At 42.0% G+C, this 128473-nt stretch overlaps 3 protein-coding genes across 6 annotated transcripts; all 3 read right to left on the bottom strand.

The window, feature by feature from the left end:
• Positions 1-12251: 12251 nt before the first annotated feature.
• On the bottom strand, positions 12252-24630 carry LOC114026109 (myogenesis-regulating glycosidase-like). Of its 2 annotated transcripts, none has more exons than XM_027839738.1 (2): positions 24607-24630; positions 12252-17573 (listed from the first exon to the last, which is right to left on the bottom strand). In XM_027839738.1, exon 2 carries the CDS (start codon positions 17492-17494, stop codon positions 15350-15352), a length of 2145 nt encoding a protein of 714 aa, XP_027695539.1. In that variant the 5' UTR covers positions 17495-17573; positions 24607-24630; the 3' UTR covers positions 12252-15349. The 2 variants fall into 2 exon arrangements, with proteins under 2 accessions (XP_027695539.1, XP_027695538.1); XM_027839737.1 differs by lacking the exon at positions 24607-24630 and adding an exon at positions 24160-24370.
• Positions 24631-28009: 3379 nt separating this feature from the next.
• LOC114026088 (spermatid-specific manchette-related protein 1-like) lies at positions 28010-79974 on the bottom strand. 2 transcript variants are annotated; one of them, XM_027839711.1, is made up of 8 exons: positions 79825-79959; positions 35471-35618; positions 35425-35427; positions 33355-33467; positions 31294-31369; positions 30616-30820; positions 28630-28719; positions 28010-28115 (listed from the first exon to the last, which is right to left on the bottom strand). In XM_027839711.1, the coding sequence occupies exons 1-8, from the start codon at positions 79957-79959 to the stop codon at positions 28010-28012; spliced, it is 876 nt and encodes a 291-aa protein (XP_027695512.1). The 2 variants fall into 2 exon arrangements, with proteins under 2 accessions (XP_027695512.1, XP_027695513.1); XM_027839712.1 differs by lacking the exon at positions 35425-35427 and having other exon boundaries at positions 79825-79974.
• A 1391-nt stretch (positions 79975-81365) lies between these two features.
• LOC114026077 (protein FAM219A-like) lies at positions 81366-108001 on the bottom strand. 2 transcript variants are annotated; one of them, XM_027839697.1, is made up of 6 exons: positions 107819-108001; positions 99292-99391; positions 90824-90926; positions 90270-90350; positions 85764-85818; positions 81366-85240 (listed from the first exon to the last, which is right to left on the bottom strand). In XM_027839697.1, exons 2-6 carry the CDS (start codon positions 99326-99328, stop codon positions 85082-85084), a joined length of 435 nt encoding a protein of 144 aa, XP_027695498.1. In that variant the 5' UTR covers positions 99329-99391; positions 107819-108001; the 3' UTR covers positions 81366-85081. The 2 variants fall into 2 exon arrangements, with proteins under 2 accessions (XP_027695498.1, XP_027695500.1); XM_027839699.1 differs by having other exon boundaries at positions 81366-85237.
• Between the last annotated feature and the right edge of the window lie 20472 nt (positions 108002-128473).

The raw sequence follows: 128473 nt of genomic DNA, 5'->3' as shown, positions 1-128473 counted from the left end.
TAAGGAAGATGTGAGTTCAAATTTGATCTCAGACTTTACTAGCTATGTTATCCTGGGCAAGTCACTTAATCCTTATATGTCTCAGTTCCTCATCTGTAAGATGATGACAGACTGGAAAAGGAAATGGCAAACTACTCCAGTATCTTTGCCAAGAAAACCCCAGGAGCAAAAGTTCATGGGGTCACATAGAGTTGGATATGACTGAACAACAACAACAAATCTTAGCCTGAGAACGCTTTGCCCAGATTTTGTTAGCTATGATTTTCGTTAGTGGCTATGATTAAAGAGCTGCCTGCCTGACTTCATCAGGGAGGGGTGCTAGCCACCATACCCTAGAAGACTGAAGATAAGATGGCTTAGATGGTCCTAAAGAAATAAGCCCAGAAAATAGTGACAGGAAGGAGAGCTCAACAGACCAGCAGAGCAAAAGGACCACCAGAGACTACACAGAACCAGTAGAGACCATGAAAACCCAGGACAAGCAGAGCAATAGATGGGAAGCAGGATACTATGGAACCATTACTGAGACCATTGTAATCCAGTGGAATACACAAGGGAGAGTGCCAGGCAAGTCTTCTATTGCAAATTTAGTAAGTGTGCAATATCATTGTGAACTAAATGTGTCTTTTGACTGACCAGAGAAAAATAAACACATTGGTGGGTGTATAAGTTTGACCCATAGAGTACCTTTAATCTAGGGTTTTTATTTGGGTGTGGGTCACATATTAGAGAAGTGTGCTCCAGTTACAAAATAATATGAGGAAATTGGCCAAAGAGGTTGGAATTTAAACCTAGGTGACTGCAAATCTAGCTTTCTTTCTGTTGCACCTCACTCTTGAATCAAGGCCACATAATAGTTATTCCATCTCCTTACTTGGACATCACTCCAGGCTTCATTCATTCTCCCTATGCATTCATATTCATCATTCTTTGCAGAGCAATAATCTTCCATCAAACTTGTTTAATCATAGGGCATCTATGTTGTTCTTTTTTGTTTTTACACATAACGTTGTTATGACTATTTTTGCACATGTGATATAATGATATTATTGTCATTAGCATCCTTGAAAATATAAGCCCAATAATGGAATCTCTCAGTCAAACGGCATGAACATATTGGTATTTTTTTTGTTTCATAATTCCAAATTGTCTTCAAGAAAAGTCCCTCCAATTCATAGTTCCATCAGCTGCAAATTAGTATCCTTATCTTCCTGAGAGAAGGCCATAGCCACTTCAACAGCATATTTTTCTAGTTTTCTCACCTTTGCTAATATTATGGTTGTGAGATATGACTCCTCAGAGTTGTTTTAATTTGCATTTCCCTGTTTATTAGTGATGGTGACTAGTTTTTTAGCTGGTTGTTGAAAGTTTGTATTTTTTTTTAGAAAATTACTCATATCTTTTACCATGTAGATATTGAAGGAATGGTTCTAAGTCTTATGGATAAGTGTCAATTTTGTATAGATTTGTGATGTCAGACTTTATCAGAGATGTTTAATGCAAAATTTTTTTCTGAATCCATGTATTTTCTTCTAATGCTTACTGTACTGATTCTATTAGTGCAGAAGCTTTGTAACTTTATGTAAGTGAAATTCTTTATTTTGTCTTTTAAATCTCTATGCCATACTTGGTTATTAATCCCTTTCCTATCTACAGTTGTGAAAGATAGGACTTTCTATCCTTTTCTAATTGTTTGTGTGGTAAAACTTTTCAATATTTTGATTGTGTATTCATTGGGAATTTATTGCATTGTCTGGTCTAAGATCATTGGCTGTCAAGCTGCTTTATAATTTTCCAAGCAGTTCATATTGAATAAATAGTCCCTGTCCTAGTAGTTTGTATTCTTACAATTATAAAATACTAGATTAGTGTATGTAGCTGCTTTAATCACAGATATTTCACTGATCAACTTTTCCATTTTGTAACATAATTTGGGGGCGGCTAGGTGGCGCAGTGGATAGAGCACCGACCCTAGATTCAGGAGGCCCTGAGTTCAAAGGTTCAAATCCGGCCAGACACATAATACTTACTAGCTGTGTGACCCTGGGCAAGTCACTTAACCCCATTGCCTAGCCCCGCCCCCCAAAATATATATATATATACATATATATATACATACATATATAAAATTTGGTATCTGATAATGCCAAATTTATTTCATTCCTAATTTTTTAAAACATTTCTCTTGTTATTCTTGACCCTTTATTCCTCTGTATCAATTTTCTTATTATTTTGCCAAATTCCATAAAATATTCCCTTGGTAATTTGATTGACATTGCACTAAATCTGGAGATTAATTGGGGCCATTTCATCACTGCTACTGTACAGCCTATGACTACATAAATATTGAATATTCCTCCATTTATTTAGGTTTTCCTTTACTTCTGTGAAGACTTTAAAGTTTCATTTTTATATTAGTAGGCTATCTTAACTCTCAGCCACTTAAGTGTTTTATTATTTTAAATAGAATTTCTCCTTGTTTTTTGTTGTTGTTGTTGTTGTTGGCAAAACAGAATTGCTCTGTATTTTTGCAGATTTATTTTGTATCTTTTACTTTATTGAAGATTCTGTGTCGGGCTTTTTGTTGATTCTTGTTATCAAAGACCTCCAGGACCGGCAAGACTGCGTAGTTAGCCTGGGACAAGCTGTCGCTGCCCACCGCTTCCCCAGTTGCAAGGCAGTCGAGAGCTGGAATAACAGCATACACCTCTTTTAGAGATGCAGGCTACAGCTCTTTTAGAATGAAGGAAGAAATTCCTTTATTCAATTCTCAGGAGAATCAGGTGCACTCCCCCCAAGACGGAAGCACACTGAGCACAGAAGCAAGAGCGAGCTTTATACTATTAGTCTGGTCCTCCCTCCAAGACTCGGATTGGTCTGAGTTACCATCAAAAGTTTCACAATTGGTTAGGTCCCCAATTCCATATTCTAATTAGAGAAACCACAATCCGGGTTACAATCGATGGAAATACAATTCTGATTCTTCAGTTAATATGCATGAGGTTCACTGAGCCTGAGTAGTAGCAGATTCTTGAACCCAGACACCAGCTTGGGCTGGTTCGGGCCTTGGGCTGCAAATACAGAAACCCTGCTATGAAGGTAACTTAGCTTAACTGTCTCAAGGAATGTCACTGCCCCCCCCCCCCCAACTGCATTCTGTTTGGTACGTTGTGTAGAAACAGTTAGCCATTCAGCACCTTTCCTGTTTTTGTTTTTGCAACCTATGTGGGAACCTAATAATTCAGCATTTCTCACAATTCTCTAGGTTTTTTTTTAAAAAAGTAATTCCTAATCTGCCAGTAGAGCTAATTTTGCCTGTTTTATTTTGTTTTGTTTTTTGCCTATGCTTATCTCCCTTAATTTCTTTTTCTTTTCATCCCGGTAGGTAGCACTATATATTATAAGGATCATATTGGAAATACTTCCAGTATTTTTCCACTGCAAATATTCCACCAATAAGGAGAGTCTTACGCAAAATACACTTTGAACCATGGGTTATAAAAGAAAATAAGATAAGTCTGGCGTGCCATATCAACTATTTGTGATCACTACTTCCTCTTCTGATTGTTTATTAACCATCTTTTCAACAAGACATTCTAGAATTCACCAGGATTTGGAATCAAGATCACTGGCCTATAGTTTGCAGATTCTATTCTAGTCCCTTTTTGGGGGGGGGGGGGATCAGAACCTTTGCAATCATTCTCCATGATCTTTCAGATACCACCAACAGTGTCTCAGCAATCCCACCCACAAGTTCTTTCAGAATCTGAGAAGGTGGTTCATCTCGGCTGAGTGACTAAAACTCAACAAAGGCATCACAGTGCTCTCTTACTATCTCCTTTTTGTTGGGTAGTCATTTTTTCTTGACTTTTCTCATCCAAAAGCTGTTGGCCTTGATAGAGGAACCAGAAACAAAATAAGAATTGAGCAATTATGCCCTAATATTGTCCGGTCTACCTAAAATTGTAGTCCTATCCCTTCTTTGATACTCTGCTTTCCCCCAATGTAGTTAAAAATCCAAACACATCCTTAGTTGTTCCTTAGCACTCCAGACACTGTTCTTATGAGACCATGCAATGCTTTTATCTTCAACTTGTTACTCTTGCTTCCATTTCCCATTCATATCTTAAAAAAAAAAAAAATCTAGGTTGGCTGCTATCTGTGTATCCACACTGGTCTCTTCAAACACTTCTTGTTCGTCTTCATCATCAGTATTATTTTTTTACTTTGCTTACTGAATTTGAATGTGAAAGGCCCTTTTCATCTTTGTTTTTCTTAGGAGCAATGATGAAAAGGACATGATCACAATCATGTAAATGAAAAGAACATTAAAAAGGAAGCTCAGCTCTCAGTAATTATAATGACCAGTCAATCCTGTTCCCAGAGAACAAATAAAACATACCTCCTTTCTTTTGGCAAAGAATCAGGGAACCCATAAGAGCAGAGTTAGCATACTCTCAAATGTAGTTATCTATTCCGTTGTTTTTGCTTAACTGTCTTCCTTTGTTAACTGTTTCCTTTGTTTGAAAGGAGACTGTACTTTAGAGTAGAAGGCAGAACAGTGTTTATATATGCACTTTATATCTAGAGTTTGGTAGAGTGATTCACAATTTTTGGAATTGTTTAATGTAGCATAGGGATTATTTGCTACATTATGTGGTATGAAAACAACAGGCATCAATAAAACTTTTAAAAATTATTTATTTATTTTCCCTTTTCAACATTCATTTCCATAAGATTTTGAGCTTTAAATTTTCTCCCCCTCTGTCCTCTCCCCCTTCCCCAAGACGGCGTACAATCTGACATAGGCTCTACTTGTACTTTCATATTAACTGTATTTTCACATTAGTTATGATGTAAAGAAGAATTAGAACTAATGGGAGGAACCACAAGGGAGAAGAAAGAAAACAAAACAACAAAAGAAAAGGAGAGCAAATAGTATACTTTAATCTAAACTTTTTTTCTTTTAAAGCTAGTGAGTTATTTTGAGAGTGCAAGCTGGCTTTCTTTTCAGTTTATATCAGTTTGTGCAGGCATCTGGCAGTTTCTTTCATTTATAATTGTACTGTATGATTTGCCCTGGTGTTCCTTGATATATGAATTGCTTACTCTGGGTTGCATTCAAGATAATTTCTTTGATACTGAAACTAGAACTTGGAGACTGAGTTTCTCAGTAGGCTAAAATTGGGGCTCCTTTCTAACAGTGTCATGTGAATTCTATTTATCTGGATTTTGCCTTCTATTTCCAGTACTTCTTGGCAATTTTGTAGTATGATTTTCTGAAATATGCTATATGTTTCATCACGGAATATTGTTTCATCATGTTACTGGGTGGGAGGTCAAAAATTCTGATTTGTTTCATTGAGTTTTGGTCATTTGTTTTGGTTTTAGATAACTTGTGTTTTTCCAGTTTTGTTTTTAACTTTGCTCTAATGTTAGTTGTTCTATTTCTGCATGTTGGGATTCTGTTTGTCATTCTCTTTTTTTTGAATGATGCTGATTTATTATGATTTTTTCTACCCTATGCTCCAAATTGTCAACTTCCCTGTCCTTTCAAATTCTCCTTTAATAACTCAAGTATTTCTCATGTCAACCTCAAAGAGTTTGTCCTATGAAAGAGACAAACAAAATTAGGTTGTGTCCATGTTTTTAATTTCTTTCAAGCTGGCAATATGTATGCATTGCATGGGAGTTATAGTCTAGAACTGGCTCGATTTGGGGGTTGGAGGTACAGAGTTATATGTCCTTCGAAGAGTAGGTGTTACAAAGGGGTACCAATCAACTCTGATTGGTCAAGACACTGGGAGGTGGGCTATGGTAAAATGGGGGTCTTGGGGCATGTGACTTAGGTCACTTAATTTTGGTTAAAGAGACATCAATTTCCATATCACCTGTTTTGACAATAGGGAGGAATCAACATTTTTCCAGACCTGTCTGGACAACACAATGAGCAGGAATAGACCCATTTAGATTACATCTTAAGTTCCTTCTGGAGAAGAAACTGAATTTTGGAAGAAAGGGGAATAGGGGAAGCTCTGGGTCTCCAAGATAATGATTACTAAGAAAAATCATTTTTCATGCTCCTTAGAATTTACTCTAGTTATTTTATTAAGCATCTAAATTGCTCTGGTGGGTTATTCCATTCTCAATTCTCAATATTATTATTTCAGTATTATTCTTTTCTTCTAGAAATTTCTCCTTTTTTGTTTACTAAGAATTTTCTCTATATAATACTATAGTCATGCCTTGTATTTTAAACACTGTCACTTTCCAATAAACTTCAATGGAACCTTCCCTTGGCCAAATAGCCAAAATAAACCATCACAGCAACCATATCTGACAGCATAGGCAACGTTCCATGCCTGCAGTTTACAACCTCTTTCTGAAGAGGAGATAGTTCAGCATTAGTCCTCTGCAACCAATATTGGTCATTGCATTTAATCCAAATTCGGATATTTCTTTTCTTCCTTCTTCTTTTTTTTTTTTTTTTGGTAAGGCAATTGGGGTTAAATGACTTGCCCATTGTCACCCAGCTAATAAATGTCACATGTCTGAGGCTGAATTTGAACTCAGGTCCTCCTGACTCCAGGGCTGGTGCTCTATCTACTACATTACCTAACTGCCCCCAGATATTTCTTAATGTTTTTACTTATATTACTGTGGGTCATGTATATTGGTTTTGCCTTCTTTGCTTTCTTAATTCATATGAATCTTCCCAAGTTCCTCTGAATTCTTCCTTTGAATTATTTTAGCACAATAACATTCCATTCCATCCCATAATTCAACTGTTCCCCAAATTATGGACACCTGATTTATTTTCAGGTTTTTTTCCTACCACAAGAAATGATGCTATGAATATTTTGGTATATATGGGCCCTTTCTGTCTTTAAACCTCCTTGAGGTATGTGCCTATGAGTAATGTTGTTAGGTCAAAGGGTTTTAAAAGTTTAGTTATTTTTCTTAGTAATTCCAAATCATTTTCCAGATTGGTTAGACCAAATTCACAGCTCTGTCAATACTGTATTGGTTTCCCAGGCTTCTTTATAGCCTTTGCAATTTTATGAGTGTGAAATGAAACCTCAAAATGGTTTTTAATTTGTATTTCTTTTAATGTTATTGATTTGGAGGATTTGGTTTGGTAGGGTTGTACATAGTTTGAATGTCTTATTTTGAAAATTGCTTATATTCTTTAGCCATTCTTACTGAGGAATGACTCTTAGCTTTACATATTTTCAACAATTCCCTATATATCTTGAATATCCAATCAGGAATGTTTGATCCAGGGACTTCCTTTCCCCATTTGACAGCTTTTCTCATTCTGCCTACATTGATTGTTTGCCTCTTTTCTAATTGAATGTAAATGAAATCATCTATTTATGTGTGAGATCTCCCTGTTCTTCATTTAGTTGCTAATTTTTCTCTTGGTCATATTGGTGAAAGAGGCTTTCTTCACTTCTCTGATTTTTTTCTTTATAATGTCACCTTTTACATTGGGACTATGTATCCTTTGGGGGCCTTTTGGGTATATAGTGCAAATGCTGGTTTAAACCTGTTTTCTGCAAAGCTGCTTTCTAATTTTCCTAGCAGTCCTTTTCAAATATGGAGTGCTTCCCCTGGTTGTTTTTTTGTCCTTGGTTTGTTGAATTCTTGTGTTAATTTGTTCCTAGGTCTTGTTTATTCTGTTCAAGTCCTCCTTTACTTTGACCCTGTGGTATTTGTTCTTGGTATTAGGTCATCTTTTTTGGCTTATGCATTTCTTCAGTCTCTTTGCTAGTTTTTCCACAAGCTCTTCTTTGTGAGGATTCCTCCTCCCTGCCCCCCACCCCATTTTTGTTGATTTTTAGATATTAAGTACGCTCACTTCTTGCTGTTTTGAGGTATTATAGAGGAGCTGGGCCTAGGCAAGACTATTAATTCACTTTTCTAGTTTTACTTTATGGCTCCGCACCCTCCTCAGGTCATATCTTCATTGTTTCTAGTGAATAAAATGCCCATTGCTGCCTCCTTTGTTCATGCCCTCCCCGTCCTTGCCTCTGTTGGGTCAAATCTCATCTCCTGCATGAAATCTTCCCTGGCCACCCTGCCTCACACCTATCCCCGTGCCTCCAACCCCCTCTAAAATCCTACAAAACATTGTTCCTTTCATCTAACAATAATTATTTATTGTTGTTGTTCAGTTGTGTCTGACTCTTCATGACCCCATGGACCCACTGTTCATAGGTTCTCTTGGCAAAGATACTGGAGTAATTTACCATTTCCATCTCCTGGTTTTATTTTTTTTTTAATGCAGGCAGAAGTTAAGTGACTTGCCCAGGGTCACATAGCTTTAGTAAGTGAGGTCAGATTTAAATGCTCCATCTTATACACTGCCTTAAATCAAATTATCCTTTCTTGTATATTATCATAGGTCAGCTAGGTGGCACAGTGGATAGAGTGCTGGGCCTGGAGTCAAGAAGATTCATCTTCATGAGTTCAAATCCAGCCTCAGACACTTACTAGCTGTGTGACCCGAGCAAGTCACTTAACCCCATTTGCCTCAGTTTCTTCATCCGCAAAATGGACTTGAAAAGGAAATGGCAAACAACTCCAGTATTTTTGCCAAGAAAACCCCAGAAGGGGTCATCAAGAGTCAGACATATTGATGTCTCAAATACTAATACTAAAAAGTTAGGTTTCCACAGGATGTTGTAGTTTCAAGGTGATTAAGATAGCAAGCACCATTGACCAAATCAGCTTTTAGAAGGAGAAGCTGGCTAATTGCAGAGTTTCTGTTAAAGGGGGCTTAGGCTGAAACTGGCTCAAACTGGTCGGGTTCAAGGGACGGTCACTGGCTTTTTGCTAGTACACAGGCTTAATAAGCCTCATAAATATTATCTTCTCCGTCCAGGGGGGAGCAATAACACAATTTTAGGCACAAAATGTATGTTAAGGGGTGGGGATCACATGTATGTAAAATATATGAACAGGGTGTATAAGGAAGATTGTAACCCAGAAGGATTAGGACCAATCTTGATCCAGAAGGGAGGAGGTAGGCAATTACTAACTATAAAGCCTGCTCTCACTTCTGTATCTGGACTCTTCTCTCATCAAAGGGAACGTCCGTGCACGTAATTAAACGATTCTTCTTTCACTCTAGATAATAGTTTCGTTATTGGCCGGGAACTAAGCCTTCTTACTTTGTGGGGAGGGGGCTTGGTGAGCCTACTTATAACAGACATGACTGAAAAATGACTGGACAACCACATGTTGTCATAACTCCCCAAGACTGCCAATCTCTTGAATTCCTAGATGATAGGGACTATGTCTCATCTGTGTTTCTCTGTCCCTCAGTAGGCATTCATCATGCCTGTTGATCAACTGCTCAGTCAAACTGAATTGAGTAACGGTACTGTGCACCTAAAATCTAACCAATTTTACCATTCCAAGAGCTCCACACATTAGGTCATTTCTGTGCTGGGAGAGAGGAAGTATGAGACAGAAAGATCTGAAAGGGTAATTTATTTCAAACCCAAGCTACAACATAGCCCGTGAATCCCTTCCCTCCCTGTCCCCACTAACCTCCCCACCCCCAATCACAGACCCAATCAGACCCCTTCCTAACGGAAAATTCTTTTTCCTTCAGGGCCTGTGGTTAGCAGAGGGGAGCACCATGGAGAGGTTGTGCTTATTCCAAAGATGCAGGGGGTACACAACTACACGAAGAGACATTTACACATACACACACACACACACACAAATATGTAGCCATACAGACATACATAGAGATATGAAAACATATTCTTAGTCACACACACACACACACACACACACACACACACCCCCATACAGAAGTATGCAGCCATACAGAAACACATACAGATATAAAAACACATTCTCAGTTACACACACATGTGCACGCACACACACACACACACACTTTTAGAATACACACACACAGAGATATGTAGCCATACACACATACAGATATAAAAACACATTCTCAGTCACACACAAACACTTTTAGGATACACATACATACACAGAATTATGTAGCCATATATACATATGGATATGAAAACATATTCTCAGTCACAATACGTAGAGTTATGAAAACACATTCTCAGTCACATACAGAGAAATACGTAGCCATACAGACATATATATATAGATAACAAAAACATATTCTCAGTCACACACACACACACACACACACACACACACAGAACTATGCAGCCATACAGACACACATACAGATATAAAAACACATTCTCAGTCACACACACACAGAAATATGTAGCCATAAACACATAGAGATGAAAACATATTCTCAGTCACACACAGAAATATGTAGCCATACATACATACAGATATGAAAACATATTCTCAGTCACACACAGATGTAGCCATAAAGACATACATAGAGATGAAAACACATTCTCAGTCACACACACACACACACACACATACAAATATGTAGCCATATAGATATGAAAACATTCTCAGTCACACACACATAGAGCCATACATACCTTATATAGACATACAGAGATATGTAGCCACATACACACATATGTAGCCACACAGCCATAGACACACGCAGATGTGAAGATACTGTGAAACTGAAAACTTTTTACAACCAGGTCCCTTCCTACCTTTCCAGTCTTTTTACACTTTACATCCCTCTAAATACTCTATGATCCAGTCACATTGGGCTGTTCCTTGCTTATGACAAGTTATCTTTTCTGTGTTTTTTCACTGACTTGTTTCCCATACCTGGAATGCTCTTCTTTCTCAATTCTACCTTGTTTCCTTGGATTTCTTGAATTCTCAGCTTAGGCAGTGGTAGCACAGTGAATAGAGTGCTGGGCTTGGAATCAGGAAGACCTGAGTTCGAAGGTGGCCTCAGACATTTCTAACTATGTGACCTGGGGCAAGTCACTTAACCTCAGTTTCCTCAACTGTAAAATGAAGATAATAACAGCAACTACCCTGCAGAGCTATTGTGAGGATATTTGTAAATGGGATAATATTTGTAAAACATTTAGCACAATGCCTGACACATAGTAGACGCTTATTACCTTTCCTCAAATCCCACTTTTTTTGGGGCAGCATTTCCTGGTCCCACCAACTGCTAATGCCTCGTCTTCTGAGATTGCCTTCTATCTAGTCTGTATATAGCTTACATTTACATAATTATTTTCATGTTGTCTCTTATTAGAATACGAGCTTCTTACTGATTCAAAGTTATAAAAACAAGAGCCATTCTCCAATAGATAAGTCGTCAATGGATATGACAGGCATTCAAAGGAATAATAACTTATATAGTGCCTATTATGTCAGGCACTGTGCTAAGTGTTTTAAAAATATTACTTATTTTATGTAAGCTATCAATACCCATATGAAAAAATGCTCCAAATAACTGAGAATTAGAGAAATGAAAATTAAAGCAACTCTCCAGCTCCACTTCACACCCACTGGATTGACAAGGATGACAAAAGGAGAAAATAATAAATGTTGGAAGAGCTGCAGGGAAACAGGGACACTAATGTGTTATAAATAGAGCTATAAATTGGTCCAGCCATCCTGGAAAGCAATTTGGAACGATGCTCAAAGAATCATTAATTTCTGTAAACCCTTTGACCCAGTTATACCACTATTAGGCATATACCACAAAGAGACCATCCCCCAAATAAAAGAAGAAAGGGGTCATGTACAAAAACATCTACAGCAGCTCTTTCCATTGAAGCAAAAAACAAAGCCCTGGAAACTAAGGAGGTACCTGCCTATGGGGGAATGTGTAAACAAATTATGTCATATGAACAATGGGATATTATTGTGCCATAAGAAATGAATAACTGTCCAGTTTCAAAGAAAATTGTGAAGACCTGTGTGAGCAGATGCAGAATGCAATGAGCAGAACTAGGGCAGTAATTTATAAAATAACACTGAGAAAAAGAACTCTGAAAGACTTTAGAACTGGTAGATGCAATAACAATCCATGATTATGGAGGATCAAAAGCTGAAGCATGCATGCTACCTACGTCTTGGCAGAGGTGATGGACTCAAGATGCAGAATGAGATGCATATCTTTGGACATAGTCAATGAAAAATTTTGCTTTGCTTAACTATACATATTTGTCATAAAGTATTTTTTTCTTTTTTTTTGTCACTGAGGATTGGGGGAAGTAGAAGAGAGAGAAAATAAATTCTTGTTAAATGAAAAAAATAAAATTAATAATAATAAAAAAAGAATGTGAACTCCTTAAAGGGACTCTTTTTTCCTTTCTTTTGCATCCTTAGTGTTTAGCCTGGTACATAGTAAAGGTTTAATAAATGCTTGTTGAGTGGCTGATGCAGCAGCCACTCATGGACACATACATACATGCATTGCCATACACGTGCACAGATACGAAGCTATGCATACATACACACTGGCCAAAGAGAAAGACATTCAAACACACACACACACACACACACACACACACACACACAGATCATATACACAAAGAGATCTAGCTACAGGAAAATATTACTATAGACAAAGATACTTGGCCACATGGTGACACGAAGCTACCCAGCCAGATTGTCACACACATACGTACATGGCCAGAGAGTCACAGCCCCATAGATACTCAACTATACACACACACACTCAGAGAGATTCTTTCACACATGCATATACATCCAATCACAGAAATCCATTCACAGACACCCACTTACACTGCCATGGACATTCCCACCCCTCCACACAAGTAACTGGACACCTCCCTCACACACACATACTCACATGCAAGCAAATATCCAGTCACATACATATTCACATACAGATATCCCGCCAAAAAAACCCAACCCTTTCACACATATAGTTTCATACATGCAGATGCATAGTCTACCCCAGGCATCAATATAACACACACATTTAGCCCCTACCCCAGACATTTATCCTTGTGCATAGACATACAGCCACATATAGTCACAACAGAGCCATTCACACACGTACCCAGTCACAAAGAGATAATCACTACACAGAACTAGCCAGTCAAATATATATACCTGGCCATGGAATAAAAGAGATACTCATGGACAATTACAAAAAGAGACAGCCACACACAGATACCTAGCCCCATAGACATTGATATCCATAGCCACACAGAGAAAGAGACAGGTATTGACGCATACGCAGAGATTTACAGTCACATGTATACACACACAGTCACTTACATACACACAGGGTGATTCTCACATTAAGGCATCCCTGACCCATCTGTGTGTCTGACTAGGGCAGTGCTGAACAGATAGGCCTTGGGGGGGTCAGTGCAGCATTAGGACATGTGATCCACTCTGTCCCCTCTCTTTGAGGTGTAGTATGGGTAAAGACCATAGCCTGGGAACAAGACCCTCCATGATTTCCAGCCCAGTTAGTATGTCCCAATGAGACCCGTCTGGCCCCAAGGGTTCCTGATAGTCTATGTCTAAATTGATAGTCTAAATTGGGGTCAGGAAAGGGGAAGAAAAGAAGGACTAAGGCCAGGGCTGGGCAGACTACCCTCTGGGAGCTTAATTATTCCCCTGCTCTCAAAGAGAAGGGATCTCAATCTATCTTTTCAGGCAAGAGAACCCAGGAGCCTGTTTCAGAGTTTCAGAGATTTCCCATCCAGGCTCAATTCTCAGGGGGGCATCAGTGGGAATCATGATCAAGCCTAGGGGCCAGCTGTGATGGACAAGGAGTTCAAGGTCATGGTTATGAGAGTGAAGTTGAGCCTAAAACATGGGTAGCCCCATGTCCTTTCTTATGGAGGGTAGTCTAAAGGAGAGGCTGGGACCACAAAAGCCATATCCCGTTGGGAGTCAGAAATAGGGTTTTGTTCCCTACCCTAACTTCAGTCTTCTGACCCTACCTGCTACCCTTCCTCTACTTTCCCAAATATTTTTTATTCTCTCAAATTAGATGACCACTAAGTTTTGTTCCAGTTTTAAGATTTATGGTAGTTTGGACTTGTATCAAAAGGAGGAAGAGATGAGAAATACTGCCAGAATTAGAAGTGGTAAAATGTGGTGGTAGCTGGAATTAGTTAACGGAAAAGGGGGCAGGACAGGTCACCTTGTAGACCCATAGCTCAGTTCTACTTCCCCACTTAAGTTTGTTCTGAGAAGGAAACTCCCAGATGAAAAACAGGGAAGTGGAGGCTAAGTAGAAAGTGGGGAGGGGTAGGAGACATCCCACTTTCAATCCAGGCAGATCTCATCTTTGTGCTTTTAATGACCAACCATGTGCAAAGAGGAGCTAAGTCAGGGGGTGAGGAGGGGATGACCTTTGGCCCCTTCAAGCTCCTGCCATCCTAGCTTTGACTTGGGGCTACAAGCCTGTGTGGCTCACGAGCAACAGCAACATTAAGCGATCCAATAGAAAAAGGGGAAAATGGGGAGATGGAGGGAGAGGAGTATGAGAATGGGCCGAAAGAGAGGCTGAAACCACCACAAAACCCATCTCCCCTTGGGGGCTAGAAATAGGGTTTTACTCCCTACCTTAACTTCAGTCTTCTCACTTTAGCTTCTCCCCCTCCAATACATTCCTAAATTTTTTTTTTAATTTCTCAAACTAGATGACCACGAAGTTTCCTTCTAGTTCTAATAGTCTATGGTAGTTTGTGAGTTTATTCTTGCCTCTCTACCCAAGACTACAAGTCCCAGAATGCAATGGGAGATAGATTCTTAGGAGATGGGGAGCGTATGCATATGGGGAGCAGAGCCTTAGCATGCGCTATGAGAATGCTGACTATAACTGTGGAGGGAGGTTCATAGGATTTTCTCTTGGTTGGGGGAGGCTGGAGGATAGGACTAGGGCTGACCTTCCCCTTCCCTTGGCCCTACCAGTCTCAGAGGAACAAGGACAAATGTGTATGCTAAAAGCTTTCAGACCAGCCTTATACAAGGGGATCCAGCAATACCCAAAAAGACTGGAGTTAGGGAGTTGTCGAGGAGAAACTGGTGATGGATGAGAACCAAGGACCCTAATCCAGAGTCTCTTAGGGAGGGAAGATATGGAGATGAAGCTATGGCAGCTGGATAGATGGGGAAAATTAATGACTCTAAGGGAGGTGTGATGGGGGAAGAAGGAAGTGAGTCCAGAGGCAGAATTAAGGTCTTGATGAGGGGAAGGGTTGGAATCCTGATCTCCAGATCAGCATTATGGTCTAGACTTGAGGATGGAGTAAGGAACGGTCTTTGGAGAGGGTGGTGGGGAGAAACGTCGGGTGTTAGAGCCATGATGTCCCCAGGAAGGGCCCTAGAAGAAGCTAGGGTAAGGAGAAGGGGAGTGAGGTTCTGAGGTCAGGATCTCTGAGCATTGAGGTTTCTAGAATAAGCAGGGTTAGGACACCCAGGTAAAATAGGCCACTTCATCCAGATCCACAGGGTAGTCAGTGAGTAGAATGGGCGCCTTGACAAAGAGCTCCCCCTTATAGCTGCGCCACTTTCCTGCGGGCAGGTACACGTCGCGCTCCTGCTTCCCTGGTTCCAGTACAGGTGCTACAAGCAGAGTGTCGCCAATAAGGAACTGAGAGTCCACTCGATGAGCCGCTTCATCCCCAGGTGCAATCCACCAGAGAGGCCGAACTATGGGATCGCCTGTGTCGGTGACCTCTCCAGCCAGCTCCAGGAGCAGTGGGGCCACCAGCTCCGCCCTCAGGGCTGCAAATTTACGGGCTATCTCCACCACCTCCTGGTCGTAAAGCCACGGTGGGATAGAGAACTGCATGGCTGGCATAAAGGCCGCCACCTCCAGCCAGCGCACATAGAGCTCACGCTCCGGGATTCCGGTATTCCCACCCCCCTCGCCAGCTGTATGCCCGGGCACGGCATTGCCGCCTATCAGGTCAGGGAGGATAAAGGGGTAACCCAGCATACTGATGGTCAGCACCGCTGGGATCAATGAACGCAGACCCAGCTCGTGGCCCCACACTGAGTCGCGGTCAATAAGGCGGAAGAAACAAGAGATGTTCTGTGACTGGTAGCCCACGCGCACTTCGGCCAGTGAGAAGAAAGGCAGCGCCATCTCTGTGTACCGCCGGCTCCAGAGGTTGGGGTCTGCCAGTGGGCGGAATGTGCTGAAGTCCCGGGGCAGATAGCTCACTTCCCCAGCATCGAACTTGAAGGAGGAGATCGAGTACTGGGTGCGAAGTCTCCGCAGATGACCTTGGAACCATTCCCGGGCGGCTGGGTTGGTGAAATCCAGGACAGCACCAATACCATTCCACCAGCGCACTAGGGCTGGCAGCCGGCCTGTGGGCTCCCGGACGAAAAGGCCCCGCTCCACGCCTTCGCCAAAGCTAGATGAGTTATAGTTGACAAAGGGATGTACCCACAGGGTGACCCGCAGACCAGCCTCCTGCAGCTTCCTGAACATCTCTGTGGCATTGGGGAACTTGGTTTCATCAAAGGTGAAGTCCCCATATGCAGGCATGTACATGTCATCAATTTCCAAGTAGCTACAATTGAAGCGGTACTTGCGGATCTTCTCAGCAAAGCGCAGCACCTTATCCTGGTCCACTGCTCTCCCATAGAGGGCCCAGGTTGACCAGATTGGGTCACGAAAGGCTTCTCGGGCTGGCACCTTAGACGGTTTATTGAAGTAACGCCGCACCATGTACTTATGGATCGATGTCACGTCAGAACCCACACAAACACGGTAACTGAGCTCAGGCAGGGGCTCACGGCCCACAGGTGGCTTGTAGGATGTGTCATGATAGCGGGCCTGTAACAGGAGAGAACGTCCTGTGGCATTCCAACCCAGGTGGAAGGGCACTGAGTCATTGACCTTTATGGCAACCGCTTTGGAGGACAGCCAGTATCGCTCAAGAATGCCACCAAAGGCGGCCCGAGATGAGTACACATCACTGGTGACAAAGGGCTGGGGTGCCTGGAGGCCAGCCAGTTGGATGGGCCAGTGCTGGGTCCGCATCTCAGCACCACCATACCAGTGCACATCACCCAGAAACATGGTGTGCTCCACAGAAGGGGTTGGAGCCAACTCCTCCCAGCGCACACGGTAGCACATGACGGTGTCCTTGGGCCGGACAGTCTGGATGAAGAAATTGAGGGGGCCTCCTGTGGAGCGAGAACAACTCAAGATGTCCCCCTCTCGTGCACAGGACTCCAGGTCCAAGGCTCCGGAGCTGAAGGCCAGACGGAAGACTTGCTCTCCCTGCTGGTTTCGAATGGAGAAGCCACCTGTCCGGAGTTCCAATAACTCAGCCCCAAGGCGTTCTGCCTTACGGAGAGATGTGCTGTAATAGCACCAAGCAACCACAGCCGCTAAGACCAGTAGGAGTCCCAGCAGTACAGATCCCAGCATGGGTTTTAGCTCTTTAGACGGCTTGGTCTTGGTTGGGGAAAAGTTTTCGGGGAGGAAGGTATACATGGTTGTGGCAGCTCTGGCAGCAGCCTGAGAGTCCTGCTCAGCTCTCCTCCCTCTTCGATGGTAGGGCTGCCTCCCTTTCTGGGGATCTTGGGTCATAACCCCTCAAGCTGGGTGTGGAAGGGGAAGGGTATTACGTTTCCCATAACCAGATCCATTTAGCCTGAAAAACCAGTGTCTGAAAAAGGGGGAAAAGAGACAGTGTTTAATTCTTTATGCTGCTTCTAAATTCCTGTGATCCTTTCCTTCACCCCCCTCCCCATATGTTCCTGTCCTTGCCCTCCAAAAACATATATTTGACAGCATAATTTCCATGGAGCAGACATCAAGAAGATTTTTTTTTTACAATATAGAGACATGAATAAACCATTTCCAATACTACAAAAATGAGGATAATAATAACTTACATTTATACTAGTGCTTTAAGAGTATTAGAATGTAAGCTCCTTGAGGACAGGGACTGTCCTGCTTTGTATCCCTAGTGCTTAAAAGCTAGCAAATGCTTAATGAAAGCTCTTCCATTACATCATAAAGAGGATTCCTCACAACCACCTCATGAGACATATATCTCAAAATCAGAATCATAACTATCAATTCTGGTGCATGGCAAGCAAGGAGACAAATTTCATTGCAGACAGGAGAGTGATATATCAAGGTCCTTGTGTCCTTAGGACACAAAATCACATAGAGGGAAAGACCTCAGGTCACTGCTGGGGAGGCTGCTACCAGGGGAAGTAGCAGGGTGGGCCAGAGAGGCAGTCACCTGGGTTGTGAAACCATCTGGTAGTTTTCTATTTTTAACTAAAGATTCTGCAAACTAGATGTGCAGTTCAGTTTTCCTTACCTGCTGAAGGAGTACAAGCACTGTCAATGCCTTCTAAATTACAATGCCCTAGGGAAAAGCTCTGGTTGCTCTATTCCATACTCCATGGATCTGTAATTTTGTTGACCTGTGTTCTCTATCTATCTTCCCAAAGTCTCTCCCATCTTTCCCCTCACCCCCATTCTGACAGCTACCACCACAATTCAGGCATTTTTGCTTTTTGCCTGGATGATACAACAGCCTCCTAACTATTCTCCAACCTCTTATCTTGTCTCCTTCTAATCCATTCCAAATATGGTGGACAAATTGACTTTCTTAATGCACAGCCTTGACCTTTGCTCAAGCTCTCCAATAAGTGACCACAAGTGATCCAGCGACCACAAGATAAAGTCCCATCTCCTCAACCTGGTATTCAGAGTGGTCCCAAACCTAACAATCACATCTGCCAGCCTCATTTCTCAGCATTTCCTTTATATGAACTATCTATTGGTCTTCTTTTTCCCCACTTGAACATGTCACAATAGTTTCCTGAAATGTTCACCTTGTTCTCTCTGCTTGTTCAAACCCTAACCTTTCTAAAGAACCATAGCCTTCCCTATTCCAGCCCATAGCAACCTACCTCTTCCTTCTGACTTTGTATCATTTACTTGGCACTTATCACACCCTACCACCTTGCATTGTTTGGTAGCCTTTTACCCCTGAGTCTTATTTTCCCAAATAGATTATAAACACCTTAATCAATTGTTCATCCTTCTCTGTAGTCCCCCACAGGGCCTAGCATATAACAGGTTCTCCGTAAATGTATATTTATGGTTGGGCTGGAGAAGAAGTAAGTGCTTTGGCTTGAGAAAGGTACTCTAATGCCATGGTGAGAGGGGGGAATGAAGGGGGATATATTGTGAAAGGTAGGCATATAGAAAAAGATACCAATTTCTTTAAAAAGAAAGCTATGAGATAATTTCTTTTTCCTCCTTGAGGGCAGAACCTCAGTGGATCTTTCTCAGACCAGCCTCCATCCCAGATATGGCCATACCAGGTGTCTCCCTTTCCCCATCTCCATTCCAAACTGAGACCTAGGAAAGACCTTAGCTTAAAAAGTCCTCGATCTCCCACTGCATTTGGGGCCATCTCCAGTTGTCTAGACCTACGTCTTGCTACTGGATTCCGATGACTCAGGAGGAGAAAGAGTAAGACTGATGACTTTGCACAGCTCGGCCTCACTTAAACCCAATTCACTTGCAGGTCAAGACATCACCTTCCTTTTGTCATTGGTCCTCTTTGAGAAAAAAGGACAAATAACAACAAACACCCCCATTTCAACTAAGTTTTTCTTTAAAAGTTAATTTGAAGGAACATCTTATGCCATTTGTCCAGGGATGAAAAAATGGCTAGTTATGGCCATGGTAATTTACAAACCTTAAATTGCTGTATAAATTCATCATCATCATCATCATCATCATCATCATCATCATCAAGACTGTCCTCTCCCTTGCCTCTGCCTATCCCATCCCCCACACTGAGACTCAGACATAGAACCAGACACAAAATCACAGAATTATGGTGAAGGATGGTGAAAGGAACTTTGACACAGCCAGCCACAGTCACAAGCAAGAATACACAGAGAGAGCCACAGACAAACATTAAGTTGCCCTGGGTCTGTCTCTAATTCTCCATTACCAAACTTCTAATCAGAGGCAGAGAGTGGAGCTGAGGTAGAGAGGAAGGAGATAAGACATCATGCTATATTTACTCTTTCTATCCCCAGGAAAAACAAATCTGGAAGGCGGTGCCACTTACAAAACAGTACTTTGAACTCAACCATCTAAGTTTTTGCCTCCATTGCTTCCAGCTCAGGGCAAAGGGGATGAAAGGGAGACCCAAGGTAAATTGGCTTACCTAAAGGTTGTAAATTCCTTGACTCTGAAACTTTACTGTGGTGAGAGGTAGGGTTTGAACTCATATCCTTCCCACCCACTCCTTCACATTTTGACTCTATTATTCCAGGCCTAAGTCTTATCTTTTAGTTCAAGTAGGTAAAGAATGACTTCCTGTCCTTCTGGTCATCTTGTTTTGGTATGATCTGAGGTAAGATAGGTATCTGTGTGCAGATCTCCTCAGATCTCAGGCTCCTGGGCATTCCTCCCCATGAAAATCTCCTTCCATTCAATTGTGTGTGTGTGTGTGTGTGTGTGTGTGTGCGCGCGCATGCGTGTGCCCGTTTTGTAGGGGCAGGGTGTACAATTTAAAAAGTTAAAAAGTTATCTTTCCTTTGCCAATAATGAGACTTAGCAGGATAATCCAAACCCTGATGAGAGAACCAGAAATCTTTGACTTGATAATTTTTGAGGCCTCCTGTAGCATCTGTAATCTAGCCCACAGCACTCTATGACCCCTTCTGCTGGACTATAGTTCAAAGGCCCATCCTCACTTAACACACTTTCCAAGCCACCAGCAGAATCCTGGTCACCCTTCCCAGCTTTCCACTCCTCCCATTTTGTGCGTATGCACAATACCGAGCATATTGTGAGAGGAGAAAAGAAGTAAACAGTAGAGAGGAAACATCTCTATTCCCAGGGAGATTCTGAGCCACAGGTTCTGAAACTTTTTGGTCTCAGGACCAATTTACACTCTTAATGATTATTGATGATTCCCTTCCCCCCAAAAAAGAGCTTCTGTTTATGTGAGTTATATTTATTGATATCTTCTGTGATTTATATTTATTGATATTTAACATATTAGAAGTCAAAACATCTTGGTATTATTATGAAAATAGTATCGATGTCACAGCCCCGCAGGGGTCCCTGGCCCATATTTTAATAACTGATGTTTGGAGCTGACAGGGGACACCTCCAACCCACACTGATTTTTCCCTTCTCTAACTTCCTCCAGCACTTATAGATAGTCTTAGCCATGAACTTCCCTAGAATCAGAGAATCTCCAGAGTTAGGAGGGACTTTAAAAGTGAGCTGGTCCTCTTCTGACTCATTTGCAAAGGTGAGGGGCCCAAAGGGGTACTAAATTGCATATAATATGAAATTTTTTATTAACTGATTTTACTGATTTTTTTCCTTCACTTAAAAATATTCCTTGTTATAAGGGATGGATCTCTGAGGTGAGGAGACATACAATGGGGAAATCTAGGTGATATGATAAACAAACGATACAGATAGAAATTTACTTTTTAAAAAGTCATCTAGTCCAACTCTTACTTGAACAGGACTCCCTCAAAATCTCTCTGACGGGAGTTATCAAGCTTCCAGTTGAAACCCTCCTTTCGTGGGAAAATCCCTCTTTTTTCTTTTTTTCTTTTTTTTAAAGGAAGACAAGTATTTTTAAAATTCAGACCAGTTGATGTCCAAAGCAGGAGAACACGTAGTTTATTCTCAGTTCTATTTCCCTCCACTCCTATCCCCAGAATGGAAATGTAAATGCCTTTGGAAAGGTAATATTGGAACTTGGAAAATATCATAGAGGAATCTATCAAAATAATTATCAGCACCAGACTCCTTTTTCCAATTCAATATGAACTCACTATGTCCAAAGCATATCATTCTGTTTTGGGGTAGCTCTAATTATTAGGAAGTTTTTCCTTATGTTGAACAAAAGTCAGTCTTCCTCACTTTGACCACATCTTTGTTATGGCTTGTTTCTTCAGCTAGATTGAGCTCCCCAAGGGGGAACTGTCTTCTCTGTTTCACTCATATATAGACCAACATGGAGGTCAGTTGCATTGCAGGCACTCAGTAGATTTGAATGAATGGGAGCCTCCTTATGTCCCAGAGGGCAAAACCAGGGCGAGTGGATGGAAATTACAGGGAGGTAATTTCTGCCCATTACAGTGAAAAAACTCACAATTAAAGCTGTCCCAAAACAGCCTGGACAGTGTAAGTTAAGTAGGGAGCTCCCCATCAATAACCTCTTTTTTTTTTTTCTTGGTGAGGCAATTGGGATAAAGTGACTTGCCCAGAGTCACATAGCTAGTAAATGTTTTGTGTCTGAGGCCAGACTTGAACTCAGGTCCTCCTGACTTCAGAGTCAGTGCTCTATCCACTGTGCCATCTAGCTGCCCTTCTCCCCATCAATATACGTGTTCAAGTTGCATTGCATGTAGACCTAGATAGGTCTTCTAAGTTTCCTTCTTACTCTGAGATTCTGTGATGGAGAAGATAAGGCCCATACCCTAGGGAAGAGGAAGACAGGAAAAAGGCTCATTAATGAATGAGCACACAAATACTGACATGGACAGATACTTTATGGTGTTTACAAGTGAGAAGTATATTTATTGGCATAGAGAGATGCCATTGGAGTTTCCTATGTAGGTGGATGGAAAAACTATTTAGAACAGTGGTATTCAAGCAGCTGCCAGTCTGGGCAGCTGCTGGAAAGGAGTGGCTTAAAATCCAACTTGGACCTACACTAGGGGAGGGTGATTTCTGGAGGGGTCTGGCAGCTGTTCTGCTTAGGGGGAAGTCTTTCTGTGGTTACTGATAACCCCTTGGCAGATTCACCAGAACACCACCCTGTAATCAGCATGGTTTCCCCTGCTGTCTGGCTGGGGGATACTCATTTATCCTGGGAAGGGATGTTAGGTCTGCCACGCATTTGTCCTGATCCTCCTCTCTATTCAGCCACTTATAAGTCTGAGGGGAAGTGCCAAACTCCCTCCCACAAGCCTTAGTGTCTTGCCCTTGTGGTTCCGGGGGTTTGTCTCTCCCCCGCCCTTTCCTACCCTTTTCTATTTACCAGAGTCCCACTCAAAAGCAACTTGATCGCCAGCCCAGACCTCAATTTTGCCGTTCAGGATAGTGCCAAATGCAGCTTGGATCGGATGGCAGAGAACAACTGGCCTGGACCCAGGATCCCAGCCCCCACCTCTTGAGCTCCTCTTTGCCCCCCTTCCTAAACCCACAAGGGCCTTTCCACTGTGACTCCTCACCCAAATTCTCAGTTTACCCAGCCCCTAGTAGTGCTTTATCAACCTCACTCCCTGGTCTCTGGGGTGTAGTTTTATTCACCCAAACAGCAGGTCCATTTCCCAGAGGGGAGCCCAGAGAAGACATGCAGCTCGCTAGTCAGACTGGAAGCCATAGCCTGAGTTGGGAGTAGACTTGGAGCTTAAACGAACTGCAGAAATCATCTGGTCCAGCCTTCTACTTTTATGTGTATGGAAACTAAGGTCTTTCTTATGGTCACCCAGCTGGTAAGCGGCAAAGCTGGGACCAAACCAAGATCCCCTGACAGCCCAGCGTTTTTTTCCATTACACAGGTGTCCCATTTCTCTGCCTGGGGCTCCTCCCCCTCTTCCCAACGCAAGAGCAAAGGAACAGATTGGGCTTCCCAGAGGTTCTAGGTTCAACTCTTTCACTCAGCGTTTCAAAACCTGTGATTGATTGAGAGGAAGCTTGGCTGAAGGGCTTCTTTATCCACCCCCAAACCCAGCCTGCAGCCAAGCCCGTCTGACTCACCCCAAAAGGGCTGCAGGGGCACCAGGAGGCACTATTCCTCGCTTTTCCGAAGTCTCCAACACCCTCGCCTCCGGGACCCACCTACCCGAATCTGGGAGGAGGTGTCTTTCTCACAGAATTCTTTAGACTAGGTTCATCCCCTCAGTCAGATTTAGCTAGAGCGCAGGGGCTGGGCTCTGGAGATAGGGATGGGGTGGGGTTTAGGGTTAAAGTCTGAAGCAACAGGCTAGGTTACGGCTCAACTCCGAGGCCCTAGCGGGATCCTTCCCCTCCATAGCCGTGTCCCACCCCTCGAACCCGTCCCAGCGCAACTCTCTAGTCTCCCACTCTTCTTCCCTCCTCAGTAGCGCCCCCAACCCGACTACAGACAGCAGTCCCTCCCAACCGCTGCTCTCCCTTCCCCAAAAGCTGGCCCCAGACCCCAGCGCCCCCCTACATATACCCCAGTCCCAGTCCCGGGAAGAGGGAGCACTTACGACTCAAGCTACGTGCCCCCAGACGGCGGCTGTCGGACCCCGGCCAAGGGAGTGCGGGGGCGAGTAAAGCTTGCTCCCAGGCGGCTCTGGCCGCTGTCAGCGCGTCCGCTCGGAGCTTGTTTACGGCGCCTCTGCAGTCCACAGTCAACCTTTTGGGCACACCGAGGGTCCCAGGGAGTCCTTCAGCCCCGCGGAACGCGCGCCAGGGGGGAACCCCTGCCCAGACCCACTGGCGAGACCCGCCCTCATCCTGCTCCTCCCCCAGTCCCCAGCCCCGGAGCTCCGCCCCATCCCGCCCCGGGGAAGCCCATAGTCCCTATGCCAGCTCCGTTGGTCCGTCCCCGGGGGAATCGCGTATTCCCAGGGAGTTCCGACGTCCCACCTTGGCAGCACTCCTCCCCTTCTCTGGAGAGCCCCCAACCCCGAAAATCCCACCCCTTCTCATACTCCCAGTTCCTTCCCTTCTCCGGAGGCCTCACCACCCCGAGAATCCCGCCTCTTCTTAAATCCAAACTCCGCCCCTTCTCCAGCCTTCTCCCTTTCTGAACTCCGCCCTTTCTGGGCCCCTAACCCTGGAGTATTCCTCTGTTTCTCACCTCTTACACCCCAACGCGGATCTTCCCTCCCTTCTCTCCCCAACAAATCTCTGCAGCACTCGAAACTAACTGCCCCTTCCCCGGACCTGCTTTTCACCCCATTCAGGGTAGTGCTGCTGTTTGTTGGGAGGGAGAACGCTTTTGGGAAGGGATAGCCCACCTTCTCCCCTTCCCTTCTCTCCCCTTACTGGAAAATGTAATTTTAGAGCTCGAGTTTTAACCTTTTGTGTCCTGGACCCCGATGGCAGTCTGGTTCTCAATAAACACCCCCTCCTCTATATAATGGTTTTAAATGCATAAAATTCATAGGATTACAAAGGAAACCAATTATAGTGAAATTTATATATAGTGTCAAAATACATGTTTTTTGTTTTTTTTTTTGAAACAGGTTCATGACACCAGGTCAAGAACCTTTATTTTTGAGACTCAATCCTTGGAGGCTCAGGGTGAGTGAGGTGGATGAAGCCAGTGGTTTTGGTTGCAGGGATTTGGTGAGAAAACTTTGGAGAGAGTGGGGAGTGGTGGATGGGGTTAGGGGACAGGTAACTTTCTGCTCTCCTGCCTCCCACCTAATTGGTACAACACCTAGCTTTCTGCTGCTAGGGGCACCAGTTAAGAATGTCTAGGTATGGGAGCAGAATGACTGCCCCCCCCCCCAGGTTGATCAATCAACTTGCTGAATTGACAAAACTGAATCAAGCCCTTCTTCTTCTTTTAAAGGCAATCGGGGTTAAGTGACTTGCCCAGGGTCACATAGCTAATAAGTGTCAAGGTACTCTTGACTCCAAGGCCAGAGCTCTATCCACTTGGCCACCTAGCTGCCCCACAAAGGAGAAGGATTGGTTTCCACTCCAATTTTTCAGTGGCAGGTAGTTTTTTTTTTTTTCGAGTCCTTCTTAAAGACCCTTTCCACAGAAAGATAGATGGAGTCCTTCCTTTTTTTCACATTCGGCCCTAGAACTTGTTCCTCTATTTTCTAAATACTCTAAGGTAGTGTATGTGTCTTCCTAATCTCAAAGAAGGTTTGAAGACCTGGGGCCCAGTTCTAGCTCCACAACTAATTGATTGTGATCTTGTCTACCAAAAGGGCCTGGACCAGAGGATCATTTGACTCCTTTATAACCCTGACTTTCTGTGGTGCTATGTTTAGAATCTCCTTCTCCAACCTATGACCAACCTAGTCCCCCCCCTTCCCTTCCACCAACCTCAGGATTATTTATAGCATTGCTTGTGTTCTGGCTGGGAGACCATGTGAGTCATTGTCTATTTTAAGAAGAGATAGTATGAGCTGGGATAGATAGGAGTGTCCCCCAGCCATTCCTTCCCTACTCTCCTCTTCCCCGGGGGGCTCTGAACACTGGAGTTGGAGTAGGGCAGGACATCAAAATAAGGCAGTATAATTTGTTCATGTCTTTTTGTTATTCAGTTGTGTCCAACTCTTCATGACCTCATTTGGGATTTTCTTGGCAAAGATTCCTTCTCCAGCTCATTTTACAGATGAGGACACTGAGGCAAACAGGGTTAAGTAACTTGTCCAGGGTCACACAGCTAGTAAGTGGCTGAAGCCTGATTTGAACTCAGGTCATCCTGACTCCAGCCTGGTGCTCTATCCACTGTACAACCTAGCTACCCATGTCTTTAAGAGAGGGACAAAAACAGATACAGAATAGATAGGATAGATAGTTTCCGCCCTCCCCCCCTTCCTACCAAATGTCACAACTTTCTTAAAACCTTCCTTTGGGGGAAAGATAAATACCTTTTAATAGGAGACTAGACTACAGAATCTGCATTAAGGGAAGAGTTCTGGTCCATAGTCCCTATTTTGAACTCTTCCTCTGTTGCTTTACTTCATAGATCCTTGGGGAGCCAGGAGCATCTTTGAGTTTAATGAGATGGGGCACCAGGGATGCTGGACTGTGGGCATGGTAGGGCTGGCGAGTATTGGATTGAGAGGATGCTGGGCCAGGGGTGGGGCCTTTGGAAGGAGACTAGGAAGAAATATGATGAGAGACACACATTTGGGAAGACAAAACCCGGATCAGGGGAAGTCAAGCCTTGAGGTAAGAGGAGGAAAGGGTCATATCTGTGTGGAACAGGCATGTAATGGAAAACATGCTATAATGGAAAGGGCATTAGATTTGAAATCAGAGAACCTGGGATTTGAATTCTGCCTCATACACTGACGATCTGTGGAACCTTTGGGCAACTCACTTCACTCCTTGGGGCATAGCTTTCTCAAGTGTAAAACAAGGGTGTCAGACTAGATAACCTCTAGTCTCTTCCTATGATCCCATAGTTTTCTCAAGTGTAAAATAAGGTTGTTAGACTAAATAATCTCTAAAGTCTCTATGATTCCATGGTGCTTTGCTCATAGTAAGCTTTCAGATATTTGTTGACAGGTGGATTAAAAACCAACCCCTGGAAAGTTGGGGAGTTCAATGTCTGGTCAGGGACCTCAGCCTCCACAGTGCAGGGTCCAAAGCCTGCTTCTTACTTCTCCCACAGGTTCTATCTCAGGAGGAGTCTAGGGTTTTGGACCATTGCATGATCCTCCTGGTCGGAGGGGATGGAGAGAGAAGGGTGAATTCCTTGCGTTGGACAGTTATAGGAAGAGAAATTTGTATGGAAAGGCTAGGGTATAAGAAGGTATAAGACGGCTTTGGAAGATAGCAGCCAAGAAGCAAAAATCTTATCAGTCTCCAAAGACCAGATGGGGGAAAGGCAAGGACTATTCACTCATTTATGTCTTTGTATCTCCAGGACCTAGCATAGTTCTTGGTGCACTCTTGTTGTTCAGTCATGCTCAGCTGAGGCAAGGATGAGGAACTGAGGCTAATAAAGGATTAAATGACTTGCCCGGGGTCACACAGCTAGGAAGTGTCTGAGGTCCCATTTGAACTCAGATCTTCCTGAACACCAGGCTCTGTGCTCTATCTACTGTACCACCCAGATGCCCAGTAGGTGCTTACTAAATACTTTTGCTCAGTTGAATTGGACTGGGGCACACAGTTGAGATGAGTCAGCCAGCATTAGCTGCTTTCTACCCTTCTCTGGCCCCATTTTGGGGGACTGACAGAGCCCCTTCCCAAGTATCTATTGGGATGTGACTTGAGTCTCTGGGGGTGGGAGGGGTAATGCAGGATCTAGGGGAGGGAGGCGTCTAAGGGGCTACAAGGAAGAGACAGATCTCTGCAGGTGGGGTGGAACTTGGTTTACTGAGCCACCCCACCCTCAGCCCTGACCACGGCTCGGCTCTACCAGCAGTGGTAGACAGGGTAGGTCTCCGACACAAACTCAGGGTGGATGATGTAGTTATTTCTCTGGGGTCCTCCGATCAACTTGAAGTGACTGGTGTCCCACCTGCAGACGTGAGAGAAGATTGGAATAGGCCATCCCATCCAAAGAGATGATCTGAGTCTCACACAACTGGCCTCTAGAACCCCCTTAACCCTGGGTTCATATTTATGGTAGGAAGGGCCTGGGCCTCCAGGTTCCATTCAATGGTTTAGCCTGCCCTGTATTCCATTCTGAAACCCAGATGTTGGGAGGGAGGGACACAAAACACACAGTGAGAAGGGGAGGTGGGAGTTCCCGATTTCAGCCCACATCCTCAGCTTCTACACCCAATACCCCCAGCCCTAATAATGATCCAGCTTCTGAAGTCCTAAGGCTGTGTCCTCAGGATCCCATTCCCCTGGAAGCTTGGCTCAAAGACTAGGCCCCATGACCCGCACTTATTAAGACAATGGTGTCCCGTTCCCAGGGCTAGACATAAAATGTTCCCAACCAAAAAAAGGACAGAACTAAGGGAGATACAGCCAAAATGAGGAAGGGGAGGGAAGGCCCACCCAGCAAAGGAGTCAGGCACACTTACTTAAGGTTTGTATAGTGATACGGTGATGGAGGGAGGGAGGGTGAAACAACACAGTTCATTCCTGGCCTGTGGTTGTAAGGGGGGGCACTCCTGTAAGGAAAGAAAAAGGAAAAGAGATTTAAGATTAGGCAGTTGGAGTACCATTCTCCAGTTTCCTCTCCCTTCAAACTCAGGTCTGTGCAAACCAAAGTTAGTAAGTTCTTGATACCTGTTGCTTTCTGTGCCCCTCTGTCCATCCAGATCCTACCTGTTCTTTGATGCCCAGCTCAAGGTCCACCTCGTTGAGGAAACCTCCCCTGACTGTACCAGTCCACACTGTTCTCTCCCTCCTCTGAACATCTAGGACATTTATCTTCTGTACCTGTCCTCTGGACACTTATTACAAATTACCTTATATCATTCTGCATCCCAGGCTTGTCTCCCTGACCAGACATTGAACTCCCCAAAGACAAAGGCTGTGTCTTTTCCTTTGTCTTCCCTATAGCACAGGTCTAGACACCCAGGGGGCACCAGAAATGAAAACAATGTGGATCGAATGCCCCAGTGGTTTCTGTGCAATGTTCTCCATCCTGGGTCCTGTGTTTTTATACTGTAGGGAAACCAGATTTCTCTGGGCTCTTGGAATGAACTTAGAGGTTCTAAAGAATCTTGTGGGATCATGAAATGGAGATCTGAAAAGACCTTTAGAAATGATTTAGTATAAATTCCTTATTTGACAAGTGAGAAAACAGAGACTCAGAGAGTAGAAACCCACCTGAAGTTATACAGCTAAGTTAGTGACCTAGCTATGAGGCTGCCCTTTTGGTGGGAACACTTTCCACTGTGGTCCCTGGGGGTGTGTCAGTATTTCAGCCCCTTTGGATGCTTCTTTGTGGCTGAAGGTGTCCTATGGGTGGCAACCTTGTGTCTCATAATTAAGCAGTTCTTAAGTCTTCCAAAGTGCTATCCACCATCAATATTTTGTTTAGTGGTCAGAAGACCTGGGCTAGATCTTATTGATGCTGTGTGAATTTGGCCAGATTACTTCCTCTCTCTGAATCTGTTTATTTGTAAAATTGTAATAGTGATTCTTGCTCTGACTATTTTCCAGGATTATGGTGAGGATTAAAGGAGAGAAGATCTATGGCAGTGCTTTGTAAACTATAAAGTAAAACATAGATGTAATGAATTATGATCCTCATTGTTTCTCCCTCATACCCCTGCCTAGAGGCTGGGAGAGTTGTAGCTGTCTTTTCCATTTCAGGAACTTTCATAAAGGATCATAGGATTTAGATTGGAAGGACACTTAGAAATCAAATAATCCTGCTGCCTCATTTTACACATGAGGTCAGAGAAATTAGGTGACTTTCCCCAATATCATTCAGCTAATGAGGAGCAGAGCTGGGACTGATACCATCCCATGTTCTTTCCAATACACATTGCTTCCAGTGGTCACACAGCGAATCAGTGGCAGAAGTGGGGCTAGAACCCAGGTCCAAGCTCTCCGGAGTTCTCCAGTTCCCCAAGATCCCCACCCCAGGAGGGGCCTTTCATTAAGGGCTAAGGATTCAATTTACTGCAGGGCCCCTCCAGGCCCAGGCATGTCTATTTGTCAAAGTGGAGGGAAGACTGCTAGGGAGAGAGGAAGCTAACCAGTCTGGAAGCTCTTTATAGCCATATCCTCTCCTTCCAGTGTCTTTGAGAGGGGAATTGAGATTCCCTGGGACTGGATTGGGAAGGCAAAGTTGGGTCTCCCAGAGCAAACAGAAGTAAGTCTGGGCTAACCATAAAGAGAGGAGGGGCAGAGGGTTGGGAGTGTTGGAAGGCCCCTGGGGCCATCTTGTCTGCTCTTCTGCCTCCATGCAAAACCCTCTCATCCACCCCTCTTAGTTCCGTGTAATGCCAAATTTGTTCACCACCCTCCAAATTTTCTTCCACGTGAGGCCACCCTGAATTTCCTCTACAGTGATAATCACTGCAGGGTAGAGCCAGACGATCCCTTCGAACCTTACAGTAGGTTGGGTCAGATGGCGCTCGTTGCTGGGCGCCCCTGTGGCATAGTAGTCCATGCCTCGAAGGCAGTAATGTCGGCCTGTGCAGGGGCTGTCATATCCCTGGAATGGCAAACGGCCAGGTACAGTGTACCTTGGCTGGATGGATGGCAGCTGGTTCCTGGACAGTGAGTTCAGCATGTTGACCACCACCTCTCGCTCTGCCAGGGCACAGAGAGCCACATGCAAGAGAGAAATAGAAAAGAGATGAGAGACACAAAGAAGTAGAAGAGAGAGCAAAGACACAGAGAGATGGAAGGAAAGACCAGAGACACAGAAGAGACAGATTACAGAGAGAGCCAGAGAGAATACAGACACAGAAAGAGATGGACAGAAAGAGACAGAATCATGGAGATGTGGAGAGAGATTAATGGAGAGCAAGACACAGAGAGAGAGAGACCATAGAGGCCTAGAGATATGGGCAGGGACAGAAAGGAAAAAGGAGAGAGGCACAGCTTTAAGAGACATGAACAGAAAGATAAATACAGGCAAAAAAAACCCCCAACAATAGAGTTATAGCAACAGGCAGGTAGACAAACAGAGGAGAAGAAGTAGGGAGTTACATAACCTCTTCATGCCCCCAGAACTTCCCTAACCCATCCATGCCTTTAGACCCATATTCATGGCCAATTACCATAGTTATTGAAGCGGTCGGGTTTAGGGGGATAGTCCAAGGGCATTCCCCGAATCACTGTTTCCATTCCAGCTTCCTAAGGGAAAGAAGAGCTACCTCAAACTCCACAGGGAAAAAATTCAAAGGCCAGGACTCAATGTGGTTCCTACTTCCTTCTTCCTATAGCCTCAGCAGTCCCTCTGACCATTCTGCCCCTCCCCCAGCTTCCAATCTTTTCTAGGGCCCCTCACTTTACTCTCTCTGTGTGTTCAGAGTTAGTTTCCTAGCAACATCTCCCATCCTCTCTCCCCGTATCTCTTTCCCTCCTCACCTTTCTCCATTCATTCTCTTTGTCCCTTCTATCCTAGGGTAACTATATCCTGGCCCATTTCCTGCCCTAACTCCTCTGGACTGTGTCTGTCTGAGATGAGTCCTTCATTATAATAAGCCTGAGGGTGGGATATACTTCCACCCCCCAACCCCTACCCCCCTGCCCTTTCCCTTTAGAATTTCCCTGAGAACAGAGTTGGTTTTTTCTGTCAGATTTCATCACCTTTATCATTCTCAGTGAGGGGTGGACACTTTGGAATATGGATCCATATTTCATTTTCTCTGATGTTAGGTTTTGACAGGCTCCAGGAGCAAAACCCATCTCTCTCTTTCACTTTTGAGAATGATCTCACCTGGCTGTCACTGGCCCCAACCCTTCCTCTCATCACTGCCCTTGACATCACAGCAGGCCATTGCCTATCCTGCTTGCATCACAGAGGGCACAGGGAGGGAGGGGCCTCTGGGTTTCAGGATGGAGGGAAAGGCTAAGGTCCCCAGGAAGTAGGCAGGGGACTGCCTCCAGGTACCATACTCTTTCCCTATCCAGATTAACTCTCAACATTCCCATCCCCAAATTAGATCACTCAGGAAAGAGCATTAAAGCTGCATGAGGTGCTTTTCAGAGTTGGGTAGACTGCTTAGGGTGACTGCTATGCACCCTTCCTTCTCTTGAATGTCCATGCCATCCATATCCCCTCTACGTGATCTGACACTAGAACCCAGGTGTCCTGCAATCAGTTATTAGTTGCCTACTATATGACAGGCACTATGGTGTGGACACAACAACAGTTTCTGTCCTCAAAAGGCTTACCATCTATCCAGAAAAAACATGTACACATTCTTGAGCTCAGCAACTACTAACTTTTAACCCAACCACTTAGCAACAATCCCCACTGGGCAGTCTTTTCCTCTCTATTTTCTCTACCCTGATCCTGCCATCTGAACATCCACTTCTGTGAAGAGGAAACAAGTGTTTGTTAACCCTTGGTTGACCAGTCTACCACCCAGCCTTGCCCACTAACTCCCCATGCCAGTCAAGTGCCAGGTTAAATATCACCTCTTCCTATAGCCCTACATCCCCATCCTCTTGGTAATCTCTTTCCCCCTCTGAAATTCAAATGCCCTTGATATTTGTATCTTCTCATTTAGCACTGAAAACATGTCTGTATTATTAACTTTGAAAAGTGTGTGTTTTTTTTTAAATCTTTTCCAATTAGACTATAAACTCTTTGAGGGCAGCAACTGTATCTTATCCACTTGTGTATCTCCCATAGCACCCATGGGGCACATTGACTTGCACAGAGGAGATGCTCAGGCAATGCACTGACATGCATCCACAGATGCATTGACAATAGACGGCAATGGTGTTAGTACTAGGATTCTATGATTTGTATTTTTTAAAAGTTGGAGAGGGGGCAACATGCAACCTGAAGAAATAAAAAGCTGTTGGGGCAGCTAGGTGGTGCAGTGCATAGAGCACCGGCCCTGAAGTCAGGAGGACCTGAGTTCAAATCCGGCCTCAGACCAAACACTTGACACTTAACTAGCTGTGTGACCCTGGGCAAGTCACTTAACCCCAATTGCCTTAAAAAAAAAAAGCTGTAACGGTGATGTTTTAGGCATCATGGATGCCAGGGTGGAAGGTAGAGACCTGAGTGAGAGAGGGAAGGGAAACATTACCTGTACAAACCCTCTAACCCGCCCTCTTCCCGCCCCCATACTTGCCCGTGCTGTGCCAGTTGAAGGGGATACCTTTGGCAGTCTTGGGAGGTAGGTAGTATATTTGTTCCAACCCGCGCTGTGGTATGGTCCTGTCCTCCACGTTGCATACCTGTCTCCACTAATAAAGGTTGGGTTGTATCTCTCTTGTTAGGCCGTGACGAGTAGGGGTAAGGAGAAATAGAAAGCTTGTCATTCCCCCCTGCCCCACCACTAGTCAGGGCTCCAGCCTCAAGAATAGGCCTCCCTTCTGGGTCCTCTCCTGGTTGGGAGTCAATCATAAATAACCACACCCTCTCAGGCCAGGTGTCCTAATGGAATAGTGACTCCATCCAGGGGTGAGGAGGGATCACGACGAGATTTGATTCCAGGGGTGTCACAGGGCTTGAGAGAGACACAGAGTTTAGCTGTGTTCAGCTCAGAAGACATATTTTCTTCAGGGGCCTTGGGACCTGGGAATACTCTATCCAGTCCGAAGGCCAAGCCTGTTCCTGCTTCCTCCTCTCCCCAACTCCCACAGGTGGTTAGATTCTCTGTCTAGACTCCATTCATTTTACTTCCTGCCCCCCCCAAGATAACACTATTTTTCAAGTTCCCCAAGCTCAAAAAAATCTCAGAATCATTTTTGGGTCTTCTACTTTGTGCTATAAACCCTTTCATCCCATCCTATCCCATCCCATCTCCCATCCCCCATATATCCCATATCCCCATCCCACCTTGCAGTCACTGAGTCCTATGAATTCTTCCTTTAAAACGTCTCTGGAATCCATTCTTTAATTTTCTTTTCCATTCTTTCTGAGATTGTTGCGAGAGCCTCCTAATGGATTTCCCTGCATCATATTTCCCCTCTCTTCTCCCCCCACCCTTTCCTGGCCATCTTACATAGAGCTACCAAAGTAATCTTCTAAAAGCACTTCACTCTGATTACTCCACTGCCTGGCTAAAATGACTTCCTATTGTACATAGGATAGATTAAAACTCTTCATTCTGAAATTGAGGGGCCCTTACAAATATGACCCTCACTTTATCAGGGGTGAATATGAGAGCCATAACAAGGGAAGAGGAGTTAACAGGACTTGGAAACTGTTTGGATGTGGGGAAGGGGAGCTGGTGATAAGGGAGGGAAAAGAGTTGGGGACCCAAATGAATGAGCAAATTCTGTCATCCTTAAAACAAGGAAGCCAGAAGGGGAAAAGATGGTGGGTTGTTTTAGGTACATTGAACTAGGAGACCATCTAGTGATGTCCATCTAGTCATTTAAAATGTGGGTTTGACATTTAGGTGAAATCAGGGCTGGAGATACACATTCAAGAGTCATCCATATAGATTCTGATAATCGAAGTCAAGACAGTATATGTATAAACCAAGGTAGGGGATTATAGAGGAAAAGCAATAGACAAATGAAGACAAAGTCTTAAGACGTGACTATATTAATAAAGTAAGTAGAAAAATAAGATGAGGGTGGTGGAGAGAAGCCAGGAAAGGAGACTGAGGAGCAGTGGTTATATGGGTAGGATGAGAATCAGAAGAATTCAGGATCACAGAAGCCAAGGGAGGAATGTTTCAAGAATGAAGGGGTGTTTAATAGCATCAGACAACACAGAAAAGTCAAGGAAGATGGAATAAAGGCCTTTGAATTTGATGATTAGATAATTATTAATGTGACCAAAGACCCCCTTGGTGGCCCACAATTTTTTTCTCCTCCAATCTTTCTTGACCTAGTCAAACCCTACTCAATAATCAAAGTTCTAGCATAAATCTTTCATGAAGTCTTTCCTGTGGCCCATCAATGATCTCCCTCTCATCTGAAAACTGATATACTCAGTCTTTAATCACACCCTGTTCTGTTTTGTCTTTTGTTTCCTGTGTGTATCTTGTCTCCCCCATCAGACTGTGAGCTCCCTGAAGTTAAGGGCCTTGTTTTTAACTCTGTCTTTCCTGCTCGGTATAGTTCTGGTTAGCACTGGGCACACAGGGTAGGGAGGGTTATGGATGTAAGGCAGAGAGATATACTTAATAAACAAATGCTTCTCTGGTAGGGAGAGGTTGTCATGGGACAAGAGTCAGGGGATCCCTTCACCTAAAGTCAAGTTTCTTCTCAACCAGCTAGGGTACGTAGTTTAGAGGCCCGGTCAAGGGTCAGAGGTACCTTCAGCTTCAGAAATCCAATACTTCTGGGGCAAATAGGGGTTTCCAGGTATAGAACCCTTGTAGCTATACTCCTCTATAGCACGCTTCACCATTTTCTCCAAAGATTGCCGATCAACATGGTTCTCCAGCATGGGTCTTTTGAGGCCCTGGACATTGTTTACAGGAGAGAGAAGAAGGAATAAAAATAAATGGGTGAATAAGGGGTTTTGTACCCAAAGACAGAGGCTGTCTGGCCCATAAGGGGGTGCAGGAAAGTCAATTCCCAGGCCCTATGGTCACACAACAGTTTTGGCCCAAAGTCCACAGTGTAACACTTTGATCTCAACTCTCTCCCCTTACTGTTTTCTCCTGCCCCAGCTGTCTGTTCCCCTAGAATTCCCTTCCTAACTTTGCACTACCTTCCAGTCTACTCTCTGAAGTATCTTTTCTGCCAATATCTGCACACATTGCTCCTCCCAGTACCCCAACTCCTAACTTCTGGCAATGTTTTCTTATAGTACCCCCAAACCTCTCCCCTTCTCCTCAATGTTCTCTCCCCAAGTCCACCCTCCTAAAGCATTAGGAGTAGTCAACATATTGGATGTCAAAATTAGGAGTGCTAAACATCCCAACACACTAGAATGGTTAATTAGAACTAAGAATGTGAAATTTAATAAAGATATACACCAAGTCCTATATATGGATTCAAAAGCTCAGCTGCACAAATATAGGATGGGGCAGGCCTAGTTTAAGATAAAGAATTCATGTGGAAAAAAACCAAAACACCAGAGGGATTTAATGAATTGTTGCATCTGAATCAGCAGTGTGACATGACATAAATAGAAGTCTAGTGCCAGGAATGAGAAAGATAATAGTCCGGCACTGCCCTGCTCTGCCCCAGTTCAGACCATATCTGGAGTACTGTATTTAGGAGCAGCTAGGTGGCACAGTGGATAGAGCACTGGGCCTGGAGTCAGGAAAACCTGAGTTCAAATCCAGCCTCAGACACTTAGTAGCTGTGTGACCCTGGGCAAGTCACTTAACCCTGTTTGGCTCAGTTTCCTCATCTATAAAATGAACTGGAGAAGGGAATGGCAAACCATTCCAGTATCTTTGCCAAGAAAACCCCAAAAGGGGTCACAACTGAACAAAACAACAAGAGTGAGCTAAGGATCAAATGAGATAATGTAGGTGCAACACTCCTGTGACTGGGAGACCTGCTTGCTTTCTTCAGCTGGGGAAACTACATTACCCATAAGGCTTTGTGATCAGAGTCCTTGAGTTTCTCAAAAAGAGTATTAAGCTTGAAGTGAACAAGGAAGAAGCAGTTGGGACAGAATCAGAGTGATGATATCAAGCCAGGTGTAACTGGATCTGGTACCTAGCCCTGTGGATTCTCTGTGTGGCTGATGCCTCCCCTATCCCTGAACCAGTGTGAGGTGGGAGCTTTGAAAGGAGAACTTGAACTGGGCTTCTCGCCTGTTTTTAAAAAATATGAATATTAATTTCTTGCAAAAAATTTGAGCAGGTACTACATCTCACTCCTATTTCTTTGTGGTTATCAAGTGAGGAGAAACTGCTGGATGCTGCCAGGTTGAGGAGGGGCAGTAGGCTCTATCTCCCACCTGGTCCCCATGTGTCCCCAAACACATGGCACCTCTGTTTCTTTTGTGAGTATTATTTTATTATCTTAGGTGAATAAGTATCCTGAGATGGGACTATCCAGGTGATCAGTGAGATGAGGCAGTCTGTGAGAGCCATCAAATCTGAATCTCAGAGCTGGTATTCGTAGCAGCTGAGTTCTATGAGAAAATAGCACAGTCACTAGAGCAGAGTGAGAAATCATTTCCTTGAATCTTTTATATGCACCTTCAGTTCCATCTCAGTTTTTGCTAAGTCATAAACTATTTTAGCTCCTCAGCCAACCAGAAAACTTTTCATCAATAATAATAGCTAGTATTTATATAGTGTTTTAAGGTTTGCAGAGCTCTTCACAAATATTACCTCATTTTATCCTTATGACAACCCTGGGAGTTAAGTGCTATTGTTATCCCCTTTTACAGATGAGAAAGCTGAGGCAGAGGGTAAATGAGTTGCTCAGGGTCACACAACTAGTACGCTGCGTGAGGCAGCTTTTGCATTCAGCCTTCCTGACTCCAGCTCTAGCATTCCAACCACTGGACCAGCTAGCTATCTCATCATATCCCCATACTAGCCTCTTAGTCATTCATGGTTAGAAAATAGTTTCTTAAAGTTCTTGTGTTCAACTGAAACCAGGCAGAGAATATTGTGCATGCTTCTCTATCACTAACCAGAAAGAGTGTATCTGCTTACGCTCTAAGGACTAGTCCCTCATTGGGTCTCTCTCTCTCTTTTTTTTTTTTTTTTTTGGTGTGGCAATTGGGGTTAAGTGACTTGCCCAGAGTCACACAGCTAGTAAGTGTTATATGTCTGAGGCCGGATTTGAACTCAGGTCCTCCTGACTCCAGGGCCAGTGCTCTATCCACTGCACCACCTAGCTACCCCAGGGCCTCTTCTTCTAACCAAGCCAATTCAACAGTATACAAATAAAGTGACATTATGTACAAAAGATCTTTGACTGATAGCACAAAACGGAAGGATCATAGAACTTGAGCTGGAGGGTACCTTTGAGGACATTCAGTCAAATCCCATTATTTTACTGATGAGGCACAGAGGAGTTATGGTTCATCCAAGTAGTAAGTGTCAGAGCTGGGATTTGAACTCAGGTCCTGAGCTCCCAAATTCAGCATTCTTTCCATTGAACATTGGAAGGCAGAGCCAGTCATAGCCTGATTGAATAATCTACCTATCAAAGCTTTAGACAAAGGAGAAAGAATCTGGGATACTACTAATGAAAGGTTAAACCAAAAAGTCATAGAAGCTGCCATATAGCCTGAAAGAAACCCTGCTAATCAAGCTAATATCCACAAACAAAGAAGGAAGAATGACCTATGGAAGATATGAGGAAACCACTGAGGAGTAGTCATCAGCAAGCAATTCAATACCAACAGAGAAAGGTACCCTAACCATGGGAAAGGTTGTCAGTGGAGCAATATAGTCAAAGGGGACCCACTACAAAAAATTCTAGTTATTTCCGGTTAATTCTAGCTATTTGGAAGGTCAGGTAGGATATCCACTTAGCTAGAGAGGAAAGCTCTGAACCTTGAGCAGAACACGAATTAGGATGCAGGAACAGCAACATTCTAATTCAGAGAAATGTAAGTAGTTATTAGGGAGCTTCAAGTGACCCGCCTTTGCTATTATGTGAATAGCACTCCCTATGGAATGCCCCCAACTTGTATACTAAAGGGTTGGGTCCCCAAAGGGGTGGCTGCTACCTTGGGTTCTAAAGGGTAACCCTGTGAATCTGCATTCCTAACACTATGGTTCATGAGCCATGTGTGTGCTTTCCATTAACAGACAGCCAATAAACACAATTAGCTCTTATAAATAGATTATATTGTTAAAACAATGGCTACAAAACACCATTGAACTCTGACTAGGGACATCATAGCTTGCCAGAGTTCTGAGTCTAGACATATAGAGTGGAAGCCAGCAACCAGGAGAGTTGGGTCAGGACCAAACAAAGCCTCACCTCCTTGTCACGAGTGTGGGAAGGGTGGAGCCTGGCCCTGGCACCAAATTGAAAGTCAAGGACTGAGGCTAGAGATAGGAGTGAACAAAATAAGACACCAAATACTATGAAAAAATACAGTGGGTCTAGGAAAACCTAAAAGAGAAGACTAATACACAGCAAATATAAGCACAGCCTCAGAGAACAAAATGGCTTGGCTACAACGACTATAAGAGTATCTGGAAGAAATGAAGCTAGTTATAATAAATGAAAAGAAAGCTGGGGTAAAGGAGTTTTGGTTTTTTTTTTAACTTTTTTTGTGTCATGGACTCTGACATTCTGATGAAACTTATGAATCTCTCAGACTAATGTTTTAAAATGCACAAAATAAAAGACACAGGATTAAGATAACCAATTGTATTGAAATATAGTTGTCAAAATATATTTTATTTTAGTGAGGCAATCAGGGTTAAGTGACTTGCCCAGGGTCAAACAGCTAGTATCATGTGTCTGAGAATTCAGGTCCTTCTGACTCCAGGGCCAGTGCTCTATCCACTGCACCACCTAGCTACACCCAAAATAGATTAAAAAAAAAAAAAGTGACAGACTGAAGATCATGAGTATACAAAAGAAAAAATATATGCTATAAAAGAAAAAAATTGGAAGAAAACTTATTAGTTTAGATGTAACCAAAGCAATCCTTAGAGGGAAAATTTATACAGCTCAACAATTTCATCAACAAAAATTAGAAAAATAGAATCTGAATTGAGTATTGCAACTAAAAAAACAAGGACACTAACAAATCAAAAAACCTGTAAAAATAAATACCAAAGTAGAAATTCTGAAAATCAAAGAAAAGATTAACAAAATTGAAAGAAAATTGGATTGATAGATAAAACTAGGAGCTATTAAAAACAAACTGATGAAATAGGTAAGTAGCTAGTTTGATTTTTCAAAAGATAGAGGAAAAACAAATGATCAGTGTCAAAAAAGAAAAAGGAAAATTCACAATTGAAGATAAAATTAAGAAAACTATCTAAAATTATTTTGCCCAAGTATATGCCAACAAAACTGATTACTAAGATGAAGAAATAAATGAATATTTACAAAAATATAAAATATTCACATTAGGAAAATAAAAAATAGAGAATTTAAGTAGTCTAATTTTAGAAAAATAATTGAACAAGTTACAAATGAGTTCCCACAGGGTGGAAAATCCAGGGCTAGATGAATTTACAAGTAAATTGTATCAAATATTCAAAGAACAATTAATTCAAATATTACATAAACTGTTTGCAAAAATAGGAAAGGAAGGTATCCTTCTTCAAACTCCTTCCATGTCACAAATATGGTCTTGATTCCTAAATCAGAGAGAGATGGCACAGAAAAAAGACATCTACAGACCAATATTTCTAATGAGTATTAATGTAAAAATAATAAATAAGATATTGTCAAATAATCTTCAAAAACATATTTAAGAGAGCATATCCTATGACCAGCTTTTTTGTGTTTATGCCAGAAATATACAAGGTTGGTTCAATATAGGGCAAAATGTAGATATAATAGACCAATTAATAACAAAAATAATAATCACATGATTATATCAATAGATGCTGAAAATTTTTTTTGACAAAATTTAATACCTGTTTTTGTTTTAAAAAACATGAAAATCATAGGAATAAACAGACATGTCCATAATATATTACAGGGTGCCTAGGTGACTGGCACAGTGGATAAAGTACTGGGCTTGGAGTCAGGAAGACTCATCTTCCAGAGTTCAAATCTGGCCTCAGATATTTACAAGCTGTGTGACCCTGGGCAAATCACTTACCCCTGTTTGCCTCAGTTTCCTCATCTGTAAAAATGAGCTGGAAAAGGAAATGGCAAACCACTCAAGTATCTTTGCTAAGAAAACCACAAAAGGGGTCATGAAGAGTTGGACATGACTGAAAAATGACTGGAAAACAACAACAAAATCCATCTGAAACCAAGAGTGAAGAATATAATTATTGGAGAACTATATTGGAATATCAAGAGTAAAGATGTCTATAATTAGCACCATTACTTGTACAGTGCTAGAAATGCTAGCTGTAGCAATAAGATGAAAATGGAATTGAGTGAATAAGTATAGGTAAAGAAGAAACAAATCTCTCTCTTTTTTTTGTTGCAGATGATATGATGGTTAGAGATGATTCAGAAAACCCTAAAATTAAAAACTTAAGCAAAGTTGCAGGATACAAAATAAGTTTCCATCAATCACCACCATTTCTGTATATTATTACTAAAATGCAACAGGAAGAGATAGAAGGAGAAATTCCATTCAAAATAAAGAACATATAAGACATTTCAAAACACCAACCGGTATTATATGAATATAACTACAGAACATTTCCAGGAATAAAGACAGACCTAAATCACTAGAGAAATATTAAACACTCATGGGTAGCCTGAGCTAATATAATAAGAATGACAATAATAAGAATTATCTAAATTAATTTCTTATTCAAGGACAAACCAAACTATCAAAGGATTATTTTCTGAAGCTAGGAGGAAAAATTAAACTCATCTGGAGGAACTGAAGTTCAAGACTATTAAGGGGAAATGATGAAAAAAAAAGTGGAAAGGAAGGGGCCCTGGAAATACCAGATCTTAAACTATACTTTAAAGCAGTAATTGTCAAAATGATTTAGTATTGGTTGAAAACAATAGAAAAGTCAATTGGTGGAACAGATTAGATCTACAAAATACAGAATCAAATTACTGTACTAGCGTAATGTTTGATAAACCCAAAGCCCCCAACTACTGGAGTAAAGACTATTGCACAAAAGCTGCTGAGAAAATGGAAAGCATCATCTCACTCTGTATTTAAAGATAAACTCCAAATGGATACAAGACTTTGATATAAAAGGTCATATCACGTATAAATGAGAGGAACAAGAAAAGAAGGCAAACCTTTTGCAACAACGAATAGAGGAAGAGTTCATGACCATTTAAAACAAGAGATAGGGAGGATTGCAGAGGATAAAATGGACAATTTTGATTACATAAAAATTAAACATTTTTGCACAGCCAAACCCAGTGCAGCTAAAATTAGAAGGGAAACAATTAACCTGGAAAAAAAACTTTGCAGCAAGTTGCTCTGATAAATGTCTCATATCCAAGATATCCAAAATTTTAAGACCAAGAGTATAAGAACAGGAGCCATTTCTTAATAGGGAAATGGCCAAAGACATGAAAAGGCAGTTCTTAGAGCAAGAATTAGAAGTTATCCACAGCCATATGAAAAAATGCTCCATATTACCATTAGAGAAATATAAATTAAAATAACTCTAAAGTTCCACCTGACACCCATAGGATGGGAAAAGTTGACAAAAAGAAAAATGACAATTGTTCGAGGGGATGTGGGAGAACAGGCACATGGATGTATTCTTTGTGGAGCTGTGAATTGATTCAGCCATTATGGAAATCAGTTTGGAATGATACCTTCAAAGTCACTAAACTATGATCTAGTGATACCAATGTTAGGTCTATAGGCCTTGAAGAAACTAAAGAAAGAGTGAAAGATCCTATAGGTACAAAAATATTTGTAGCAACTGTTTTTAATCATAGCAAAGAACAAGAAACCAAAGGGGTACCCATTAATTGAGGAATGGCTGAAAAAATTTAGGTATATAAATGAATGAATAAAACATTTATTAAGCATGCATTTAGAGTTAACTCATAGGGCATTATGCAGGAGTGACAATGGAGACCAAAGAATGCATGCTAGACAATGGATTGAAAATTATAATTATCCATTTTTTTTATAAGAAAGATCTGAAATTTATGGCCCAATAGTCCATGCAGGAGTTGGGACTCATTGGCCTGAGGCAGAACTACCTGTATTTGGATTATGAAATAGTATATTTGGAGTTTCCCAGGAAAGACATGGATTTCATGAGAAAGTAGAAAACAAAATACTAGAATATTTATACCTAACCAATATTTCTGGGGTTTTAGCATGGATTTAAACCAGTTCACCATGTTACAGTGGCAAATATGCTGGATTTTGACTCAAAGGAGCTGGGCTCAAATCCTAGATCTGCCACTTACTACCACCTTTATGACCTTGGACAGGCTATTCCACTGTTCTGAACACCTGTTTCCTCATCTGTAAAATGAAGAGATTGAACAGTATAGCATGGGCATAGCCTGTGGGTATGATGTTCAATGTGGCATCCTTTCTCTCTCTCTCTGAATTGGTTCATTCACTTCAAATTGCCTGCACAATGAAAAGTCTGGATTCCCTTCCCCCTTAGTAGGGAGATTAGCTACAGCCATGACCCCTATTCACCACTATAGCATCTGAGCCCCCATTGATGTGATTCCCATTTGTGCAAAATTAGTCACCATGACACCATTTACTCAAACATAAAACATTTACTTAATGATAAGGCAAAAGCAGGAGCAATCATAACACTTAATAGAAAGCAAAAGCAGAAATAATTATGGATTTATTCAATAGAAGATAAAAACAGGAATAATCAAAACATTATCATCCACCCCTAAAATTGTCACACTTTCCCACCAATGTACACCATGTTTTGGGGAGAGAATGGACACACACTTATAGGAAACTAGCAGGGGGACACATAATATAGAAATCCATGTGTCCAGAGCAACACACAACTCTGGATTACAGGTCTTGAAGTCCTTGGTCCCATCAGGAACAATCTGTAACCACACAAAGCTGCTTCTCTGCTAGTTGCATCTCTTCTAGTCTTTGACATACCCCTGCTGGGCAAAGCCCATCCTCTTCTATGGAGGAAGCTTTTTTAGTTCACAGCACCCTGTTAAGGTGTATTACACTATTATAATGGCAAGTATTACACTATTATAATGGCAAGCAGCTGCCTTAAGCTAGAGAACTGCCAAGCTCCTCAGATCTGCAAATGGCAGATTAGCTCCAATTCTCTTCTCACAGCAAAGCACAGCTTATAGCAAGACAGATATGAAAGCTGTCTTTCTCCCTCTTTTTCCCCCCTCTGAAAGCAGAGAGGTATCCCTGAAAGGTTGCCTCTCAGCCTGTAGATAACATGAGAGAAAAATAAACCTCAATAGTTCTTCACACAGTACCAGAATTCTGTTGTCTTCCAATAAGCATCCAGTAGCTGTTCCAGCCTTTCTCCAGCCAATCAGCTAAGCAATGCCTCTCATCAAGCAATCAGCAAGTTCCCAGAAAAGCTAAAGAGTCAGCTGTCTCTGCTCGAAGCCTTTTGTCTTTTGTCTCCACTTGCTTGTGTCTCTCTTCCTAAGCTACTTTCCTGCTACTTCTGTCCATCTCTTCCTGTAGCTGCTCACTTCTCAACAGCTACTAATACCTCAAAGCAGAGCCTCTTGCCTTTAGTGATTCTTCTTTACCTTATAAAGTAAAACTCAAGGAGTCTATCTTTCTACAAGGTATAAACAACAGTTCTTATGTAATTTCCCCATAGTCCCCAAATAGCTATTTGATTAATAATTTTGTCAGTTAGAAGCTTTCCCTGACCTAAAGCCTAAATTTGCCTATTTGTGAAGACAATTTCTTGAATCCAATTATAAGATCTTATGTATCCCTATTAAATTTCATTTTATTCATCTTTAAGTTCTTTACTGTCAAGATCCTTTCATATCTTGACTCTGACATCTAGTGTGTTAGTTATCCCTCCCAGTTTTACATCGTCTGCAAATTTGAAAAGCGTGCTATTTAAGCTTGCTGTTTAGTTTTAATAAATTGTTTTTACCTCTTTTTTTTTAACTTTTTGTTAGAAAGGAACTTTGAACTTTTTGTTTTTGTAGATGGGAGGGATATATTTGGAAATGAGAATGATGTAACGACAAAATATATAATAAAAATTTAACAGTAGAGGGTCAAGCATAAATAGATGGAACACTGTCCATCTCTCTTTCTTTCTAGGTGGACATGGAAGCATTAAGGACCAGTGCTTGCATCCCTCCATTTAACATGTTCCAAAATTAACCTAAGTGTACTCACTGCCTAGACCACCCTTCCCATACACCTCTGCATCTTTTCTACAGAAGAAGAACATGAGATACTTTATCAAACACTTTGCTACAGTCTAAGTATACTGTATCCACAGCATTCCCCTATATAAGGTGTTGTGCTTTATGAGCAAAGCAGAATTTCGGTAGCTTGAAAGAAATGTGAGATGTACAAATTTAGAGACGTCTCCACTCCATATGCTCATATAGCCTATTTATGCCTGATCTTTGGTAGAGCTTTCTGAGCTCATATTGGTCTGATCAGTGACAGTCAGATACATTATACCTTGACTCTGATATAGCGATGTCATTTTGGTCCTCTTCAAGTATAAAGGACAACAACCAACCGACCAATATTCTGGTTAAGTATCATGATCAAGGGGGCAGCTAGGTGGTGCAGTGGATAGAGCTCCAGCCTTGGAGTCAGGAGGACCTGAGATCAGATCTGGCCCCAGATACTTGACACTGTGTGACCCTGGGCAAGTCACTTAACCCCAATTGCCTCAGGGGAAAAAAAAAAGTATGATAAAAAAATTAAGGTCAATCTAACATGATCTAGTTTTCTTCCTTTTTAATTTTTAATGACTTTTGTTTTTATATCATCTTCATTTGCAAATATATAATTTCTTCTTTCCCCAATGTAAATTCTTGTAACAAAATAGGAGAAAAGAACAATTCAACAAAATTAACCCACACATCAACTGAGTCTGACAGCATATGCAATTTCTCATGCCCATAGTCCTTCTACTTCTGAATAAAAAAGGAGGTGGTGCACTTTGTCATCTCTTTTTCAGAGACAAGCTTGGTCATTATACTCATACAGAATTCAGTTTCAGAGTCAGGTTTTTTTTTTCTATTTCATTTAGATATTTGTAGATAGCTAGGTGGTACAGTGGATAGAGCACTGTGCCTAGAGTCAGGATACTTGAGTTCAAATTTGTCCTCAGATACTTACTAGCTATGTGACCTTGGGCATATCACTTAACCTTATTTGCCCTGGTCTCCTCATCTGTAAAATAAACTAGAGAAGGAAATGACAAACCACTCCTGTATCTTTGCCAAGAAAACCCCAAATTAGGGTCACAAAGAGTCAGACATGACTGAAATGACTGAACAACAACAATAACAACAAAGGTCATTGTGCATTTTTTTGGTTCTGCTGATTTCATTCTGCATCAGTTTATATAAATCATATCATGATCTTCTAAATTCTTCATATTCATTATTTCTCATGATGCAGTAACATTCTATTACACTAATGTACTATAATTTGTTTAGCTATTCTACAACCAGTGGGCATCTACTAGGGAACTCTCCTTCTGTATTGACCTCTTTCAGGTATAAGCCTAACAGTAGGATCTCTAAATCAAAGGGTATGGACATTTTAGCCACTTTTTAAAGACATACAAAGACTTCCGCTTCTGGGAACTAAGATGGCGGAGTAAGAGGTGAGTCATTCCTATTCTCCCTTATTAACCCCTGAAAGCCCAGAAAATATCACCCCAGGAAAAACCCGGGAACAGCTGAACCAGAAGAAAGATGGGGTGCAGCAGTCCAGTAGCCCAGGTAATTTGAGGGATTAACGGGAAAGGCCCCTCTTACCCTGGGGGAAGGGGAGCAGTACAGAATGGGAGGCGTCCCAGCAAGCTAGCAGAAAGCCCCACCTCAGCATACCAGGAGATCCTAAAGCCCAGGTGGTGGAGCAGGGAAACACCAACACCTGGACCCCCAAGCGCCTCACTGAGGGCAGGGGAACCAGTGGAAACCAGCTTGGAAAACCACCAGGTGCCTGGGCATTCTACAGCAACCGGCTCTCCCAGTGCCTCAGCAAAACTAAGAGAAGCAGCACTCCAAGGGGCCCCAGGCAGATAAAAACCCCACAACATCCATCTGAAAGGAGCTGAAGAAAGTGAAAGGAAGGAAAGGCCCAGGTGAGCAGGAAATCTCCAGGAGCTACACTATCCAATCCTACCCCTAGAGTTCCAGTGTTGCTGATTCCAGTCCAACACCAGGTAAGCTGCCAGAACCCTACAGCCTACAACTGCCAACATTGGAGGCCCCAGCATACAAAGCCAGTGACCAGGCCCTAGGCTCCCAACACAAGACGCTTGGGTCAGTGCCCTCTACTCCCCAGCAGGAGAGCCCAATCTCTTTAAAGGCCAGGAAATAAGCAAACACCATGAGCAAAAAGAAACTTACCATAGATTCTTATTATGGGGTGAGTGAAGATCAAGGCAGAAATTCTGAAGAGGACAACATTGTCAACAAATCCACATCTGGAACCTCAAAAAAGACTATGAACTGGTCTGAAGCCCAAAAAGTCTTCTTAGAAGAGCTCAAGAAGGATTTTAAAAGTCAAATAAGAGAGGTAGAAGAAAAAATGGGAAAAGAAATGAGAGGTATGCAAGAGAGAGTCAATAGTTTGGAAAAGGAAGGACAAAAATTAACTGTAGAAAACAAGTCCTTAAAAAATACAATTGGCCAATTGGAGGAAAAGTACACTGAAGAAAACAAGTCCCTAAAAAATACAATTGGCCAAATGGGCAAGGAGGTAAAAAATCTAACAGAAGAAAACAATTTGTTAAAAATTAGAATTGGGCAAATGGAAGCTAATGACTCTATGAGAGAGCAAAAATCAATCAAACAAAAACAAAAGAATGAAAAAATAGATGAAAATGTAAAATACCTTATTGGTAAAAACAACTGACCTGGAAAATTGATCCAGGAGAGACAATTTAAAAATTATTGGCCTACCTGAAAATCATGATACAAAAAAGAGCCTGAACAGTATCTTTCAGGAAATCATAATGGAAAACTGCCCTGAGGTCCTAGAACCAGAGGGTAAAATAGCCATAGAAAGAATCCACCAATCACCCCCTGAGAGAGATCCCAAATTAAAAACATCAAGGAATATAGTAGCCAAATTCAAAATTACCAGGTCAAAGAGCAAGCAGCCAGAAAGAAACAATTTAAATACCATGGAACCACAGTCAGGATTACACAGGACCTTGCAGCTTCTACATTAAAAGATTATAGGGTATGGAATATGATATTCCATAAGGCAAAGGAGCTTGGATTACAATCAAGGATCAACTACCCAGTGAAAATAAGCATAATCTTTCAGGGGAGGAGATGGATATTCAATGAAATAGGGGACTTCCAAACCTTCCTGATAAAAAGACCAGAGTTCAGTAGAAAATTTGATCTTCAAATACAAGACTCAAGAAAGACATAAAAGGGTAAACGGGACAGAAAGAAACAACATGTAATTAATAAGGGCAAACTGTTTGTGTTGCTACAAGGGAAGATGACAGTTGTAACTCTAGAAAATTGTATTGTTATTACACCATGTTAAAGGGGTATACATAAAGGGGGTGGGTATAAATTGACTTTGATGCAATGATGAAAAAAATCTGATCAAGTGGGTTAAATGGATCCAAGTAAGTGGATTAATCTGATCTAACTAAGAAAATGTACTGAGAGAAAAGGAAAGGAGGAGGCAGACAAAGGTAAATTACATCACAGGAAAAGGCACAAAAACCTATTCCAGCAGAGGGAAAGAAGGGAGGGAGATGAGCATTGTTTGAACCTTACTGTCATCAGATTTGGCTCAAGAAGGGAATAACAATCAGTTAGGTATAGAAATCTAACATGCCCTATAGGCAGTACTGAGGGAAAAGGGGAAAGAAAAGGGAGGGGGAATAGAAGGGAGGGAAGAAGCAGTAAGGGTAAAGGGGAAGAAAAGGGAGAGAGCTAATAGAAGGGAGGTAGGACTGAGGGAGGTGGTGACCAAAAGCAAAGCATTAGTGAGGAGAGAAAAGGAGAAAGGAGGAAGAAAAGCATAAACAGGGAGGGAAAAGGATGGAGAGAAAGACACAGATAGTAATCATAACTGTGAATGTGATATATGAATGTAATGGAATACTATTGTGCTGTAAGAAATGATGAACAGGCAGACTTCAGAAAAACCTGAAAAGACTTGTATGGTTTGATGCTGAGTGAAGTGAGCAGAACCAGGAGAACATTGTACACAGTAACAGCAACATTGTGCAATGACTAATATTGATAGACTTAACCCTTCTCAGCAATACAAGGATCTAAGACATCTCCAAAAGCCTCATGATGGAAAATGCTATCCACATCCAAAGAAAGAACTATGGAGTTTGAATGCAGATCAAAGCATACTATTTGCTATTTTTTTTTCTTGTTGTGTTTTGTTTCCTCTTTCTGGTGGGTCCTCCTATTAGTTCTAATTCTTACTTACAATATCACTAATGTGAAAATGTTTAATAGGAATATATATGTATAGCCTATATCAGATTGTGTGTCGTCTTGGGGAGGGAGGCAGGAAGGGAGGGGGAGAAAAATTTAAAACTCAAAAGCTTATGGAATTGATTGTTGATAAATCAAAATAAAAAAAAATATTTAGAATAAAAAAAAGACATACATAGTTCAAAATTCCTTTCCAGGTGATTGAACTGATTTATAGCTCTGCTAACAAGTGTTTTAGTGCTCCTGTCTTTCCACAGTCCCTCCAACATTAATTATTGCTATTTTTGGTCTTCTTTGCCAATTTGTTGGATTTGAGATAAAACTTCAGGGTTGTTTTGATTTATGTTTCTCTTATTAATTATTATTTTTCTTATTACTAGTAATTTGGAGCAATCTTTCACATGGTGGTTAATAATTTGCAATTCTTTTGAGAACTATTTGTTCATATCATTTGACCAACTATTTAAAAACTATTTTATTTTCCCCAGTTACATGTAAAGACAATTTTTAACATTCATTTAAAAAAATCTTAGTTCCAAATTTTCTCTCTCCCTCTCTCACCTCTCTCTTCATCTCCTCTTAAGATGGCAAACAATTTGATATGGTTGACCACCTATTTGTTTATTTATAGTTTTCAACATTGATTTTTATAAGCTTCTGAGTTCTAAATTTTTCCCTTCCTCCCTTCCCCTCTCCCCAAGATGGCATGCAATCTGATATAGGCTATACATGTACTATCATATTAAACATATTTCCACATTAGTCATGTTGTGAAAAAAGAATCAGAACAAAAGGGAAAAACCATGAGAAAGAAAAAAAAAGACAAAATAGTATGCTTTGATCTGCATTCAGACTCCATAGTTCTTTCTCTGGATGTGGTTACCATTTCTATCATAAATCTCTTGGAATTGCTTTATTTATTTATTTATTTATTCACCTATGTATTTATTTATTTATTTTTCAGGCAGTTGGGGTTAAGTGACTTGTCCAGGGTCACACAGTTAGTAAGAGTCACGTGTTTGGTCTGAGGCAGGATTTGAACTCAGATCCTCCTGACTCCAGGGCTGGTGCTCTATCCACTACGCCACCTAGCTGCCCCTTTTGGAATTGTTTTAGATCATTGCATTGCTGAGAAGAGCTAAGTCTATCAAAATTGGTCATTGCACAATATTGCTGTTACCGTATACAATGTTCTCCTTGTTCTGCTCACTTCACTCAACATCAGTTCATGTAAGTCTTTCCAGGTTTCTCTGAAATTGCCCTGCTCATTTCTTATGGAACAATAGTATTCCATTACATTCACATACTACAACTTGTTCAGCCATTCCCGAATTGATGAGCATCCCCTCAATTTCCAATTCTTTGCCAACTCAACCACCTATTTTTGATGAAGTCACTGGGTTTTGTGACTACAGCTTTCTTTTCCATATATTCACTTGGCATGTCTTTCTGCCATTGAATGTAAGTAAGCTCAAGGAATGGAACTATTCTATTTTTGTCTTTGTATACCCAGTACCTAGTACAATGCCTTGCTCAGAGGAGATACTTAATAAGTTGTGGATTGACTGGTTGAATACATACTAGATTTTCCCCAGGAATTGGAGTCAAGCACACTGTCCCATAGATTCCTTTTTTTTTTTTAATCATTAAATTTCCCCCTTCTTCCTGCAATGCCTCTACCATTTTCCATTACAGTTATCCTTTCCCCATCACAGTTTCGATTTATCACAGGTTGGCACAAGAAATGAAATGGGAATTTTTTGGAGAATTTTGTGGAAACTGCACATAATATACGAAGGCCAGCAGATGACACAGAGCCTATGACCAAATACTTAACCTAAATTTTACAATGAAGTACTGTAAACACCCCATAAAAAAAAGAAAAGCAAGAAAAAAATTCAGACTTCTCTTATTAAGGGAGAGCCAAAAAAATTTTACTCAGATTTTCCAGATGAAGGGGGTGCCACACCCCTAACTTCCAGATGTGAAGGCATAACTATCTTTTAACTATCACTTAATTGTTGTTCAGTAATGATACTCATAAGTTCTTTCAGTACCTGACAAAGTGGTTCATTTGGGCAGCTAGGTGATCTTTTATTATCTCCTTAATTATCTTGGATATTAATTATTTACCACTATTTTTTTTTGTTCAGCCCTTTCCAGCCCCAAAGTCATTCTCCTTGACAGACAAAACAGAACAAAATAATAATTTAACATTTCTGCCTTCTTTCTGTTTTCAGTTAACACTGTTCCACCCACCCCAAACAATGGTCCTATCGCACTCATTTTCCCCATTGTGGCTTAAAACTCCCCCCCCCCCTTTTATTTTTGTTTTCCTCAGTTCATTCTGAATGTTAGTACTTCTGTTAATCATTCTTATAGGGCCAGGACATACTTTTGTACTCATTCTTTGTTACCTTCCTGTTTTCCATCTTCTTTAAAAAATCTTTTAAATATCTAAGTTGATTGGTAAATTCTCTGCATGTACTCGTCAGCCTCTTTAGACAACTCCCAGTTCTGCTCATTGGAATTATTTCCCTTTATCATCAGCATTTCTTATTAAGAGTTTCCTATTCCTCCTTGGTCAACTTTTGTAGAACTTCAGTTAATGAAATTCTACACCTAGCCTTCCTCTGAACCCTTTAAAATCTGATCTCTGAAAACCAAGGGTACATGGTAGACTATGCCTGACATTCTTTCCCTTCTTTGCAAGAACTCTAAGAGGGAATGGTCACAGTCCTTCTGCTTCCCATCCTGTAACCCACTCAAGTAACCAGTTTCTTCCTGTCAGTGAGATTTAGGTCCCAAATATATTTCCCTTGGGAAAAATCAAATTATCAAAGGAAGTTTATTTATTTATTTTGGCAAGGCGATTGGGGTTAAGTGACTTGCCCAGGGTCACACAGCTAGTACTTGTCAAGTGTCTGATCTGAGACCGGATTTGAACTTAGGTCCTCCTGACTCCAGGGCCGGTGCTCTATCCACTGTGCCACCTAGCTGCCCCTCAAAAGAAGTTTAGAAATGATTGGATACAAAGAGAAAAAAATGAAACAATCCTTGCCCTCAAGGAGTTTATATTCTATAAGAAGAAACAACACATACATATTTAAATAGACATGAAATAAGCCAAAGGTTGATTTAAGTGATGGGCAGGGGAGGGAGGAGGCAGCCAGGAGTGTTTGAATTGAGTTTTTAAGGAAACAAGGAAGCCTAAAAGGTGGAGGTAAGGATGGAATACATTCTAGGCATGGGGGGATAGCCTGTGCAAAGACATAGAGATGGGAGGTGGAATGTTGTGTATGACGAATAAAGAGGAGGTTAGTTTGACTGGATCTTAGAGTGTGTAAAGGGGATAAATGTATAATAAACCTAGAAAAAATGGGTTGGAGCCAGGTTGCAAAAGGCTATAAATGTCAAACTGAGGGGTTTGTATTTGATTCTAGAAGTAATAGGGAACCACTGGGATTTATTGAGCAGGTGAATGACATGCTCAGACCTTTGCTTTAGGAATATCAATTCGGCAGCTGCGTGGAGAATGGATTGGAGAGAGGAGAGGGAGACCACTTAGGAATCCATTGCAATAATCCAAGTGAGTGGAAAAGACAAGGGCCTAAATTAAAGTGGATGCTGTGTGAGTGAAGAGAAAGGGATGGATGTGAGAGATATTGTCCAAGTAGAATAATGAGACTCAGAAATTTGTTAGACATAGTGTGTGGGGCAGTGAAGAGTTGGGGATGACTTTCAAGTTCCAATTTTAGATGACTAGAATGATGGTGGGTCATCAACAGAGATAGAAGGGCTATGAAGAGTGGTGGTTTTGGTGTCAAGAAGATGAGTTCTGTTTTGGACATGTTGAGTTTGAGATGCCTATATTCAAGAGGGAAACGTTAACTATGCAGTTGGAGCTGTGGGACTAGAGAAATAATAGACATACAGATCTGAGAATCATTTTCCCAGAGATGACAACTGAACCCAAAAGAACTAAAAAGGTCACCAATAAGAAGACTGGCGAGAGAGAATAGAATAGGGCTCAGGACAGAGCCTTGGGGTACATTCACAGTTAGGAGGCAGGATATGAACTATGACTCAACAAAAGAGGCTAAGAAAGAGTAATCATACAAGTAGGAGGAGAACCAAGAGAAAACCATGCTATCAAAGTCCAGAAAAGGTTTAATAAACCCAAAGACCCAGCTATGGGGGTAAAGACTCACTATTTAAAGACTCCCTGCTGGGAAAGCTAGATAGCAGTATGGCAGAAATTAGGTTTAACACCTCGTGGTTTATTCCAAGACAAACTCCAAATAGATACATGACCTAAATATAAAAGGTCACATCTTTTTTTTTTAAATTAGAACAAGTACCTTTTAGATCTATTGATAAGGTTTCATGAGCTCATGATCAAAAAAGGGACAGATGATCACAAAAGATAAAATGGACAATTTTGATTGCATAAAATTGAAAATATTTTGCACAAATTTAGTACAGTAAGATTTGAAGGGAAACAATTAACAATTAATTTTGCAGTAAGTTTCTCTGATAAAGGTTTTATTTTTAGAATATATAAAGAATTAATTCAAATTTATATGAATAGAGCTATTCAACAATCGATAAGTGGTCTAAGGACACAAACAGGCAGTTCTCAAGGGAAGATACCCAAATTATCTATAGCCATATGAAAAAATGTTCCAAATCAGTCATAATTAGAGAAATGAAAATTAAAGCATCTCTGAGGTTCTGTTTCACACCCATCAGATTGTCAAAGCTGACAAAAAAAGAAAATGACAAACGTTGCAAGAGCTGTGAGAAAATAGACACATTGATACACTTGGTGGAACTGTGAATTGTTCCAGTCATTCTGGAAAGCAATTTGGAATTATGCTCCCAAACTTACTAAACTGTGCTTTGATCTAGCAATACCACGATTAGGCCTATATCCCCAAAGAATTCTCATGAGGAGGCAAAGTTCTTGTAAGTACAAAAATATTGAAATCAATTCTTTTTTTTTTTTTGTAGTGGCAAAAACTGGAAACTAAGGGGATGCCCATCAACTGGGGAATAGTCAAAAATATTACGGTATACAAATGTAATGGAATACTATTGTGTTGCAAGAAATAAAAGAGATAGCTTCCACCCCCACCTCCCACCAAAGAAACCTGGAAGATTTGTACGAATTGATGCAGAGTGAAGTGAGCAAAACCAGAAAAGCAATTTATCCTAATAATACCAATGGTGTAAAAACAAACAATTCTGAAAGACTTAAGAGTTCTGATCAATGAAATGGTCAATTATGATTCCAGATATCTGATAAAGAAGAAAGCTGCTCACCACATAACAGACAGCTAATATACAGATAAGAAACATATTTTTGGATGTGGCCTACATGAGAATTTGTTTTAAATGGCTGTGCTCATATGACACAAAGATTCTCTCCTTTCCTCTCCTTTCCTTTTTTCCCTTCTCTCCTCTTTCCTCCCTCTCTCATTCCCTCTTTTCCCCCCTCTCCCTCCTCTCTTCTGTCTTGTCCTCCTTTCCTTTCTATACTTGATAATTGAAATTATTTTAATAATAAATTTATAATATATAATAAATAAAAATTTAATAAAAATACAAACTAAAATTATTTTAAAAAACAGAAAGGAGAGAATAGTCAGGAGGATAGGATGATTGGCAATGTAAATGCTGGAGAGAGGTTACAAAGCATGAGAAATGAGAAAAGTTCATTGGATCAGGCAATTAAGAGATCATAAGTAAGAATAGTGGAAAGCTGTCCCATATCACATAATTGAAACATTGGGTAATCTACTAATCTACAAAAAGGCACCAGAGAATGATTGGAGACCCACTAAACAATGCATCACAACTACCTATTGCTTGTAGAGAATTTTATCTGAGAACCAGGTAAACAAAGTACAAAAGACATGGGGAATTAGCCAATCAGACTCCAAGAAAAAGGGCCTATCCCTGAGTTGCGGATAGACTGTTAGAACGAGACATGGTTCAAATGGAGAGGATCTGAAGAGTGATTTGGATGTAAAAGAAATTGCCTGTTGGTACCCTCCAGAGGATTAGAGAACTCAGGTAAAACTGTCCTGGACCAAAGGGACTTCTGCCTAGACGGTGGGGAGAGCTGAATCCGGACACTGTACTTTTCCTACCTAATATATATGACAATTGTGGAAGTCCTAAGAGGCCTTTCATAGAGCTTGACTCGTTGAGGGCTGGAAGCAGTGATATTATGTGATTGGTGACTTTACAATGGACATCAGTAAATTGTACCTGCATACCTAGTACAGTGTCAGAAAACTTTTTACTAGGGACAGAGAGTATTATATATACTCCCTTAATAAAAGGATTTGTTCTGTGAAGTTTGGATTCAGTCAAAGGGCCAAACTTGAGGACCTAGAGGGCCACATGTGGCCTTGAGGCCACAGGTTCCCCACCGATGGTAAGGAGTACCTTAGTTTGGGTTGATAGTGGACATTGGGTGAAGGTCATCAGCTCCACCAGCCCCATCTGGCCTTTTTTTTTTTAATCTAAATTTGCACTGATTTCATCAGTGTAGGTACCTCTTTGTAAAAGAAATTTCCTCTCTGAGGTTAGCAAGTATTCTGCAACTTGTAGTCTTAGACAGTTGCCTGGGGATACTGAGAGGTTAAGTCCTTGCCCAGTTTCACATGCAGGCAATATGTGTTGGACTTAAACCCAGTCCTATTTTATTTGCCTTGATTCCAGACCACTCTTACCATGCCTCTTTCTCACCTGATCCTATTTAGTATTACTCTGGAGTTGACTTATATATGGCACCTAAAAACAATCTTTTTTTTTTCCACAAGTCTACTCAGTACTTTTGCAGTTTTGTTAAGTAAAAATCCTTGGATAATTTGAAGGAGACCCAACCTAGTGACCCAGGTATATGATGACAATTAAAAGAAATGTGGGACCATAACTCAGATAATGGTTAAATTGTGGAAACCAGTGAAGCAACAAGAGAAAAAAAATGGAAGAGGCAAATATGGCATAATGGAAAACATGCTGGATTTCAAGTTAAGAGGACCTAGTTTTGCCTTATTACAGCACTGGACAATTTACCTCTTTGGCCTTTAGCTTCTTCATCTATAAAATAGGAGGTTGGATTATGTTACCTCTTCCTTCCAACTCTAAATCTTTGATCCTCCGAATTTGAAAGATTAATTTAACAATGCCTAAAAAGCTCCTCTAGGTAGCCAGTTAAAGATAGCTCTTAAATCTTTCCAGCTAATGAGCTGGCAGACCCCTCACTCTATGGAGAAGAAGCTGAATTGTAGCTAGACCAACTGTAGCACTAGAGTGCAGCAATAACTTATCAGAGACACCCAGCAAAGAACCCATAAACAGAGGCACACAGCAGAGAGAGCAGTGTAATGACAAGTCCAAAGGGTATCAGTGACTCTGCAGCATGGCAGGGTGTAGGAGGGAGGAGGCCTGGAGGTCACAGTGAGAATGAAGAACAGGTTTAGGAGGAGTAAGACACAGGGAAGTTGGACGGACAGAAGATTGTGATCAGAAAGGAGAATTTCAAGAGTTCAAGATAACTGAGGTGATTCAGTTTGCTAGGGGATGGTGAGGTATAAGGTATAAGTGACTGAGGGAAAGTGTGGATATAGGCCATGGGATTTAAAGAGATTGATAAATTGGGATGCTAGCTGACAAATAGGGAGACTGACAACGTGGGCTTATGATAGGGTGGTAGAAGAGACATTAACTGGAAGAGGAAGAATCGGGGACATTAACTTAAGCCTCAAATATGAAGATATGAGTGGAGAGGAAGATGATAAACTAGGTACTCAAAACTCCTTAAGAAAGGAGAGATTCTTGACCTGAAGGCTGACAGATATAGCAATAAGGTTCTGGACAAGGTCATAGAGGCAGATGAATTAAACCTCAAAGGAACAGAGACTGATCAAAGATGAGAGCACTTGGAAGGTTTAAAAATAGCAATGGGGAACAGGGAGTATGTCAATTCCTCATCCTGGCCTGGGGAATAATAACAGTCATAAAAATAGCTAACATTTATATAGCACTTACTATGTGTCTAGCACTGTGCTAAGCACCACAATTATTATCTCATTTGAGCCTTACAACAACCCTGGAAGGTAGATGCTATCATTATGTCCATTTTACAGATGAAAAAACTGAGGGGAACAGGACTTGCTCAGGGTCATACATCTAGTAAATGTCTGAGGTGGGATTTGAACTTGGGTCTATCCTGACTGTAGGCCCAGCATTCTCTACAATGCTCCATCTAGCTGCCCCTGTTTATAATACATTTTAAGATTTGCAGAGCACTTTACACATGTTATCTCATTATATCCTCACAACAACCCTGGGAGGTAGGTGCTGTAATTATCCCCATTTTACAGAAAGAAAACTGAGACAAAGAAACATTGTGACTTGCCCAGGGTCATACAGTTAATAAATATTTGAAGACTATATGAATACTTAGAAGAAATGAAGCAAGACATAAACAATGAAATAAAAATTCTGGAGGGAATAATTGGAAGAAGAATAAATAGCTTAGAAAAGCAAGAGGTAACCTTACCCAAAAAATGAACTTTCTGAAAACTAGAATAGACCAAGAAGAAATCAATGACTTCATGGGACAGCTAGAATTATTAGAACAAAAACAAAAGATTGAAAAAATAGAAGAAAATATAAGCTATCTGATAAAAACCTTATTTTAAAAAAAGGTGGAGATATTTTAAGAAACACCAAACTCTCCAAAAACCATGGTTGAAAAAAAAACAAACTTGCATGCTATATTTTAAAAAAAATTATAAATGAAAATTGCCTAGTTCTTTTAGAATCAGAAGGCAAAGCTAAGCTTGAAAAAAAAAATTTGCCAGTCACCTCCAGAAAGAAACCACAAAAGGAAAAGTCAGCTATGTCATAGCCGACATCCAGAGCTCTCACATCAAAGAAAAAATACTTGAAGCATCCAGAATTCAAGAAATATTTCAAGTAACAAGGAACCACAGTCAGGATTACACAAGATCTGGCAGCTTCTACTCTAAACGAGAGGAATCTTGGGATGCAATATACCAAATGGCAACAAATACAGGCTTACAACCAAGAATAACTTAACTCTGATAATCCTATAGGGGAAAATGAACCTTTAATGGGATAGAAGACTTTCAAGCATTTCTGATAAAAAAAGACCAGAGCTGAGTAGGAACATTGAAATGCAGAAACACAAGAGTCAAAGGAAACCTAGAAAGGTAAATTAAGTTGAACAACTTGAAGGAGCTGTATCATAGTGCTACTGTTCTAATAAGAAGAGGAGAAACAGAAGTGTCCCTTTCAAAACCTTAAAATCTTCAGATGATATTAAGGTAATAAGAAAAACAGAGAGAATGGGGGCAGAGAGTGGCTTTATTTTGACAGTTTGAAGGTGGTAAAAGAGAAGGGTAAAAATAATACACCATTTGTAGAAAGGGCAAAGATGGAATTTGCTATTTTTCATAGTTGTGATAGGTGGGGACAGTATAAAAACATGGAGGAAGGGGTGGGAAGAGCGGGCATTAGATGGAGTTTACTCTGATCTGAAATGGACAAGGGAGGGTTGAACACATACATACACACACAAATAATTTTGTACAGATGTACATCAAGCTCTACAGGGAAATGAGTAGGGATTAGGGGGATGATTAAAAGCCAAGAATAAAACTGGGGAGAGGGTGCTTAATATTTGAAAACAATACCAACTTCTTGATCCTGAAGGATGGATTTAAAAGAAAAGAAGATAATTAGAATCTACGGGGGTGCCCATCAATTGGAGAATGCCTGAACAAATTGTGAATGCACGTGAAAGTAATAGAATATTGTTGCACAATGAAAAGTGATGAAAGAGATGATTTCAGAGAATCCTGGGTAAAAGTGAGCAAGATCAGGAGAAAATTTACACAAGGACAACACCACTGTAAAGAAATTAATTTTGGAAGACTTAATTAAGAACTTGATCAATGCAATGATGAACCATGTCTACAGAGGACTAACAAAGAAGTATTCTCCACCTCCTGATAGAGAGCTGATGGATCCAAGGTGCAGAAAGAGACATATATTTCCAAATATGGTCACTCTGTGGATTTACTTGCTTGACCACACTTACTAGCTCTGTTTGTTTGTTTTGAATCTGCTTTTATTTAACCTATCTTTTGTTGTAGATGTTTAGTTGTTTCAGTCATACTAACTCTTCATGACCCCATTTAGAGTTTTCTTGGCAAAGATATTGGAGTGGTTTTCCATTTCCTTTTCCATTTTACAGATGAGGAAACTGAGGAGAACAGGGTTAAGTGACTTGCCTAGGTCACACTGCTGGTAAGTGTCTGAGACTGAATTTGAATTCTGGTCTTCCTTACTCTAGGCCCAGGGCTCTATCCACTGCACCACCTAGCTGCCCTACTTAACATCTCTACCAGAATAGAAATAAAAATCTGTACAAAACCAAATATTCACTACTATAACTTTTGCAGACAAGTAAAATCCAAACATATTTTTAAAAAGTTAGTGCAATCAAAACTCTCAGCTTCAGAAATCAATAGCTTCTGTGAAGTCACAGTAACACTAAAATATAGTTAAGAATTATTTAAATGAAGAAATTGGTTGGTTAGAAAACTAAGTAAGCCTGCAATACAGCCACCAGCAGTGGTTGCTTTAATGAAGTGTTCAATTCTTTATCACCAGCAATGGCAAGTTTGCAAGTGATGAGGAGAAATGGACTTTACCTTTAATGTTCTTCATCTTTAAGTTTTGATGGATTTCCTACCAGTTTAAGGATGGCTGCACTGTATACAGCAGCAATTGCTCCCACATATCCATGGCTAGCTGTCCTGGACTTTGGGGTCTATGTATATGCATGGTGGGGGTGGGTAGCAACAGTGCTGAAAAAATCAGCCCATGGAAACATTTTTAAAACCGCACAAAAGGAACAGAAGGGAATTCAGGATGAAAAAGAGACAAGCAGGACAGACTTGAAAATAACATAGATTTTATTGTACAGTTAAAAAAAAAAGCAAGAGGTATGAATTAGAGATTTATGGTTTCATAGCCAGCCTTCCTTTAGCTTTCTGCTGTGCATACAGAAATACATTGTTTTTTTTTTCTGGAGAGGTGGGGTGGGAGGGGAGGATTTTAAGTTCAGAATACAAAAATAAATTTAGTTTTAAGAACCAAATATATATATATATACAATATCTTTACTACAACAGTGCTGATGGAAAAAAGCATCTACCACAATGAAGTAGAAAATGAATGTTGTGAAATTACAAAGGATAGGTTTGGCCCCAGAGAAAAGATAAGAGAGAATATACCCCCTTTGTTTTTTTTTGGTTGCAGAATTGTCTAAGGGAGTCCCTGGGTGCAGAACATTGCAAATAATTTAAGCTTTATGTATGCATGTGTGTGTGTGTGTGTTGATTTTGCTGAAATTTTTCTCTCCCTCTTTTTTTTGTTAAGAAATTCTTTGTTATGAAGAAATGGCTTTCTGGGAGGGGGAGGAGAAAGAGTAGGGACGGAGTAGGAAGTCTAGGTTATATAAAAATGATATTAAAATTTACATTTAAAAAAAACTAGAAAAGACTTTGGAGATCATCATTTTATAGATGAAGAAACTGAGGTCCAGAGAGGTTTGGAGGTTCATGGATACAGAGCTAGAAGGGGCCTCGGGGCCATTTAGTCCAACTTCCTTATTATAGAGATGAGGAAACTGAGACCGAGGTCAAGGTAAGCCACTTGACTAAGGTCACATAGTTAAATATCAGCATTGGGAGTTGAATCCGGATCCTCTCGCTTAAGAGTCAATGTTCTTTCTACTGTATTGTAATTTCTTTCCTCCAAAGGGGAAATGATTTGTCCAAGGTCCTATGGGTAGCAAGTAACTGGGCCAGAATTAAAACCCAAGTTCCGGTGACTATATCATTGATCTTTCTGCCATGCCATGTAGTATCTATCTCTTCTCTTTCTCTGCATCTCTCTTAGTCACAGGATTGAAAACTGGAAGGAACCTTAGAGATCATTTAGTCAAACCTCCTCATTTTATAACTCTTTTTACACTTTATAGGAAGGAAATGTGGCGCTAGACTAGGGAGTCAAGAAGACCTGGGTTGGAATCATGTTTCTTGTGACCGTGGACAGATTAATTTAACTTCTCTGGGTCTTAAATTTCCTTCTCTACACATTGGGGATAATAATACCTGCCATATCCCACACAGGGTTATTGTGAGTCACAAATGATATAACACATTCAAAGCACTTTACAAATGTTAAAGTCCTATATAAATCCTAGTTACTATTATAACCATGTACCCAAGTACTCACAGCAAAGCCAGAATTAGAACCTGACCCCCCTAACTCCAAATCTAGAACCTTCTCATTTATCATGCTTTCTCTACCTACTGTAATAACTTTCTAACTGGCCTCTCTTTCTAATCTCTTTTCTATCTAACCATCGTATGCCCTGATGCCAGATCAATCTTCCCAATGCAGACAGCTGATCACATAAATCTGCTCGAGACACATCAGTGGCTCCCCATTGCCTGTGATACTTCTTAGCTTGGCTCTGGAGAAACTACTGTATCTCTGTCTTAAAATTGGTTTCTTTACTTGTGGTTTTAAAATGTTCTGAAGAAAAGCATTTGCACGGGTCCCTTGATGAAAGCATTTTGTGCCAGCAGGTCTGTGATAGGAGACTGGGCTGGAAAATGGCACAATATTTAATGGCTAAGCTTTAGTATTAGACACAAATTAATTTTTTTATACCATCTCTGAGCCTCAGAGACTTGAAGTGGAAGAAACTTAATCTCTCTTGATTAGAAATAGATTATCTCAGGGTTTTATGTGGACCTTAGCAGCTTCCTGTTTACACACATACACACATACCAGGAACTCTGTCTTTTGCTGTTTAAGAAAAGCTGAGACAAGGAGTCTCTTGCTTGTACAAAGATGACAAAAAGAATCAGAGAGAGCGGGGAACTCTGAAAACTACCAATTAAAGTGTCAAATTAATGCCTTCACTCTGATGAGTTATAAGTAAGTAGTTAAAAACTTATCCTAGAAGGCTACCTATATGGGCTCTTGATACCAAGTGATACTGAAGTCCTAGTGCCCACATTAACTATATGTCCTCCTGTCACAAGTTTCTGATGATTAAAAAAAGATTCAGGCTGAGTTTTAAAAAATAATACTAATGTTACTTGTTGTCTTAGAACTGCAAACTCAAAGTTTACATGGATTGGGTTCAGTCTTGAAGGCTTCTCACAAGTCATTCTTTCTAGCTCATGCCCTCATAGAGAAATTCCAGAATTTGGTTCATTTTGCCCCTGCCCAATTTCTCGCATTGACACCTCAGAATTTGTTTCATGTCTATTTCTCCTCAGAAGTGGTTTTAGTATAGTTTCTGTGTAAGTTCTCAAGTTAACAATATATATCTGATATAGGATAACCTTTATTTCATCCCATGAAAAGCAAAAATATCAAAGGTCTCACAGGAACCTATAAGCACATAATATCTTTTCTTCTGTCTATTGAGGCTTACTTTACTATGGAAGCCCTAATGCCACTCTATTGCTTAGTCTCTCCAAGAAATGAGAGATAACCCCTTTCCCACTGGACCTGTGCCATCTGAATAACTCCCACTAATAAGAGGATATGTTTATTCCTCCAAAATGGTGGCTCCATTTGAGGATCCTCCAGATCCTCAGACATCTGGTTGTTCCTCTCCTCTCCAGTAGGCACCATCAAGGAAGTCCTTCTCTTTTTAGAAGGCTGGGTCCAGGACCTCTCCACACAGCTGGTGTATGGAGTCAAGACTTAAACCAACATCTTTATAACTTGAAGGCCAGCTCTCTATCTATTTGGTATGCTGTCTCTCTGGGGATCTTTTTTTTTCTTTTGGCATCTCACTATAGCAACCTTGTAGGAAAGCAAGCTTCTGTCACTCATGGAAGAAGAGAGAATGCTCATTGGCATCATCACTATGACTTACCAAAGGACAATGTACTCCCAGTCAGGAAGGAACTGTATCTGCCAAAATGTATAAAGTCTCCTAGAGAATCCTTAGAGGGAAGCATCTAAATTGGCTCCCTACAGCCCCCTGACTACTGACCTCCCTGAATTTCTTTAAATCCCAACTAAAATCCTACCTTCTACAGGACATCTTCTCCAATCCCTTTTAATTTTAGTATCTTTCCTCTGTTAATAATTTCCTATTTGCTTTGTGTATACTTGTTTGCATGTTGTATCCCCTATTAGATTGTGAGCTTCCTTGAGGGAAGGGACTGTCTTTTGCCTCTTTTTGTATCCCCAGAACTTAGCACATTGCCTCACACACAGTAGGTGCTTAATAAATGATTATTGATTGAATTGATTGATTCAAAAATCCTTTGCCTAATGTTTAAATCCCTCTACTATTTAGTGCCACCTTCCTTTTCCCAACCTTATCTGACATTATTTGTCTCACAGATTCTGTTTTCTAGACAAAGCGTAACTATTTTTTTAGTCCCCCATAGACATCCTGGGCTTTTCTCCAACTATGCTCTTTATTACACTCTTTGCTTAGAATGTCCTTCCCTTCCCCTATTTGCTTGCTGAATTCCTAGTCATACTTTTAAGTCCAACACAAATACCATTTACTTCATAAATCCTTCCTTGATCTCCAGACAGAGCTGTTGCTCAACAGACCTGGTTTTTTCATTTGTAAAACACGTGTGGAGAAGGGGGAGGGAGAGATTTGAATTAGATTAGGGATTCTTAGCTTTTTTAGTGTCTTGGACCTCTTTGGCAATCTGTTGAAACCAAGGACCCATCCTCAAAATAGTGCTTTTTTTTTCAGTCAAAGACAAGTTTTATTAAAGATCAGTTATATTGGCCAGACTCTTAAGGAATCTAAACATTTGTGATGCTCGTAAAGACAAGCGGGCTTGAGCAAATCTTAACCATTGGCTAGATTCTTAAGGAATCTGAGCATTGGCTAGACTTTAAGAATTTCAGCACCTTAATGGAGACAAGATGGACCTTATATACAGAAAGACTGTGGGAGGGATCTAGGAGTGGCCAAGTAGTTTGGGGTGACTGGAGGAGGGGTCTGGGAGAAAGGGTATCTTGATGGGAGTGACCAGTAGACTAGGGTGAGTCTAGGGAAGATATCTTGAAGGGAGAGACTGGGAGGTCCAGAGTGGGGTCTAGATAGGATCAAGGGTGGGAAGTAGCTGGGGGCCGTTGGGAGGTAATGGACAATGGAGGTTGGGCTGGGTCAGAGATAACAGAATTTCGAGATTGGGCATAAACTGTCAGAATAGTTTTTAAATGTATAAAATAAAACATGGGATTACAAAGAAAACCAATTCTATTGAAATAGTTATCAAAATATATATTTATTAAAAACCATAATTTCACAGATCCCAGGTTAAAAAACTCCTGAACTATATGATCTTTGTGCTTCTTTTTCTGTTCTAAATCTTATGATTCTATGACTTTACATATGAATTTATTTTGAACCTCATGCAACATTTTATATTTTGGATATTTCATCAGTGCCTCTGTGGTCTTCCCCCTTCCTATTTGGAGGCCATAAAACCTTGGGCCCATAAAGCCTTCCAGAGAGAGAGACAGACAAAGCAGAATTTGAGAGACGCCACCAGACATGAGACTGCTTTGTCTCTAGGAAATCGAGGGGGGAATGAAGACTATCTTGCTCTGAGTTCTCTAAAGGGTAAGAAGCTAAGGATAGACTAAAAGGAATTATATCTGTATCTCCTTCTCAACAGTTTATGAAGGTGATTGGTAATGTGAAATCAGGAAGCAAGGCCTTATTTTGTATGCTTCTAAAGATCTTGATAATCTTGCACAGACCTATGGGTAGATAAAGTATTGCTAGTATGAAGAAACTATGAGTTTCTTCCAGCAAAACAATGAGTTCCCTGGGGAAAGTATGATGTCTCCAAGAAAAACAATGAAAAGCACCTGCTTAACTTGCCGAACTTGTTCCCAGAACATTCTAGTCAATGGTGTGTCCTACTAATGCAATAATCTTCTTATTTGTCTTTTAAATTTGTACCTTCCTCCCACAACTGTAGGACTCTCTATTTGTCTTCCAATTCTGTTCAACCACCCCCCAATTTATCCTCTGTCTTCTAAATCCAGTTTTAAGACTATAAATTGGTCAACCATACTTAGCTTAAATGGCTGTGAGACCTGATTGAGTGGCCACACTTTTAGTTTTTCCCTTACAACAGCAAGTAATAAAACTTAGATTGGCTAAGTCAGAAAAATGTAGTTCTTAGTACTGAGTGATTCTTCAACAGTGATATGAACTACTTGGGAGGGCTCCTGATCCTCTGAGTTCACTAGTTCAGCTCCCAAAGTCTAGAACGGTAATCAAGTAAGTTGGACAAAATGTAGGTTATTATCCCTATTTTGGGGCATACTTACACACAAGCACAGAGAAGTAAAAACATTACTAAGTGACTCACAGGACTTCTAGCATGGGGGAGGGGGGGAGGGAACAAGTATTCATTAAGTGCTTAATACATGCCAGACACTGTTCTAAATTCTTTACAAATATTGTCTCATTTGATTCTCACAACCCTGGGAGGTAGGTGCTATTATTATTCCCACTTTATAGTTGAAGGAACTGATGCAGACAGAGGTTAAATGACTTGCCCAAGGTCATACAGCTTGTAAATGTCTGAGGTCATATTTGAACTCAGGTCTTCATGATCGCAGAACTAGTGCTCTATTCATTGCAGCATCAACCTGCCTAGGTGCAGGATGACAGATTGTGATTAAGCCTTCTTTACCTGCTCCATCTCAAAATAGCAATGAATGCACCAGATAAAACAAAAGAACAACAAGGAAGGGGAAAGAAAAAAAAATTTTTTAGGCAAACCAGTAGAATGATTGAAGAAATGAATAAGCAAAAAAGAGGGCCCACCACAATGAATAAATATTGGAGGATAAAAGTATGAGGAGAAATCTCTGGAAGGAAAGAATAAATCTGCAATAACAATTGTAAGTATAAAGGAGACAATGCACAGTTGCCACAAGCTCCAAATTGGTTTAGAATTACAATCTGTGATATAAAAGAAGATCTCAAATCTATACTGTTTGGAATGAAATCACTGAAGGAGGAATTCTAGAAGATGCATATGAGAAATGACAAAATAGAAAGTACGGTGGAAAATCTCAATGAAGAGAGGACTCTTTGAGGAGTAGAATGACTCAGGCAGAATGAAACAGAAAATTATTTAAGTGGAAAGCTGAAAAACCTAAGACCTTTACAAATAAAGCAATAGACCTAGAGATCAGAACTTGGTGAATCAATATGAGAATTCTTGCTTTTTTAAACAAATGAAGAGAAACAAAGAATCTGTTTATGGTTGGGATTCTATTTCGTTTGCTCATTGTTCTAGCCTGTGTCTTGACTTCGTGTTGATTTGTATTGACTTGGCAATCTCCTAAATCTCCAGTCTTTTCAGTCTTCTCCATAACCATGTATCCTCTCTCCCCTCCCATCTTATACTTGTGAAGTCAATATTGAACCTAAGTTTAAGATTTTACATTTGTCCCTTATTAAATTTCATCTTATTAGATACAGCTCAATGTCTTTAGACTGACAAGATATTTTCTTTTCTTTTCTTTTCTTTCTTAGGGGAGGCAGTAGGGGTTAAATGACTTGTCCAGGGTCACACAGCTAATAAGTATCTGAGGCCATATTTGAACTGAGGTCTTCCTGACTCCAGGCCCTGTGCTCTATCCATTGTGCTGCCTAGCTGTTCTGACAAGATTTTTTTGCACACTAACTCTGTCATGCAGTGATTTCTCCCAGTTTGTATCATCTATGAATTTGAAGAGGATGCTGCTATCTCTCTATCTAGCTCACTAATAAACATGTCAACCAAAAAAGAAAAAAAAAAAAGAGCCAAGCACTGATTTTTAGCACGCTCCAGTGGAGGCCTCCTTCCTTACTGACTACTCTTTAAGCTTTGCCATCCAACCAGTTCTAGACCACATAACTCCATTTTTTCTACAAGAATATATGAGATACTTTATTAAGTACTTTGCTAAAATCTAGAGAAATGCCCACATTTTAGCAAAAACATTTAACATTTCTCTGATATACCAGTTTAAGCAGCTAGATGGTGCAGTGGATAAAGAGCCAGGCTGGAGTCAGGAAGACCTAAGTTCACATTTTGCCTCAGACACTTACTAGCTGTGTGAACCTGGGTAAGTCACTTAACCCAGTTTGTCTCAGTTTCCTCATCTGTAAAATGAACTGGAGAAGGAAATAGCAAACCACTCCAGTGTCTTTGCCAAGAAAATCCCAAATAGGGTCAGGAAGAGTCAGACATTACTGAACAACAAAAACAATCAGTTTAATAACTCTGTCATAAAAGGAAATAAAATTTGTCTGGCCTAACCTGTTATGGACACCACTTTTTTTTTCTAGATATGCACTACCCATTTCTTTAATTTGATCTGTTATATGCTGGAAATTTTGCCAATTTGGGGATAAAAATACAAAAAAGAAGGAGGAGGAGAAGGAGAAAAAGGAGAAGAAGAAGGAGAAATCTCTGTTCTTAAGGAGCTTACATTCTATTGGAGAAGAAAAGTTATACATTTTAAAGCATATGCAGAATAAATATACATAGGATAACTACAAGGGAGTTAGGGAGTGAAGGCACTAGAATTTGAGGAGATCAAAAAAGATTTCATGTATATTAAGTGGTTCTTGAGCTGAGTCTTAAAGGAAGTGAAGCATTCTGAGGGAGAGGTGACTAAATTGCCTTCTAGTTATAGGGGATGACTGGTACAAGGACATTGAGTTGGGTAAATGCTGCATGAGGAACATAGAGGTCAATTTGGGCCAGTAGAGTGTGGGAAATTTGCAGATTTCTTCCCACTCCATTTTAAAAAAAAAGAGTATTTGTCCTTCTCCAATCAATCAACCAATAAACATTTATTAAGCACCTATCATGTGCCAGAACCGTGCTAGATGCTGAGGATACAGACACAAATGAAACCATTCCTACCCTTGAGGAACAATCCCAAGGTAATTCTCTCTCTCTTCTCCCTAATCACTTAAATATCACTGACAGAAACTCGGCAATCACATCTGTTAGTCCTTTCTATCCTCTGAGGTTGCAGTTCATTTGGGTCTGGTGATTTGAATTTTTCAAAGACAGTTAGGTACTCTCTTACTATCTACTTAATTTGGATATAGAGATAGTTCCTTTATTTTATTAATTCATATGGTGGTGGGATTATATGGGGAAGAATAAACAAAAAATTATTAAAGGGAAAAAAAGATCATATCAACAGAAATAGAATTCTGGTTCTGTCTTTAGTGGGTAGAAAAAAAGGGGTAATTAAGATTGGATTGTTACAATGTGATGATGGAAGGAGGGACTGCTCTTAGGAGCATTCAGTGTAATCTGCCTGATGCAATCTCCATATGGATTTTGGAGTACAGTTATCTGTCTTCCACATCATTCGATTAGGAGTGCACCCTGCCCCCATCTGGAAAATCAGCATAAAATATTTTGGCCCTTCCTTCATACCAGAGAAGTGTGAATTATTATAGGATTAAAAGATAAAATATGTTGGATTTTATACAGTGCTATACATATATTTTCTGCATTTCTGAGTTTCTAAACTTTTTCTGTGTCATCTACTAGTCTTCATGTATCGTCTGCGGCTTCCACAAAACTCTCAAAAAATTCCCCTTTAATTTTTCATGTTGACCCATGATATATTGAAGCCACAATGGGGAAAGTCGTGATATGGAAGGGATAAGTGTATATTGTTTCTGGGCTGTTTGCCACATGAAGAAGATTGATTGGCTAAGCTGGAACTGAGAATACTTACAAAAGGCACCAACTGTACGATTTTACCTCTCTTTCCTGCCCAATTAGTTTGAGTGGAAAAGACATGCTATAAACCTCTAGATGGGGAAGAGCCTCAAGCCCTCCCCACCAAGGCAGAAGTGTGACTCTTGTTGTTTTTCTCTTTGCATCTGTTCTCCTAGCTCTTAAATGAAGGAGTATCAGACTAGGCTGCAACCTTGTGGGCTTTGAAAGGCTGGGGAGCCAAACATGAGAGATGTGGAAAATACAGTCCTTGCTTGATGCTGAATATAATGAGAAATGAAGTACTGAGTAACCTGCTTGATCCAGCCTAGCAGTAGATCAAAAGGCAGCTAAGAGGGAGCAACAGCTATGCTGTCTTCAGAAGTTAATTTGTTGGGGGGAGGGGGTGAATGCTTTGTAGCAACTGCTTTAAGATTGAGCCCACTTTCCCCAGGGACTAAGATGGTAAGAGGAAAGTATGTTCCCAGATGTGTGTGGGAAATGCTTTTTAGCTACTGTTCTTGCTATATCTTAGTCAATTTCTCTTTGTAGAAACTATTTGGTGGTAACTGATTAAATGATATTGGGGTGACTATTTATAGAGGATATCTGTGATATAATAGACTGTTACTAAGGGTTAAAATTGGGAAGAATTCATGGGAATTGAAGCTTGATCTAGTAGCATTAGAGAAAGACACATCTGAACCCCTAGGTACCCCTAGAATCTCCCCTGAGGAAAAGACGGAGCTAGCTTTGCTCTGGGGGCACTGGACTCGTCAGGGCAGATGGGAGTTTGGCTAAAGATTCCCACAGCTTATAAAAGTGACAATAACATAAGTTTTATCTGTGTTTAGGGGTGTTTGTGGAGGGAGGGGCTGTTAAAAGCAGGCAATAAAAAGGTATCTGGTGCTGATCAAAAGAAGAAGAAAATATAATAAGCTCCAAATGGAGGGGACACTAAACATTTCCCCTAACTGTGGCAATCCACAAGTATTTTCCTTTTCATTTTTGTCATGACTCCAAAGTAAATGAAAGAAGGAGGGTAGGGGAGCCAGGTAGAATGACTCAGCTGTTGTAATGAACCACACTGGATTGTTTTAAAGATCCTGAAGCTCTGGTGTGAATTTAAAAATCTATGATGAAGTACTCTTCGTATCTCTGCCCTCCTCCTCTCTTACCCCTATTTCTCCCCTTTTCTTGACTCTCCCCCTCTTCTTGCCTTCCATTCCCTTTCCTCTTTTCTTCCCTCTCCTTCCCCCTCTCTCTTTATGCCCCTCCCATCCCCTCCTTTTTCTCTTCTCTCCCTTCCTCCCTCCTCCTCTCCCCTTTTCTCCACCGCTTTCATCTCAGCCCCTCCCACCTGTCTCCTCCTCTCCATCTCTCTTGGGTATCCATGGACTGGAACTAGCAGCTTTCCACTGGTAGGATGAGGCCTTGGCTTTGGCTGTCTGAATGGGAAACTTGCTAGAAGAGGTTCATAGGATTTATGGGAAAGTCTGGATGAAATGCAGTGGGGTATAGCGAGCTTACACTGGGATTTCCTGGGACCTCAAGCCTTGGTTCCCTGGGGAGGGTTCAGATTGACTCCAAAGTATGGATGGTGATTGCAGAAGATGTGGCCATTTAATCTATAGGACTCTGAGTGGGTTATTACTCACCATGGTGAGTCCATCCCTTTGCCCTATTTAAAAATGTAATAATATGAATGAGGGAATGCCTGATAATTTTCTTCTACAAATATCCTTGGTATGTGTTTGTTCTTCTGGTGAAAGGAAAGTTGTGGTTTCATCCTCTGACATTCACAAATTTCTTAAGACTAAGAGCATCAGTCAATAAGTTCTATATCCTTGAACTATGGCTAGCAAACTCTCTCATCTTCTTGTCCCAATTCTTATAGTGCAACATACCTGGCTGCTTAAGGGATACCCACATCACCCTTTTCTACCACTTTATCTCATCCCCATTCAGTTTAGCTCTTCCCCTCTCAAGTCCCAAACCAGCCCTGTCTGACCTTTCCCATTGTTTCCTCTAGATCACAATTCTAGTTTCCTGCATTTGTAAACTTAGCTTCACCTTCAACTCTTCACTCTGTCTCACCCATGTATCCAATCAGATCTTATTGTATTTTTAACTCCACAACATGTCTCCAATCATAGTCTTCTCTACGAATGCACATGGACTCCTACCAATTGATCTCGCTGTCTCAATTCTTTCTTCACTCCAATCCATCCTCCATACTTTTGCTAAAGTGATTATCCACACATTCAAATTTGAACATGTGACTCCCCTATTCAATCACCTCCAGTGGCTCCGGGTTGCCTCTAGGATAAAATATAAGCTTTCTGTTTAGCTTTTAAAGACCTTTACAATCTGGTCCTAACATATCTTTACAACTTCACTGGAAAATCCTTCCCTTTTCGCATTATACATTCAGTCAAACTGGCCTTCTCTGTGTTACATGACACTCCAACTTCTTTTCTCCCCTCCTCTCTATCTCAAAATCCCTTGCCATCATCTCCTAGTCTCTCCTTTACTACAGACTTTGATGAAGAGGTGATCTTCTAAACAAGGCCATCTCCACTATCATTGATCTTGTCCCCTCCTACCTCTTCCAGCAATCATCCACCCACTCATTTTTCTTTAATTTCAATCCTTACTTGTCTACTGGGTCTTTCTGTAATAATCTACAAACATGTCCACATATACCCCATCCTTAAAAAAATCCTACTCTATGCAGATGATTCCCATATCTATACCCACCCTTAGTCTCTCTCCTGATCTCCAATTCCACATCACCAGGTTCCTAATTGAATATTTTCCCCCAGATGTCCCATAAGCATCTGAAACTTAGTATGTTCAAAATATAACACTGCATCTTTCCCCCTCAAACCTATCTGTCTTCTAAATTTCCCTATCTCTATCAAGAGCACCATCATTCATCCTCCCAGTCACTCAGGTTCACGACCTTAAAGCTATTATCAATATTTCACTCTCTCTTACTCCCCCATTCCCATATACAATCAGTTGTCAAGTTTTGTTGATTCAGAGATTAAAAAAAAACCCTCAGGAATTGTACACATCATTTCAAATAAATGAAACTATCAAGATGATCACAAGATCCAATATACATGTACCAAGTAGCATAGTAACCAAGCCTTGAAGGAAATGCTAACTAAAATTAAAAAAAATCCATACAGTAAATTATTAATTTTGGATAACCTTAATGTTCCTAGTACTTGACAAATCTAATAGGAAGATAAAGAAAAAGGACATTATAGATTAAAACAAAATGTTGGGAAAGTTTTGATATATCTAAGGAGACTTCTAAATGGAAATCTCAGAGAATACATGTATTCTCAGGCTCCCATGTGTCTTAAAAAAAATAAACATGTGCTAGGCCAGGCCTTCTTAAACTTTTTTCCATTCATGACCCCTTTAGTGCTTCTTAAACTGTGAGTTGTGGCCACATATGGGGTTGTGACCCACAGTAAGCCACAAAGAAATAATTGACAAATGTAGGAGAGCATATATCTTAAACATATCATTTATAAATTATAATATGAAATTGTAAGAAGTAGGAACAAGAGATGCAGTTCTGAATTAAGATTAAATGACGATATCCTAAATAGATAGATCAAAGACCAAATCACCAAATAATTTTTAATATTATGAAAGAGTATGATAATAATGGGTGAATACATTAAAATATATAAGCTAGACCTAAAGCAATCCTTAGAGCAAATTTTATATATATGAACACATTAAGAAAGGAGAAAAAGAAAGATTAATGACCTGAGAGTGCAATAAAAAACCTAGAAGGCTGACAATTAATAATACCCAAACAAGTATAATGTAGAGATTTTGAATGTTAAGGGTGAGATAAACAGAATAAAATATTTTAAAAAATTGAACAATTAAATCAAAAGCTAATTAAAATTTAAAAAGCTAATTAAAAGACTAACAAAGCTTTTATATCACTAGCTAATTTTTTGAGGGAGAGAAAAAACAAATTAACAGAATAAAAAATGAAAAGGATTATTCACAACATATAGAGAGGACACAAATAAATATTAGAAACTACTGTACCAAATTATTTGACAACAAAATTGAAAACCTAAACAAAGGTAATAACCATAAAAATATAAAATAACCTAATTAATAAAAACTGGAAACATATAACCTAAAAAAGTTAATCCCAAAAAGAAAAAAAAGCTCAGAAAAGTGAGCAAGTCACAAATGAACTCCCACTAAAAAAAAAACAACTCCAGGTTCAGATGGATTTACAAAGTAAATTTTAAACTATGCTACATAAACTATTTTCAAAAACAGAGAAAGAAAGCACTCTACAACATTATTATGAGATAAACATATTCTAGATTCTGAAATCAGTGAGTGAAAGTAGAGAATAAGAACTATAGACCAATTTTACTGATAAACATTGATGCAAAAATATTAAATAAAATTCTGCCAAAAAGCAATTAAAATCATTCTGACCAAGTTGGAGTTATGCCAGGAATGCAAAGATGGAGCAACATCTTATACTATAGATTATAATAAATTCAAAATAGATGAATAAATAGTCACATTACTAAAAAGTTAAAGGAGAATGATTGGTATATTTAAAAGCATTTTGGGGGGGTTTCTGTTTATGGTAGTTTGCTGCACTTGTGAAAAAAACTCTAGCTTCCTGAACCTTTATGCAAGGCTGGTTTCTTCTATGTTGCCATCCCTCCTAAGACCAGAACCCTGACCAGATTGGCAGAGCAGGGATTCAGCAAAATAGGCTTTAGAAAACAATTGGGAACTATGCAAGAAAAGTTACAAAAGTGTTTATCCTCTTTATCCTACTATTGAGATAATACTCAAAAGAGGTTATTGACAGCAAGAAAAGACTCATCTGAAAGAAAACATTCATAGCAATACTATTTACAATGGCAAAAATTTGAAAGCAAACAGTGTGCCCTAAAACTGAGGCCAGGTTGAACATATTACGTCAATATGAGTGTATGTAATGGGATATTTGAAGAATTCAAAACAGTATAGGAAGACTTAAATAAACAAAGTAGAACCAAAAGAACAATATACACAATTACAACAGCTACAGAAATGAAGACACCTTTAAATGGAAAGAAAATTCAGATAACATTATTGGACAATGTTTTGTCACTTTGTCAAGAATATATACCTATCCTTTCTTTTAAAAAATGGAAAACTTCTAAAGGGAAAGACAGCTTGCAAAAAGTAATAATTTTTCAGATAAAGAAACTGAGGGTTTAAAGAGGTAAATTTGCTTGAGATAACATGGTTAGGAACCAGTACTAAACCTAGGTCTTCTGACTCCTACTTCCATTTAATGACTGTTTCCCCTTTGTGTTACTCCCTCTATTGGTATATATGGGTAGTGCTTCAGATGGGAACGTGGTGACCAACTGGACTGAGAATTAAATTTCATCCCAATCCACAGACTCACCAACAACAGTTGAACTAATGTAGAATAGGATCCCAATAGCTAATTCAAAACACGAGGTTGCCATTTTGGAGATCCTCCCATTGATGGTAGACAAAAGATACTACACACCTACCTTATACCAATAGGAGTAATTTTCCTGACTCAAAAGCAGAGCATATAGACACTCACAATGTGGGGAAGGAAGAATCAAATCCTGTATTACCAAATGCTCCAGGGACAACTGAATCTTGCAGTGAACAACTCTCCATCAAGACATCCAGAGCTATAAATTCTGAAAGAGCTTGTACAATGAGGGAGCTTGCATAGACAACTAGCACTGGGTGTGTGATTAGAGGGAGCTTTCTGCACTGTGGCTCAGGTAGGTGAAGCCATTGCCTCATATTAATAGCCCTCAATTATAACACTGCATCTTTGGGATCAACATATCAAGTGGCCTGCTCCTAGCTTTGGCTAGATGGATACAGAAGAAAGATAGCAATGCTTTTCCTACTTTTCTTTTGTTTTAGGGGAAATAGGGCTAGATTAAAAGCAGTAAATAACATCTGAACACTTGCTAGATATTACATGACTACACTAAAGTATTGGTATGTCTATATTTTGTCCTACATTGAATAAAATCAAAGAATCATAGAATGATAGAGCTAGAAAGGACCCCCTATTCAGGACACTTTACTTCCTACTCTGCCACTGACTGGATGTGACCTTGGTCAAATCATTTTACCATTATGGGCCCTCGGTTTCCTTATGTGTAAAATGAAGCGATTGGTCTAGAGATGATCTTCTAAAATCCTATCCAGATCAGCTATGATTGATTTAGCTCTTCTCAGCAATACAGTGATCCAAGACAATTCCAAAGGACTCATGATGAAAAATGCTATCTACCTCCAGAGAAAGAACTGATGGAGTCTGAATGCAGATTGAAGCACACTGTTTTCACTTTTTTTGGTGGTTTTTTCCTTTTGTTCTATTTCTTCTTTCACAATATGACTAATGTGGAAATATGTTTTACATGATTGCACATGTATAACCTATATCAGATTGCTTGCCATCTTGGGGAGGGAGAAGTGGGGGGGAACAGTTTGGAACTCAAAATCTTTCCAAAAATGAATGTTGAAAATTGTCTTTATATATAATTGGAAAAAATAAAATATTATTAAATAAAAAAAAATAAAATCCCACCCAGCACTAACATTCTAAGATTAGGAGCAGCTAGGTGGCTCGTTGGATATATCTCCGGCCTTGGAGTCAGGAGGACCTGAGTTCAAATCCAGCGTCAGACACTTGACACTTACTAGCTGTGTGACCGTGGGCAAGTCACTTAACCCCATTGCCTAACAAAAACCAAAATATTCTTAGATTAATTAATGAGTTACTAAGATTAGTAATTTATTATTGTAATAAATAGTAGAAGCACAGCATTATAAAACTTTAGAGCTGACCTTTAGAGGGACCTCAGCAATGATTTAATAACAGGAAATTCATTACTACCCTCTCCCTACCGAAGGCAACCCTTTTTTGTTGTTAGGTAGCTTTAACTATTTCGCAGTTTTTCCTTATATTGAGAAAAAAATATAGTCTCATTGCTAAACATTGGCTCTAGTTCTTCCCTTTGGAACCCAGCAAAACAAGTCTAATCCCTTAACCACTGACAATCCTTCCATTCTGTCTTCCTAAATCTTGACCCTTGTCCTACTTACTCCCTCTACTGGCAGATAAGAGCATAGGCTCAATAGAGCTTCACAGAAAAAAGTATAACCGACTAGAGTGCTATATATATATATATATATATATATATATATATGCATATTTATATATATATAAATAAATATATATATACAAGTATAACCCGCCTCAGTTTACACATCTGTAAAATAAAGGTATTGGACTTGATGATTTTTTAAGTTCTCTTGCAGTTCTAAATCATCTTTAGGCCTCCTCCAGCCTCCTTCAGGGCCTCCACAGTCTGGTTCCAAATTATCTCCAATTCTTCCCTGTTCCAACCAGTCCATCCTGTCAGTGCCTTGCTTCTTTGTGCTTTCACCTTTGCTCAAACCACTTTCCACTATCTAGAATGCCCCTTCCCCTCTACTCTCCTCTCCCTAACTTAATGTGCCCCATTCTTCAATACTCAGCAAGTTTCCTGAGCAGTCTCAACATAGCCCTTGGTGATGGAGCCCTTAGAGATGCAGCTGAGCTTCTGTGATGATTACTCTCTATTCCCTGAATCTGCATCTAAGGTTACGTTGCCTGCCATTGTTATTTAGAATCTTGTCTCTTCACCTCATTGTAAGCTCCATGAAGGCAGGACTAGACCATCTTAAGGTTTTTGTGTTTACTCCATTCTCTAGTCTAAAGTTCTTCATAAAATGGGTACTCAGTAAGTACGATCATAGGAATGCAGGATCTAGAGCTGGCAGGGCCTATGATTCAATTATTCTCTGATTCTCTAGTGGGTCCCAACTGATAGATCATGAACCCTTGGTGGCTGAAGAGTTGCTGCAAGGGGTCTTTGAATCTATATGCAGATCCAAGAATAAGCAAATACTATACTAATTCTATATTAATAATACAAATATACAAATTCTATACTAATAATATCTATTTCCAAATGTAGGTAGACAATTTTGTGACTCATATGCATTCATTTAGAAAGTTGCTGAATTCCTACTTTTATCATCATTATGTATTTTCTCAGTCAAAAGGTGCTAAAAATCCAACTCCTATCAGATGTAAACTCATGAATTTTTTATGCTTGTAAAGGGAGTTCTCATATTTGAAAAAGTTGGAAATCACTGATCTAGTCTAAGTCCCTCATTTTATTTTAGTTTTGATATACTTTTTTTAAGCACCAGAATCATTTTCCAATACTGTTTCCTCTTCCCCTAACCCCATCCCATCTTCCTTTATTAACAAAACAATTAAGCAAAATGAACTGATATTTGAGTCTGATATTCTTAGTCAAAGTTTCCCTCCCCACCCATTTTACAATTCCCACCATCCCCATTTTACAGAGCAAGAAACAAATCCAGAGAAGGGAAGGGGCCCAAGATGGCGAAGTTGCTAAGTGAAAGAGCTGGGATTCAGACGCAGGGCTTTTGGCTCTAGCGTTCTTTCCCTCTACCATATTGCCTCATTCTATTGGTTAATTATCTTTACCTTTTACACTGGGGGCTCCCTGAGAGAAGGTCTAGTTTCTTTCTCATCCTGTCACTTGTCTCTGTCAGGTAGATGGAAATCTCCCTACATATATGCCCCTTGATCTTTGAACCAGGCTTCTATCAGGTCAATATTTCCCTTCTTTTCTTCTTCTTCCTTTTCTTTTCTTTTCTTTTTTTTAGGCAATTGGGGTTAAGTGACTTGCTCAGGGTCACACAGCTGGTAAGTGTCAAGTGTTTGGTCTGAGGCTGGATTTGAACCCAGGTCCTCCTGACTTCAGGGCCGGTGCTCTATGCACTGCACCACCTAGCTGCCCCTATATTTCCCTTCTTGGTGCCTTCTACCTCCTCTCTCCATATTCTGAGTTTCCTCACCAAGGTTCAACAACTTCCAGATAAGTTGTAGATTCAGTTAATCCTCTCAAGCTTCTCATCTTATAGTTCATGCATGACCTCTCTTCCCTCAGGGATAGAGCAAAAGGGAATGAGTGGGAATGAGGCTAAATATTGGAAAGAGTTTAATAACAGGGAATAAAGAATTGCAGGAATGGGTCCTGGAGGATAGCAAAAGGACAGAGGGGGAAAAAAAGAGGAGAGGAGCTTGACCTGCTTTATTTGGGTGATGGGTAGTCCTGACCCACTAGTATCAGGGGCATTGACAAATTGACCTCTAAGAGACCAATAGGAAAGAAGTATTTAACTTGTTTACAAGCTACTTGTTTGCCTATAATATGGGCCTTATGGATGGACTGTCAGACAGATGACCAGAACTATGTAATTCTACTGTAGCATTATCATTCAACTCTTGATAATCCACTTTGTGGATTATCGATGACCAGGGTTGAATCCCAGGCTAGTATTCCTATGTTCCTATACTCAGAATGAATAGCCACCTCAGCCAGGTAGAGTGAGGAGGGCAATTCTGTTGTAGAACAAAGACAGACAAAAATGGGTCTCTGATCCAAGTTTCATTTCCCCTTCATCGATATGGATAACAGAGATAATAACTCTCAGAAATCATGGGGGTGGTTTGATGGTGACTGAATTTTTGGAGTGCCCCCCATGTGATGAGAGAAATCTGCTTCTCTGATCTCAGAGAATCCAGATTGCAGTTTCCCAGCCTGAATGCATTACCCAGAAGCAATGTGTGGGAGAAGTAGAGATGAGAAGATACCTAGCTTCTAATCTTAGCTATTTCCCACTATTCTATGTAACCTTGGAAAAGTCATTTTTCTTCTCAGTCTCATTCTCCCAAACTATCAAGTAAGGATAATTCCTGCCCAGATTAACCTACAGGGTCAAATTGAATCAAGGATGTTAAGTCATTTGAAACTATGATAATTAAAGAGAGAGAAGGGAAGGGAGCAGTTCTAAGGGTTAGGCAATCTCTCCTCTTGGATCTAATTCCTTATTTGAGAGACACAGTCTAATCCCTATGGGTCAATGATGGACAAATCAAAACCTCATAGGTGCCTTGTGCTATCTCAGTGGGTTGCTTTGAATGACCTCCACTCCACCCCTAGCCACCCTGATGAAGCCAGGAGATTCCAGCTCTTCCATTTCTCTTAAACATGAGTGGGTGATTGGTTTCACATACACAAAGGCCTTCACAAATATGCACACACACACACACACACACACACACACACACACATACACACACACATACACCACACATAATAGAACCATAGAATCTTGTAGTTGGAAGAGAGCTCAGAGAATATTGAGTCTAACCTTCCAGTCCCAGAGACATACACAATGTTACACAAGTGGCAAATAGTTCATCTCATGCATAGTCTGACACTCTCACACACACACACACACACATATACATATACAGAGGCATATGTGTTGTCACAAATACACTCATCTACCATCACACTCTTTCACAAATGGCTCTCATGAGATCTCATCACCTCTTTTTCCCATCCCCCTCCCTGTTTCTCTCCTTCACTCCCTCCCTCCTTTTACTCCTCTACTCACCCGGCTTACAAACTTGTTCTCTTCCCACGCCCATAGCGGTGGGTCCTTATAGTCTTGCTTGATGGACGCTGGGGGTCTGTAGGAGTCAGTGTAGGTACTTATAGGAGTCTTGGTCTTATGAGCAAAGAGGAACATGGTGGAATCCAGGCACCACCTTTGTGGGTAGTGCCTTCCAGAGTCTCTGGCTGAGCATCTGGAAGCACCCTGTTCCTGAGGATCCTGCACCACTTGTCTATAGGTGTTGCTGGGTTGCTGTGATCCATCTCCCCTCTTGGCCCCCCCCACAGACACCCTCCCATCCCCACCCCCCACCCTGCACCCCACTGATCCTAGAGCTGCCTATTGTGACATCATTGCAGACCACCTCCCTCCCTCACCATTAGGGTTAACAGATAGGTCCCAGGAGGTCATAGGTTAGAGTGCAAGGGACCTTAGGGACCATGGAGTCCAATCACTTCATTTTTTAGATGGGGAAACTGAGGCTGGGAGGATAAGTAATTTGCCCAGGGTCACAGAGCTAGTAAGTATCTGAAGATTTGAACTAAGGTGTTCTTGTCTCTAAGGTCCAGAGTCCTATCAACCATGCCATGCTGTCTCTAGTTTAACACCCCCCACCCCAGTCCCCAACCCAACCAATCATTCTCTCTCCCCTCTTCTCCTTCATTAAGATTCCTCTTAGGATCACAGTCTCAAAGGTCAAAAGACCTGGTATATCATCTTATAAAATTGCTTGCTTTTCCCCCTCTCCATTTTCTGGATGAGAAAATTGAGAGATGAGAAATGACTTGCCCAAAGAACATAGACAATTAATGATAGAGATGGGACGAGGAGCCAACCCTAAGTGTATTTACAAGAGGCAAAGAGGGCTTAGATGAGTACATTTGTTATTCAGTCTCTGAAAGATAAAGCCTGAACCCAGACCCTTAGGAATCCCAGAAAAGTAGTGAGCTTCCTGAGCTTAAGGAAGTTTCCCCCTTGTAGGGGTCTTTGGGATTATAGATGGTAGATCCTTGGTGAATTTTCTTGCCTGCTGAATGGGCAGTTTTCTACATATACATCAACTCTCCCTCACTGAGACCAGGAGGGAAAGGGAAGGGTAGGAGGAACAAGGGGGCTGTGCAGACTTCTTACAGCCCAAGTAGAAGGGAACAAGAGAGCTGAGAGCAGAGCATCCCCCTCAGACAGTCTCTCTCCAGTTTCTCCATCTGTAAAATGGGGATAATAATAGCACCTACCTCCCAGAGTTGTTGTGAGAGTGAGACCTTAGCGTAGTGAGACCTTAGCCTGACACACTATATAAGTGGTTGTTTCTTTATGTCCTTTCCTCTACCTACCTCAATGTGGGGCTAGGTTAAGGTTACGGATGTTGCTGGCTAGCCAAGGAGATTCAAGGTTCCCTGCAAGACCAGGTCTTGCCCTGAGTCACAGTCTGAGGGAGAAGAATCTAGAACCCAGGTATCTTGCCTCCCAACCACACTTCCCCAGGTCCTCCTCACCCCCTCCAGTCAACCAGAGAGCCATGGGGCAGGTTTGTTCATATTATGCTTTTTAATATTATTAATTGTGTTACACGACACATAACCAGGAACAATGATAAATACTGCGATGGAAATGTTAAAAAAATATTATACATGTCTCATGTCTCCAAAAAACACACCTTTTAAATAAATTAATGCAGAGTAACTGACACTTCAAAGGAAGAGAACCCACAGTCATGAGGACTGGGTTGAGGGCCAGGGGCAGGGCTGGGGACCAGCGAGGTTAAGGCAAGTACCTACATGGATAGGGTCAGAGGGATGAAGGGGAGGAAGTCAGGAGGTGAGCTGGGAGGAAGGGGTTATGATTGCAGGAAGGGGTCATATCATGGGAGAGGGGGAGTTCCACAGAAAGCTTGATTCTTCCAAACCCCATGAAGTGGTCTGGACGGCTTTTGCCTCCCTCCCTCCTCCCTTTCTCTCCCAGCCTGGGGGCCAGACAACAGAGGGGAGAATACCTTGGCTCCCAGCAGCGAGATGAGGTACCACCACCACCTCCACAAAGAATTTTCTCTCATTTCCTTGATTCCTTATCCTTATCCTTAACCTACAGGGACCCAGGGAGAGCAAGCACAAAGCTAATCAGTCAAACCCACATCAGAACACAGGTATCCCATTTCCATTCTAAGGGACTAAGCCATCCTGATTTTGGTGATGGTCCAGTCTCTAGTTAAAAGTGAAGTTATAGAGTCCACCTGAGATGGAAGATGCAAGAAGACAGGTAGGCTCAGGGGGGCTGACCATATAGAATGGGTCTAGGGGAAGAGGGGAGGTCTTGGTACTTGAAATAGGGCAGAATAGGACTTAAGAAAGGGAAGAACACTATTTCTGGGGGTCAGAAGGCTTCTTGCACATGAATGGGGGACAGGAATAAACCAGTGGAGCCCTCATGGTCAGTCTATTTCTGCCCCAATGATTTGCAGGCCTGCTTGTGGTTGGGTCTCTCACTTCCCATGAGCACCACTCTACCCTCAGGAATGCCGCCATTACCTTACACTAGGTGGGAGTGGTCACTGGAGGGGGATGGGAGCTACAACTTATACATGGCTGCCCACTTATCCCCATCCCCCTAAGGGTCAGGTGGGTGTTTCTGAGGAGCCTGCAAACCGTAGTGGGTAGGGTAATAACCTCTTCACCCTCTCAGAGTCAAAACTGGCCTCTACATTTAACAGTGTTTGGACACTGAGTGTGGTTGTATATATACATATACACGCACACACATATATATATATTATTTTTGTACACACACACATATATATATGTATATACATATACATATGTATGTATGTAACTGTGTAAGGGGGAGTGATGGTTCAACAAATGAGTGACTATACCTGTATGTGGTACCATATGAAGGACTGAGGGGGAGGGCACTCCTTTCCCCTCTACCCATCAAGACAGGGAGATCTTTTTCCCTTAGGTTAACTAGGCTTGAGAAATCTTGGGCTAGTCTATAATCTGTACCCCAATCCCAAATCCCACTTAAGAGGTGGGGAGGCTGAGGCTGGGCACAAAAAGATAGGTGAGAGGATAGACAGGGAGGGAACAGCCTTGCTGGGCTTATGTTTGGGGAGGGTCCTGAAGACCTTGACTGTTTCACAAATCAACTTTTCCAGGGCTGGCCCAACCCAGATTGGGATAAAGGAGACCAAAGCCTGGCTTGGTCTGGTCCACTTTGATCCTGCTCCTTCCACCTCCCAGCCCTAAAGGCAGGGACCCTCTGGACTTCCCTCCTTCCCCAAATGATTTTTTGTTTTTACCAAACACACAGCTCCAGAGAGCTAGGCAAGTCCCGGTAAGCAAGAAGTTTTCCCTTGTACTTCCATCAGCCTTTGAGGTCACTGCCCATCCTGAAACTAGGAGCATCCCTTGGCACATGGGATCGTGTTCTCTCCTTCCCTACTAAGGGGAGGCAAACTCAGGATCCAGGACCCTCAGGAAGAGGGAAGAAGGGCCCAGGATTTTTTGACCCTTCTAACCCAAACAGAAATACCAGCAGTAGCACAGATGTGCATGTACATACCCTACACACACTTATACAGACATATCTCACACACACACACAGGCAGAAACAGATACACACAGAGACATACTACCCAAAGACATATACTGACAGACACACACACACATATATGTGTACACACATAATCATACACACACATACACACACACACTTCCCTGAAAATGCCTATTCTATACAGCCTCCTCTGAGTCTCATGAAGGGGAGGATGTAGACAAAGGTGGTGACTTCCCAAGCAGCAAGTTCAGCTCACTCATGAGTAACAGTGGGAAGGAAGCTAGTTGTGTGGGTAAGGGAGAGCAGGTTCAGAGGCAGTAACTGGACTACAAATCCAAAGGACATCTTGGCCTGCTGGGAAAGGCAGAACCTTAGGGCAAGGGAGGCAGGAAGGCCTGGTGAGGCTTGCCTCTAGCTGACTACAAAGTAGGGGAGGGGGACTGACATTAGTAACTCCCTCTCCTTTCCTGCTTCCAGCTCCCCACAAAGGCAGGGAGATGGGGGGGAGTGGGGTGAGGCTGGGCCAGAGGTAGTTCCCTCTATTCACCACCACCCCTAAAAACCTAGTGGGGCATCAACAGAACTAGGCAGATGGGAATTCATCCTCATTCCCACCTTGGTCCTGATTCCATGTACACTGCTACTCCATTTTCCTTACTACACAGAGAGAGGGAGAGGAAAAAAACACAGACAGTAGGTAACAGAGAGAGGAAGAGGAAGACAGACAGAGGACGACAGCAAGAGAAGAAGTTGCTCCCCTGGTGGTAGAGATGGGAGGGCTCCCCTTTACCCTTATATCCCCTGGAAAAAGGATGGGAAATGAAGCCAAGAAGCTGTGCTCGAGTTGGACGGAACAGGAGGGGAGGGGAGATGGAGACTAAACATTAAAAAAACTCTAAAAATCAGCGTATAGGTCAGAAGGCAGGAGGAGGACAAGCCAGGGCCAGGAAAGATAACGAGTTTCCACGGTTCACATCACGAGGCTGAGCCAGGGCAAGGCAGGCCAGGCTAGGCTGAGTGGCCCTGGAGCTGGCCTTCTTGAGCCATTCCAGGAGGGATCTTTGGGGTGTCCTTCAGCTGCCAGGTGTCCTATGTCTGCAGCAGATCATCATGGGGCCATCTCCAAGGACCTCTGGGGGAAGACCTTGAGTCTCAGCATCCTGGGAAATCAGACTGGGTCATGGCTTGGCCTGAGGACAATCTGGCAGAGCTCTCTTCTGAATGAAGCACAGACTGACTTAGCTTAGGCCTGTGGAGGCCAGAGCTCCAGGCTGCTTCCCTTGTCAGTCCCCTTTCAGCCCTCACTAACCCCTGGTATCTCTCCTTCTCCCATCTTCCCCTCCTGCTCTCCCCCAGATTTTTGGCCAGTCTGTCTGCTGGAGACAGTCATGGCTGGGAAGCCAATGGAGGTGGTGGTGGTTTTAGGGAGAAAGGGAAGCTGGCTGAGTCCCCTTTAAACAAATCAATGAACAAAGAGCTCCTACCACCCTCCCCCCACCCCCACTCCCCAGTGAAATCTCATTTTGGTTTCTCCCGGCTTCATGAACACAGAGGTACACGTCCTACCATAGGAGGAAGAAATGGCTGTTAAGAAGTTGGCCAGTAGCTAAGGCCAGGACCAGGGCCCAGAAAGGGAACCAGGGAGGGAATGGGCGCCAGATGTGCCTCCTCCCCCCTCTGCCCCTGTCCTGGCCCATGCTGGCCGTTACTGGATGTGGCAGGCAGTAGAGGAAGTGGCCTGGCAGCACATGCACGTGGGGTTCACAGATTTAGGGGGGATGAGGTCGAGGTCCTCGTCATCGGGGATCTCATCTAACCGGTAACCATCTTTCAGCAGCTGGATGTTCAAGTCTTGGTTGATCTGCTGTAGACAAAGGGGAGGGCGGTCAAACCTGGGGTAAAGGTGGGGGCAAGCAGGCCTTGTAGTCCTAGCGAGCCCGGGGAAATTAACTTGTAGGCTCCATCTTCCACCATGCAAAACCCATCTCTTACTTCCTAGGTCCCACCACTACCTCTGAAATCTCACCCCCCTACTTTCCAGGTTCCCAAATACCCCCTTTATCTTTTATCCACCCCATCCCCATCCCTATCTCCAAAGTCCTATCCTTTAAGATTCCACTCCTATTTCTCATCTTCTGTTCCTAAATCTTGGTCCCATTCCTATGTCTCTGACACTCCACCACATACCCCCTAGGTTGTAACCCTATGTCTCACTCTCTAATCCACTATCTTTAGCACCAAGGAGAAGCTGTAGTCCTTGGTCCTAACCCTTTTCCCTGATGGACAATCCTTCCTTCTGGTTTCTTAGCCTATTGAAGGGCTGACAGCCAGGGAAAGGTACAAGTCTCTCTTCATAGTAAAAACCTCCAGACGTTCTCATGACTCACCTCTGCTGAGGAGTAGCCCGAGGAGGAATATCTGGACATGTCAAAGTCATCATCACTGTCAGTAAGACAAGAAAGAGAAGATCATTGGTGATTTTAGAGTCTCACTTCTTGGGGGGAGGGTGTGAGGATTAAACATTGTCCCTGAACTGGGACAACAGATGGATTTCCACTAGTTAATGGACTACTCCTGCAATTAATTCGGATTCTCAGTGTCAAGGCCTAACTCCCCTTCAACAGGAATAGTTTTATAGAGGCTGGATTATTTAATGGGAAGAACACTGGTTTTGAAGCCAGAAACTACCAAATCTCAGTTCAGATTCAGAGATAACCTTATTTTACACATGAGGAAACTGAGGCCTAGAGAGGTGAAGTGAGGTGGTAAGTAGCAAAGCCAGAATCTGAACCCAGGTCATCTCTCTCCAAATCTAGTGCTCTTTCAACTACAACATGCTGACCTCTGTAACTTTCCTTTTACCTATCTGGGCCTCAGTTTCCTCATCTGTAAGAGAAGGAGTTTGAAAAATCTCTAAGGTCCCTTCCAAATTGAAATCCTTAAATCCTATCTACAATCTGTCTATCCTGTCTACAATCCTATGAAGAATCCTTTTCCTTGGGGCCCAGATTCCTTGGGGAGTCTGGGGAAAGGATGGGAGGTGAGAAGAACCAAACATCTGGCCTTCCCTTTTCCTTACACACTCATTGAGCCAATGCCTCAGTACCATCTTAAATAAACTCTAATCTCATTTTGTTAGTCCATTCAATCATACTCCCCAAAGGACTCACTAAGTATATCTCTTCTTACCCCCATTCCCAATCTTCTTCCCTTTATTGGCATTAATCTAAGTCCCCCTTTTTTCCTTTTTGTTTGTTTGTTTTGTTTGTTTTGCTAGGCAATGGGGTTAAGTGACTTGCCCAGGGTCACACAGCTAGTAAGTGTTATGTGTCTGAGGCCGGACTTGAACTCAGGTCCTCCTGAATCCAGGGCCGGTGCTCTATCCACTACGCCACCTAGTTGCCCCCTTGTTTGTTTTTTTTTTAATTAAAAAATTTTGAACTTAATGAACATCAACAAAACACAGACACTTCAACATACAAAGAACAGAGAGGACTGCACATGAGATTGTGAGTATTAGATACAGTCTGTTTTTAAAGATGTTTCTATTAAATTTAACATGACAGTACCACTACCCTGGTTGTCTGTGCCTCCTTCTTAATTTCCTTTGTGCCCCTTACTCCTCTTTTATTTTCTAGGCAAGCCCTCCCTTTCCACTGTTCTCTGACATGCAAACTGGGAACTCCCCTCAAGTGGCCCAGAGGTTCCAGTGGTGGAAACTTCCAAGTCAACCCACCTGTCTTATTCTAAGAATGCTTGGGGTTCATTTGCCCTACATTTACTGTTTCCTTTTACAGAAGGGGAAGGTAAGGTCCCAAGAGAGGTGATGACATGCCCAAGGGTACACAAAGATCAGAGGCACAGGGAGGAAAAGGGAGTGAAAAGACCTGGTAGCCAGCCCTCCTTCAACACCATCCCTTGTTGTCCAGATGAATGAAAGCATTTATGAAGAGTGAATGCTTGTAGTGCTGCTTCTCAAAGGACAGAATATGACAGAAAAGGAAAATGATGGACGTTGGAAGGGATGTGGGAAAATTGAGACATTAATGCACTGTTGGTGGACTTGTGAACTGATCCAACCATTCTGAAGAATACTTCCGGAACTATGCCCAAAGGACTATAAAACTGTGTATACCCTTTGACCCAGCAATACCACTTCTAGGTCTGTATCCCAAAGAGATTTTTTTTTGGGGGGCAAGGCAATTGGGGTTAAGTAACTTGTCCTGGGTCACACAGCTAGTAAGTGTCAAGTGTCTGGTCTGAGACTGGATTTGAACTTAGGTCCTCCTTACTCCAGGGCCGGTGCTCTATCTACTGCACCACCTAGCTGCCCCCAAAGAGATTTTTAAAAAATGAAATAGACCTATATGTATGTACAAAAATATTTATACCAGCTCGTTTTGTGGTAGCCAAGAATTGCACAGTGAGGGGATGCCAATCAGTTGGGGAATGACTGAACAAGTTGTGGTACATGATTGTGATGGAATACTATTGTGTTAAAAGAAATGATGAATAGGATGGTTTCAGAAAAACCTGGAAAGTCTTACATGGACTGATACAAAATTAAGTGAGCAGAACCAGGAGAACATTGTACACAGTAATAGCAAAACTGTATGATGATCAACTGTGAATGACTTAGCTCTCTCAGCAATAAAAAGATTCAAGACAATTCCGAGGGACTTATGATGAAAAATGCTATCTACCTCCAGAGAAAGAACTGATGGAATCTGAATGCAAACTCCATATATAATAGCATACTATTTTAAACGGTTTTTTTGTGGGTGTTTTTGTCTGTTTTCTTTTACAACATGACTAATATGGAAATATGTTTTATATAATTAAACATGTATATCCTATATAAAATTGTCTGCCTTCTCAATGAAGGGGTAGGAGAAGAAGGGAGGGAATTTGGAACTCAAAATTTTAAAAAATGAATGTTAAAACTGTAATTGGGAAAAAATTAAAATATTTAATTTTTTTAAAAAAGGACAGTGTGGCTCATGAGCAGGCTCTCTTACCACTGGCTGAAATCATCTACTCTTATTAATGTTGGTGTAAAATATTTTGCTATTGCAAAACTGTACTAGTAGGATTCTAAGGAAAAATCATGAAATAAGGTGATTGGACTACATGATCTCTAAGTAGGGCACTCAGACAAATAGGGCAGTGTTGGTACTATTGTGTCAAATTCAATACAAACTTTTAGAACATCAGGCTTTAGGCAATAGAGTGCTCAGCTTTAACACTGTATGACAAGAAGGACATTGCTTTTCCTTGGGGGTGAGGCTGTCCCTGAGGGACGTGTCAGGGAGAGCATGGAAAAGTGAGGAAGGAGAAAATTGTTAGCACAAAGTCTTGGAACTTAGGATCTGTCAATCATTTCTGCTGTCCAATAAAAACAGTTGTCATTCGTACAGTGCTTTATATACATGGTCTCATTTGATTCTTGTAGCTATACTGTGAGATGAGAGCTACATGTATTGTTCCCACTGAAGATTTGAGAAACTGAGGCTCAGAGAATTTAAGTTAACCTGCTCATAATTACACAGGCAGTAACTATTAAAAGCTGGATTCTAAGGTAGATCTCGCTGACCCCAGGCTCAGTGCTCTATTGTCTCTCCCATGGGGCTTCTCCAAATGAAAGGAGAGCTAGGGGACAGGAAACAGAAACTTAGCAAGGAAACCAAAGTCTGAGAAGGGTGAGGCTGTGAAATGGAAAGATGTTTATTTCTGGTCCTAGGATGGTAGAAGGGGGAAGGAGGGAAGGGAACTATGCCAGGCAAACAGGACAAGGAAAAGCTGCCATCTGCTACTGAAATATAGAATCAGAGGACTTGGGTTCAAATCCTGATCCCACTGCTTACTAGCTTTGTGACCTTGGGCAGATCACACAATCTCTATGGGCCTCAGTTTCCTTTTCTGCAAAATGAGGGGGTTGGACCCTTTCTGTTCTAACTCAATAATCCTACAATCCTATGAAAGCACACAGCTGCTAGTAAGAGTAGGCCCCAAAGTGAGCTTGGAGCAGCAGATAAACAACTTCGATTCAGAGACAAGCAGAAACGGACTGAATAACCAGTCGGGGACAGGCTTCAGATGAAGTGAACAGAACAGGGAAGAACCTGGCTGTTCCTCCCCCCAGGATTTTTACAGACTTTGGTCTTACATTTTCCCTGAGTGACAGGAGGTCCGGGTCCCTTCTTCTGTGACTGTAACCATCCCTCCTCCCACAGGGCTGACAGCCATGGGCAGATGGCTTTCTCTCTTCATGGTGAGGTGAGGGTAATACTTCCAGGCCCTAGATCCTATCCTCGGAGAGTGAAGGGAGGTGACTGTAAAATTAGTACATGGTGGCCTGAAGCCCAGGAGAAAAATCCTGGGACCAGAGAGTACTTTCCTTATGCAGGAGATTATGAGTAATGGTAGGATTTCCAGGGCCTGCAGCCAGGAATCTCCAGAAGGAGCAGAGGTGAGCAAGGTCAACAGCAAATGGCTTAAAACCCAAGAAGATATTTTTGGAAGCTAGGTAAGGAAGCCAGGCTCCAAGGGAAGCTTTTGGGACCAAGGTGATTGCAGAGTGGAGGTATAACAGCGGCTAGGGTACATGTCAATTCCCCAGTACCTAACATGGTGCTTTGCACAGAATAGGCACCTAACAAATATTTGTTGAATTAAATCCCAGGACCAAGGTGGTCCACACCCAGGGAAGACTAGAAAGTCAGTTCTGGATAGCTGAAAGAACTGATCTCTTCCCATCTAGAGCTTCTTTTCTCTCTTTCTCTCTCTCTCTGTCTCTCTCTCTCTCTCTCTCTCACACACACACACACACACACACACACCCTTCATTTATTTATTTTGGGTGCAGGCCTATCCTCTGTCCCAGGCCTCCATACCTGTCCGTGTCAAGGGCCACCAATGGCTTCTCGTCTGGACTCTGATCAAGTGAAGAGTATCCTTTGTTGGGGACAACCAGCCTGGATAGAGCAGAACAGAAGGGCCATGGTTAGCTGGCCATGGCAGGCCCTTTCCCTTTTTTGCCTGTTTGTTCTGGGCATTATGCTAGGGAGGTGTAAGCTTTCCTTTCCATCCCAAAGGGAACAACTGGAATGCTGAACTTGGGACAGAGTGGTCCATGCCAGGTACTCTTGAATACAACAGAGGCCCAGGTACCAAGGGCAGGCCTAGTGTGAGGTTTACAAGGATGATGGGGCACTGGTCAAGGACAGAAACCTTTGTTTATCAATCAAGTCAAGACCTGAATGCCTAAGCCTGAACCCAGAAAGGCTCAATGCCCCCAAATCCCTACCAATTGTGGGGCCATTGTCTGCTTGCTCTCCCACTCATCATATCCCAGGCCCCTATTCTAGAAGAATAAAGATGCAAAGGAAGCTCTGTCAATTAGGGTGATCTGAGTGACAGAGGTGGGGACAGAGAAGAAAACCTTTACCTTGTTCGAGCCATCACGTTATTCTTCTTGGGCTGCTGGTTGACTGGACTGCCCATGTTGCCATTTTTCAAGGAACCCTTTCGAGCGAGCTCTCGCTGTTTCTCTGCAGAGGGAACATCGTTATTTTAAGGATGAGGCTGATAGCTTCATGGCACCCTGGCTCCTGACAACAGATAGACAATGGCAGCCTGGACTGATGAGGGAAGGAAGCTGCCTTTCTTGTCCTTCTCTCCCACTCTGGGGGCCTTTAGTACCAAGCCATCCACTGAAAAGGAAGCCCAAACCATGTACTTTCCTAAAGCAGTTGAGTTCTAGTGTCTGATTTAAACCCTCTGAATCTCCCCCAAGCCCCTCCCTCCAACCAGCCTTGCTGATTCCTATAAAAAAGACATCACCATCCTCCTCCTGCAATATAACTCCAGGCTCATCCCACCCTGCAGAAAGTGGGGGTCCTCAGTATTCCTGGGAATATGTCTCTTCACCATGCCCTACTCCCAAGTCTCCATGATCTCTCTGGAGTTCAGGGTCTCTGCTTTTGTCTGCCAACTGGTTAGCAATTCTGTCTTCATGTTAATGCTAGTGACAGCCTGGATCACTCTGAGCACAGAAGCATTTTCCTCACCTGATCTTGCAAGAATCAATTCATCCTATTTGATAGCTTCTGATATACTCATAAATAGAACAGAAGAGCTAGGAGGGACCTTAGGGACCATCTAGTTCAAGCTTGTCATTTCACACATGAGAAAACTGGGGCCTGGAAAGGGGAAATAACTTGGCTCCAGCTAAGCTGCACCCAGCTCAGCACTGCCACCTCTCTTAAAATCTACTGAGGCTTGGAGGACTCTGTCCAGCTGCTGAAGACAGCTCTCCACTCTATGCCTTTTCTCCTACTCCTAATTCCAATCTGTTCAACCTCAGTCATTGACTTAGTTTCTGCTAGTTTTGTTCTTCTGCTTTTCCTACCAAAAACCTTTTCTCTTATTTGCTCTGTTTCCTGGCTTTAAAAAAAGACTGATTTTTTTTTTTATGTCTTGTTTATGGAACCTAGAGCCAGACAGGACTCCTTTATTTACAAATAAACTAGTCATCTAACAGATTTAGACATAGACATTGGCCTGTGAGCTACCCTGGACCCTGGGGCCTATGCTGTGGGAGATGACCCACCATCAACTACCCTATCCCCAAAGGGAAAGCCTGTGTAGCTTGGGGTCTCTCTGCCTCTGGGTGTGGGTGGGTATGTGGGGTATACCCACAGGCCAGGATCTGAGGAGATGGCCTAGTTGGAGTGAAGTGAGAGAGAGAGGTGGGAAGGAAGATGGAATGGTGCCTCTGGAGGCAGATCAAATTACTGGATTCTCCTGCAGGATGTTTTTTGCCCATTCAACTGGCACTGCCCAAGCTCTTTCTACATTTTGTGAGCTTCACAAGGACAGTTCTTGGGATGTGGGGGAGTGTACTTAGGTTATCTCCTCTTCCTTCTCACCTGATCCCTACTGGGACAAGAAAACAAGCAAACAATAATGAAGAGGGTGGGAGGGCCCTCTAGAGGTCAAGTACATGGTGGCCATAAGATCAGATGGTCACAGATTCAGAGCTGGAGGAACCTTCTCCATGAGGTCATATCCAACTCCCTTATTTCACAGATGAGGAAACTGAGGCCCTAAGAGGTTAAGTGATTTACCCAGGGACTCTTCAGGAAAAGAGGTTTCACCTCTTTCTCCCTTCCTTTTATCTATTTATAATCCTCTCTACTGAAAAGCAAACCTACTAACTCTGTGGAATTGCTTTACAGGGTATTGGGGCTCTATGTATAGAAGAAGGAAGCAGCTGTCTGTAGAGTAAGATGAAAGGACTTGGAGGTCTCCCTAATCCTAAGTATCTATCCCACTAAGTGCCATGGGGTTGGAAATATCACCATTTGAAATGAGTCATTCTTGATCTTGATGTATTCTAGGCTTTCTGAGCTCCCTATTACAGCTATACCAGAAAGGGGCCAAACTTTAAGTCATTATCAGTCATCAGTGCTTTAGTAAGGATTAACTAATCAGTCAACTGAGAGTAAGGTATTGGGGAAAGGAATGGAGGAATAATGCCTTGGTTGGAGGAGGTTTCCTGAAGGAAGGAAACCCAACCTTTGTAGACATCGCTGTTTTGCGATGATCTCACCCTATCAGGTAAGCAGCATGATGAGTGGCAGAATGAATGGGAGAGTGGCCAACCTTAGTGTTGGGGGAAGCAGCTGACTGCCCCTCTGCCATGTCTTGCCCTCCTGGTCTTGCTATGCCTTTTTCTGTGCTGCAGCCCCTCTCCTCTTCTACCCCCCAAATAAACTTGCATTTCCACATTCAGAAAATTGGCTGGGTTATGCTGAGAAAGAGACAGAAAAGAATCAAGTATAATCTTTGTCCTTTGGGGGTTTTTTATAGTCAGATTGAGGACATAAAACTCATGCATATGGAACAATATAGGGGACATTGATAAGACTAGCCTGGAGGATGAATGAGTGGTAGGAAATAAGATTAAAGAGGTGGAATGGGGTTAGATTGTGATGGGCCTTGAATTAGCTTAGACTTGATGCAGTAGGCAACGGGGAGCCATTCAAAGTTCTTCAGTAGAGAAGTAATGTAATGAAAGCTAGGCTGTCAGAAACTTAATCTGGTGATGGTGTGTGTCTTAGAGTGGAGAAGAAGGAAACCAGTAATCCCTTAGTTGATTTGTGTTGATAGCTCAAATAGATGATCTTAGGCCTCACCCATGCCTGTAAAAATACTTCAGGGATGCTCCTGACATCCTAGCAGTGGTGGTGGTGAGGATGTGGGGTGGGGAATACGGTCAGTCAGTTCCCAATGGCCTGGAGGAGCTGTCACCAGCCCAGCAGGTGCTAGCAATGGGGTGGGGGAAAGACTGCATTCCCTTTTCTCTCATCTTATTTCCTACCCACCTCTACCAGGTGTTGACTACCTATTTTTCCTTTCTAATAAACAGCTCCCAAATAAAAAAAGGTTTTCTTGCCAACTGAATTTGTAGACAGTCTCCTGGGAAGGAAGCCTGAGCTGCTGCAGAAACAAATCATTGCTCTTGGGGGAGAGCTTTTCGGGAAGCTGATGGAAATGAAATTGAACCTTCTTATTCATGGCTGGAGTGAGACCAGCTCTGATCCAGGAAGGTAATGGCTGTCCCTGAAGGCCTCCTTCTCTTCCTAACTCCTAGAAGTGCTCTGAACAGCAGCTGCTGGGGCTGGAGGGGGAGACGGATTTGCATCCTAAGTCTGTCATGGGCAGCAGAGCTACTCTAGACACACTCCAAGGTCCCCCTAAATCCTATGATCTCATGAACAAAGTCTGAGTCACACACATGTGGTCTTCTTTGGCAGAAAGCGGAAACTTGAGGAATTTGAAATTCAATTTAATTAAACAGATTAAAGATATGATATTTGGAATTTTAAGTATCCTTTACAGAACTAAAAATTTAAAAACAAACAGATACATATATATAGTTTGGTTTATTTAAAAAATCTTTTTTTGGTATAATTGTTGGCAGTTAGATGGCACAGCTCAAACTTTCTGTCTCCAAGTCCAGCACTCCATCCACTTTGTTATTTAACCTCTCTCAGCCTCACTTTCCTCACCTGTAAAATGGAAATAACAATAGTATCTTTATGTAAAGTGCTTTGCAAATCTTAGAGTGCTATAAAAATGCTTCCTATTATTATTGTTAATAATTAGTCACCATCATCATAATTATTATTACCATCAAACTTAGAGATATAGGAAGACCCAGAGAAAATGTTTTTTCTTTAGTAAGGAATGGACTAAATTCAATCTCGTGGATCCAAAAAATACCTGTTCCATTCCTGCTAGGCCCCAATTTGTTCTTCTCTCCGCCAGCTCAACACACCACAGCCCAGATATGTTTTCTGCTCTTTCACATCTGAGGTCACTATCAATTGTAATTTCTGAGGCCAAGGGAAGACCCTCCCTTCTTCCCCAAAACAAAACTGGGGCCTGAAATCCTTATGGTGGGAGGCAAAAGGCTTGCATGATTAGGGATAAGAGTTAAAGTGCCAAATCTCATAGGAGGAGGAAAACAGGGATTAGCATTTGTTCTAAGGAATAGAAGCCCGATATTAAGTCAAGTCCTTCTATGATAATGGTGTTTATAGGAGCATAGTTTTAGAACTGGAAGGAACCTCAGAGGACACTTCAGTTCAATTACTTCATTTTACAGATGAGGAGAATGAGAGAGGTTAAATGATTTTCCCAGGGTCACACAGCTAGTGTCTCATGCAGGATTTGAATTCAATTCTTCCTAACTCCAAGCTCAGTGTTCTATCCAATGTGCCTGGGGCGGGGCAGGGAGGATGAGGGGGAGAGGGAGAGAGGAAGAGTGAGAGAGGTAGAAAGGGAGAGAAGAGGAGAAAAGGGGGGGGGGGGGGGGGGGATGGAGAGAAAGAGGGGAGGAGAGGAGAGAAAAGCCACTGGGTCTGGTAAGTTGCCAGAGGGGGGAAAAATCATAGAAAGGGAAAACTAAGGCAAAGGCAAACTTCTATTCCTCTAAGATTTTGTGAAGGTCATTCAGCCTCAGGCAACTGTGGGGAATGCTGGGGAGGAGTCCTTGCCAGGGTTGGCTGTTATGCTGTAGTCTCCAACAAGAACACTAGGTGGCGATCACAGACAGGGGAGTTCTAAGGTAGTGACCCCAGCAAGAGGCTCAATCACTCTTGCCTGAGACAATGCCATAGTGTGGCATAGACTCACAGGGCTATACATTAGAGTGTGAGCTCCTTGAGATCTGGGGCTGTTTTTGCATTTCCTTTGTACCCCTGACACACAGTAAGCATTTAATAAGTGCCTGCTGATTGACTAATTGATAGTTGTCACACAGATGATCTCTGGTTCATGTCTGAGGGTTGTGTCCCCCCACCACCTCACTGTGGGCAGGGCCTATAGTAGGGAGAGCCCATTAAACTCTCACCACCCTGCCCCCAGAGACAGGCTACCTCTGCCAGTCACCAGGGTACCACTCCACCTAGGCCTTCTTTGAGGCCAGAGTGAGGAAGGGCGCTCGCCCCAGGTGGGGAGCCAGGCTTGGCTCAGGGAATCTCCTACCCTGATGGCAGCCTTTGGGGGCTCCTGTCTCCTTCCCTCTATGCCTCAACTCCAAGCATCTATTTCTATCTGCCAACAGACTCCTCTGTCCTCACCAGTTTTCTGCACTCTTTCCTATGCCAATCTCTTAAGTTCCCCACACCAATTTCTACCTTATATCTTCCTTTCTCACACCCCACCCCTCAAGGACCTGCAGATACTGATGAAGGAGGCCCAAGGCTGAGGGTTGGATCTTCTATGGGGTCAAATGCTCTGGACAGAAAAGAGAATGTGAGAGGAGACGATCGGGGTGGGGAGGGTGTATGTGTGTGTCTCTGTGTGTGTGTGTGTGTGTGTATGTGTGTATGTGTGTGTGTGTGTGTGTGTGTGTGTGTGTGGTTCTTGCAGGGGACAAGCACTCACAGAATGGGCACTTGAGAACAGGATTCATACACGATACATCCCTTACTAAGTTGATCAGGTGCTCTGGTCACACACCCTTCTGTTCAGGGCAGCACAGCTGTGTGAGGGGCTCCTCAGACACCATGAGGTCATAGATTTGGAGGTGAAGTACAGCTCTCTCATTTTACAAATGAGGAAACTGAGACCCAGAGATGTGAAGTGACTTGCCAAGACATCTAGTAAGCTACCTTGTACTTAGAGCTCCTAAGTGTTTGACAAAGTCAGGATGTGAATACAGGTCTCAGACTCTAAATATCATGTGTTTTCCAGTGTACCATGCTGTTTCCTCCCAGACAGGGTGGGGAGGCCTTCCCAGAGCAAGGAATTCTGTGAGCCGGGGCAATGCTTCTAATCCTTCATTGACCAGAGCTTGAGTGACCATGGGCAGGAAACACCATGCTCAGTATCCACCCCAGTGATCCTAGCTCATGCTCTCTAGGCGCCTTTCTCACACAGAAAGGCCGGGGACCTGCTAGGTAAGAGAATGAGGCTAGGCCCCAGGGGCTACCGTGTATAGCTACTCTCTGACCAATTGCCTTGCCCACCCCCCACCCCCCTGCCAATTTCAGCACAGAAACAACAGCTGCTTCACCTAATTAGCATGAATCCCAGCTGGAGGAGCCAGGTCGAAGAGCAGCAGGATAGAAGGAGGGGCTGGGGGAGACAGACGGTAGAGGAATAAGCCACTGCAGGAAGCTGAGTAGAGAAAAAGATGCTAATGGTATTGATTGAGGGGCTCGGAGAGGTAGAGAGGAAGGGCTACATGGGATGAGGGAGGGTCCTGAGGAGTTAGGGAGAATGGGGCGGGGAAGCTAAGGGTGCACATGGGAAGGGGATGGGGCCTAATATTCCAGACTGGGAAAGGACAAGGCCTGACGGGTTGGCCCATGAGGGGCTTGAGGGGTCATAATGAGAAGATTTGGCCTGAGGGGTTAGGCAGAGAGAGAATAGGGATCTTTGAAAAAAAAAAAGACATAAAAAAAATGTGTATGTTCAATAGGAATGTCTATGTAAAGCCTATATCAGATTGAGTGCCATCTTGGGAAGGAAGGGGAAGACAGAAGGGGAGAAAAATTTTAAACTCAAAAGCTTATGGAAGTGATTGTTGATAAATCAAAATAAATTAATAAAAAATTTTTAAAAAGACATGAGAATAGGGATCTTTGGTCCATAGTATTTTAGAGCTAGAAGGGACCTTAGAGATGATTTAATCCAATGCCCTCATTTTACAGATGAGGGAATTGAGCCCTAGAGAGAAACAGGGCCAGAGAATGGGAAAGGAGAGAGGAAGGGATGAAGACAGACACATATGACATATATGTGGCTTAGGGCTGCTAACAGGCGCAGCATGGACTGTATGTGCTCTGTTGATACTCAAGTGAGAACAGTCATCTCTGCTGCTGGGCAGGCTATGGGGATGAGAGTGGGCAGCTCAGTTCTCAGCTCTGAAGCACTTTGTGCCTTGGATGATGTCAAGCAGCCCCTCCTGCCAGAGACAGTGGAATCTCACAGACCCTCCTCTCCCTATCACCCCTATCTCTCCACTCCCAGTTGCCGTGGCCACCATGATGCCTGGAAAACCCTGAGATGCAAATGCCCAAAGGGAAAATGTATCTTTCATAATTTCTCTTCCATACATCACCTTCCTTCAATTTTTATTGCATGGATCCTAGCCCAGGCCCTTAATACCTCATTCTTAGGCTATGGTGACAGCTTTGTAACTAACTGTTTTTTTCCAATTCAAACATTTTTTGTTGTTTGGTCATTTTCAGCTGTGTCCGACTCCTTGTGACCCCATTTGAGGTTTTCTTGGCAAAGATATTGGAGTGGTTTGCCATTTCCTTCTCCAGCTTATTTTATAGATGAGGAAACTGAAGCAAACAGGGTTAAGTGACTTGCCCAGGGTCATACAGCTAGTAAATGTCTGAGCATAAACATTCATCAAGTGTCGAACACGGGCAAGCCATTATGCTAGGCACTGGGGCTATAAAGACAAAACAGTCCTTGCTCTCAAGGGGCTTATATTCCACCGTACATAAATAAGTAAATATCAAATAATTTGAGGACAAGAGAACACTGGAAAAGCCAGAGAGGCTTCCTGTACAAGGTGGTGTTTGAGATAGGCTTTCAAGATCATCTTGTGAACATCTCTGTACTCCAATCAACCTATCCTACACAGGTCTATCTTCTTAAAAATTCCATCATGTTGTAATTTTGCTCAGAAAACTTCCGTGGCTCTCCATTAACTAGAGAATCAAGGTTATCCTCCTTTACTGGTGTCCGAGGCTTTTTATGATCTGACTCTTCATCTGACCCAGACCTGGCTTTCCTAGAGTGTGACCACAGATGAGTCATTTATGTTCTCTGAACTTTGGTTCCCTCAAATGTAAAATTAGGGAGCTCTAGGAGATAATTCCAAGGTACCTTCTGTCTTTAAATTCTGTTATTCTAGCCTTCCAGCCTTCAAACTCCCATGATTTCCTCTCACGTTGCTATATTGTAGTCATAACGATATTCTCTAACTTAGAGGACCCTGCAGTTTCTTTTCTCCCTTTGTTTCTGTTTCCTCTTAACCAGAATGACTTTTCACTTCTTCTGCGTGCCTAAATACTATTTATCTTTTAAGGCCTTCATTTTGGAGGCAGAGTGACTATCACAACATTTCCTGCCCAAACACTTGCCATTGTCTCCAAAGACAGTAGAGTTCCCAAATCCTTCCTTAACCACTTTTTGCTCCTGGGAGGTTGACCCTCCCCAGGAGGGTACAAGGAGAGACCCTATAATAACAGGGAACAAGGATGATCAAGCCTGTGGATACTAGGACTCTGATGCTGAGCTGCCCACCTTTCCCTGGTGAGAAGAATCGTTGGCAATGATACCTATGGGGGCATAGGTCAGGGTCCTCACGAGAACACTTACCCAATTTCACTTGGAGTGGGGATGGTTTGTAATTCATGGCTACAGTCTCTCCTTCTCGGGCATCACAGTCTCCATCTGAGATGGATGCAGCTGCTGGATCCTGGGGAGAGAAAACAATTGGGAAGAGGTCGCTAAGAGCCAAATGAAAGGACTTCAATACACTGATTTCCCTTTCTGACTCAGGATTTCTTGAGGGAGAGGTTGATGTGGACTGTGACCTGTTTCCCCTCACCTTTTTCCAGTGGGAGGAGATAGTCTGGGCCCCATTAATCACCCTGCTATGTTCTATAAATCCTTCAAGGCCCAACTCAGTTCCCACCTTTTTTATGAAACCTTCCTTGGTTACTCCAGCCCACCCAAATATCTCCCTCCTCTGGTCACAATCCGTATCAACATATTAATATTTTATGCTTAATACAGTCCTGGATTTTTCTCTTACTGTGAATGTAGGGTATGAGAGAAGGGGTGGGATAGAAAGGAGAAAATGGAGGAGAGAGATAGAGTGGTTAGTCCTCTTGGGCATTCATACACACCCAGACTAGCAGGGTGGAAGGGAGCCCCTCAAGACCTGTCCAGCCCCAGAACATTTTCGGACATCCACTTCTTTCATGTGCTTACTCAGTACCAAACCTTACTATGGACCTTATTCATTTCCTGGTCCCACAAGGATAGTTACACAGGTGGCAGTTTCAAGGTCTCCTGCCTCTGGCTGGGGCCCCAGGCTACTTGGAACCTGACCTCCAGAAACTGCCTTCTTAGCCCAGACTGGATTTTGGCCAGCGGCACAGCCCAGGATTTGATTCTCCCAATTAATTTCTTCTTAGTGCTAGAGGGATGTTGACAGGTGCAATAGGATGGAAGCAAACATTTTGTTGTCTGGCCTGGCTGGTGCGTTAACTGTGAGCACTTCAAACTGCTGCTGGGGAACCAAGGCTTTGCTCCAGTTCACAGGGAAAGGTGGGGCCTGAGGGCAAGACCCAAGGAATTGGCTTCTCATCATACTCTATCTCTAGCTCTTTAGTTTTCCTACTGCTGAAAGCAGATACACATCCAGCAAGGTGCCAGGCTGCCGCTACAAGCACACCAAAATACAACTGTTTTCTGAACTCTGAGATGAAGGTGTTAAACCAAAGTCCCAAACACAGCATGGCCCATCCCAATGGGCCCTATGGTCAAATCATGAATCTCTTCCTCCTAAATTCTTAAACATTTAATTTATCACAATTACTCTCCAACTTCTCCTCCTTGAAGTTTATATCATCCCAATTATACCACTCTCTCTCTCCATCTTTTTCCATGTCACAAAACAATCTCCAGGAAATTTTCCCTTGTGAAATTTTATTTTTATTGATACTTTTTGTTTCTAAATCACATTCATTTCCAAATATGTTCCCCCTCCAATGCCTTATGTGACAAGCCATCATTTGTGTTGCTGTTGTTCAGTTGTTTTCAGGGTTGTCCCACTCACCATGATCCCATTTGGGGTTTTCTTGGCAGAGATACTGGGGTGATTTGCCATTTCCTTTTCCAGCTCATCTTGCAGATGAGGAAAAACTGAGGCAAACGAAATTAAGTGACTTGTCTAGAGTCACACACCTAATAAGTGTCTGAGGCCAGATTTGAACTCACAAAGATGAGACTTCCTGACATCCTATCCCCTGCGCCACCTAGCTGCCTTTGTAGGATGATTAAAAAAAAAAAAAAAAAAGAAAAAAGAAGAAAGGGCAGTTCAGTAAGACCAAGATATTTATTATATGACAGCATTTCAAACTCATAGTCCCCTTCCTCTGCAAAGAGGAGGTTCATTTTCTCAACCTTTCCTAGGTTTTCAGTTGCAACGTGTTGGCTGTTCTTCGCCTTGATGTTGCTGTAGTCACTGTTTTCTCGGTCCTGCTGACTTCACTTTACATTAGTTCATGTCTTTCCATGCTTCTCTGAATTCTTCATCTTCATCATTTTTTATAGCTTAGTGATATTCCAATAAATTCATGTACATTTTGTTTAGCCATTCCTCAGCTGATGGGCTTTTCTTTTCTTCACAGTTCTTTGTTACCACAGAAAGTGATTCTGGGGATAGTTTAGAATATAAGGGACTCTTCTTTAACCTTGATGGTGTAAATACCTAGAAGTTCTTCCACATTTTTCAATGGCAGTGGCACCTGGCTTACAGTCTTCCTCTCTACCTCTTGTTTTTATTCTTGGAGTAATAGAAAAAAAATGCTGGATTTGGAGGCAGAGGCCTTAGGTTCAAATCCTATCTCTGGCATCTGGGTGGTTTTGGACAGGCATTTCCCCTCTCTGAGCCTCAGTTTCCTCATCTTTTTTTTAATTTAATTTTTATTTTCAGTTCCAAATTCTCTCCCTCTCTCCACCCTTTTCCAACTCACTAAGAAGGCAAAAATACAACATCCATTCAGTTTCATCATCTGTGGAATGAAGAGGTTGGGTTGGATTAGCTAACTTCTACATTTCCCTGCCACTCCCCATCTATGATGCCATGCCCCTATCACCTACAAATAGAAGCATCTAGAGGACCTTTATGTCTACAGAGAAATACACAGGAAATCTTCCATGAAAAAACCTCCGTTGAGGTTTTTATGCCCCATTTTATGCCTTAGCTGAAATTGATAGTTATTGCTAAACTTTGTAGTTGCATATATTAAGGATTTTTCTATGTTCTTAATACATACAAGAGATACCTGGTAGGAGGAAAACCTTAAAGAGTACTCTAAAGCAACAGTATGAGAATGTATAAAATGTTAAGATCATGTATTCTCTATTTTTGTTGCTGTTTACTTGTTTCAGTCGTGTCTGACAATTTGTGACCCCTTGTGGGGTTTTTTTGGCAAAGATACTGGAGTGGTTTGCCATTTCCTTCTATAGTTCATTTTATGGATGAGGAACTGAGGCAAACAGGTTAAGTGACTTGCCCAAGGCCACACAGCTAGTAAGTGTCTGCGGCCAGATTTGAACTCAGAAAGAAGAGTCTTCCTGACTCCAGGCCTGGCACTCTGGGCACTATAGCGCCACCTAGGTGCCCATTCTCTATTTACCTCTCAGTTAATTATGACTATAAAGGTGTGATCTGTTGTAAACAAGTCATCAGTGAAGCCTGACTTAATACTTTAATCAAGGATACATCCAATGTATATATAGATCATTTTCATAAAGATTTTGTAGAAGTCTTTATACTTCACAGGTATGTTTTTCAAGAGGCACAAGAACAAACACAAGCCTGTCAGAGCTCCTTCTCCTATACCTAAGCCTAACTCTATGAGAGGTAGCATGGACTGGGTTTGGAGTCAGACCTATGTTTAAGTGCTGGCTTTGCTACATTACCCCAGCCATGTCACAGTAAACAAATCACTTATTCTCTCTGAGCCTCAGCATCTTCATTTGTAAAATGAGAATAATAATACTTGTATTACATACCTCATAATGTCATAGACCACAGAACTTAGAGAAAGAAGGGAACTTAGAAGATTCTTTGAGGAGAATGCTTTGTAAATTGTAAAATAACATACAAAAATAAATTATTACTGTTATCATAGCCAACTTCCCCTGTGATCTACTACCAGTAGAGAAAATGGGGTGGGCAAAGTATTTCAGTGGCAGGGATGGGGGGGATTGGAAGTGAGGGAACAGTCACACAAACTCTAGTCATATGGACATTGACATTTGTTTCCTTTCTGTTGGACCAGGTTCAAAGAAGGGTGGGTGCCTAGGATAGAAACAATGGCTTGAGGATGAACCTTTGGGGGTCATAAATAACTGCTATGGCACTCTTTGAAACCCAAAGGCATTTCTATCACAAAGCAAGGAAACCTGGCCTCTGACTATAGTGTTTTTTATACCTATGGAGAAAACTCTTGCTAAAGCTAGAAAGTTGGCAATGCTTGTCTTAGTATCTCTTCTCCCAGTATCATTCCCAGTTCCTCTTCACCTTCTGGCAAATAATGCCCTAACCTCTGCTCCATTAACCAGCCCCACATCCCCCTATCCACCCTATCCAGTGGTCCCTACTGCAGTTATTGCAAAGGCTCTTCAAATCCATATGTGAATACATAAAAAGCAGGCATACCTCCTAAACACTAAATAAAAATTAGATCTCAAACATGTCTTCCTATTTTTAAAAACTTAACTAGATGCTGCTGTGATGCATAAAATTCAAGTTAATTTAAAAGCATTACTGAATTCAAAGGTTTTTTTTTAAAAAAATCTTTATGTATTTTCCCCAATCATGTGGAAGTCTATGAAATTTATTTATGTTAAAAATGGGTCCCTATACTCAAAAAGCTTGGGTACCATTGCTCTAAACCATCTCTCTCCCCTATTAAACCCTACTCTCGTCTATTTATCAGAAGGGCTTTATATGAAAAGCTAATTCACTCAGAAGTAAATGACAGGTCAGGCCACAATGTGACATCCATCTATCTCAGGGAAATAAGCATTTGACGTTCTAAAGGGAAATTTCAGGCAATCTGGTAGGCCAGTGAGGAGCCCTTAGTGCCTTTCACATTCAACTACTCAGGCTGCTCCCTTCTCTGCCCACACTACACAGAACTGGTCAGAGAGCAGGCTGGGTTGGCCTAAATTGCAAGGGACAGTCCCCCTGAAGGTCTAAGCTCCATAATGACCTCAGCACTGGGCCCACTGTATGTGATGACTCAATAAAGTAGGAAAATGTAACTGTCCCACTGGCTTCTGTTCCTTTTGAAATAAGGAGGTGGGAAATCAGTGTGTTTGCTAAAGGAGAAAAAAAGAAACTGACCCAAATGTTGAGGAAGTAAGCCTTTTTCACCCTCAGCACACACCGATCTGGCCCTTCTCTACCTTCCTCTGGCTCTTCAGGGGCCGAGCACACGCTCTTGCCCTTGATGCTATGCTGTCCTGGGTTGTTCTCAGGCTGTTTTCTCTCACAGTGCCTGAGAAGCCCCTAGGCGCAGGGTCCCAGTCTACTTCTTTGTCTTCTTTTCAGCAGAGTTGGCTCAGGGTGGTGAATGGTGGGCTGGGTCAGTTAATTTGGCCTTGATTAATTCTCAAGCACTAGGGAAGAGATGGACCTGAAGTAAATGAGAGAAATCCTACAGCTAAAAGACATCACTTGCCAACCTTCCCTTTTCCCTTCCTGCAGTGTTCTAGTGCCAAAGCAGTTCTTTAGCTTGGCAAGGCTGAGGAGCAAGAGGGGGACCAGGGGTTCAAGTGGCAAGTATCAGAACCATTTTGTCTGCCCCCTAAGAGCAGAGGATGGGAGGAGGGATGGTGGCTTAGTACGGAGGCAGTAGGCTAGAACAGGCACAGCTGCCAGGTGGGGCTGGGCTGGCATTTCTAAAACGTAGACAAGGAGGCATTTTGAGGTGGTGTGGGGGAGAGCTAATACATGTTCAAACTGTTGGCAGTGGCCACAGAACCTAGAAAACACACTGCTGGGCAATTAGAGAGTAGAACGTGAAGGAAGAACAAGGAGGAGATACAAAAGGGCAGAAGAAAGAGGCCTTTTGAATTTGAAGAGATGTAGCTGCTGTGCAAACACACAGGGCAAGCAGGACATAGGTAGGGGAGGGTTAGCTTGAGATGTTTTGAGCTGCCCTTTGGAGTGAGGTAGAAAGCTTGGGCCCAGCAGGCATGGGTGTCCATAAGTTGGGGCTGTTGGTTGGGGGAGAGCTCTTGGCTAATGACTGATCCCAGGAAGGCCTTGAGGCAGAGGGCTGGCTAAAGGTGGCCAGGCTTGGACCAAGCCAGGTGCTTGCCCCTTCCTACATGCGGGACTTAGAGCCCCCAGTGGCCTGACACAGCTATGGTTTTGCCAGGCTGAGGAACTGCCGAATTCAGCCTCAATTCCTTCCCGAAAGTGTACTGAGAACCCCTACAGGCCCAGGGAATTTAATTCTTCCTCCTTCTTATCGCCCTTACTCTGTTGTGGTCCACTTAGGTAATCCTGGTCACCATCCCCACTGCAGTAAAGGAACAGGATGTGAGTAGCTCTTCTGTCCTCCTTATGGTTCTGCAGTCAGAAGGCATAGGAGAGACCAGAGCTTGCTGCAGACTGGGCATGGCCAGCACCTCTGGGGAGAACCTTGTGTCTCTCAGTTCTTCTGGGAGGGGGCTCCAATTGGCCATCCAGGGTCCCAATTTCCATATGTCCGATTTTAATGTGCATTAGGTGTTTGATCTACTTTGTCTAAAAGCAACACACCAATCCTTCTTCCTTCCTCTGCTTCCAAGGGAGCCAGGGGAAGTGTCTACTCTGAAGCAGGTGCCATGCCCTGCAGCTCCACCTCAGCATAGCTGGTTTATAATCTCAGCACATGCTGAGATTATACAACCTTCTTGACATTTGAAGCCCTTCAGAATTTGGCTCTTGTTTACCTTTCTAGGCTTATTACAATTACCACTTAGAATCTATATTTCATATGTTTAGTATGACTGTACATGTATAGACTATATCAGATTGCGTGCCACCTTGGTTAGGCCAGGGAGATTTTAGCTCCTGGTGGGACCCGATTTAGGTTGCATGTCTTTCAATGAGTAGCAAGGGCACTTCTCGGACCAAGTCTCCTGACAGTTGTACCCCACTTCTTTCCCCTTCTTCCCCCATCCTCAAACTCTTCCTGGAATATGCATGGAGATTATACTACACTAAGACAGTGGAGGAAGAAGGTTAAAAAGGAGGAAGAGGAGGAAGAAAACATGGATCCTGACTCCAGGTGAGCTTAGCAAGATGTGTCTGTTCCCAGCATTATGCAGATTGTTCTAGGACTGGCACTTGTAGCCTCTAGCCAGGCCCTCCACCAAGCTATGTACACTAGGAGCCAGAAAGGTCTCTCAGGCCCTTGCCTCAACCTCTGAAGCTTGAGGCCGGAATAGAAATACACCCCCTCTTTTCAGTGGTTCCATAGAGACCACTACATATTATATACCTGGGGCCTCAAATGATTGAGTGCCAAATGATTGGCACTGCCCATCAGAGAGGTGAAGCTGCTTGAAGCAGGAAATGGCCTGACCTTCCGGCCGGGGGGCAAGAGGGTGGCCCTAGTTCTGATTTTCAGCAAGCAAAGGGCTAGTGGACTAAATAGCAGGAGCAGCCCATGTTTCCAACCTTGAGAGAGGACTAGTCCAGTATATGTTAATCCTTGATCTCTTCAGCATCTGAAACTGCTGACTACATACTCCTCCTACATAGACTCTTCTCCCTGGGTTTTCCTGACACTGTTCTCTCCCTAGTTTTCCTACCTGTTTGACACTGCCCTCCCTCCCCCCAATTCTCCTTTGCTAGATCACAGTCCATGTCTTATATTCTAAAGGCCAGGGTCCAAGGTTTGGACCCTCTATACTCCCCCTCATAGTGATTCCCTCAGCTCCCAGGGGCTGTGCTCAGCTCCCAGCTTTCAGTTACCATCTCTATACAGATAACCCCCAAATCTATCTGTCCAGTCCTAGTCTCTCTCCCAAGATCCAGCCCCCCATTAACACTTATTGGACACCTCCAACTGAACATCCCATTATCATCTAACACTCAGCATGTGTAAAACAGAACTCATTGTCTTATCCCCTAAACCTACTTCTCCACCAAATTTAACTCATTTCTGTGGAGGGACCTACCATTCTTCCAAGTCTTACAGGTTCATTCTATTATAGTCAACCCTTCCCTCTTCTTTACTCTCCTCCGACTCCCATCCAATCAGCTGATTCCACTTTCAAAAGACTTCTCACAACCATCTTCTTTTCACATGGCCACCTCCCTATTTCAGGCCCTGGACTGCAAATTCTAATTTGACTCCCCACTTCTAGTCTCTCCCCTTTTACCAACCTATTCTCCACAAAGCTGCCAAAAGAATCTTCCACTACTCCTCAACTGAAGAACTTTAGCAGCCCCCTGTTGTCTCTAGGATAAAATACAACCTTCTTGACATTTGAAGCCCTTCAGAATTTGGTTCTTGTCTACCTTTCTAGGCTTATCACCATTACCACTTAGAATCTATATTTCATATGTTTAGTATGATTGTATATGTATAGACTATATCAGATTGCATGCCGCCTTGGGGAGGGGAGGGAGGGGGAAGATTTGGAACTCAAAAATCTTATAAAAGTGAATGTTGAAAACTAAAAATAAATTAAAAATTTAAAAATCTGTATTTCAACCAAAGTGATCAAATTGCTGTTCCCAGAATTTGGCATTTCATCTACCTTTCCTATGTACCCCACCTTACTTTTTTCTCTTAGAATCTCTATCTTCCTTCAGACTTTGGCTTATGTGCCTCCTCCTATGGGAAGCTTTTCCTGATTCTCCCTAGCTGTTGGTGTTCATTCTTCTCCAAATCACTGTATGTATACTCCTCTGTCTACATGATGTAAAATCCTCAATAGAAATGTATGCTCTTGGAGAGCAGGGACCTTTTATTTTCATTTTTTCAACTCCAGTCCCTAGGACAGTTCTTTGTACATGGTAGATACTTTGTAACGCTTGTTGCATTGGATTGCCACATAATAACAATGGCTAACATTTACGGCTTACAAAGGGCTTTACCTAAGTTATCTCATCAGATTCTTCAAAGTCCCTGTAGCATACTCCCATTTCACAGTAGAGGACAGTGTTATTTTCTGGTCCTGGCCAATCCTGGTGTGGTCCAATGTGCCATGCCACCAATAATCCTGGGTTATGGTGTCTGAACCTACTCCCTTTCCAATCCAAAGCAGCATGAGAGCTCATACTTCTTCCACCCCAGTCGTCTGATGGAAGATGGGAGAGAAAAGATTATTCTAAGAAAGCTGTGTCAAACTTGGATTTCCCAAAGAAAATAGCACTTAGTCATGTATGTCAAGCCTGGAAAATGCAATTGAAGTCTCCAAAAAGAAGCAAAAGACTCTAAGCGAAATTCTTTCCTCTCATGAACCTGCACTATATACTTCACAAATGACTTTTCCAAAGTTGGCTTAAGGTAAGACCACTGCAGGAATCCTAGGTGCAGATGCCCAAGGTGACAACCTACTCGTGACCAGTCTTTAGTGGTTGGTGAGCCCATCTAGAGACTCCAGGAGGGAGAGGTCTAGCCATCACCAACCCCATAACAAAGAGGGAGAAAACTGAGGCATAAAAATTCTGACAGTAGACTTTTTTTTATAATACTGTAATCTGAGGATGAGAATAATGTGCATGTTGTATCAAATGAATGGAATGATAAATGGCACTTTATCAGGGTTCTAGAGTCCTGAATTTGTCAAACACCACTCTTCTGAATGAAGGGCACTTTTAAATGTATTCTTAGAATCATGGAACTTCAGATCTGAAAAGGAACTGAGAATTTCCACCAGAAAATAGAGGATCAGAGAAATGAAGTAGCAGATTAAGACCAGAGGTGGGGTGAAAACACAGGTATCCTAACTAAGTGCTGGTTCAGTGTTTCCTCATTCCAACACACTGCTTCTTGTATTTATTCTTTTTTTTTTTTTTTTTTGCTTTTTGGTGAGGCAATCTGGGTTAAGTGACTTGCCCAGGGTCGCACAGCTAGTAAGTGTCAAGTGTCTGAGGCCAGATTTGAACTCAGGTCTTCCTGACTCCAAGGCTGGAGCTCTATCCACCGTGCCACCTAGCTGCCCCTGCTTCTTGTATTTATTCTGACAATGTATTTTGGAAGAGATACAACAGGAAACAAAGCACAAGGATAAAAAGGAACTTCTCTGGGTGGAAAGCATTCATTTCAGGGATGCCTAGAGACTGGTACTGAGACCAGTGTTATTTAAAATTTTCCTTAGTGATCTGGAAGAGTGATTGCAGAGTAAAATTGGCAGGTTTGTGGTTGACAAAACTTTTCTGAATAACAAGAAGCCAAGCTGAGAAGGGATGGACTTTTAGACCTGCAGGACATTTTTGTGTAGTAAAGTATAAAGTAATGGATTAAACAAAAGATAAACCAAATGATTATTGAAAGGTAATGGGTTCTGAGTTGTGAGTAATGACCCAGGAAAAGGATATATCTGCTCCTTGAATACACCGGCCCAGCGTCCCACTGCAGCCAAAGACCAAAAGTTGGCCATTGTCGGCAGTGGGACCAAAGACAGAATGAAAATTATTTTCTTTCCCTTGTGTAAATCAAGGAACAATGTGTGAACTGCTGCCTCTCCTCTCCTCATCCCCTGCTTCCAGGAATACCAATACATGTCTGATTGTTGTATTTCAGGGCTGATATAATAAAGTTGGAGAAGGTCCCAAGAAGGGCAATTACAATGATCAAGGAGATTGAAGGAATGAATGATGGAGAGGCTACAAAAGAAGGGCAGACTAATATAATTAGGACTCTTCAGTCTGCAAGATGAAGTTTGAGAGGTGACAGGATCAAAGTTTATAAAATCATGCAGGGCATGAATGAGATACATTTGGACTTCTTCCCGAATCCCAGAATACTCCAACAAGGAGGTCAGTAAGGTTAAACTCTGGGGTTGATCAGATCCAAATGGTGTGACTATAGGGGAAGGATGGGAATAAGAATTTCTACAGAGCCTGTCATTGTTGTTCAGTTGTTTCAGTTGTGTCTGACTCTTCGTGACCCCATTTGGGGTGTTCTTGGCAAAGATACTGGAGCGGTTTGCCATGTCCTTCTCCAGCTCATTTTACAGATGAAGAAACTGTATAAAGTATAAAGGGTTAAGCGACTCACCCAGGGTCACACAGCTAGTAAGTGTCTGAGGCCAGACTTGAACTCAGGAAGAAGGGCCTTCCTGACTCCAGGCCAGCACTCTTATTTACTGCACCACCTAACTGCAATTATGTAGAAAGCCTACTAAGTGCTTTACAAATAATATCTCATTTGATACTCACAACTCTTCGAGGTAGGTGTTAAAATCCTCATTTTATAGTTGAGAAAAATGAGGCAAATGGAGGTTAAGTGACTTGCCCAGGGTCACACAGAGCCACCGAGCTTCTCCTCTCCCCCCTCCGGGCCATTAAAGAACTATCTCAAGACAATGGGATGTATTGGGAGTGGATCCATTGAGCTTTGTCTCAAAGAAGTATAGATGCAAGTATTTGCTCTTGGTATAGTAGAGTGAACAGTTAGAAGGCTTGAATTTTAATCCTGACTGGCATTTACTGACTGAATGCCTCTGGGAGAGTCATGTAATTTCTCTGAGCCTTGGTTTCCCTATCTGTAAAACGTGGATGATAATATTTGCCCGTCATCGAGTTTTTTAAAAAGGGCTGTATAACTTTCAAAGTCCTATAAAAAATATGATCTATCACCCTGATTTTAAATATTCCAATGTCAGCAAGAGACCAAGGAAGAGAGGTTAATAATTAAAGGCATTGCCTCAGAAGCTTTTTCAACACAAGGGGTTCTCTGTCATCCCAGCTCCTGGGTCCTGGTTTGGCCCAGAATCAGGGTACACCTGTAAGCCTCTGAATTTCTCTCAGGTTGTAAATGCCTTCTGGAAAAGCCTGAACTTTGAGGGCACCTAGAAATAGAAGAAAGTATAAAGGAGGCCAGAAGGAAAATAATTCCTGCTCTAGAATCAGACTGACTCTGGTATTTTTGCTCCTTATTAATGTTGCTATGAAACCAACTTGACCTTTTGGACTCCAGATCCTAGTCTGCTCTTTGTTGTTATTATTGATGAGATGTTTCAGTTGTGCCTGACTCTCCACGACCCCATTTGGGGCTTGCTTGGCAAAGATAATGGAAGGGTTTGCCATTTCCTTCTCCAACTCATTTTCCAGATGAGTAACTGAGGCAAACAGGATTAAGTGACTTGCCCAGGGTCACACAGCTAATAAGTGTCTGAGGCTGCATTTGACCTCAGATCCTCCTGACTCTAGGGCCAGTGCTCTATCCACTGCTTCACCTAGCTGCCCCTAGACTGCTTTAACATCATACAATTCCCTGATTCCCTAAGTCTTGCCTGAGTAGCTGAACTGGTCCAGACGGCTGAGCAATCCCTGCCTTTTTGGTGCTTGAGATGTCACATGGCTGAGGCAGCTAATTAAGCTTGAAAATGGTAATTTCAGGACTGATGCAAAGCAGTCTTATTTTATGTTCCATGCAGGGTAGTGAGGTGAGGGATTTGCAGGAGGGACCAAAGTTTTATGGTGATCATGACCCTAAGGGTTAGTATAAGTTAAAAAAAACCAACAGGTTCAAAAAAGGGCTTAAATAAGTCCCTGGCAGATCCATAATTGATTTTAGGAGTCAGTCAACAAGTCTGTATGGAGCACTTGCTGTGTTCAGATGAAGACTAGGGGCTGTAGACAACAAAGAGATATATGACAAGATCCCCTCCCTTATGAGGATTTTAGTTCATTTAAGGAGCCAAAAGTCACACACGAAACAGCAACAAATGATAGGTCAGTACAGAAAACACTCCCGAGTGGTCTGAACATTGCAATGTGCCACACTTTCAGAGGGGCACTGACAAGATGATGCGTATCAGTCAGTTGACAAGCCTTTATTAAGCCCTTAGTACACACTAGTCACAGTGCTAAGTGCTGAGAATACAAACATGGTGAAGGAGCACCAATTAAATTAAATTAAGAAAATGCAAAAGTATCAGTTCTTTTTTTTAGTCAACAATTGTTTATTAAGTGCCTACCAAGTACTAAGCATTGTTATTCTTTCATGTTATTCTTGCAGAAAAGGTGGAGAGGTGTGTATCTGATAAAAACAAAAAAGATGAGTTTCAATCCCTAGTTGAAAGGCTCAGTTTCAACATGGCAGGGGATCTCTAGAGGAAGGTACCAGGGACTTCTGCTTGGCCCCTAAAGTATCGATTCTAATGCAGCAGGAAGTAAGGTCAGCCTTAAGATAGCCATGTTCTTCAGTCCAGTGGAAAAGGAACAGGCTGATAAGAATTGTCTGTGTAGGCTGGGCAGGATGTGAACAGTGAGAAATGGGTCTTTTCTTCTGCATGGTGAGTGAATGGTACTCTGAATCTATAAGAAGCTCCATGTTGCCCCTTCTAAGGGGGGCTCTCTCTGTATGGTGGGGACAAAGAGAAAGAAGCTTACCATGGAGGACCAACCTGGCTGGCAGGGCCAGCTGGAAGTCCTGTAGGACTCAGGCTAAGAAGGATAAGAGCAGGGGTTAATCTGGTATAGGTAGACCTCTGAGGGGTCCAAGAATTCATTTAAGGGGTCTGTGAATGTGGATAGAAAAAATTACATCTTTCTTTTCACTAACCTTTAACTGAAATCTGCTATTTCCTTCAATTATTTAAAAGCAGTATTCTGAGAAGGGGTCCATAGGCTTCACAAGATTGCTAAAGGAGTCCATGACACAAAAAAAGGTTAAGAACTCCTTGATCAGATGCCAAAAGCTCAAACAGACCAGGGTGAAGCATTCCAGTCTCAGGTTTGAGAGACTGGCTTTCCTGGGTCCATAGCCAGGAGACAGAAATCAGCTCCTTTTGTTTGGGTACTATCATACTTGACTCAGTGACCTCTGAGCACCTTTTTGACCCTGGGATTCTTTTAGTCAGGGCTTCAGCAGCACAGGCTGCCCCAGCAACATCTCGTTTGTTCAGTTCCCTCTAGTTTGCTCCTCCAAACCTACCCTGCCTCTGTCCTCAGCCCCCGCACATCACCCTTTGCTAAAAATTATTCCAATTGTTCTTGCTCCTTCCGCCTCCTCACACAGTTACAGCCATTCCCTACTTAGCTCCCTTCCTCAAGAAGGCCCCTCTCCCTGAGCGTCTGCCCTTCCTCCCCTGATATTCCCAAAGGGCCAAGGACTCAAATCTAAAGCTTAAACACTCCTCTTCAGCCACTGGCCTGTGGCCTGGGACCCAAGAGTGGATAGGTCTTGCCTTCCCAAGACAAACTCCTTGAGGGCAGAGACTATGACTTCATGGACTCCCCAGAGCACAAGACTGGCTCATTCATAGCAGATGATCAGTTAGAGACTTGTTAACTGATGGATTGATTATGTCTCCAGGGAACAGGAGCTGCTTTCTCAGAGGACTCCTGGGAAAGAAGCGCTTATGGCCCAAGACTAGCTCTCTGCTCTACTTTTTCAGTTTCAAAGGCTAAAAGGGGCAAAATCCCAGACTTCATGATATCCTAGGGACCAGTTAGCTCTTGGTACCTTTTTGCCACATTTTAAGAAAAGCTTGTCAGGGGCAGAAGTGTTTGAGGAACGTGAGGTCACTGATCCTCAGGAGCTGTTTTAGAGAGATGAGATGGATGGAGATTTCTGACATACTGCTATTCATTTCAACATTCTTTCTTCCAAGACTCCAGACACATAGGACAAGAGCAACTGCTCTGGTCAGCCTCTTGCAGTCTCAACAATATCCACGAGGCATCTGTATCTGAAGGAAAGAACTGGTCAGCCTGACACAGACCAATCTATCTCCCCAGGCCTTCATATACAGCTACCGTTTCTAGATGTGATTCAAGGTGAGGACGATGGAAGGATGTTCCTAGGAAACCAGCATCTGGGAGGAAGGAGGTATGGAAAGGATGTCTGGTGACATGGAAAGCCACAGGTAACAGGGATGAGAATCATAGATTCCAAGGGGAGATATGGAAGCCTCAAACCTTTAGTGGAATATAAGGGGATTCCCTCTTCTCCTTTCCCTCGCCCCGTGTGTCCCAGATACATGTGTCCTTCCTCAGTGTGGATAGACAGTCGTGGCATCTGACCAAGTTCAGTTTCCTAGAGCAGGTTCCCTTTGCCTGCAACAGCATACCAAGATCTTCTTCTTACTTGCTCCTCTCTCTAAAGCTACATGAACCTGTCAGGCCTCTGGCCTTGATTAGTGAAGGTGACAGAAGAAGATGGGCAGAGCCCAGAAGGACTTCTTGAGGTTGGCTGGGGCACTCTCAGAGGGACTGCGACTGTGAGGATTTATGGATGTCTGTGGACGAGCAGTAAAATCCAGGGCTGGTCTGTACCTCATGTCTGGCTGATCCTGCTGACAGTGTATCACTGAGCAAACCCTCATGCCAAACAAAAGGGTTGGCAGCTTTATGCCTTCTAGGACTGGCCTGCCAGCCAATACAGGTACAGTCCTGAATCACTGCTGATGCCAAGCACTGAGGCCTTTAACCCCAAAACTCAAAGCTCTGTCCTGACAGAAAGAGATGCCTGGGTGGGGAGAAAAAGGGTCAGAGACGAAGGGAGATTGAGAATAACCAGGGGAAGGGCAATTCAGGGAGAGATGAGAGATAGCAGAGAAAGGGAGAGAGAAAATTTAAGTTCTAGCATAATTTCACAAAGAACCCCCTGGTTTGTGGTCAAGAATCTGTACTATTTTTGCTCTCACAATTCCACTCATTTACTGGTGCTTGCCTGAGGGATTAGCGGAGCACAGGCCACAGGGCCTGTGATGATAATAGCCAGCATTTTATCATTTACAAAGAGCTTTACATATGTTATATCATTTGATACTCACAAGAACCCTGGGAAGTAGGTGCTATTACTATCTTCATTTTACAGAAGAGGAAACTGAGGCATATAGAAGTTAAATGATTTGCCCTGGGTCACATGAATGGCAGGATTTGAACTTGGGTCTCCCTGACTACAAGTCTGGCACACTAGGCACCTAGTTGGTGAGAAACTGTGGGATGTAGTGAAAAGAGCACACTGGACTGGGAATTAGGAAAGCTCGGTTTTAATCCTGTTTCTGCTACTAACTTACTACGTGATTCACTTCACTTCTCTGGGCCACAGTTGACTTATCTGTAAAATGAGCTGGTTGGATAGATGATCTCTCAAGTTTCTCTAACATTCTGTAAAGTAAGATAACACGTGTAAAGTGTTTTATAACCTGAAAGCACTATATAAATGTAAATTGTCCTTGTTGTTAAAGCAAAGGGTTTCATTGGTGTTTGTTGGTAATCTAAGAAAGCTTTATGGATGAGAAACGCAAGGCCTGGACTGATAGAAAGAAGGGGAGAGGGAAAGGGACTGGGATAGGAAGGGAGAGATACAGGTAGTGAAAAGGGGCAAGTTGTGTTTAAGAAATAGCCTGGGAGAGAGGTCCTGAGGAAGTCTGTATGGAAAGAAAAGCATGATGGTAGAGGTCATAGGTGGGGTCTCCTGAAATTCTAGTTTCCTACAGTAGCTAACCATGAGCCAACAAAATTCACAAAAGTAAAAGCAGAGCCAGCCAACCAGGGAAACATGGCCAGGGCTTTCCATAAGGAATACCCCAGTTTCACCAGCTCCGCAGGGCAGTGCAACACTCTAGGGGTTTCCTTGGGCAGTAATATGCCTTTAGGAATAGACAATGATGCACGTTTGTCTGTCTGTCTGAGCAACAGTACTATAGATGGAAGACTTTTGCTTAACCTACAAAGCTAGTACCCTAGGAAACCTCTGAGGGAGCTAGAACTGTAACAGAGATACCAACTTCATTTCCTTCTGTCTCTGCTCAGCAATGGAGCCAAGATTTAAACCAGCCATTTCTTGAGGCCCCTCAGTGGATGTTTGCACCTACTCCAAACCAAAGGGATAGATTCTACCATGTCTAATGGCCAAGCCCCATACGAAACCCTTATCATACTTCTGCCAGGGTCAGTGACCATAAGGTAAAGCTGTTCTAGAAAATGAGAGCTGATTCACTTGGAAGCCTTGGGCTTTGACCCTAGACTTTGCAGTGGGCTACACTAATGGCCATCTGGTTGGGTTTCCTGGTGTTCTTCTATCTTTCCAAGATGTTCCCCACCTTCAGAATTACTGAGAGCTTTGGGACAAGGGCCACACAACAGCCTGCTATTGCTTGGGTCTCGAGAATTAGCTGCAGAGTTCTTTTCCTTCCTGGGGGGCTGAGGCAGAGAATTGTGCTACTGTCTCCTGCTTGCTCAGGACTTTGCTTTTGGTAGTTTCATGCCACTGCCTACTCAGTAAGGGGCTATAGACAAAGCACAGTCCAGATGAGGGAAAAATAATCTAATTAAATGTTTAACTGATTAATCAACAAGTATGTATTGTTCATAGTCAGCTAAGTGGGGCAGTGGATAGAGTGCCAGGCCTGGAGTGAGAAAGACTCATCTTCCTGAGTTCAACTCTGGCCTCAGACACTTCCTAGCTGTGTGACCTTGGGCAAGTCACTTAAACCCTGTTTGCCTCAGTTTCCTCATCTGTAAAATGAACTGGAGAAGGAAATGGCAAACCACTCCAGTATCTTAGCCAAGAAAACCCCAAAAGGGGTCATGAAGAGTCAGACTCAACTGAAAATGGCTAAAAACAACACTAACATGTGGACAAGATCTGTGCTAGGCTCAGAGGGGCCCTATATCAGAATTACATAAAACAGTCCTTGATCAAAAGGAACATATAACCGATGTAGGGAAACAATATTAACCACAGGAAACAAAGGGGAATAGAATATACTCTAGAATTATGTGACAAAATGGGCATTTTGAATTGTTGCTGTTGTGTTTGTCCTTCATTCTCGATGGAGACCATGACATCAGGGAGATGATGACATGACTTGCAATTGACTTTGATTTGAATGAGGAAGGGCTGTGCAAGGTCACCAGCCTCACTTTCTCCTCCTGAGCTGTCTGGGACCAGTGGCCAGATATTCATCAGGATGACTGGAGAAGGCTCAGGATGCCCTTTCAAGCTAAGGTCTTTTCAGGTTCTCACTTTGAGTGAGGTAACGCTCATTCAGTGAATAGGCCTCTTTAAGAAGTGAGTCAAGGGATGGCCCCTTTAATTAAAAAAAAAAAATCAAACTGGTAGGGGAAGACCCTACCAGTTGCTGACCAAAATTAAGGACATATTCTTGATCTCATCATTACCTAAAACTGTTAAAATCTCTCAAGATCCAGAATCCTGAAGTTTTTCTCTGACCTCACTCTCCTATCCTTCCATCCTTTCTCTCTGCCTCCTAACTCCTGAGTGTATCTCTGTCCTCATCATGCCCACAACCTTCTAGGCTTCCCCAGTCCATTACCCCTAGCTCTGGTCTCACTTTTGTCCATTTGAAATCTTGTCTCTGGACGTAATCAGTTCTATCTCATACTGTCTTCTCCCTTGCCTCCTTGTTCCTGTGTTATCATCGTGCATACCTTGCCAAACCCCTACCCTGAGTTACACCTGCCGTCTACTTTTGCTGCTGAACAATACTAGAGGAAGTCACGCCACCTGGACAGCTGGCTCCCTGAAGAATGTGCTATCTAAAATCTCAGCTGGGTCCTCACAGCTGTAGAGAGATCTTTCTGTTCTTTCCTGACTGTACTCCCCACAGCAGTGGTTCCAAGCCTTCTCTTTCATCCACATCCTGCCAACACAATTCTACCCCAGCAGAGGGGGGGCTTCTTTCTACTTTACCAAGACAACAGGAGCCATCTGCTGTGACCCCCTTCTTCCCCAATCTAAACCTCCAAATCACCCATTCTGAGGCATCATTACCTACTCTCTCCTCTTTTTCTGGAGTCTCTGCATGAAGAGCTGGTGCTTCTCATTGCCCAACCCTCTCCTTGTAATCTTGGATTTTCTTCTCTCCAGATCCCTCCAAGAGCTCGAATCCTCTTTCTTTAATCTTTAAACTCTCTTTCACCACTGGTTCCTTCCCTGCTTTCTTTAAACGTGCCTAGATTTCTTCCATTCTTAAAACAAAAACAAAAATACTTTCACTTGATGCTTCTATGCCCTCAAACTGCTTTCCTGTATGTCTCTTCCGTTTTACAGTTAAACACTGAATATGAAGGAAGTCTCTTGCAGTGATTGCCTCCTCTTCCTCCCCTCTGACTTACTTCTTGATCCCTTGCAATCTGGCTTCTGACCCAACCACTCAACTGAAATGGCTTTCTCCAAGGTTTTCAATGATCCAGTGGTGGATCTCTTAATTGCTAAATCCAATGCCTTTTTTCTCAGTTAGCAAGAGTTCTTGATGTCCCTGCAGCTTTTGATACAGTTATCTACCCCTCCAGCTGGATATTCTCTCCTCCCTGGGTTTTCGTGATACTGCTAGTTCTCTTACCTGTCTGACCACACCTCAGCCTCCTTTGCTGGACCAGCATGCATATCTTGCATGTCTTTTATTTAAGGGGGTTGCTCAAGAGTACATATCACCCAATGCTGCCTTCCTTTCTTTCTTTTCTTTTTAGGCAATTGGGGTTAAGTGACCTGCCCAGGGTCACACAGCTAGTAAGTGTTAAGTGTTTGGTCTGAGGCTAGATTTGAACTCAGGTCCTCCTGACTTCAGGGCCGGTGCTCTATCCACTGAGCCACCTCGCTGCCCCTCTTCTTTTCTTTCTCTACCCCATCAGTGATCTCTTCAGTTTGCATGGCTTCAATGGATCTCTATGCAAATGAGTACCAAATCTATGTATAAAGCCCTCATCTGTCTTCTGATCTCCTGCTAGATATCTCCAGCTGGATGGCCCATGGGTCCATCAAACTCAAAATGTTTGAAATATAACTCATTATTTTCCCCCAAACTTTTTTATCTTTCTTATCAAGAGCATCTCTCCTTTCCACCCCTCTCCGGTTCACAACTTCAAAGTCATCATTAACTCTTTCCTCTCTCTATTCCCCATATCTATTCAGTTGTCAAGACACTTCAATTCTACCTCCCAACATCTCTCCTATCTGTACCCTTCTCTGCACTTACACAGCCATCCCCTAGTTCAGGCCCTGGTTATCTCTTGACTGGCCATTGTGATGGCCTCCTATTTGGAGGTGAGCTTCTAGTCTCTATTCCACCTTTAAGATAATTGCCATAATAATCTCTCCAAAGCACAAGCCTGACTGGGTCACTCACCTATTCCAGAAGCTTGAGTGGCTCCTGATTGTCTCTGGGATAAGTAGAGAGAAGAGTGGAGAGTACCTTTGGCATGACAGTCAGCTCATGACTCCCAGATCTTGACTATAGAGTCAGGACTGGAGAGGCAGAGAAGTCAAGTCAGGTGTAACGGTCTGAGAAATTGCTACATGGTTTTTTCCAGATCATCCCCACCCCAATTATTCTGTATTTACTTATCTGTGTACAGTGTAACCAATCAAGCAAACCACCTGTTTGGAATTTAAAACTCTTCAGTGTTTGACTCCAGACTGTTTCTGGACTTTACCTCTCCTAGTGGGGACCTTGCTGTTCCCCATACAGGGTGTTCCATCTTCCACCTCCATTTCTTTGCACAAGCTGTCTCCCATGTCTACAGTGCTCTCCCCCCTCAACTCTGCTTCTTGGAATCCCTAACTTCCTTCATTTCTCAGCTCAAGTGCTACCTTCTATCCAACAATTACTAAACACCTACTATGTGCCAGGCCCTGGAGATATAAATACAGTGCAAAAAACTATCCCAGAGAGGAAGGGAAGGGGAAGAAGAGGACACATGTAGGTATATACAGAATAAATATAAAAAGAATAAATAAAAATTATTTAAATACAAGTTAGCTTGAGAAGGGAGGCATTAGCAGAAAGTCTTCACATAGGTGATATTTGAACTTTGTCTTGAAGGAAGACACAGATCCTATGAGACAGAAGTGAGGAGGGAGTGCATTGCAGACCTGGGAGACAGCCAGTGCAAATGCACACAAATTGGAAATGGAGTACTGTGTATGAGAAACAGAGAGACCAGCTTGTCTGGAATGCCGAGTATGAGAGGATGAGTAATGTCAGCTGAAGCTGGAAAGAGGGGTTGGGGCTAGGCTCTGAAAGGCTTTAAAAGCTAAACGAAGAGTTTATAATTTGATTCTAAAAGCAATAGGAAGTAACTTGCATTTATTAAGGAGAGAGACGTGGTCAGATCTGTGCTTGAAGAAAATCACTTTGACAGGAGCGTGGAGGACGGACTGAGGTGGAGTGAGAAAAAAGAAGGGCCTGGGTGTGGTAGTCATTGCCCTTTGTTTTTGAAGAGGACCAAAATGACATCAGCATGTTGGGATAGAGAGAAGTGGTCATATGTGAGAGATGTGGAGGTAAAAATGGTATGATTTGGCAAACTGACTAGATATGTAGGGTGAGGGAAAAGGAGATTTAAGGATAAGAGCAAAATTATGAACTTAGAAGAATGGAATGGTGGTGCTTCTACATCAATGGGGCAGTTTGGAAGAGGGGTGGGTTTTGGGGAAAAGATGAGTTTTGTTTTTGGACATGTTAAGTTTGAGATGTCTCCGTGACATCTAGTTTGAAATGATTAATAGCCAGTAGGTGGTATTGAAACTCAAGGTAAAGAGAGGCTGGATGTAGAGGTCTGGGAGTCATAAGCATAGCAATGATAATTAAACTCTATTTAGTAGAATGTAAGCTCCTTGAAGTCAGAACTGTTTTGTTTTGTATCCCAAGATCCTGGTGCAGTGTCCTGTACACGTTTTTAATAAATGCTTATAGACTTGAACAATATGCACAAAGTCATGGTGGGGGTGAGGTAGATGTGGGGGAGTGTTGAGCATGGTTTATATGTGGGATGGAGAAAAGATCCTAAAAAGAGCAGAATATACATAATAGGGAATGGAAGATAAGGTGGTATAATTAAGGCTGGGATATGTTATTAAGATCTCAAAATGTAGTCACAGGAGTTTATATTTGATAAGAAATAGAAAGCAATAGCAAAAGAATGACACACAAAATTAGTGTTCAAGGATATCTTTATTAAAGTTGTACTTGGTTCTTGAGAGCTATGTCAGTGGCTCTGAGAGAATCTATCAACCTGCCATCCTGCTTTACAGATAAGAAGAGTGAAGCTCATTGAGGTTAAGTGACTTGACCAAAGTTAAATAGTCAGCATGTGGCAGAACTAATACTAATGTCTAGATATTTTGATTCTTAGTTCAGAGCTCTTTAGTAGTCACCAGAATAAAGGTAACAGGTGAAGCTTTTAGAATGAATGAACTTTTCAGGCACAGACTGTAGAAAGTGCATAGCTAGGGGACGAACCCAGGAGGTGAACCATTATTAGGAAATGGGGAGGGCTAGTGATGTGTGAACCATAGAAAGAGGCAGAGGAATAGAGAGGAAGGAGGAGAAATAGAATAATGCAGTGAGTGCCATAGAAGCCAAAGTAGACAGGGTTTCAAAGAAGGAAGGGGTGGATCGTGTCAAATGCCATCTAGAAGTCAAGGAAAAAAACAACACAGAAAAGGTCAGTGGGTTTGATAACAAAGAGGTCATTGGTGACTTTACAGGGGACAATTTCATAAGAGTGAAGGAAATAAAATACAGATTGAAGAGTTAAGGAGGTAAAAGTAGTTAAGCCTGGCAATAAGGGAAGCAGGATCAAGTAAAGGATTTTTCAAGTTGAAGAACAGCTAGAAAGGAAGCAGTCAATGGAGGGTGAAGGGGTGAGTATAAAGACTAAGACTCCAGAGGAGGTGAGAGGTAATGGGGTCCAGCCTCCTCTTCTCATAGAGACAAAAGATGTTTTCCTATGAGAATGAAGATAAATATGGGAGTGTGGCTGATGGACTCCATTTCCTCAAGGAAGAAGTGAGGTCACCATCTCCTGGGATGAGGGGACAGGGAGGGGCCTAGGAATGAGATAGGAAGAAAGAGGTCTGAAACAGCTGTTAAAGTGTTCTCTTGGGAATCAATATGAAATTAATAAAAAGATTGGGGTCTCTTTGTCTACAACTACTTCACGTCAATCACACTGTGGCTTCTCCATCCTCTTGCGGAGGCAATGAAGACTGCCCAGATGGAGGGAGATGTAGTTAAGAGATAGAATGTCATTATTAGCCACCAAACGCTCCTGTCTGGCCCCTGGTTGAAGGGATGATGGAAACTGCCTAGGCTACCCCTAGTAGAAAAATTCAACATCTCTTTTGTAAAAGCACTGAATGCTCCCTAACCTCTCGCCTTTCTTCTATATTTCTTCTGACCCATTATCCCCAAATACCCAAGAAGGACACCAGCAGTGGCAAGTACTTGCTTATCGTATGTCACTGCTTACAGTGGATGGGTAGTAAAAGGCTATCTACAAAACTGCCCTTAGATCCTGGATGCTAGGTTTCATAGCTGGGTGGCATGAAGCCAACCTCCTTCATTCACTAGTGTGCAGAAGCTCAGAAATAGGCTCCCATCATGGGACAAAAGGGCAGCACATTCTTGTTTCAACTGCTATACTATTGTAAGAATACTTCTCTGCAATCTCTCTGTAGTATTACTGGAGAAGTCTTGCTTGATTACACAGCTAGAACTTTTGTTCCTGCCCAGCAGTGCCACCTTCCCTGGGTACATTCTCCTCCACAGAAACTTAATGTTCTGGTCCTGGACTATGGCTATATTCTAAGGCATCAGGCTGTGTGTGTGCGGGAGGAATGGATCAGTCTCAAATAGCAACCAGGTCTGGACTGGTGGGAGTGAAGGGAAGGTGAGTCACTCACCGGTCAGCCTGAAGTCCCAGATTTACACAGCCCAGATGCTCATCAAATTTTTATAAGAGTAATTCTCTGAGAACAGGGATATCAGGATTAATGAGCAAGTATCTGCAACATACAGATGTCCCTCACTTTGAATTCTAGAAATATGTCCCTCAAAAGTTATTGGTTAAAGAATTTGGGGAAAGAAAATTTTAAATAGTAGCTGCCTAATGAAAGAGGTCCCATGGTGTAAACCAAAACATCTTTTCATAATTCGAAGAATCCCCCTAATTGCCTGGTTGATAAGCTTGGATTTGTATCACTTTCCCACTTTCTCCTTTGCCTTGATGTTTTGAGGGAACAGGGCCCCGAGTATATTTCTGACAATCTTAATACAGAAAGTTGTCTCCATTTGGATTCATGAGTTCAACCACATTTGGTTTGGAATAGCACTCAAAACCAAAACACAAGGCAGTGTAGCACAGTGGAAAATATGATAAATTGGGAATTGAGGAATTGTAGTTCAAATCCTAGCTCTGACAATACCTAAGTGACCTTAGGAAGTCACTTAATTTCTCAATTTCTTCATCTGTAAAATTTGGTAGGGGCAGGGAGGGAGGAGAAGTGAACTAGACAATCTCAAAGACCACCATCACCTCTAGCTCTAAAGCTATGATAGTATGATACTCACTTGGGAAGGAAACAGAAGTCACTCAGAGCTGATAAGACTTTGCATCCATTTAGTCTGTTTTTCCCTAATAATTCCAAAGTACTTCATATGTATGTTCTGTTGCAAAAATTATGTCTCTTTAGAGACCCAGAGACCAAGAGATTAGGGGTGAGTAAAGCCAGGGGCAGACCAAACTGGGACTCATGACAATATAAAGATGGGAATGGTAAACAGAGAACTGAATAAATAAATAAATGTATACATTTATATATGTGTGTGTGTGTGTGTATGTATGTATGCGTATACACACATATGTACATATATTAATAGTTAAGATGTGGTCCTTAATACATAACAGCCTGCAGTGATTCAGTGAATATGAGGAAGGATTTCATTCACCTCTCTTCCTCCCCAGCCCCAAGGTGTGCTGTTCCAACAACTTGTGCTGGTCTATGGCAGGCTGAGAAAGAAGCAATGCCTTTGGTTACAAAAATAATACTGACAAGGCCTAGAAGGGGCCTCCCTGTTGATGAAGCCAACTTTGTGGAAAGTAGCGTCTGCAATTGCCAGACTGGAGCCAGATGGGTTGCAGGTGGACGTCACTGTATATTTCCAGAAACAGTATACACAGTTTTTTGTTTATTTTTTATTTTAAATGCCTAAGAGAAATGTATTTTAGGGGACCCTGTGAGGAATTCTTTAATAATGCAGTTATCTCAACTTGTCCTTCAGGGGAATATAGATTTACAGGCTCACAGAAGAAGAGCAAGAAGGCACTTCAGGGCCATCTAGTCCAATCTCCTCAATTTACTGAAGCCTGGGGAGGGGAAGAGGTGCCCAAATGGTCAGATAAAGCCCTGGATCTAGAGTCAGGAAGACCTGAGCTCAAATCCTGCCTCAGATAATGGCTGAGTGACTCTGAGTAAGTCTCTCAACCTCTCTTTGCCTCAGTTTCCTCATCTGTAAAATGGGGATAACAATAGCACCTACCTCCCAGGCATGTTGTGAGGTTCAAATGAGGTAATATTTATAAAGTGCTTTACAAACCTTAAAGTGCTATTTAAGTGCTTTTATTAGAAGCAGCTAGGTGGGAAAGTAGATAAAGTACTAGACTTGGAGTCAAGAAGATCCAAGCTCAAATCCAAATTTAGACACTTACTAGCTGTGTTACTTTGGGCAAGTCACTTGGCCTCAGTCTGCCTCAGCTTCCTCATCTGTAAAACGGGGATCATAATAGCACCTAGTTCCCAGGGTGGTTGTAAGGATGAAAACGAGTCAATATTTGTCAATTGCTTTGTGAACCTCAAAGTGCTATATAAATGCTAGTCTTCTTGCATTATTACTGTTGTTGACTTGTCCAAGGTCACACAGTATTAAAGGGCAAATCTGAATCCAGATCCTGACTCCTGAGATATTCCTCTTCCATAACGGGTTGCTGAAAGCCCAGGACACTAGTGGTATTGATATGCTTTGAAGATGAGGGACATTTTGTAGTCTTTTCTTCCTGAACAGAAGTCCTGAAACAGACTATGTAGAAAAAAATGGGTGATGGTTTTTGGGAAGGTGATGAATGAATGGGATTCCTAAAGATAAACAGAGAAAAACAGGCCGCTAGGCTGGAGGAAAAGATTTGATGAGGGCTAGCTAAGTGGCCTAGGTTTGCAAACAAGAGATTTGATCTTGATAAACATTCCTTTAAATAAAATACATCAATTTTCATAGGATCATAGATTTGGGGCTAAAAAGGGACCACAGAGGTCATATAATTCAAGTCTCCTTATTTTATAGATGAGGAAACTGAAGGCCAGAAAGTCTAAGTGATTTGCCTAAGGCCACACAGCTAGTAAGTGGCTGAGCTGAGATTTGAATCCAGGTCCTCTGACTCCAAATCCACTATTACTTCTGTTGTTTTGGGCCATGTATGACTCTACATGATTCCTTTTGGGGTTTTCTTGGCAAAGACACTGGAGTGATTTATCATTTTCTTCTCCAGCTCATTTTACAGATGAGGAAACTCAGGCAAAAAGGGTTAAGTGAATTGCCCAGGGTCACATAGCTAGTAAGACCACATTTGAACTCAGGAAGTAAGTCTTCCCGACTCCAGGCTCAGAGCTCCATCCACTGTGCCACCTAGCTGCCCTACTATTGCTTCTACTATAACACAGTAAATTGCTGGTTTGGCTGACCCATTTCCTGTGGCCTCCCACAATGCTTTCCCTCAGAGGGAAGGAAGACCTGGAGCTGTCTTTCAATTCTCTTCGGAGCCTGGGGAATTTTTTTTCCTCCTGTAAATGAAGGCTGCAAAGGGTCCTAGAAAACAACTTACTTTTCTCTCTTTATTTCCTCTTGTTATAGCAATGGTAGAAAGGAAGCCCTACCTCAAATAACATTTTGTAGATCTCTCTGAAGGATGAAAGGGGATAGGAATCTAGAAAGGGGACAGAAGTTGGGAAATAGGGACAGAGGTTAGAAAGAAGTAAATGGAGGTCAGAAAAAAGGGCTAGACAAGGAAGTAGGGGGCATAGATCATTCTAACTAGGTCCCTCAGGTTTCCCTTGGGATTTCTTGGCCTGAGGCAGGGAATGAAGAAGTTAATATAAAGCTCACCACATGAGCGAGTGTATACCCCCAGGGTTGGACATCTAGCCAAGGTTACTGCCTATCAGGAGCTGCTCTGAAATTTAGAAGTATGAAAAACTTGTTGGGTTTTGTGGCTGATCAGCACGCAGTTTACTTAGGTTCAATTGAATATGCATTTATTAAGTGCCTGCCATGTGCCATGATCAGTGCTAGATACAGGAGATACAAAGACAGAAATGATGAATTCCTGCCCTCAAAGAGATTACATTGTAGGTGTAGGGTGTGTGTGTGTTTGTGTGTTTGTGTGTGTGTGTGTGTGTGTGTGTGTGTGTGTGCAGGTGGCGGCAGGGTGGGGAGAATTACCTGGGTATAGAAGAGTAGCCTTTAATAACACCGGCTAATTCACCGAACACACTAACAAAAAATAAGGCAAGACCCCTCAGTTCTAGGTTCCATGTGGCTATTCAATGTCCTTGCCTGCCTTCAAGCAACAGCTGCAATAAGAAAGCACCAACTAGGCTTATCATCACAGCCAATGGCTCTCTCCACTACCCTGGAGAACTCAGACTCAATCAACAATTTTTAGAAGCACATCTTGCTATGACAGCCAGTTTTATAATGTGGGGATTTACAAAGATAATTTCCTTATCTGCAGTTACAAAAATGCTATCTAATATGATCAGTTAACCACTAAAATCAAACTAACAGCTAACACATAATGGGGAATAGGTTTGGCAATGGTGCCAAATATTCAAACACAGAGGAGGGGAAGGGACTGCCTGGGATCCTACTCTGCTGCCACTCTGGACTAACCCTGGCCCAAATGAAGGGCAGAGTGGTATGATAGAAAGATCACTGAAAACATAGGTTTGAGTTCTGAGTCTATCATTTCATATGGTGATGTATAAATTACTTGGGACAAACCAAAAATTTGATATGGTTCCATTTTATGATCATGATGGTCATGCATGTGTGATTCTAACACCAGCTTGGCTCAGAACATCAGGCTTTTACCACATAAAACTCAACTGAGCTAGTTTCTTTACCTTGAATTAGTTCTCTTTCATTTGAGAGTTGGATTCACTGCTCTTTTTTGTTATGTTTTTAAAAAATGAATATTGTTCAAAGAAAGGGGCAAAAGATGTAGCTCTTAAAGATCACACTTCAATGACTATTAGAGATATTACAGTGACTATTGGTATGAGGAAATCAAGCATTTCAAGGATCATTCAAGCATGCAATGAAAGAAGATCAATCTCACTGGAGTGCTAAATGTGGTCAAAAAAAGAAAAATAACCCTACAAACTGAAAAACCATTCAAAACTGAAAAACCATTGTTACGAGTCAACTTAATTCTCAGAAAACAAAGACCTTGAGAAGCATCTGGCAGCTGCATGGGTTTGTAAATAATGCTACTATGGTGTGGTATGGACTTATTGAAACTGGAAGAACATTGAGAAGCCAGTTAAAAAAATCCCAGCTGGTAATCATTGCTATGAAGAAAAACACTTGTTATGCTTAAGACAAAACAAAGATGAGAGTGCTGAAAATTGGAAAACGATAATTTTTATTGATTAAACTCACTTTTTCATTCAAGGCTATACCAAAACACTTGATACAAGTCCAGGTGAGCCTGTCAGATTAGGCATCTTCTTTGAACTATAAAACATCCGTGCAAAAAATATTTGGGGGAATTTTTTACTTCTAAGGGTCCTGAAAATCTTGACTTGTTGAGGTGATGATGACCTCTGATAAAAAAAAAAAGCACTGTCATACTGAGAAGCAGAACTGTTCTGGAATTATAGAATTCCTAAATGGAGATGAAACACTACAACATGACCTTTTACTATGCCACATATCTCAAAAGGTTAAAAAAAACTTACTGAAGAGATGGGAGAAAAACATGCTTTAATGGCCTGGAAACTTGTCTGAATTAAATCCCACTGAAAACTTCTGAGCTAGGTGGCACAGTGGATAGAGCACTGACTCTGGAGTCAGGAGGACCTAAGTTCAAATTCGGCCTCAGACACTTGACATTTATAGCTCTGTGATCCTGGGCAAGTCACTTAACCCTGATTGCCTCACCAAAAAAAAAAAAAAAAGAAAAAAAAAAGAAAAAGAAAACCTATGAGCTACAATCAACACCAAATTTGGAAAAATAGGCTGTCAAAGGTACAATTAATATCCAATGTGATAAAAGTATGGCTTCATGACAAATTAAGAAGCATGCATTAAAATCATGTAAACTCAATGCCAAATCAAGTAAAACAAATGACAAGAGAAAAAGGAGGACATATTGCATATCTAAAGTTTTTAAAGTTGTAAACATTTGGCAGGTTTATTGTATATCAATATGTATTTTAGTCTGTTCCAGTCAATTCACAATCAATCACTCTTTCTTTGAGTTTTAGTTTCTTCATTTGTTAAATAAGGATAGTAATCCTTGCCCTGCTTACCACACAGACTTGTTCTGAGAATCAAATGAGATGATGGATATAAAAGTTTTTTTGAAATTTGTAGTGTATTATACAAATGAGTGGCATTATTATTACATGTGGGGATGGCGAGAACATGAAATGGTTGGCCAAATGCTTTATACCAAACAGAACTAGGTTATCAACAAGAACCCCGCAAGGCTGCTCTTCTCTCTGAAAAGCTAAAGAGGGGGTCCACCTAGAAGAAACCCTGACAA

The sequence above is a fragment of the Vombatus ursinus genome, unplaced genomic scaffold (genome assembly GCF_900497805.2).
Source record: "Vombatus ursinus unplaced genomic scaffold, bare-nosed wombat genome assembly UNPS02014832.1, whole genome shotgun sequence".
In the NCBI taxonomy this organism is placed as follows: Eukaryota; Metazoa; Chordata; class Mammalia; order Diprotodontia; family Vombatidae; genus Vombatus; species Vombatus ursinus.
The sequence above is the reverse complement of the archived record's forward strand: the minus strand, read 5'-3'. Positions and strand labels throughout refer to the sequence as shown.

Coding starts and splice junctions, on each gene's coding strand:
- LOC114026109 (XM_027839738.1), bottom strand. CDS start 17,494: ATGACCCAAGATCCCCAGAAAGGGAGGCAGCCCTACCATCGAAGAGGG.
- LOC114026088 (XM_027839711.1), bottom strand. CDS start 79,959: ATGTTCCTCTTTGCTCATAAGACCAAGACTCCTATAAGTACCTACACT. Junction 35,619..79,824: donor AGAACAAGTTTGTAAGCCGG/GTGAGTAGAGGA, acceptor AACAATGTCCAG/GGCCTCAAAAGACCCATGCT. Junction 28,116..28,629: donor TATCACTATACAAACCTTAA/GTAAGTGTGCCT, acceptor TCACGTCTGCAG/GTGGGACACCAGTCACTTCA.
- LOC114026077 (XM_027839697.1), bottom strand. CDS start 99,328: ATGAATTACAAACCATCCCCACTCCAAGTGAAATTGG. Junction 85,819..90,269: donor GTGGCCCTTGACACGGACAG/GTATGGAGGCCT, acceptor TCTTACTGACAG/TGATGATGACTTTGACATGT. Junction 85,241..85,763: donor CGGGCTACTCCTCAGCAGAG/GTGAGTCATGAG, acceptor CTTTGTCTACAG/CAGATCAACCAAGACTTGAA.